Below are 121,896 nucleotides of genomic sequence, written 5' to 3'. Positions count from 1 at the left end.
TGGAGGCATTTTTCATGCTTGGAAGGAACTGAAGGTTGTTGTAGCTTGTACTGGAATTTTATGCTTACTTTCATCTACACCTTTATAAATACAGAGCTGTACTTACTGTGGGCAGTATGTCCTAAAAAGCTGTCACTGCTGTCACTACACATTGCCAACCAGAATTTAGACTGGAATTTTCAGTGTGGCCTAAGAGTTCTAGGTATCTTCCACCTCCTGAAAATTCAATTCAGGTGCTGTATTCTGTTTTAAAAATCCTAGCGCAAAAAGACTTTTCCAGATTGTGAGATGGAAGTGGTGCTCTTAGTTTCGGCTAGCAAAAGCTGTGTTCTGCATACATTTTTTTTTTTTATTACTCCGTTATCTTTTATCAAGTCATTAAAGATGTGTTCAACATAAGGGCTCTGATGTAAACACTCATTTTGAGCTTAAGTAATGGTGAAAAATGGCCAAAACTGCCTAATTTTTTTTTTAAAACCATTTCCATTTTGTGGTTGCCTCACTTCTCACTAAATTAGTTTCCTTAATTAGATCTTGAGAAGAACTTAGTCAATATACTTTTGGCAGTTCAAGTAGAGTCTAGAGTGACACAGGCCTGGTTTTCTACCACAGATGTGCCATTTTATTCCTTTCATGAAATGTTTAATGCTTTTGCAAGTAGTAATTTTAAGTACTTCAGCTGGTAGGAAAGTTTATTGGTCTACAATTACCCACAGACACGCGTCTTTTAAGAGGAGTGCGAAATACTAATTGCAAACGTCTGAGCACTTGTTTTTATCAGCAGCGAAGCCGATTCATTCTGGAGCTTTTCCGAGCTGCTGCTCCCTGCTGACTTGTCGATCTCCATCGCTGCCTTCCAGACCCCCCCGCTTGTCACCTCAGTCTGTAACTGTCACCTTGGGTGCCAGACGAAACCAGGCCTGGGCAGGAATCCTCTGTCTGATGAAGAGCAGTGAGCACAAATCTTTTCTCTGGGGTCTCATTACTTGTTCCCTTATTTACACAATGATGTGCTGGCTCAAGCCAAGGATCCGTGTCGCCCGTAGTATCTGCCTGGCGCCAGGGCAATCCCCTGTACTGGTGTTTCCCCCAGTAACAATGGGTGCTAACAGCTAGAGTAAAACCTTTCTGTTCCTAACTGGGCTGTGATTTGGAAAAATGAAAAGGGCAAAGTAAAAAGCTTTTTGCTTACTTCTCAAGAGAGCATCCTCGGATACATAATTTAGAGACAGTCTGGCAATTTTAGATAATTTTTTGACTTGGCTTTTCTTCTTTCTGTTATTCCCCCCCCCCCCCCCCCCCCCCAAGATACAAGAGGTTTCCAGTTGCAAAACTTGAAATGATGCTGGAGATACGAGCAGTATTCTGCCCAAATTGGAATTCCTACTTGTACCAACTCTATGTAGCTTAAACAGGCACAGTTTATTTTTAAATAATCATCTGTGTTGCTTTTTCATTTTAAGATATTGCTTCTTCCTTCCTGCGTTTCAGTGACTGCCACATTAGCAAATGAGTATACAGAATGGAACTTAGTTGCGTAAAAGCACTTAAGAAGGGATTGTGGTTTTCACGTCAAGCATCCAAAGAAAAACAGGCTTTTCTTTGTATGGCATTAGTACAAAGAGGCTTCCTGGTAACACTGACAAGTGGGAAACTCAACAAAAAGCTCTTGAAAATAGTCACAAACCTGGGTTTTGTCTGGCTGATGCTGGAAATTAAGGGTTTCGGAGACTAACTTGTCAGTCCTGGCTTTGTGAACTGGTCTGACGACCTACAGCAGTTTAGAAAAAAGAAAAAGAAACCAAAAGACTACATTAATTATTTCACTAAATAACAAAAAGCACTTGGATAGGATGGACGACCAAAGCCATGCAAGAGAGCTGTAAGAAAAGCAGTTCTACAATCCTGTTATGAAACTTACACAGCAGTGGATGTGGGAAGCAAATAAATGAGTTAGTCTTTCTAGTTCTGAAATTGCCAAGCAAGAGATTACAATAGATTTGGTTTAGTTGTGGAGTTAATACATGAAGATGGAGCTGTTATTTGAGGTGGGGCTGTTTGTTGAGGGGTAGGAAAAGTATTTCCACGCATTTTACCTCCACGCTGAATTGTGTGTTCGAGTTCACGTAATGCTTCGTGATCAGCGAGCTCTGGGGAACCGAGAGCAGCACTTACACTACAAGCCGTATGACAAGAGCTAGTTATGGGTTCATCGTGTTCGAAAGCAGGATTAAGGCTTACAGCGTTTTCTGAGTTGCAGCTGTTGAGAGCGGAACTTCTACAATGCAGAATATTTTTGTTTAGGTAAGATTTTAAATTGCAAAAGAAAAAAAGAATATTTTGAAATGTGAAGAAAAAGATCGTGAGCAGCTTACTGCAAATTATAGTTTCTTTTGCTTTTTCTTCTTAATTTAATGATTAAAATGATGAAAAGAAAAACAAGGCTTAGTAAGCCAAGAATGAGAGGTTTTAAAATGAAGGGTTGTATGGGGTCTGGAGCAGATTTTGCACAGCGCTGTCCTTGGTAAAACTCGTGTCTACGTACGGGGCATCTAAAATGAGGAGAGGAAGAGAAAAATACACAGAACTTGAAGGCAGAAAACACAGAGTACCTCAAATGAAAACAAAGGAAAATCTGCGATTAAATATAAACACGGTATTCCCAATAAAATTAATTGTTACGTGTCTGTATGAAATAACGCGATGGATAGTAGAGGAAAGAAAATGTTCTTAGATTCCTGAGAGTGAGTGTTAAAAAGACACTGATACATTCCTTGCCAACCTATAAATTTTAAGGAAATTATGCATTCGGAACACCTCTGACAAATTTCTGGCCCCACAGGTGAAGTTGAAATAAGATTTGTGGTTTAGAACCGTAGAAGTTCAGGTGTGTTCGGGACTAATGCCTAAACACAGCTTTGAAGCCTGCGTGCTGTTGGTTGTGATTTGAATCTGAGCAGCACGGTCTGCAAGAAGAGTGCTGCTACAAACAGCTCCTTCCAGAGCGAGGGAGAAGATCACCGTATTTTATATGAGAACAGAGGGGTTCCAGTTAGTGGAAAAACTAGCCTGGTTCTGAGTGAATTCACAAGCAAAACAAGTGCAAAACTACAACAGAGGTCCCTTCCAACCCCTAACATTCTGTGATTCTGTGAAGTAATAGGCCATAATTTTCTCTCTGGAGACTGTACAAGTTGGCACAGGCTGTCAGTCTGAGCATGGTGGTAAGTTTGGTTGTTTGTGGCTTGCTGTAATTCACAAGAAGTTTCATTTCTTATTAATACTTTCATCATTCCAAATGATGGTTTGGTTATTACTGTACATAGTCAGGGCTTTTCTGAAACGGAAAGGTGGTGTTTTCTTTAGTGCCTTAGTCTTGGAGGGGTAGGCTATAGCCCTTGCTACTTGAGTAGAGTTTTGAAGAGGACCTCTTCAGCTCACAGGCTGATCTCTAGTGCAAAATACTGCAGCTGCACCACTGTGACTCCGAGTCAGGAATTCAGCAGTAACTGTGGTGAATTCAATGTAATCTTCTGTTATCACTTCTGGGATGCCCACTGCTGAATGTGAATTATGGCAGTTATGTTGTTACGGTAAAATTACCATATGATTAATTTGTTCAGTAGTCTTATTTTTCGAAGTTAATCCTAAATACACTAAAAGATGTATCATGAACCTAGTAAAGTTGATATTAAGAGAGAATAAACAAGTGCAAGAATTGCAGCTTGTCTCTTGCAGGTACACGCAGCTGGTCCACCACCCTGTGCCAGTCTGATAGACAGCGTTTCACATGGTGCTCTGGACAGTCTAGTCTTACAAGGAGGTAAAACCGGATACTTTTTAAAACAGAATTAGTACGGTCAGGTATTGTGGTAGTTCTCAACATTGTCTTAGCACCATTTCATGTAAAAATCCTTGTGGAATGTGTTTGCAATTACACAGGGCCGCTAATCTTCAAGTGTTTCCCAGAAAGCCCTGAAAGCAGCCTCAGCCCTCGTGCTTTATTGGGTGGTCTGCAAGCAGAACAGGGGTCATAGGTGTGTTTCTAAGAATATAGATTTCCTTTTTAATACAACTTAGAAAAAAATCAGTTTCTTAAAACACTACAGTGTAATCAATAGCAAACATGGGAATGTGTGATTTCATTTTTCTAAGATGCATTTGGAAATCTGAAAAGAACACTTGGTTTCGTACTGGTCATCTCTGCCAATGATGCTGAATTTGTAATAAATTTCTACAGCATCTCTAAAAAAACAACTACATCATGATATTTAATGTGTACCAACAGGCAGAAATGGATTTATCCAAAGTGAGACTATTTATACCGAAGAAGGGTATTACAATGTAGAATAAAGTGTCTGAATATTGAGGTCTTGGCTTATGAGCACAGTTTATGCTGTTGAGAAGTATGTACTCAGCCCTGCTTGTTACTGCGAGAGACATGTCGGGGGTCCATTAATGGAACTGGTGTTAAACACAGTTTATTTACCTGCAGACAGCTCCTCTTCCTGGAACTAACTCACATTTCCCACCATTGACGCAAAGATGGGGCTCCAGCTCGCACAGGCTCCGGCAGGGTGATCCGTCTTGGCTGGCGTAACCCGGCTGACAGAGGCAGTCAGCCTCTCTTGTCCACTCGTTCATTACGCATTCGGAAAACTCGTCACATGCCAGGAATTTGCATGGGTCTGCCTGATCAGCTGTAAAGGATGGGTAAATTATTAATTGATGCATTACCCCGGAGTAACTTGGCAGGCTTTGTGGCAGCTAGAGAAAGCGATTCACATTTACTGGCCTGCTACTTGTGCGTGTTAATAGGAGGATGTAGTCTAGCATAAAAGGACAGGCATCCTTCTTTCTGTAGGTGGCACAGCAAGCACGCAAGCTTGCGTTTACTTGTACATTTGTTTACCCCCTCACTGCGATTTCATTTTCGTCTCACTGACAAGGATTTTCACATTTGGCTATTTTGATCCTTTTTTACTGTAAGTGCTTGTTTTGTAGTTGTGCGTGCTACATTACAGCCTTCATTTGCGTAAGAAATAGTTGCAGCTGCAATCACCTTAAACACGTAATTTAGGACAAGACCAGGGAGGGAATCAGATTATTGAATATTACAAAATACTCCGAGGACTGCAACCTAGAAATACTGGCACTGCCTAGAGAAAATATGTGCTTGCAGGGCTTTTTTGAAAGTGATGCGTTAGCATTGGGAAAGCTTGCTGATTTTGTTGTTGGTTTCGTTTTTAAATATTAGTAAGGAATTCTTCTGTGAGATTAAGGGAAAATGAGTCTGCTGATGTTCATAGGAAGGCCCAAATGAGAGACAGCCTAAAGTCCTAACATCACCTGTTGCGCAAGTCTACTCCTTTCCCGTTCTCTGCTTCTTACTAGAAATGAAAAAAAGACACAGAAGGAGTCGTTCTAACCCAGTGGTCAGCCCAGCTGTGTGCTGATAGGGTGAGGAGGAGGAGGGCTGCCTCCACCAGTCCCGTCCCATGGAGGCAGTTTCCTGTGCACTGCAGGGTGAAGCCCTTGGATAGAAGGCGAAAGATGAGAAGGACACCAGGGGATGCAAATTCTGTCCTTGCCAGCGAGCAGTTTCAATAAGATGTGCGAGTCCAGAAAGGCAAAAACTCCCCCCAAGCGTACCAAGACGAGAAAGGAGAGCGCAGGAAAGAAGAGCAGGAGAAGGACGTGAGGGCAGATACACAGGTACGAGCTGGGCTACCCAGGACAGCAGGTCCTGAGCGACCGGACCTGATCAAGGGAAGCTTGCACATGTCGTCTTAGCTGGAGAAAGGGACTTGGTCTCAGGTCTGGCCTGTAGATATCAAAATCACCTAATACATCAGTGCAGAAGAAAACAATCTCTTTTTAGTTGTGTGGGGCTAAAATGTCTTAAGGAGATAAATCTGTCATTGAAGAAAATCCATACTGGATGTTGCAGCTAGTTCCTGTAGGTGCTTTCTGGGCTGAGAATTTTCTTCCGGAGCCCCTTCATGGCCCTAGATGCTCCGTAACACTAATTTCAATGAAAAATGAGCATCATATTTTTTATGGTAGTACTGGAAATCTCAGACACACGTTGGGTATGCGTAACTCGTAGAAATTAATCCATCAGAGCTGTTCACTCTTAACCCCTCTATAATTCCATGGCTAGTTCCTTTTTTGGGAATTTAAGACTAGTGAGTTTTAACATGCTCGATTTCCCTTTGCTTTATGCAATATGCATGGTAATTTTGGATCTACTTTACTCCTGGACTGTAAATGTATGTACATGTAAACTCTAACAACTGGGCAGAAAAATAATACAATAAATTACAAGGTAACTTTATTGTCAGACAAACTCTTGCTTACATGTAAAAAAAATCAAAAACCCAAAACAAAAGAAAACCCCAGAACTTCCAAGTACTTTGCCCTGGTCGTTGATATTACTGATCAGGAATTACAAAGTTTAGCCTCTAATGAAACAAAAACATCAAATCCAAAGGGCTATTAGTTCTTGAAGATTCTTTTCTTATCCCACACAGAATTGCACTCCCAGCAAAACCAGAACACTTCCCAAGGAAAAATTGTTAATAAAAGAGTTGTATGATAGAGTAGTTGATTACAATGGCAACAGCTGCCTAACTGCCTGTCCCCAGGTTTGGTGGTCGCAGTTTACCTTTATAGTGCTGAGAGTAAAGGTCGGTACTGCTAGTAAGGGGAGACAGGCGCCGTCTGAGCATTACCCGGGGCTGGGTGCTACAGCCCTGCAGTTTTCAGAAGCTAAAAGGTCTCAGCACATTTCTGTTTGACAAGTGGAGTTCAGCATGAGCATTTTGCTGCGTTAGAGGGTCATTTTTTTGTGGTAATGTTTCATTTTCCTTGACCAAGTGCTGGGCTACGTACCTGCCATACTTTGTCATCTCTTCTGTTTTCACTTTTAGATTAAAAAAAAAAAAAAAAAAAAAAGGTATTTTTTATGACCAACGCAGTCAGCCCTTTGCAGCTGCCGAGCCTTGGTACGTCTTTCGGACTGTCGGTTCCCACCCGTGTTTCAGTGTGGTATAGCATTCTTGCCACTGGATGGCTCTTCCTTTCACAACAAATAGGAATTTGCTTAAAATATGGCAATTTACTGAACAGGTCGGGGATTTGTTTTGTTTTGTTTGTTTGTTTGTTTTCTGAAGTGAAAAGGCATTAGGGCTTTGAAACACCTGTACGGGAATATATAGTCTTTCTAAACGTAATTTCTTCTATTTTGGCACTTTACTACTGCTCATAAGCCTTGAAAGAACAGTGCTCTCAGCAAACTCCAGGAAACGATGTCACAATGAATTAATGTTGAAACACCACATCAGTAAAGCAGCTAATATGGATGAAGATGAAAAATTTTTATATTTTTGTATTTCCATTTTAGTGACTTTCTCATTTTAATTTTTATGTAATGAAAGTTTACTACCAAAGCAGAAAACATGTGGTAGCCCAAAGATCACTCTTTCTAGAGAATTCATTTTGTTCAGCAAAACATCGGTTTATCATGGCAGTATTTGAAAGTTTGAATACTGTGATTTCGTTAACTTCTGTACCACACACTGCTTATGCTCTCAGTGGCCACAAGGAGACAGGTGAAATGAAAACAGATTAGAAACTTCCTGCATGAATTGCAAATGGATTTTTGTTCTGCAATTGTCAGATCTGTACGTAAAAAAACAGTGCAACTGAAACTGCTAAAGGCATCTGCACAGGAAGGCATTGGTATCTCTCTTCTCCATGGACCTTCCAACATTACGGTGGTGTCCAGATATGCAGTTACTGACTTTCTACTGTTTAACAAAGACTACAGCTTTACAGAGGTATTTGAAATTTATTACATCAGGAGGGATGCTGGAATTACATTTCCTAAAAATTATCTCCTTCTGTTTTGAACTCTGTAGTCCTTTAAAAATAGATTTAATTATACCCAAAACTGTGGTTTGCTTACAATATTACAAAAGTCATCAGAAATTGTGTTTACATGCTTAGAGACAAAGTTAGTTTAAGTCATTCCTGCAACCTGAGTGAACTGCACTCGAGCATTTTTTATACCTGTCTTCGCCCAGCCCGTATTCTAGAGAGCCCTGGCTCTGGAAAGCTATTGATGTACATGCATGGACCAACAGCTCCACCCAGCATTTCATTGTAGTATGAAAATATGTCTACAGAGAGTTCAGTTTGCGATATCTTTGTTTTTCTTCTTGCTCCTGATCACTGGGAGGCTATTGCTAATATCATTATTTCCAAAACTGTAATCCTTCTGAAGCTGTAACAGTCTGGAAAAGATTATCTGCTTGGCTGTGGTTTCGCGCATAAGTTATTCACGCAGTCTTACCTGGCTCAATATCCAGGGAATAGCTGTCAATCTCCAAATTGAGGTGCTGGGCTGCAGCATCACAGAAATCTTCCAAAACACAGTGTACTGCTTCCGTGATATTGTATGGCACTGTCCTGGCAAATTTCATTTTGCTGTTCACAATCACACTTCCATTTCTGAAGTTAAGTATTTCTAGGTGCTTAAAACCTGTGAGGTTGGACTGAAGGTATGGAAGTAGCTGAAAAACAGAAAGTTGCCTTTATTTTAACTTACTGTCAATGTCTGCCTGCCATTAATTTCACTTCTAGTCACTTTTCACTATCAAATACACTAATTGCACACTTATTTCTCTGAATTTAATGCAATTGTTAAAGCTCCATCAACAAATTCAATTTTCTGTTTAGCACTAATTTCTACCAGACTTCTGCATCTTTCTCAGTAATGTATTGATGGATGGGCAGCAATTTCCCTTGTAATGAAATGCACAGCAGTTGGGGAGTTTATTCAGCTGGAGCCAGCTTTAATTATTTTCAAACATTCAATCCAGGCAGGTTAGGGGGTAGCATAACAGGTACGTTACTGAGCTGACCTGCTGCCCTATTGTACCCATAGAGCAAATCCAGACCTAATCATATTCCCTCTGCTAAGCTATGGTCTATTTTAAAAGGCCTATTTTTAAATCCACCATGTGGACACACACCTTAAGATGTAATCAGCACTGCTATACTGTTGACATGAATCTAAGCAAAAACCAAATAAATTACATGCCATAGATCTGGAGTCCCTTGAACAAGTGAAAACTTTCAGCGCTACCTTCATAAACTCTTTCTTCATACCCTGAGAGCATCCCAGGCTTACCTGTCCTTTAAAAATGCAGCTTATCAGACCGAGTTGTAGTAGGGTCTGATATTGTTAGAATTCTGTGCCCCTCAGTGCGTTACTTCACACTCTGCCTGACTGTTACACGTGTTGTTCAAGTCGATTTTCACCTACCAATTGCACGAACTGTTGTTCTAGTGCTTTGTATTCTGGCGAACTCCTGTTGAAGAGGTCATCGGAGAAGTGCATGTTGGTTACCCTCAGGCTGAAGAAAACCACCAGCTCTTTGCCTTTGGCTGTGGTTGTCATGGAGCTGGTGGTTACGTACTTCAGCGTAGGAGCTGGGGTGGCTTCTGCAGGCTCGGTTGTTCGCACGGGGATATAACCGCTACCACGCTCCACTTCATCCAGTGCCGCTGTGCTCGTCGCATCGGCATGATCTGACTCGGCAGCAATATCCTGCACCCCTGTCCCGGTGCCGTCGGGAGGAAGGCTCTCAGGTGTGGGCACCCCGGGGTCTGGTGCTTCCAGGGACTGTTCAGTGACCTCGGAGTGGCTGTAGGGTGGGCTGGCTGCTGCAGGCGGTGGTGCCGTTTGGTCTGATGGTAGCACGTCTGTAATCACCTCTCCAGGCTGCGTGGTAGAGAGATCACTCGAACCAATAAAGAAAGGCAACGTTTCGTAAGTGCTGAGTGTAGCTAAAACGTCATCGCCTGATGATTCTGGTTCATCCATGATCTTAACTGCTGCAGAAAAACAAAGGAAAAATAAATAGCTATTTTGAAAAGCAAGCATAGCAAACGTCAAGCATGTAAACAGCAAGCGTATTGTATTTCCACTGAAGCATTGTTAAAAACAAGCTTTAACACTATCTAGACATATTGTTTAGATCACCAGGGGAGGACTATTGGAACAAAACACCTCATCCTCATCTTTGAGTGATGAGATTTCTGTGGGTGCTGTATTTAAATAATGTTTACACTGGGTAAATATTTCCTGAGCCATTCCAAAGCACATTCTTGTTTTGAAGGTACATAATCACACAGTCAGTTTGTATTGACTGAAAGAGCAGATCGCAGCTTTGAGCTGTCTCCTCAGATCAGTTGCATGCTGGAGTCATTCTGATGCGCTCTGTGAGAGCTTAAAGCTAGTATTTGCCAGTAGTCACAAAATGTGGTTAAGAGAAACAGTACAGCCTCTTCAGATGTGAACTGTGTCGATTTACCTGAAAGACAGCAGCCCCAGTGAAAACAAATTCAAACCTTAAGAAATCATCTGCTGCGCCTGAAGCAGCCATTTGAGCCAGATGCTGAACTTTAAGAGGTTCCCATCGGGGCTTGTTGTGGATCTAGGATGTGTGCTGGCTGCAGCTGAAATGCAAATCTAAAGCATGGTGAATGAGACTCTGACTGTGGCCTGCGGCTACCTGGCCACAATGACTTTCACAGAAAACGATGGCCTCCAAGCGACAGACACCTACCCAAACTGACAACTTTGTCCTTTTCTAGAGATATACATATGTGGGCTCTTCACGAGAGGCTTTTAGCAGCCACCTGCAGGCAAACTCACTTATCAGCTGATAGAAGTTTTTTCTCCAGCTGATGAACTCTTCCATTCCCTGTGCATTAATTTCCTCCCAGTGCCCAGTGAAAGCACTAAGGGAGAGCAAACTTTTGCATCAGGAATAACCCTGAGTGAAGGAGGTGGCAACTACCCTGTCCGTGGCATAGGAGTTGCCCGTGGATGCTCTTTGTCGCACAATCATAGAATCATTAAGGTTGGAAAAGACCTTGAAGATCATCAAGCCCAGATGTCAACCCAACGCCACCATGCCTACTAAACCCTTTTCATTTCCTTGCTTCTAAATGAAGAAGGTCCAATTTTCTGCTTGCTGTATTGCTGGTTTTAGGAACAAATGAACATTTTCAGCAAAGAAAATCTTAATACGAGGTAGCTGTCTATTTGCTGGACACTCTTACTTTAACAGAGCGTGCTAGTTCTTTGCTTCCTCCCTGCAGGTATAATGCCTTGCTCTAATGTGGATTATTTTCTGTATACCTGTATTTAACCCCATTCTGCTAAGCTGACCACACTTCTCAAAACAGCAAAGAATTACTCTAAGACAAAGTATGTGATTTTACTAGAATTAGATGCTTGGAAAGAATTTTCTCCCATCTGGTTACCACTTTGCGTAAACTTGTGTGAAGAGCTGCGACATATATATTATTTTCCCCTTTGCTGTTTGTTTCATTATGTATGTTGCAGTATATGTATGGTGATTCAGTGACAGTAGTTTAAAAAGATAAATAAAACACTAATAAACTAGGTTGATATAAAATAATAAATAGTATTATATGTATATAAAATTAATATATGTGAACAATAAATAGTATCAGTAGATACTTTGCTATCCAGAGGGACCTGAACAAGCTCAAGAAGTGGGCCTGTGTGAACATCACGAGGTTTAATGAGACCAAGTGCAAGGTCCTGCACCCGGGTCAGGGCAGCCCCCTCTATCAATACAGGCTGGGGGATGAAGGCATGGAGAGCAGCCCTGCTGAGAGGGACTTGGGGGTACTGGTGGATGAAGGGCTGGAAATAAGCTGTCAGTGTGCACTTGCAGCCCAGAGGGCAAACTGTACCCTGGGCTGCATCAAAAGCAGCATGGCCAGCAGGTCGAGGGAGGGGATTCTGCCCCTCTACTCTGCTCTGGTGAGATCCCACCTGGAGTCCTGCATCCAGCTCTGGAGCCCCCAGCACAGGAAAGACATGGAGCTGTTGGAGCAGGTCCAGAGGAGGGCCATAAAAGTGATCAGAGGGCTGGAGCACCTCTCCAATGAGGAAAGGCTGAGAGAGATGGGGCTGTTGAGCCTGGAGAAGAGAAGGCTGTGGGGAGACCTTATAGCAGCCTTCCAGTACCTAAAGGGGGCTTATAAGAAAGATGGGGGCAAACTTTTTAGCAGGGCCTGTTGCAGTAGGACAAGGGGTAACAGCTTTAAACTAGAAGAGGGTAGATTTAGACTAGATATAAGGAAGCAATTTTTTTTACAGTGAGGGTGGTGAAACACTGGCACAGGTTGCCCAGAGAGGTGGCAGATGCCCCATCCCTGGAAACTTTCAAGGTCAGGTTGGACGGGGCTCTGAGCAACCTGGTCTAGTTGAAGATGTCCCTGCTCACTGCAAAGGGGTTGGAATGGATGACTTTTAAAGGTCGCTTCCAACCCAAACTATTCTATGATTTTATGAATAGTAATAAATTGTCAAACACGTAATAGACAGACCAGTGGTTAAACTCTTGGATTAGGCTGTGAGATAGCTAGATTTACTTTTTGGTTCCTCTTCTAACTCCTCGGGAGTCTTGAGTACAAGCCTTTGTGTGGTATTGATGTCACTTGAAGGCATTTAAAAATGAGATGCATCCTCTACATCGATCATCTTTGTTCCCTTTGTAGTCAAGACAGACATTTATCTCACATGAAGAAAACCATCCAAACATGCTGGACCTTTTGAAGTGCCTGTATCTGTCTGCTGACTTCAGAACACACACACTGAATTTGTGTAAGATGCCTGATTTTCCCCTTGCATGGCTGGTTATCTAAACCAATCTCTTCAGCTCCTTGTAGGATTGTTGAGGTTCACTGGTTTCTCTGAGGTGCTCAAGTACTACTGTTAAAGTTTTCTGAAAAGGGGAAACACTTTCCATTGTGTCGTGGTTGGACCCTGCCAGCAGGGCAGTGTGGTTCTGGCTCTGGTGAAGGGTCAGTGAGTTTTACTCTGGATTACCAGTAAAATGGTGTTACTGGAGGGTTCCTCCTCACACTGTCAGTTCTAAGCTTTTCCATTTGTTACCAGTGTTTTGCGTGCCTTGGCTAAGGGAAGAACCAGGGGTTTTCTGTCTGTTCTGTGGGGAAGTGCACTTCTAGAGACAATTTCCAAGCAGCCTGGATAGTCTGAAGCAGAACTCCTCAGATAAAGTAGCCTGGAAGGACCGTTTCTGCATCTGCTTCTATTTCTGCAGTCACTGCCTCAGTAACAAGTGCCAATGTTATTCCATTACAAATAAACCTGTCTGAAAGCACAATGTATTTTAAGGCCGTTTTTAACAGGTATTGAGTAACAGGTGCTAACATTGTATTTCACCAGGCTGCTGAGGCAGATTGAGCAATTTCTTGCCAGAGCAGGGTTTATTACTGCAGCAGCGTGTGTTCACACATGGAAAAGCATTCTAGAAACAAGGCGATGCGGACTACTCTGACAGGGGTAATCAGGGAAAGGACACCTTGCACATCTGCTGCTTTCTGGATGCACACGATATTGCAAGTTTGTAAGGCAACTGCCTTGCAAGACACTCCCGCTCTTTAGAAGACCATGTAACTACTTTTCCATGTTCTTGCAGGATTTCCACGTTTTCTTGCAGCTGAAAGCAGAGCAGTCACCAAAGCTGCTTCTTCCAAACAGTTCCCAAACTGCCCTGGGCAGCTGCTGCTGAGGGGCAAACGTTTTGCCATACTTTGGGACATTGGAGCAAATCAGTAGCAGCTGGGTGCTGCCGAGGTTTTTCAGAGACAGGGTTTTAGTGGAGGCAACTGCAGAGCAGTGGCATGCCTATTTTGCCCTTAACACTAGCTGGCTGATGCTAATTTATTGAAGATCACTGATCTCTGTCAATATTTAGTATCCCTTTCCCATATTGGACAAGGCAGATTTTTATAGTTAGTCTTGTTGCCTTCATCTGCGTGTGTGAACACTTCATGAGCTTAGAGTACTGGTGATTCTTGAAGAGACTGTGAAGCTCACTGCTAATAGGAGCCATCTGCGTTGGCTGGAATGCAGAAAAGGACCACGTGGTGGATCCTCCTTTACTGCAAGGCCAGATTGCAGTGATCTGGAAGCACAGCAGGACCACAAGTGGGTGTGGCAAATTCCAGTTTAAACCAGCACACTCGTGCAGTCCCCTGTCATTTGCTGTGATGTGTAATTTGCACTGCTGACAGTAGAAAGCCAGGGCTACCATCCTAGTCTCTACAGTCCTGGAGAGTAGCCAAAAGAGAAGAGCAAAGGGCGGTATGGAACTGGGGCTGCGCATGCTGCGTGTGACACCCGACGCCGCACCACAGCTTGATGCCCTAATGCTCATTGAGAACCTGAGATGCTTTTCCCTTGTCATGTCCTCATGTTTCTTGTGTAATCAAGGATACGGACAGATTAGAAAAACAAAGCCTAATGATGTTCTCTGTTTACAAAGCTCTTGCTGTTACTTGTTACGCTGATGAGGAGTGAGAGTCACTTATTAGTTAGGGGAAGTCAGAACAGATTTCTTAGCATTAGCGCTTGAGGCATTAATGCAGGATGATCTACTGATGGGATGAACCTGCAGCTCCACAGAGCAACCTTCGCTCAGCATGACAACAGACAACCAAGTATATAATCATGATGGTGTTTGTTAGGCAGATTATATTTCAGAAAGAGGTAACTACAGGAGAAAGAAATGCTGAAATGGCTTTGGAATTACAGCAAGTTTGAAGCAGAGTAACCATGCATATATTACACATTTGGCATATAGCTATGTGTATATATATATAGTCTGTACACAGACTATAAAGGTCTCCTGGCATCCTCTTATTGGAAGTAAAGTAACTTAAAAGGCCTTGAGGGCATACCAAGATGATCTCTGTGCGCGTATCACCTGTTTTCATAAGCTGCCGATTCTCATCAGTCGCTGTCTCTCCAGCTGAGACAGACAGCGACTGACCGCGGAGGTGGTGTTAGGCCCTCACGATGGAACGGAACGGGGCTCGCCGAACAGGCTGCTGAGCAAAGCCCAGCCCCGGTCTCGATCCCAGGGGCTACTGACCCCTTCTGCTGGGTGCACTTTGTCCAACACGTGTCGCGTTACTGCTACAAGACATGCCCGCACAAGTGGCGTGTGGAAATCAGCAGTAAAATGGTTTGCAACTGGTTTTGCCAAGCTTTTCCACTGTCTGCATGAGCAAGTGATAAAATGAATCCCAAGGAGTTCAAAACTGTGGATGAAACAAAGAAGACCTAGACTTTTGGAATCCAAAAATATCCTCGTTGCATTTAAAATAATGGTTTGATATATATGCACATATATATATTAGTTTGAAAAGGAATACCAAATACACTTAAACTTCTTCATTGTAAAGCAACTATTTGTAATACTTCATCCAGTTTGCCTTGTAGATGAGATTTTTAGAGCAAAAGGACAGAAAAAACACAGGCAATTATTTTATGAAACCTCTACAAGCACAAACACTGAAGATTTAGCCATTCTTCGTCTCAGCATACATCATTTCAGTGTACAGTTTGGTCTACAAAGCTATCATTCAGGTGTAGGGAACTCACAGAGAGCATGTAATAAGATGCTGAACTCTAATATACCTGCAGAGCAACCATACTGAGGGTTAAACAATGACATGGAGTTAAAATGGCGGCCAGCGATAAAAAACTCTCTCAGCCACCACTTATCCGTCCACAAAAAGATGTTCACCGAACTCTCCAGATTTTTTTTGTGTTACCTGGACAAGGTGCGACAATCTTGTGCTGAGCAGAGATTTGCATCCAAAATTAAACTGCTGTTGGCAAAGATGTGTAAACACTAATTTAAGAGGCGATCTCCTGGGTGCACTGCGATATTAAATCTTTGTAAAAAGAGTGCTGCATGCAGGCATTTAATCCCAAATGAGGGAGTAAAATACATAGGTTTGATTCATCAGAAATAATCAGCTGCCATTTGAACAGCTTTGTTTTAGGTATCTGTGTAATTAGTTTGTCCTCCTACATTTTTTTTAAGTGAGGAAAACCCTCCTAATTGACCATGAATAAGGAATTATTGTTTGGAAAATGTCAAATTGTCATGGGAAATTTTTCTAGTGAGTTTGCATTAATAAGCAGGCCCAGAAGGTTATACATTAAGAGGGCCTGGCATTTCATTTCATTCATGAGTTTAATAAGCACTGACATTTCCTACTGGCAATAGACAAATTTTCCAAGTCTGCTGACAGATACTGTTCTGTATAGCAAAGTTACAGTATTACAATGTATATGTATGTACTTGTGTATGTGCAGGCTGAAGAAAATACAAAGGAAAAACTATGCAATTAAGAGACTGGTCCATAACGCAGGATAAGAATCTCCTTGTGGGCAGCTCTGCTGATAGAAACACCAGATGGACTGGTACAGCAAGTAGCCGGATTCAAATTTACATATTTTGTTGGTGCCTGAAATGCCAAAAAATCCCTGAATGCAGGACTGTTGTGTACAGACAAATAGATAAAGTGCCAAATTTGTGTTTGAGGTCTTTCATTTTTAACTAGAGGACAAGTAAGATGAGGATTAAGAGAATGAAGGGAAGAGGATCATTAACCTAAAGTGTCACAACAAATGTCTTGCAGCGCATAATTACTAAGTTTGTCTTTTTAACTGTAAGGCCAAGCCAGAAGATCCAGAACAGCCTATGGCTGTCATTCTGTCTGTCTATGTGAACTCTCCAGAAGCCAGGTCCAGTGTTCAGTGTAAACAACCAAACTTCTCCACTGACTTGTGTTAACCTCAGTTCACTGGGAGCAAACTCCATCGCTTCACCATCTCCAGTCCCAGAAATTCTTCTGTCTCTTGACTTTTCCGCTGCAGTAGTGTGACAGAAACTTTATGAGTAGTCTAATTTTTCACAGCGCAGCCTGAAACCTGCAGCTCTGCCCCCAGTACCACGCAGTGCTCTGTGTAACTTGTGTAAGAAGCTGTCAGTGTATTCTGAAACTTTTTGTACCTTGCAGCTGTGCTTTGTCATGTTCTTACCATCGAAGACACAAAGAAGTGTCATTCTGACATACAAGTGGAGTATTATGCACCCCAATAAAATACTGATAAAATAATGATAGTCATCTCTCATTATTCTCAGAACAATTGCATTCTACCTTACATTCTGAAAATCTGCAAAATCAAGACCTGAAGAGCTAAACCACTGCAGAATTCAGGGTGTTGAGCAATGATAACTTATTAATATTTTGTATGTTTGTTATGAAAGAATCTTCCAAGGGTGATGCTTTAGCTGGACTCCCCACACTGACATCAAGGCCAACCTTCTATTCAGTAACAACTGGACAACCCTCATTGACCGACTTGCGTGCTTATCTGAGTAATTTGACCAGGGCAGCAGACTGTGTTTGACTTGGGATGTTTGCTCCCAAACAGAGTTATGATGTCACCCGCGTCTCACTATGGGATCTTTACTACCATTCCTTTTTTTGGAAGTCAGTAGTTGTATATAGTTCTGCAATGACTGAAGAAATAAAAAGCAAAGAATTCTTCACTTATTCCTCAAAGATGCATAAAGATTTAGAGTAAAGCATGAAGAACAAAGCCAAGCCCTGACTACTTTTACTCCCTGCAACTTTTCCCTTGGTGCAGCAAGTTCTGCCTGAGGGAAGCAGAATGATGCAGCTCAGAACAGTGTGACTGCCCATAAAGCTGTGATTCAACTGAGACTAGAACACTCTTGTGAAGTAGGAAAATTAGTAAGTACATTTACAATGAAAACAAGTTAAAAATGCTAGAGGCTGCTGTATTATTTATTGTAAGCTATTTTGTATTGAAGTTTTGCACTATTTACTACCATAGTAAAATCATATTAAAATACATCTTAAACAAGTAAGATACCATGCTAAACTGAGAAGTCTGGACTTGACAATGGAGTAAACAGAGAAGCAAAACTGAGAAGCAGTGACTTTGCAAATATGAATACGCTTCTATGAAGGAATAAAATCAAAGCTGAATAAGAAAGATCTCGCTTTAAACCATAGCTTCAGGAGAATTCTTACTCCCTTATGCTCTCTGTTTATGGGTCTACAATTAAATTTGAAAAACTTGTGTTTCATGAGTTTAAAATAACAAAGTCTGTGTGAAAATAACCTAAAGCTTTACAAACACCTGGAAACATAAAGAAGCATCCATCTAAATTTAAAAATGCTCCTGCATGACACTGTAACAATTTTGGAGCTCCCCAAATGGAGGATCTGGAACCTGGAATACTATTTTTTATTTATTTTACTTTAGAATTATTAGATACAAAATCTGACAGGTTACAATACCTATCCTTCAGAATTGATATTACCCTCCAAATCCCTACCCACTTTCTCTGTTTTTCTCAACTGTGTGATAGGAAAAAAACCAACATTTGTTTGGAGATGATGGGACCATCAGACAGGTTTGTTATATTGAAGTTTATTAGTTTGCACAATGGTAAATACAAAACAGAAGTCACACAATATGTGTTCAAGTAATGTGTTGGCCCAAGGACCTAAAAGCAGAAAAGACAAACATGAAATTAGAAAGTTAAAAACCATGACTCTATTAAAATCTTGTCATCAGATAAGCACTTTAAGACTGGCCAAGAAAAAAGAAAACACTGAGTGTTTTTTTTGTCATATTGCATAGTCACTTGCATGTGAAAATCATGGACCTAATGGAATGAAAGTCACAGAATGAGGAGTATTTTACTCTTCAAAACTGTTGTGCCCTGGATGTAGCTAATTTGATTTTTCTCATAGTTTTGAAATGGAACAAGCGACTCTGTGAGAGAGATGGAAGGCAATATTTAACTGGGAAGATCCTGCTGGTTTTACACTATGTTGCATTGTAAGAATACATTTCAGTTTTAGTGGTATTGATAATGACTTTGGACCAGATGCCTTAGCGCTGACTTGGCTTGTTAAATCCATCTATCATGGCTGGATTCTGAATCATAACAGCCAGAGCACAGTCGTTAGGGAGCAGGCAGCAGCTGTTAAAACCAGCAATAACTACACAGTATGGTAAAATGGATCCATGCAGCCTTTAGCTGTACGTTTGCTTTGAAATTCCCTAAGAGACCCTCGTATAACACCAGGGTGCAGAAGTCTTAAGACATATGCTAGTTTCTCAAAAAATTGCGTTTAAATTAATATCTTGTATTGTTCTCATGTAAAATGTTTGGATTAAGGTACATATTGATTGCATTTAACTTTTCTTAACTGTTGTTGGGTAGCGCTGATAATACAAAGATGAAACATTATTTGTTACTGTAACAAAGAGTCACTGATCATAGAACTTACAGATATAACGGGAAACTAAAACAAGGAAAAAAATATCTAGTTAGCTGTCTGTATACTACTCTGTATGAAATAAATACTAGCTATAACTAGTACTAATCTTACAATAATTTTAAGAGAAATTGTCAATAAAAGCGGAGAAAACTGGATTTAAATAGGTGTAATAGGTGTACCTGGACAAAGAGAAACTGATACTTTTTCATTAGCCCTTCCCAACAAAGGAGGAAGAATCTTTTATTGTAATTGCACCCAATGCTGAGTGTATTCTTTTCTGCCCTGCCGTGTATTGCCAGCAAAGTTGTCTGTCCTGATGCTTTCAGGCATGCATTCTCCTCAAGACACACTGCTTTTTTGTTTTGTTTTGGAGCTTTGCAGTATCATGTAGGCATATTCTGAAGTTCTTCAAGAACTGTTCAGCATAATTTTGATTTGTATTCTTTCACTTTGGAGTTGCAGTTAATGCCCAATTCTGAAATGAGGAATAAGACATTTAACAGGGACGAGAATGGAACTTCTCTTAATGATCTAAGACAAGTTTAGCGAGGTCTTCAGCCACTGCTCTAGGCCATGTATAAATTTAGGGAAAAGGACAAAAATGTATTACTGCTGTAGTATTTTTCCAACCTCATTCCTCCTGATCACTAGAAAAATAAATCAAAAACAATGGCAAGTTTTATTGAAAGATACTACTTACGCATTGAAATCCTCAGGTAGGAAGACGTCATTCGTGAACAATACTTCTTGTTTTCTCAGTCAACCCCTGACAAGTTTTGCTATGCCAACAATACCCTCCTCCCACTTTGCTCAAAAGCCAATCATTCCAAATTGCATGGCAATAAAGACAGTTATTAAAGGAATATTTGGCCATATATAAAATTTCAACTGTGGACTCAGTTATCTGTTATTGGCAACACTACTCTGCAAGTATTGTATTCTACAATACTTTAATTAAAAAAATCCACCAACTGGGGAACAATGAAAAAGAAACCAAAGCATGTAAATGCAATAAAATGAACAAGCAACTAATTAGTTTGCATCCAGGCTAGGTTTAATCATGTTCTTACTGACGCACATAGTGATTTGACCATTCTACAGAATGAGAGCCAAACTTCTGCCTCCTTCTAACTTACACCTGGCTATCATTGCCTGAAATTGTGTTTAGTCCTTTCCTCTATATACTTTTTTATAAAGTTGCATTGAGAAAGCAAAAAAAATGCTGTTATCTTCAACCAGAAGTCAGAACTTTTGTATTTTTCTTTCTTTTTCTTAAACTGCAATGTGCAAATATATGAGATCTACACTGGCAGGAGTTTTGCACATTCTAGGTTTTCACAAACACAAACTTCATTGAATTTAATATAAATATTATTGCAAATTTGCCTCTATTTAAGATTTTTAAGTCTTTTTGTCTGTTGATTTTATTACTATGGCATTTTTCAAATGGAAGAACATACAGCTTAAATTGATATTAGCATCAGTGCCATCTATGTAAGGCATCTCAGGTATGGCTGAGAGAATCAAAGTTGGAAGGCCAAGCGCCCTCGGTAGCTGGTAGATAGAGGTATAAAACTCCATCCAGAGATGTGATTCACGGCATGCAAGTTAAAATTTGCCTATAATTGTCTGGTGCATGTGGCATGAGTTATCCCCTAACAAGGAATTTACTGTCATAACTGCCAGGCTGAGCTCAAATGGACCTTCTTACGCTGGAAGGATTTGGAATCCTCTGAAGAGAGGACTGTAATAATTTTAGAAAATCTTAATTTTACTACCATTTGATCATAACAGGTTATTTCTCAAAGCCAGCATTTCTAGCAAGACCAAGGATTTTTAATGAGTGAAGGAAATGCATTATTTAGGGCATGTTAGTCTCAGCAGTGCCACTTGATATTTCTTCCAGCTGGACTATATGCCGTGTAAACTTGATTAGCTTCATTCGTTTATTACATGGCAAAGGGTAATCTTACACCCTCAGCCTAAAAATCTGTATTACTTCTTTCAAAATATTTTTCTTATTTTACCACCTCATTTGTCACAGGTTTTTAAAAAATTTTATCCAGGATACTAAGGTGTTATTTTTCAGCTTTAAAACTTGTCTCTGCACATAGGCAGAAAGCTGATCATGGATTGGTTTCAATACAAGATGGGATTGGAGGCTAGAATGTACAAAAGCCTCTATTACATTTGTTACTCCTCACTCGCACTGGAGGGTTACCTGCAACCAATGAAAAGATGAAGTTTTGACTAGTGGGCTGATTTTAAGTCAGGAGTATTACAGTGGATTTAGAGGGAGGGAGATTATGAGTTTGGAGTGAAATCGCATAGAACACGGAAGAAGACAATCATCAGGGGAAAGGTAATTATAGGAGAAATGACAGTGTTTGGAAAACAGAGGTACTGAAGGGTGGTCAGCTTTGAGAGCCTAAAAGGGAGCATGTGAGGTACATCAGAATCAGCTGCAGTTGCAGTGCAGTTTACTAGCAACAGTGACAACCGTGGAAGAGAGAAATCCCAAGTGCGTGTGCAGAAAATGAGCATCTGGTGTAGGTGTGCACCTGTGGAAACAGCAGGATAGCAATGTGTGCCTGTGTCTGGGGAAGAGACTGAAGAGTCAAAAGCAGGAGTGAACAAGTGGCAGAGCACTGAGGTGTGTCTTCCTGCTATCTATGCAGGTGGAGAATTAGGTGTTACGTTTTTTCATTATACAGCTACACTGAAGTGATTTGATAACTTAAGAATTTAAATAATTGATGTGTTGAACTGGGAAAATAGATAGTACTCTGCTTCTTTCCTAACTTTTTGCTTGGATTAGTTATTTCATTTCAGCATTTTTAGTTATGTTTTGAAGACATAGTGCAGGTTTTGTTCTACTCAGGTTGTCTCTGCTGTTCCAAAATTAAATTTTGCCCATATGCTAACTACGTACTTTAATACCCTTAGGACTCTTCAGGATACCTGTCATACTTTGGATATGCAATTCTAATTTTATCATAACAGTGAACACGCTATGAACTTTCTCTTAATCTGATGTATCCTAAGACGGGCCTGCTGAAATTTCTGCATTCAGCTTCATCTTCAATTCACAGATAACTTTTGGGCTGATCAATATCATATCTACTGTTTGAGAAAATGACGTAGCTAGACCTACCTGTTCACTTCTCCAAGCATCAGGCTGAAGGAGCATCTCCATGGAAAGCTTTCTTTGCACATCTGAAGCAGCAAGCAACAAGTGAAAGCACACAGAGAGGAGCTGATGGGGAAGAATATTGAGAAAAGCATATCAGTTTATGGTCAAAAAACCCACAAGAAATGCAGAAAAACATGCAAGGAAACAGAGGAGTTCTTACCTTGTATAACCATCGACGTGAAAAAACTGGTGAGCATTCCTGGCACAAAGAATGGGTGAATTCCATTCCTGGGAATATCCGGAGGGGTGCTTGCAAGGAGTAATGAGGTTTTCTTTTCCATGACAATGCTGGTTATGCCCAGCAGAAGGCTATGCTAAGCACAGATGGTGCTTAGGCAGCTGGGGATGAAGCAGAGGCAGAAAGAATCCCCGAACATCCAGAAAATGGAGTTTTTCTAGAGATTGCTTAGCAATAGTAGCAAGTGAAGAGAGCACAACGGAATTAACTGTTAGGCAGGAGGAAGATATCAAAGGGGACCACTCACAACAAGGCTGTGTGAGCATGAGAGCAATTATGGAAATTAATGAGGTTCTTATCAGTTACACATACAGAGATGTGACCACAATTTACACCTCATCAGTGACTTTTTCCCACAGAAATAAACTCTGTGATACACCTGCACAGTCTTCTACTCTTAGAGTCTTTCTTGAGGGCTTGAGGATGATCCAGGCTGGTGAGACTGAGATGTAGTACAGCAGGATAGCTGAAGGATTTTACTGCTAGCTTTATTTTGTCCTATGATTCCGGAATAACTTCTCCAGAAATATCGCTTCCTCCATGATGGTCAGGATTTTGGGATAACCATTTACCTGGACTGTATAATTTGTTAGTAGCTACAGTTAAAACAAACACAAATTAAAATTCTTCTTACTGTGAAGTAAAAGTGTATCATTATTGTTGTTGCAGACCTCCTGAACTCTTTATGTGTTTATACAACTGCTTGCATTTGTTTTGATGCTGAAATTTTCTTGGTCTTTTTGAAAAAACAGTCTGCCTAATACATTATGCAAGTGGCTTCCTTCTGAATGGCTCTTTTAGATAGAGTCACAGGAAGACTGCAAAGAGAAGGAGAAGAAATTTAACCATACAGAAAAGATATTGGTGAGTTACCTCCAGAGGGGAAATATATATGAAGAGGAAAGAGGAATGCTGAGAACACTGAGCAGGTATCATCTCAGACAGTAGAAAAAAGCAGAATTTTTGCACAGTTTGTAAATGCAAAATGAAAATAACTTAGATTTTGAAGGTGCTATAGCAAAGAAAAACCTTTTTGAGTAGCCAAATGTTTAAACCACAGTGTCTGACCCAGGCATTTCAGAACTTTTCAGTAAGAGGTCTGGAAATTTGTACCAGGGTTTTTCTCTTAATTCTATTGAGAAATCTCAAAACTGAATTCGGAATGCAAATGTTAGGGTTACTTTAAAGACAGCTTAGCATCTTCTTAGTAGTTCTGGGCCACTTCAAGGGGTGGAGTAACTGCCATCACCGTTGGACCAGCACAGCTGTCATCCTCACTGCCCTGCTCTTCACTGCCCATGGACAACATCACTGTCCAGAATGAGCATAGAACCATCTGAAAGAAGCTTCACATGTGCTCCTGGCTCACTCCTCCCACTGTCTGCCCAAGCCTGATAAATCCCATCCTCCATGGTTTGACTCCTTGTCCCTCATCTGTTTTTCACTCTTCCTACATCTTGTATGCAGTTTTGTGTGTGTGAGGCTGAGTCTGATTATCTTTCGGGGAGCTGTGAAAGAATTTTTTTTATTGCTTTGCTCAGTGATCTCAGCTAGCCACAATTAAAGTAGTTGGTGTGGGTTGTAGACATTCAGTATTCAGGAATCTGTAGTAATGTTCATCTTGTAGTTACACATATGTGATAACCTGTGCAATAAAGTCTATGTGGAACATACAGCTGATGAGGACACCTAAAAGAATCTCAAACTATGTTATTTCTGCTAGCCAGTTCTTCCTTTCATGGTAAAGAAGAGTGAATTTAAAGTTCTAACATGTGATGAAGAAAATTTGCTCAATCTTCTGGACTGCAGGGTGGGGAAATGGCTGGAAATTTATGTAGTAGAACAGCCAGAAACTGTTTAAACCCTAACCCTCTGTCCAACCTTATACAGCACTGTCTAAGTAGTTCCTGCTGTTTCATACCAGCAACAGTTAAAAGGTTTGTTTTTTCAAAATTTTTTACTAAGAATCGTGACTATGAAAAGCAGCCAGGCACAAAATGTGAAAAATTCAGTACCTGCTAGTGAGGAATTCTGCTTGCCATATAAAAATTAGTATCACGGACACTGTTGACTTTAATAAAACCTCAGCCATAAATGTTGTTCAGTCCTGAATTTCCAGATCAAAGTCTATCAGTTCCTACAAAATATACAACATCTAGGGAAATCAAAGAGTAGAGGGAATGCTGTACAGAGGACTTCCAGAATAGAAAAAGCTACACAAAGAGAAAAAGTTTTAAAGAGTATACACTATTTACTCTTTTAAGAGCTCATTAAATAAATTTTCAACATCTCTCTTCTGTTAAGCATGCAGTATGTTTTGTGTACTATAAGATTTTATGCAAATATAATAACTACAGTTGTTGCTAACACAGCATCCCTTCTTTTTAAATAGGGAACAGTAATTTTTCTCCTTCTACTCTGTTGCAGAGATGATGATGGAATTCTTACATTCTAGTGCTTGGTTTAGACATAGCTTGTGTTCAACAAGGAGGAACAAGATAGTGGACCTTATATTGGGGAAGCTTTTTTTTACAGCTCTAGACAGTTCATTCTGTTTTGCAGATTGACAGGTTGCAACCCAAATGTGCAATGGTGTTTAAAGGGTCAGTATCAGGTGCTTACAGGATCAAAGCTGCATTTACAGAAGACCCACACCTCTTTAAGTGAACAATTCCATATTGTTTGGGCACTAGCAATAATGGGTTTAGGAAAAAGAAAAACCTTTATGTAGTTTTTTACTGACTTTCAAATTACATGAGAAAAATTTATTGAAGAAATCTGGGTTAGTAAGCAGTGAAGTTTCCATTTGTGTTATCCTTCCTAAAATTTCCCTAGGTCCTGATATTTTGCCCGATGACATTGAAACTCATTAAACTATGCAATGTATTGTCTCTGAGGATCGTTTAGAAACACAGAATCTCATCCCCATTTTATCACAGCCTGTGCAAAAGCCAAACGAACTGTGGTCCCACACTAGCACTGAGCAACAATCAACCAAGGTTGAACCATGGGGCCAGAGAAACGTCCGTCTCCTGTATCCCTGCTCTCATTCAGTGAAAAACAGTCAGGCAGTAACTATAATAAATTGCAATAAACAAATTCTTTATAATTTTTGATCTGAATAAGAAGAATGGAACGAATATCTTCAGCGCAAGTTGCTCTGTATTTTTGGTGAGCCAAATACCCTCTGCTTCTTCTCTTCAGTCATTTGGAGCTGTTAGGCTGCCAGGTTTTTCAGCTATTTAGCAAACAGCAAAATAGATATCTGGTTTTATGTGGCTTTTATAACACCAAATCCCTAACTCATCGTATGAATAAAATGAAAAATACATATGACTTTTTTTCCCCCCCTGCAAATATATCACATTTCCACAGTTATAATGAATATTATTTAAAGGTGTGCTGTATGCTTATTTGAAAGTATCCTGTGCTTTTATCAATAGCACTAAAAGACTTCTCAGCGTGAGTTTGAAAACAGTTGTGTTTAACACTTTTTATCATAAACTTTATTTTCAGGAACTTTTCACAACTGACTCTTATAAGAAGTGGTTTTCTGATCTTTAAGTCACTCTGCTAATCAGAAAATACTTGCTTTTCTCTCACTTCAGAACTTGGTGTATAAAGGCAAGACTATAGAACAGGGAGTTTTGTTCAGTACATGAACCACCAGGTACAACAACATGACCATGGAATGTGCTATGCTCTTCCCTGTCTGGAGCTGGTTAGTGTATGATCCCAAGTGTCAGCCTTTACATTATTTATTCTATAAAATGCCAGTCTTGTGATTCACTGGATCCAGAAAGAACATTACTGCAGACAGTACACTACATGGGCATTCTGCCCTCTCACAGTTCTGCTGTGTGGGCTCGTCGCGCAGGATGTTGTCACCACTCGGTGGGGTATTTCGATCAGCTATGCAAACAAAGCCTGTTTGCCTGGTTGCAGGCAGGCAGCAGGGATGAATGTGCCTTCTTGCTGTTTCTGGGCATGCTGGGTCAAGAAGGAACATCTTGAAAGAGGGAGGAGGGTTCATTATGCTCACTCCAAGAGGCTTCTGATGTGCAGGATGGGACATGAAAGGCCAAGGGCTGAGCAAGGAGGGAGCTGGCAGAACAGGGACAGAGTAGAGCCTCTTATGAGAGCAGGTATCTTCCCTGAAGCAGGGAGCAAACATACAGGCTTTGAGGATGACATTCTTTGAGATTCAGAAGCACTGAGTGTGGTTGTGTTAGTGGGAAGTCTACCACTGAATTTGTTTTTTGTTCGTTCTTTGCAAATATTTTAGTATTGCTTATAGGCTACATGGGGACTTCAAAGCATTCTGCTGATTCCTGTGAAATTCTTACCTACCCTCTGCTTTTCTGTTGAGAGGGTCAGTAAGAAATCGGAGACAAAGCACATCTGAGTATTCATCAAAGTACTAATTCGTCCCGTGTGTTTGTAGCAACCTCTTACATCTCACAGCTAGCACAGGCTTCTTAGAAGTGTAAGCAAAATTAAAGTTTACTAACCTAACGCTGAGTTGGTGAGGCCAGGTTGGGTACCAGGAAAGGGAGCAGACAAGAGCTGGGACAGATCAAGGGCAATGGCAGGAGCCGTGCTTTGGCTGCTTTGCCAGTGGAGGCTGCTGCCCCATACAATCCAGTTACCCCCACACCACAGTTCTCCGCAGTGTCTGGCGTAGCTTTCCGAGCTGCTGGTGGTGATGATGAACGCAGCAGCCTTGTTGCATTTGCTGTTCTAGGGGAAAGTCTAATTTGCCTGTGCCCTAAAGACAACCTGAATATCTTTGTACTTTTTTCATCTGCAGGGTGAACACTTTCTGATAACTGGGAAACATGCTTATCATGTATTTTTCATTTTAAAAGCCAAATTATACAGACTTTTCTCCACCCTGACACATATATGTATATATATTTTTTGATTTATTATGTGTTTTTTCTCATGTATCTAGGTGCCTCTAAAAAGCCCTACTGTGTGGATAAAACTGAATCAACAGTCATCAAAACCAGAAATTTTAAGAAGTTTTTCTCATTCATCAGACCTGTAGATATGCAAACTTTTCCGACCTGTGGTACTCTTTGCTTGGAATAAATTATTTCATTATAGTCTTGCTGCTATCATCTAGATCTGTCTGTAGAACCCAAAGTAATTTACCTTCCATGCTTTAAATACCAGAATATTTTTTTACGTCTCTTTTCTCTGCCTTTTTGAACTTTTACCAACTGTAATGCCCTGTAGCAAGTGTGCCTTATCATTAGGCATTGGTTGTTGTTTTTGTTTTTGCTTTGACAACCTTGAAGTCAGGTACATTAGGATTTTTCCTGAAGTGAGTATCAGAAATGTAGATTTTCACCCTTGATAGTCCAGAAAAATTTCTGTCACAACTGAAAGGAATGCTTATTGTACATATACATGACTGTTTATGTAATAACAGTTGGATCTCTGCTACTGTCTCTTATGAAAAAATCTTTTGTGTCTTACCTTGTCCGGACAGACTACCTTGGTCAGGTTCCTTGAAAGGTGGTTCTGTGAGATCAGTCAGTTCTTTCTTCTCCTCAGCTTCACTATTCTCATCTCCGGCTTGCAGGAGATTAGGTAGGGTGAAGCTCCCCGTGGTATAAACTGCCAGTGTGGTAGCCCGCTCTGCTGGAGACTTGTACCCGTCAGTGATTAAGTCATTGCTAGTGGAATCATCTGCTGGAGGAGGCAAATAGGAATCCTCTGGTTTTGGAGAACTGCTAGTGCTACCCAGAGCATTGAAAGGCACTGTGAAACTTTGGTGGTCAGTAGCGATATCTTCTGTGTCTGGAGGAGATTTGTCCTGAAATGGCTCTCTGGAGGGTTTGGTAGTGAACACAGGTTCAGATGAAACAAAATTGTTAAAGTCTTCAGGGGCACTGATCTCTCCACTTAGCACAGTGATTCCAGTTGTAAATTCATTGACCAAGATGTCTCCTGTTTGGTCCACTGTTGCTGGGCTGGGGTAACCTAGTGGGAGTTCCACACTCATGGAGTCCTCCTGAAAAATTTTTTTAAAATCATCTTTCATTATTATGTTGAAGTTTCATTACTAAAAATGCCAATAATCTTTAGCCACAGAAGCTTGCAAACAGCTAACTTAACATGAAGTCACGGGATGTCTAAAATGTTTGGCACGTGCATGTGATCCTGATCACATTGACTATAATTTTAAAAATGATTAAAGAAAGATAACTTTCACTATCCCTGTCAATTGCTGTGCTTCTGTCATTGAGATGTACTACGGAACTGGTGAGACATTGTTTACTTTGTAATTAAAATCAGAAAATCAAGCAGTAATATTCACCTGTAAATGCTCTAAACAGTATCTCTGTTGCAGTATAACACCACAACTTTAGTCCTTTAGCATTTATAAAAGGCAAATATGTATTTTAGCATAAAAGCATTTTTCTGTATATTTATGTACATCTTAACACTGTTTAATTTTATTTCTTGTGGAGAAACAAATAAATATAACAATCAGTATTAACTTACCAAATCAGGGCCTGCCAGAGGAATAGTGACCATGGCCTGGATATCATTATCCAAATCACTAGGTGGTATAAGAGATTCTAAAAAAAAAAAGAAAAAATAGAAACAGCGTGCACAGTATTTCAGGAGTGGCACACTGAAGACTGATCAAAACACATCAACTCATTAAAAAAAAAACAACAGTATTCAAACTATTCTTCACCAAAAAATTACTTTTAAAAAATCCATGTTAAGAAGAAAGAGGCATACATTTTCATTTAAACTGACAATTATGAGGAAAACAGGAACTTTATATGGAGTATTCTTTGTACTCTTCATTTAGTATAAATGGGATAGATCTGCAGAGAGCTGAACTATGGATCAGTGCTTAAAATCAGCTGAAGTATGAACCGCTCAGTTAAATCTGCATGGGCTATGATGAGTCATTATGCTGTGTTGTTCATTAAGCCTAAATTCTTTCAGTTTTACCCAGAGTCCACACCATTGTTACTCTCAGTGTTTTGGTTTTAGTGCCCACTTGTTCCCTTCACCCCCTCAGAAGAGCTCTTTGAACATACTTGCATGCAAGCTGTTTTTCTAAAATTGGTTGTTAAAAATAACTAGAGGGGAAAAACTTGATTAAAATAGTTATTATGAAAGTGTTCCATATCCATGAAATTTTTTCATGGGACTTTTAATCTACATTAAAATATGACATTTTATTCTTAATAAATTCTTAATACATTTTATTCATTTTATTCAGTATTAGTTCATGTAAGTATTTTTTTTTGAAAATAAAATGCTGCTGTCTGTAAATGAAACACTACAGCTAAAATTTGGTGCATGTTTTAAAACAGTTTGGTAAATATATCTATGAAAAAATATTTTAAATTATGTTCCCCATTTTTAGCTGACCTCCCCAAAACTAGGGCTATGCTAGCTTTGAAAAGAACAATCGACGGGCTATGAAGGGATATTTGTTAGCTGGGTTACTGAACAGCGTGCAGCCCTTCAACCTTCTGCTGGGGGTCTTCACACTCTTCTTCTCGTCTACATTCTTTCTGTGTTTCAGAGTGCAAAATGCACCTTTACAGTGTGATTCACACCACAGATTTGAGCTTGGGAGCAAATGCTCTTCAAGGTGTCTGTCTCTGACTTCAGTGGGAGGTTAGATGTCTTGCTTACAATTGAGACTTAGCTTTCAGAAAGCTAAATTTATCTTAGAGGAAGCCCTCACTTTTGTCTTATTAAAGAAAGGAGACTGTCCATACTGGGAAATTTAAACAATATACTGAAAATTCATTTTTTTTTTTCCTCCCTTCTCCTCTTATTTGTCTTAGTGTGTAAAATATTCAGCTTTTCTAAAAAAAAAACCAACCAAGAAACAGATCCTCCAATGTGATTAGAAGTTAAGCTGTATAAAGGCACAATTTACTATAAAATTTAACTTAGATGTGTGGATCCCTCGGATGCCATGCAACACTTAGGAGAATGGGATACATCAAATGGAAACAATCTCTTAGATAAGCAAAGGAGACCTTACTGAAATTGCATCAGTTTGAAAGGACAAGGTTCAGACTTGTGCCTGGCACTGGCCTGCCTACTGACCATCAGTAAACTGAAGTGTTCCAAGATCCATTGGCAGGGACTGGTCTTCATGGAGTGCGATGGCAACCAGTTGCTGAAGGTCGGTTACGGTGAGTTTACTTGCTGATATCTCCATCTCTTCCTTTGGAGAAAGTGGATTTTTTTCATTTTCAACCATATTAGATCCAATAGTTGAGATGTCATCTGCCGTGCTTTTGATTTCTGAGCCATCTCTCTCAAAGTTTACCACATATCGTGCTATAGTGCTGCTTGATCTGCAAGGAGAAGGTGAAAAAAATGCCCAGTGCATCAAAATCAGTTACTGGCTGAGGACTGATTTTACAAACAAACAAAAGTATATGCAAGCATAACATACTGTCTTCTGTAAAAATAAGGCAGATAGACTTCTTTCTAATGAGACTGTCATGTTCCAGTTACTTTTGCTATATTTAAACCTTTTTTCTTCTACTCATAATTTTTAATCAAAATTCCAATATCAAAAATTATAAAAATGTTCTAACATAATCCAGTTTAATGTGACTACTCAGAGACCTGTAGAACTCGTAATACAGTTTGAAGTCAATGATTATTGGTTCAAATGGTTATAAATGCATGCTGGGGTTCTTAGAAGCCATAATCACCTATTAATTATACAGGAACCTATGAAAAGGGATTAAAAAATTCATAAAACTGCAAATAAGCAAAAATGCTATCACTTCTGGGCAACTTTTGGCTCATTTTGAAGAACAGCAAGTAAGTTAGCTAATGTGGAAAGAAAATCACATATCACAATGGGAGTTAGCTTTTCCAAGTCCAAATGAATGTGTACAGCTTCTCCCTAGATGTATTTGTTTAACAGAAGGCTAAAATTTTTACAATTGTTAATATATCATTTTTCATAAATGGTAAATTCACCTAATTAAAATGAAAAATAATGAGTACATTGTAAAATATTTGTACTCAACTATGTTGCTTTTTATAATATCAAATAACTGGAGAGAGAGGAAGTTCACTTTATCTAGTATTTGCTATGTATTTACATTTGTATGACACTGCAAGAATTCAGGAAAAGCATTAGACAATTTTTCCTTTTAAGCTACGAGTAAAAGAGAAATTGTGGGAACTGCTAGACAAATTGTTCCCTAGCAGCACTTCTAAGCAAGAGCATAAGACTCTATAGCTGTTTGTATTACGAGTCAAAAGCTCCCTGTGTTTTATCAAGCTAGTAACTGGTCTCTTTGCCATTCTATCTGGCCTGATAATGGAGGTAACAAATCAAATTCTACATAGCTATTGAAGATAATGTGTATACGGAAACACAGCTAGGAAACAGCAGATCAAAAATAAAAATTAAAAAATGAAGTTTCCCTTTTTTTTTTCACTTTCAGTTTATGACAGGTAGAGATCTTTACTCATCTAAACATGAATTTTCTTAGGTCAAATAATTTTCCTTCCTTCAGAGACATCCTGAAAAAATCTGATTACACAAACCTTTCAGATTAAGGTAAAAGCTGTCCCTGCTGCTTTATATAACAGATTTTGCACTTAGGCAGAACACAAATCAGTTCACGCTGTCGCTTCAAATTAAAGAACATTTATTGATATATCTATCTACATCTGATAGGCTATAAAATGATTAATCTTAATTACAAATTACAGAAACTTACCCATCTTTTTCCTTCTTCTGTCTTCATTTCATCACAGAAGACAGGATGTGACAAAGGATTGCAAAAGAAAGAAAGACAAAGATTCATGTGTACCAGTAAATGAAAAACACCTTTTGACAGTTTATCTTATCTTCTATGTGTCATCTCTAATTTTTATCTGGGTATGAAAATGACAGCCTACTCTCCATAATTTCATTTTTTCCCTTCTGAACAATGGGAATCTCCCCATTTTGAGTGGTGAAGCAAGAATTTTATTTTACTTTGAGAGTTTGAAATATCTGCTTTCCTATTTTCCACTACAAATGGTGCAATTTGAGCACTGTCATTGCTAATCTATGTCTTTATGGTGACAATGAACACCTGTGACAGTAGTAGCAACTATTACAGTTACCACACTTGGTGCCTACTCAGATGATAGTCACGGGGGTAACTTGACCTATTAATTACCTCTGGAAGACAAGCCTGTGTTGACCTTCTGTAATATAATGCCCTGTTATTTTCCCTGATGAATTCTCTAGCATAGCTCCAATGTTGTCCTTCCATATTGCCTTGTGTGAAATGCTGCTAATGCATGCAGCAATATGGCTAATGGAGAATGGACAGCAACACCTGTCTTTGCTGATCTGTAACTCTCAGGAGCTAACTAAATTACTAGGTGATGGGAAGCAATCCTGGTCTTCCACACTGATGAAAGTACTTTCATATCAGCTCCTAAGACCAAGGCACTAAACAGAAATGGATCCCAGATCTCCTGGAGTTGCAGCTGAAAGAGGTTAGTTATTGCATGTTGTAACTGTGAGATACTACTACAGTTTTTCTCTGCTTGTTCTGCAGTAGCTAGCTTTTAGTTTTCTCACATTCATTTTTCAAAAAGTAAGCAACTAATTTTCACTCTGCTTTCTCTTCCGTCTTCTTTTCCCCAGCAATTTTTGCAGAGAGAAAAGCTAGGAAGACGTATACTCTTGTCTAAAATTGCATGGTGACAGGAATGTTCTTCAAAGTGTATTAAATATTACTGGAAGGACTGAATGTTCCTGATGCTGTGCCGTAAGCCCACATCAATTTACATCTTATTTTCCTGCTCTTTATTCCCTTTCAATTTTATGTTATTTCCTACTATTAGTAATTTGTTTTTCCCTTGATTCTTTACATAATGTGCTCTTATCTATAAAAGCATAACCATATCAAATTCTCAGTTTTTGATCCCCCCCTCCTCTGTAGATTCTCAATTGAAAAAATACACAGTAGCTTGAATTAGCAGTATACATACAAGGAAGCTAACACTAAAATAATGGCAAGACAGAAAGCAAATTGAATGAAACAATTCTAATTGTTTGAAACACCTGGGAAACACCTAGTGGAAAGCATTCATATGTATGGACGTGTATCCTCCTGCAACCTTCTCTTGCCAAGGCACCTTCACTGTGATCCATGAAGGGCACAGGATCCACACACACAAAAAAGCCACCTAAGTATCCATACTCCTAACTCTCTTTTAAGAAAATTCTTAATACAACGTTGCTAGCAAACAATTTCAAAGGATTTATTGATTGCTTCACTCATCAGGGAATCAAAGCTGCTTCTGCTTAGTAATTCAAAACCTCATAGCCTCACTTGGGGTGTGTTCGCACTTCTCTCTGTATTGTCTCTCTGTTGTTCCCAGAAAACTACTTATAGCAATACACACCCCGCTGTTATATAGATCTCTTCACGTTGGAGGGAAAGAAGGAAGAGAAGAACCCTAGTAAACAATAGAAAAATGATTCCTGTTTTCTTACTTACTTAAATCCTAATACGTGGATTTCTTTGAATCCTGGAAGTTTCTCAAATATTTTTTGCATCTATAAAAAATCATAAAATCATTAATTCAGTGTAAGTTCTAACACTAAAAAGTAAGCACAGGTTGACTACCTGGACAATATTTTTCATATTTCAGAAAGAGTTTAGCAAATGCTCTCAACTGCCCTCTTTGTGATATCATTATTGCTCAACTTAAACACAATATTTGGTTTGTATATGCTGCCTATATTACCTGTTAATAAGCAAAATGAAATACAAAATACAGATGTTTTTAGTTATTTAATTACGTATATCAGTGATAATCTTGTTCATAATACAAACAATATGAATCAAATGTCTTTCTTATTTTCAGCAGTATTGGTTCATGAATAATTTTGTGATTCAAGTTACCGTAACTGTAAATTGTTAATTATTTAGAAATATTAACCAAATGCAGATAGATTTATATTATTTGACAAATCATTTATAAATTAAACAGTTTTAAGTGTCTTGTACAAATAGAATAACTTTATATATTTTTAATTCTAATGTAGAAAATTGTACAGTTACGTGGTTTTGAATAGAAGAGGCAATATGAAGAATAAACAATGAGCAGAAAAAGTGAATTCTATATAAATTTTTCAGACTTCAGGATAAGAAGTGTTTTTATCAGCACCTCAAGAATTAACATTTTGAGATCCAGCTTGTAGATCTTAGTCTTTTCCAACTGTAGCAACATTTATACAGTTAAGTCAAATGAAATATTTCATGTACATGTACTATGTCAGAGGAAAGGGATTTGTTTTAAACACACAGATCCACAATTCCTTTCTGATTCACTTCCTGGTCATGTTAAGTACTAGGCAACACACTGTCTAAGCCTTTCATTCTGCGAGCAAAACCTGTGGAGTTGAGGGAACTCAGCTCTTGAAAAGAAGAGAAAAAGCCTTTTGAGGAATCATGTCCTTTTGATTCATCATATCACTTAAAAAGTATATGGACTAATATGGAGATCTTTCCTCTTCCTTAGCTATATAATTCTGTTCAAACCCAGCATACATTTAAAACTCATCCATTCATGTGTGACAGTCTGTCAGAACAGGTAGGGAATGGGCAGTCAGACCCAGAGGTTTCTCTGCATCTCTAGTGTAAGTGAGGTGAAGAAGTAGCAGAAGATCAGTATATAGTCACAATACTAGGTATCAGCCCCACTGTATCAGCCTAGATGGCTTTTTCTTTGCACCAAGCAGAGGAGAAGCTGAAGTCTAGTGCAGAAAATGGCCTACCATCTACACTCACTTTGCCCATCTCCTACAAGAGGACAGTAGGAAAGGTGCTGAGCTAAATACTTCATTTCGTTCTTAGTCTGACTTAGTAGAGATGGTGCAGAAGCAGCAATTAGATCATGGGAAGACTTTAAAAGTTATTCATGTGACTAATGTTCACTCAAAGTAACAGAGATTAAGGACCTAAATCACTAGGATGCAATTAGTTTTCCTAAACTTAGTCAAGCACTATGATTTTAGATGCATTAAGGTCATCTTCTGCTCAGTTGCTGGTTTAAAAGAGTGCAGCTCTCATATTTGAGAGGTCCTTGCAGTTGTGCTGGATAACGTGGGGCACCTAAAATGGCACCAGATATCCATGTTTATGCAACTGAAACCCATTTTAGCCTGCACTTCCAGCTGACTCTTGGCATGGGCTCTGTTCAGTCCCTCATTGGTTCTCTTTATATCATAATGAAGTTGATGCTTTCGTTTAACTGTACGCACATATGTAGCTTCCTTTTCCCTAAATTCATTTTGCTAAATGAATCTTTATTCATTGAGTAGCATAAGCATCTGAATCTGTGTTCTGTTTTTTGTGTGATTTTAAATGTCTGTTATGGTATACAGATGTAATTCTAAATATTTGCAGTGTAATGTCTGCTGCAGCTTTTCCCTTTTGCCATGTCCTAGAATGAATTAGAAACTGAGCTTGGAACTCATGGCTCCAGCCTTTGTAAGGGCTTCTCTGGAATTTGTACAGGAGCTCATGTAGTAGGATGAGGTTTTAATTCTGAATAAAACTCCTCACTCTCACCCTTTCAGTGCCCTTTTAAAACTGCTTTGTATAAAGATCACCCTCTGCCTTCTTCATGGTCTATCTTTGGAGGAAAGCATATCAGGTGTATTTCATGGTACTGGACTACAAATCATTTTCTATTCAACACTGCATGTTCAGAACAGCTCTGGACTCTTTAAAGTAGACAGACAAAATTTCATGACAATGGAAAATAATTTAACAGTTGAGGGACTGCATTTCTCACCCTTCTATTAATTAAATTAATAACTTAAAAATCAGATTGCTGAATTACACCATTATATGTTTAGTAAACAAAGTCTGCAGACAGTTCTGTTCAAGGATAATACTGTAAATCTCTGGAGAAGTTACTTTTTATCAGCTCTGCCAGCACATTCTTCACAATTTTTCTATGCCTATCTGAAACTGAACAAGGATAGTGAAATAACTTGCACTAAGGAACGCTTGTGAAACTGATGAGAAGCTTTAGTTAATTTTACTAAGAAAACCTTTTGGGATCCTCAAGTCATTAACTGCTATCTATTAAGCTGAACATTCAGTTACTATTATGAATTATAATAAAATACCACAGATGTCCCAGTTCTTACAGAAACTGTGGCAATGCACAATAAAATGCCTGGAAGTCCTTTGAAGAATAGTTCAGACAACAGTAGCTAATTACTTTTAACATTTATATTACATTTCTCATTAGGTTTATTGTAGAAATTAAATTATGACAAAGTACTGTCCATGAATTCCTGATTAAGCCCAAATGGTATTCCTAAAATTATTCTGTTCATCAGTTATCTGAGGCTCTATTGCTGACAAAGATGTTGGCTTCTTAGTTTGGTAGCTGAACAGATGGCCTAAACCAGGTGAAAAGTTGCCTGTACATGAAGGAAAACTGAAGGTCTTGAGGCAACAGGAATTATCTGTTGCAAATGAGGGCAGCAGATTATAATTCTGTTTCATGGTGAAGGTAGTTTCATAATATGAATCTCAGCCAAGGTACAAAGCCAACGTTTTGGTGTTCACTCAGCCTCCTTACCTGTAGCTGAAATTTGGCAGCTAGTTGTCGGTACTGCGGGGAGTTGGGATCATTAAGTTCCGCTGTGTACTCCTGATCAGTGAGAGTGACACTGAATTCTACCATTTGCTCCACAGGCAGTTCTGGAACTGTATTTGTTCCCAGCTCCTGGAAAAAGAAGAGGAGAGGAAAAGAGGAGAAATAAAACTAAGTGATTTTTGCCCCACATTCCAGTATATAATAGGTAGAAGGATTCCCTTTTAAGCCCGTCCCCGAAAGAACTTTCTGAACCATGTACTACAAAAGGCAAAAGTTCCAAGCTACATCTGTTGGCTTAATTTTTCTGCCTTTGCAAACAAGTTGCTACTACTGTGACTTGAGAGTTGCCTTTGATATGCATAAATGAAGGTGATGAAGAGAATCAAGTCATTTGCTGTACAGAGAGTGTTACTGGGTCTTCTTGTTTCCATCATCATTAAAGTCACCTAGCTTTACTTGCCACTTTGGAGGAAAGTGTGTGACATCAAGGAGAGTGACAAGCAAATGCTAAAAGCTGGTTAGTATCCTACTGTCAGAAAACTCCTGATCATTCAGAGCAGACTGCCAGACTCTCTGTTACTGTTTCATGTTCAGACGTTTGCATTTGGTTTTACCTGATAAGTAGAAATATCCCTACCTGTGTTACAGCTTTCCTGTGCAGTTGACTTTACTGCTATTTTGTTTGCTGTTTCCCAACACTGTTTGCAGTTCTGGCCTACACTTACTAGTTTTTTGTTTTAATAATTTCAAACTCCAAAAGCCAATTCATTTGTAGGCTGCGATGTGCTGGCCACAAGGAGGAAAGCCACTAAGTATTCAGAAAGATTTCCTAAGTCATCTTAGATATAAAGTTACATATTTGGTAGTTTTAAGATCAGAAGGAATCTCTTGTTCCTTATTCACAAACAGAGGTGAGATTCAAATTTCAAATCTTGGAACGCAAGTGCCTGAAGAGGTGATGCAGAGAGGCCATCCAGGAGACTCCTGCCTTCTGCCAATCTCTCAGTCCTTCTTCAAAAATCCTCTTACTAATGTCAACACATACATTGGCAGTGAAATGCAGGGATAGTATTTTGTCATGCAAAAAATCTTTTTTTTTTTTTCTGAATAAAACCTTTCAGAGTACTATAAAGTTTGCCTGTCAAAAATATGAAGGTCTTGGAACACAAAACAAGTTTTTCTTTACTGCATGTACATTGCATGTGTATGCTTATTAACAGTACTTACATATTCTGTATTCTTTAAACACTTTTTTGTGTGTTTATTTGCTCAAGGACAACTCTACACTCAGCCAGGCTTTTTATACCTTAGATAAACAAACAAACACAAGAAGAGCAAGACAATGATCAAGAAGAAACTGGCCCAAAAGAGCAGCAAACTCATCAGCCTGAATCCCACAGGGAGATGGGGTTTCCATTTCTGCTGCCAGGTGGGTTGGCACAAGGCTGCTAGCGACATCTGTCCATACATAACACCTAGGCTTTGATAGCTTCCAAGAATGAGCAGAACAAGAAATATGTGCAATTACTGTGTGTCAGGGGATAAGGGAGAAAATAAGATGTTAACGTAATAAAGAATGAGTAAAACAGGAGTGAACACTTTCTGCACCCATTGATTTCATGTAGGTCAGCTCTGCTGAGTCATTCCTTAGGATGCCTCAGTTTTAGAGGAAAGTATGTTTCGTGTCATATATAAAAATGTGGCTCAGCATTCTGTAATGTTCTATCATAGAAACAGAAGATGAAGGAATATGCACTTTCTGTACAGCTGATCTGTGACTCTTGAGGAGCCAGCCTTTGGGTGTCTGGTCACAAAGGACTGGGCCAAGACACAATGACGACACCTATAACACAGAGGAACTGGTTAAAGCTGATCTCCTGGTACATCTCAAGCATCATAAATAAGTGATTTTAAAACCATTTTCCCCTCATATTCTAGCTGTTCTTTCACTCCAACAGCTATGATACAGGTAGGCAATACACAGCTGACAATATTAAGATTAATTTGCTTTCTTAGATCCTGAGGACATAATCATTTTGGACAGTAAAAAAAGTATTTATCTGGGATCACTCTGGCGCAATTCCTGTGCCTGGAGCTGAGAAGCTTGCAGAGGCAGGATGGAGAATGGTGGCGAAATTCTCAGTGGCAGCGTTGAGACCTTGAGTTCACCCAAGTGGGGAGGAGGTGGCAAGAGCCTCTTCCCACAGCCAGCACACACAAACAATGAAAAGAACCCCAGAGTGGCTTTTTGAGGAGTTGCTCCAGAAAGGCAAACTTTTTAGAAAGCGAAAAAAAAAACACCTCAGAACAAAATGGAGGGGAAACGCAAGAGCGCAGCTCCTGCCTGAGGCCTCTCGGTGGCAGGGCCCAACCGCAGCCCTCGGGCCCTGGTGAGGCCTCGGTCTCTCTCCAGAGGGATGTTCCAGAAGGTTCCGTGAAGCCATGTGGCTGCGCTGAGGCCAGGGCTACCTCCCTGCCATCCCAGGCGCAGCAGCCAGGACAGGGAAAAGAACAGCCCCTTCTCTCACCCCCACCCCATCTCAGACGCAACCTGCGGACCAGGGTAGCTGCTGTTCACCTGCAGCGAGGGGGTAGCGCCCGGCGCCATGCTGCACGGCTGCTCCAAGGGGACAGCAGCAGAGATTCCCTGTTTTCCTGGCTGTCTGGCAGGAGGAAGACAGAGAAGGTGCAGTCCTGTCCCCTGTGTTGTGGAAAGCTCAGAAGGTGTGCATTTTTACATTATTTGATGAAGAACAATGTTACAAAATGGTGCAAAACAGGCAGCAGGCCCCTTATTAAATGAATGAAAAGTCTGCCTAAAAGCTGGTTGCCATATTTTGATACTTTCTACCACGTATGCAAGAAACATCATGCACTATTCCAGTACAGAAAAGTTGCTAATAAAACCCTTCAGTCCTACTAGCAGTAACAGAGGGGAGCCCTCATGGTTTATAAGCATGAAGTGTTTATAAGGCTTCCCCTCTTTCTCTTTTCTGCTAGCTGAGCTCAAAAAGAGGAGGAGAGTGAAAAAGTGGGATAGGAAAATAGGCTGCCCTCACCTTTACTGGAGTCTTCGTGTCGTTAACAATTTCGTTCAGCAGCGTACCGTTAGGTACTGGTGCATATGGAGAGAGGGAAATGCCAGGGGAGCCTGGGGGAAGTTAAAATAAAATCAGGCAAGAACAGATTCGCACATCAAAAATCTTCCCCTTTCTGTGTTGGTCGGGTGTCTGCTCACTGGAGAAGCTTTGCTTACAGAGGGTGTGTTTGGGCACAAGCCCGCACCAGTGAAAGGTGGTCATCATTTATGGCATGGGTAAAGCTGCTACTTTTTGTACAATAGGCAACCTTTCTTTCGAAGTGAAAACATCAGTAGCATTTCATGTGTGTTACTAAAGGCAAAAATTGCACCGACTATTCATCAACGAAATTGTGTGAATTAAATAAGAATATTTGATCATTTCCTCTCACACTGCATTATATATCACAAAATGTCTAAATTTGATTTTGCCAATTGACATCTTTGTCTCTATGATAGCCGCCTTTCTTTAGGGCTCGATTTAAAGTAATCACAGGCTTTGACAGAGTTTTCTACCTAAAGGCAAAATTACCATGCTGGAAGTCGCAATTAATAAGATTCCATCATATTTAGCCCTCATAAAAACATTTGTGCAGTATGTTTCCTCCTTGAACCAAAATGCTCATGTTTACAGATTTTTATCACTTAATAAATTCCTAACATCATTTTAAAGAACTGTAGTACACAACAGTGTTGGTAGGTCTGATTGGAATAATCTGCTCCAATTAATGTTGTGACATCACTGTGACTTTCTGGCTAAAGTAATTCTTCATTTTCATCTGCTTGCTTATTTTGGCTAACAAAATGCAGCAGCTGATATGCTAAATGTTATTTCATAACATTCCTGAAGAAAATTAGCTTTACTCTCCTGAAACTAGGAAAACATATGCCTTTAAAGACAGTGAAACAAACCTGGAATGCTACATTTGAGTAGTAGACATGCTGTAAGGAAATCGAAAAATTCTTCTTATAGAAGATTTTGCTAAAGCATTTTCATCGTACTTCGTTGAACTTGTCATGCTTCTACTACATTCATTAAATTACAGCTTTCTAAGATCTATGAATCACTGCTTTTAGCAATTCTATTTAATGGGCAGACGCACAGCAAGCAGATTTGATTTTACCTGTAGAAATGGAAGGAATGTCTTCCAGCTTTTTGCCACCTGTTTTCTCTGTGGATATTTCATCTTTCCTATCAATCAAATAGAAATGAGTGATTTAATGATCAGCATGCTGTACTAGCAATGGCAAAGTTGTAAAAAAATAGTATACATGACCCCTATATAAAGTGTACTTTAAATGAGAGAAGTTATTTCTAATGGAATATTTGATAAACTGGTTAAACAGGCAATGGAACAGTAGATAATATTTTATATTCAACAGTTTATATACTTCCTCTCCTCTCCTTCAATATGGTATTTTCTCTTACAATGAACAAAAATATTGATTTGATATATTCCTCCACCACGAACTACCAATCCTGTCAGGAGTCTGCCATGAAGTTTCGTGACTGATTTTCTCCAGGCAATCAGAAGGATGGGGTCACAGAGATTAAATCAGCGCTCAGGGTCTGCTTCTTCTCTCTTTGAAGTCTATGAATGGTTGACCACTGACTAAAATGGAAGCAAGACTTCTTGTACCTTGTCTAAACCAACTATTGCCTCCTTTGCTATATCTCATCCTATCAAGATAGTTCAGTGAGGGCTTTGGCCTTCTTATAATTTTAGAGTCAATGGACACTTTATGGTTCTAAGGGTGTTTCATGGTTTGGTGTGAGGAGAGAATGAGTAGACTTATTTTTCATTTGTCAGCCTGCATTACAATATCGTAAGGATGCTTCCAACTAATGACAGTTTCAAGTCAGATTCCTGAATGAAGATTATTACAGGTTGTAGGAATGCTTATGTTTGGGTCTGGATGTAATATTGATGGGTTGATGCCTACCATGGTCCCCATGGCTGACAGATGAAAACTCAAGTAAGAAGATGGTGGGTGTGATGTACAGATCGTCTGCCTTACATCACAGGATTTGTTTTGGTGTTATTGATATTATTTTCTGTTTTAAGTTGACAGGCATGTGATGATTAAGAAATTTTGGAAATGAGACTGTTAGCTTCCCTGAAAAGCAGAAGTGGTATGTATATATAAATACATTTCACAATAGATACGTCAAAGATTCCTGCAGTTAAGACTATAGAATAATTTCTGCTCTAAACCCAAATTTTTAGTAATTTGTAGCTTTTGGAAACCTTTGGATTCTTCTAAGTGACATTTTGAGATTTTCTTTCCTGAAGTTGAGGACTGAAGAATTTCAGTAATTTCGGGTTGTAAGTAGAGCGTTAAAAAAATCACAGCATAAAATAAAAAGCCCATTCATGGAAACAAATGAAGAAAGCGTTCCTCTAAATTTGTATAGAAATAGCTGTTATTGTGCACACAAGTGGAGTGTTTGTGCAAAAATGATGTGAGTGAAAGAACCAAGGGCGCTGCAAATGCATAGTGTGGTATTAGCTGAGACAACATGCAGCATAGAGAGAAAGGATGGCTGGGCTGCATTTCTATACAGGACCTTGGTGTTTAATAACATAAATAAAGACTATGAACACCTCCTGATTTACCACATCCTCTGGTTATCTTGTGTGGTGAGAAGTAAAGTATTGTTTGTAATGTTTTCACAATGTTAACTGATTATGTGTTGTGGCTTTAACTGGAGACTGCTCTGTCCACATGGCTTCTACAGAAGATACAAAACATTTCCCAAACCAGCCAGTAGTAGAGGGGAAATCCAACAATGCATAATCATGGCTGCGTTTCCAGCTGAAATATGAGTAATTTCATAGAATTTACTTCACCTTCTGGATTGTGTCTGGGGGAAACCATACTGTTCTCAAAGAGCGTAAGAACTCTGAGATCAGTCGCTTCACTTATTGCCTTGCTGCTGCTGTTTGCACTACACTGAGTTGAAAAGACCTCCCTTTGGACTTCCAGGGGAGTTTAATTAGGCCCTACATTATTAAAAACACATTTCTGAGAAAGAAGAACACGCAAAGCTCCCATGTCACAGTGAATAAAGATACCTAAGACTTCTGTGATCATGAGACATAACTTATGAATGAAAAAGATGATTTGCTACACCTGAAAAACTAAGAAAAATTGAAGAAAAAATAATGCATTAGTCAGAGACACTGTGGACAATGGTTTGTCTGGCTGTACTGTAGTATTTATATGCAGAGAGACAGAGTTTGGTATTGTAACTTTAACCCTGCCATTCTCAGACTTCCAAGCATTGCCAGCAGCATACATTTTTTTCGAAGAGTTTATGGAATAAAGCATCACATTAGTTAACACGATTATGACGTGTAAAAATACAGTGGAAAGCTAAAGTGAAGGCATAGAGTTTTTATATTATTTCTTAATGTAACCTCTCAGATAAACTTTTGTTCAGCTTTCTGACTTTCCTTTTGAGAATTATAGTGGTTGTGGGTAATCTTTTGTCACATTCCCAGTCAGCACTAGTCTAACACAAAGCAGTGGCTCTGTCAGGGTTTCATGCTCACATTAGTCTAAGCAGACATTCTGTGGTGTCTCAAAGTGAACAGCCAGCTCAGACATTTGGCCACCTTAATTATTTGTGATTTGATTACAGTGTATTATGATACATACAGCATACACATCTCTCACAGCACACACCAAATACACCACATTGCTATCTGTATATCTGTTCACATCCACATGCATCTACATATATCTTTTTCAAAAAAAGGCAGTAACACCAAGTGGCAAGGTTCTACTTGTGCTACTTACCTTTCCTGGAAGGTTCTATGTTTTACTCGCTGCGAAAAAATTAAGAAAAACAGCATTTTACTAGTGGGTGTATCCAACCATTGAGCAGAAGCCTGTTAGTTCTTTTTTTACTGTACTTTTATGTTTTCCTTCTAACACGTGCCCCCTCCTCTTCCTGGGCAACACTTTACCCTTACATAAGCAGACAGAGAGGCACTTGGAATTTTCCCCCAGTTTCTAAACAAATGTTAGTAATCCTTACCCGTTGAATTATTTCCAGGTGCTCTTGGGAATTGCTGAAGTTTTTGCCAATGTCGAATATGCAGAAGGTTTCCCTCTGGCAGGCAGTAACCCAATTCTGATATTCAGAAGTATCCGGAATCCGATCCAGAAAAATACGAAAGGCTTCCCACACAGCTTCCTGGCAAACTGAGTAAGAAGAAAGGGGCTGGGGGTGGATGCTTTGTACCGAAAAGTAAAGCTGAAAGCCTTTTTGAAGCAATTTGGGATTTACACATTTTACTGTACTTAGTAAATAAATCCAACTTCTAGATATTTTTAGATATTTACATCTTTTAGGTATTTTTGAGCTGACAGACTTTTGCCTTTAAACTGAAGGATTAACCATTTTAGAGTTAAGGACTGCTAATTTCCCTCATTTTAAAAGAGACATTAATTTGGCCTGAGATCATCATCATGAATAAGGAACAAACACAAAGCACACTTCCTTCACCTCAAAGGCACATACTTACAAAGATACGTTCTAGATGTTCTAGTGGATCAAACAAGGAGGTGGAAAAAAAAAATCTACCATTCATTATAAATGTACAATCACAATGTTGACTGTGTACAAAGGTTTTGTACACTAGTATGTTTATGCATACAACAAGTTAAACAGAACATATTTAAGATTTTTATATTCCCCACATGTGTAACAAAATATTTTAATAGAAAAAAATATTTTTTAAATGCAGCAGGGTAAAATGATTCAATTATATTCAAAATTTTCAATGTAATTAGTCTTTTCAAAATCTTAGGGACATTCTGCAGCAGGTACATGGTTTTATGTTTATCTCAATGCTTCTGGAAAAATTGAAGGCCATCTGTATCCCGGGCTGCATCAAAAGCAGCGTGGCCAGCAGGTCGAGGGAGATGATTCTGCCCCTCTGCTCTGCTCTGGTGAGATCCCACCTGAAGTCCTGTGTCCAGGTCTGGAGCCCTCAGCACAGGAAAGCCGTGGAGCTGCTGGAGAAGGTCCAGAGGAGGGCCACAAAAATGACCAGAGGGCTGGAACACCTCTCCTGTGAGGAAAGGCTGAGGGAGTTGGGGCTGTTCAGCCTGGAGAAGAGAAGACTGCGGGAAGACCTTATAGCAACCCTTCAGTACTTAAAGAGAGCTTGTAAGAAAGGTGGGGACAAACTTTTTAACAGGGCCTGCTGCAGTAGGACAAGGGGTAATGATTTTAAACTGAGAGGGTAATTTGAGATATATTTGGATATAAGGAAGAAATTTTTTATGGTGAGGGTTTTGAACCCCAGATCAGGTAGCCCAGAGAGGTGGCAGATGCCCCATCCCAGGAAATATTCAAGGTCAGGTTGGATGGGGCTCTGAGCAACCTGAGCTACTTAAAGCTGTCCCCGCTCATTGCAGGGGGTTGGATTAGATGACCTTTAAAGGTGCCTTCCAACCCAAACTGTTCTATAATTCTAAGACAGCAAGAGAGAATTCGAAAAGGTGGTTTTCAGGAATGGCTCTAAGGGAGCTGCAATTACCAGATGCAAACAGATAAAATTATGTGAGATTGTGTAAAAAACATATGTAATACTGGAGACTAATACTTTTATATATTCTGTTGGCTCACTCTTTATGCAGGAAAGCTGTGAAGTTCAGCTGTAGTATTACAAAATATATTAGAATACATATGTCGGCTTGGCTAACAGTGTTTTGATCTGTTTTCTAGCAGTCAGAACTCTGTCAGGCATTTCGGGGAAAACTTGTAAAAGAGAAGTTCCTGCTTCAAAGACCTTGCTCTGTAACACTGTGAGTGAGGATCATGGCATGAGTACGTGAGGGAGGGAAGAAAGAAATGACTGCTCGGAAATACTTTATAGGGTTTACTTTCCCTTGATGATCCTGATAACACCGGTCTTAGATATACCTGCAGAAGCGAGTTTTTGAGAGTCAGAGATCACCAGGTGGGGCTATACTTCTGAGTGTGCTTTTACGAACATCTTGCTGAAGTCTCCTCTTTTTTTAAGTTGAAACCATTTCTAAAAGATTCTGGAGGATGAACTGTTTCCTCCTCCAGACAGTTATTGCCTACCTGACCAACTAGACTAATATGTCTTTGGGTTTCTGTTCAGATACCGGCCCCTCCCCACACCCAAAATATCTGGGTTTCATTTGACTCACTTTGCACAGCCTCAAACTAAACATACAATGAGTCCTGGCTGCACCTGAGTTGTGTTTAAAATCATTGGGTGGTCCAAAGACATCCCCAAGCTATCACAGAGCCAGCCAGGGAGTGCTGTTCTGTGTGGACTTTCCTGCTTAACTGCAGAAATATCCACTTATGGAGGTTGTCCTCTGCAGGGGCTGTGACCTCAGTTGTGCAGGATAACCAATAGGGCTAGGTGGCTGCTAGAACCAATGCATTTTAAACAGAAGCAGGTCAGTTTATCTCAGCTGTCACTGTACTTTCCCATTCGTGGGTGACTCTCACTACCTGTTGATTCCTCTGGTATAGAGAGAGTCAACCAAGCCAGCTGTATTTTTGGCTTTGTGAAAGTATAATGGACGCTCACTCAAGATGAGGGAACACACTTCAAAATGTTGTTTAAAGTTAAATGCTTTTAGAGAAGGAGATTTTCAAACATATTAGAAAAATCATTTTAACAAAAACTTGCTAGCAATTTAAAAGCTGTTGCCTTTAGCACTTTACTTCGCAAAGTTCAATGCTGTGAGATGGGATGTTTATTTTCAGTACTTGATACAGGCTTTGACTTAGAATGAGATAATTATCTGCCTTCTCTAAAATATCGGTGCCTCTGAAATTCGTGCAGTTAATTTCTCTAGGCATTCTCGGAACTTGCTGTAGGGATGCACTCACCTAGTTATGCTAGGGCACCTCAGTAATACTTTAGGAATGACCTGCGCTCCCAGTAGAGCAGCTGCACGTGGAGCAGATGTGGCCAGATTATAAAAAAGGAACAGGCTGCCTTTTGAAGAGATTTATTCATTATGAGCCAACTGTTAAGGTTGCTTTCTATTGTCTTTTTCTCACAACTCTATGGTATCTGTTTTTCTAAGCAGTAACTGCTGATTAAAGATATACTATCTGATGAAAGGTAATCCAGTTACCAGCGTTTAGATAAACATGACACATGGGCAGCTGAGGAGGTGTGGTAGCTAATTCCATGCATGCTCCCAGTTTGCCCCACATGAGGAACTGCCTTCGTGGTGACTTAAGCTATGGTGGGTCACAATAGGCTCAGGCTATCCAACAGCACCTCTCTGAGCTCCTGTAGCTGAGCTGCTTTGTGTTGTGTGCTCATTCCTGAAAGCACAGAATATATATATGTATATATATATGTGTAGAAAACAAAAATTGTTTAATTTTTCTTAGGAAGCAGTAAAATTCTTTGAAGGAAAGATATGATCCACAGTGCTGTTATAGTTCTAAATGTGTTGTGGGACTTGGAAGGGTGGAAGGGGTCTCCTAGACTTTAGGTTAAGGAAAAGAACAGACCTAAATGTATGTCTACAAAAGAAAATGAAGGTAAGATTGTTCCACAGATAGGCACAGTCTGTAAGACTCCAATGTGGCTACCAGATTGTCTTTTCATGAAGGCTTGTACTGTAGTTACAGCTCCAAGGACAATGGTTGCATCACCACATTTTCACTTCTACATTTTTTTTCATTTATGTCTTTTGTCAGGTAAGTTAGCATGCTCAGCTGGGAGAGCAGAAGTCTTTGGTTCTGATTTTTCCTAGAAGGAAAGATTTTTTTGAGGTTTTAACCAAAGACATTGTAATGGAAAATATGCAACTAATCAAGGGAACAGAAACACCTTTAGCAGTTGACCCAGTGTACAAATTATTTGTCTGTAGTCATCTGTTCTTTTTTTTTATTTTTTGGAAAGTACTCCAGCTTCAGTTGAAGAACTGGATGACACCGACTCAGTGAATTTTGTGAGTGTAGGACACTCTGCTGGGAAAGAGCAGCTGCAAGTTTAAACCTTCTTCACTATAAGACTTATATAGCCCAATATCTGACTCCAAACTGATGTGCTGCTCTCCAAAAAGGTGGTAGCATTGTCATCATCAGTTTTTTAACAAAAATGTTGTAGTTGCAGTTCACTGAGTTCAGGTCATTGATACCAGCCTGTCCCAGGAGTAGCTTGTTTTCAGCCCTATCAGGGATGTGACCAGTGAGCTTTAGGGACTTTCAGGATTAACTAGTATTTAAGAAAGGCTTTTTGGATCAGCCTCTTTAATATGTTTCAGAATTCTGTCTAATGCTTTTTGGGTTGGATTTCAGTCCCGCAGTGGATACCAAATATGTTTGTATCTATGGGAACGGCTACAGACACTGGTTGCCAAGCTGCCTATAGCAAGTGACTGCTGTTATAAAATTTTTGCAACTTTACAACCAGGTTTCATTTCAGAGGGAACTAGCTGGCTCCCTGAAAGAGAGCTGAGGAGCTGCAAAGTTACATACATGTATGTGAGAGGCTGGAGATCAATATAGATGACAAATAGATAAGCAAAGTTGGTTTAGGAAGTAGGTGTTGCCTTAGATACTTGCACCCCAGGAGTGCTGACTAGGTTTTAGAATTAGCTTTGGACCTTCTAGCTGCAGCACAAAAATATGCATTTGTTTAATATGAATTGGAGCATCCACAGAATGAAAAGCTGGGAAAGGGAAAGGGAGGAAGAGAGGAAATATAAAAAAGAGGTCTATTTGCACCATACATTGTAGGGATCTAAAACAGGAGTGGTAACTCTACAGGGTCTCTATGGTCAAGCGAAGAAAAGAAAGGGCTGGAGAGAGAGTGAATTAATTGAGAAACAGCAGAAAAACTGTTCTAAACTTTTAAAAAATAAGACTAAGGTCTTAGAAAGGGTTGCTGGCAATTATCTCCATGTTTGTAGCATAGCAGCACTAACACAGACTTAATATAACTACAGACACACTAATATATTTGTGCAATGACCGAAAAACAGTTTCATTACTTGTCTTGAGCTGGCGGGATTAATTCTGAGTAGCAATGATGGTACCTGCCTACCTACCTACATAACATTTGATTATCTATGTAAAAATAAAGCACAAAGCAAATATCACAGACACTGCCTAGAGCTAAAGAACAAGATTCTGGAAAATTATTGTGTTTCCTCAATTAAAATACATACTTTTGGGGAGGAAGTACATGTTGCAATCATCATTTTACCTCTTAATCTATAGTAAGCTTGATGACTGGCTAAAATCTGCTTCACTGATTCTTGTGGGCAAACTTTCACACCAGTTGAGAAAAAGGATGACCTTTTTGTTCGGTGTTTTGCCATGTCAAATATTCGCCTTATGGTTGACACTCTGGACCTCTTTGTTGTTCTTTCTGTTTTGTCTGACCCTGAGGCATCTGCAAGATGTTTGGCTTCACCGTGGTTTACTTTATTAGGAATTTCTGGAAAAGATAAAAAGTAAGCATTTACATAAACATACATTGCATAGGCAGTAGGTATCAAATGCAAGGTCATGACTGGAAAATGGGCATGAACCTTAGAGTTCTTTTTGTTACATTATATTGGTGTCAATGCCCTCAGTGAATTCATGTGCTTAGGAGAAATGTCCTGTGATCATGCAGGGGAACCTGGACTCCAGATACCTGGTAACTTATTTCCTGGTATCTCAACATGCGACCTCCAGGTCACACAGGGTAAAAGTTTCAGAAGCCCTACATCTTGTTTTCAAAACTGACTTTGGATTAGATCCACAAAGGACACTCAAGTGCTTGAACTTCGTGCTGCAGCATCTCATTTGTGAGCATATCACCCTGTAGCGAAATTTACAACATAGTGATAAGTAGCAGTCTGGAGCTTGGGAAAAGTGAAGCATATCTGTAGCAGTTTACAGTGTAAAACGGTGTCTAGCAGATAAGTAATATGAGAAACAGTTGTACCTCAAATCTGCATACTTTTAGGATGTTCTTATCTTTTCTTGGGGCTTCAGGGCACATCTCCCTTCACAGGAGGTTTGTAGTCTTGAACCCGTACCAAGAAGTGGACCCTGAAACATTTTCCTTCAAAAACTGCACAGGAGTTTGATTGTCTTTGGGGAAAGAAAGAGCTGTTTCCAGTCTCCCTCTTTTACTCCACAGTGCACTCCTCTATCCTTCCCTCACATAAACAGAAGTATGAATCAGAACAGACTGCAAGTACATTTCTTTGCCACTGGATGATAGGTGTTGTGAATGCTCCGGCATTGTTTCTCAATAGATCTTTAACTATTCTTGGCAAAGGGAACAGCTACAGTAGAAACAAGAGAAACCAGTGAGTAAGAATTGAAGACCTAGTCTTAAGTTTTATTTATGGAGCTGTTCAGTTATGAAAAATGGAAATACTTCTAGGGTATCAAAATAGCCTCAAGCATAGGAACCACAATCTTAAAAAGGCACACAAAACTTCAGGACTCATTTGGTCCCACTTCCTAAGTGTTTGTGATGCAGTATTACATGTCATAGCAGCGAAATTTAAAATGTAAATAATAACACATAAGGTACACATTTAAGTGAGCTGAAATATGCCATTTTGCAGGATAGTGTGGCAGGAGCAGTTAGTGTCTTTTAGATTATCTTCCAAAATTTTGCATACATATTAATAAATATGTTAAAGTTAATTTGGAAATACTTTTTTTTGGTTGCATTTTCGTACATTTGACACAGTTGTTACAGATGAACAATAAAGATAGATGTGAACAGAATAAAATATGTTCTGAAAGAAATGTTTTGAAAGAAAAGCGTAAAATTTGTAGATAATTGAAAAACTTCAAGGGAGAAAATATAAGAAAGATATGGTGTATGTGTGCCTGAAAGCTGATGAATTGACAGAAAAAATTGCTTTGAGGAATGATTTAAAAATGTGCAAAAGAAGAATGAGAGTATATAACAGGTTCAAAAGGAACAGGTTTAGTAAGAGTAATACGATCTTTTCAAAGTAAGAGTGAAAAATTATCAGTTTACTGGAGAAAGAAGAAATGTCATACTGCGTATAACAAACATTAATTATCATGTTCTTAGGTAAATCAAGAGAAAATAAGGAAGGTAAAAACACATCTTGACAATTTCAATCTGTGTTAATTAAATGTTTAAAGAAAAGCGGGCAGGTAAACGATAAGAAAAAAATAATTAAAAAACATACTGTTACAAAAAGAGTAGTACTTGAATTAAAGAATGGGATAAGTTCTGCCATATATGTCAGTATATATAGATATATAATTATGTGTGTGTACATATATATGTCTTGGTTCCTATTTAACTTCAGAATGAACATCCAATTCTTACTGTGTAGAAATCATAGTAATGACATATATATTATGTGGTAGGTGGTACTCTGATATGGAAAAACTTTGACTGCTTGAATATGATGAATATTGTATGAAAGACAGGGAGTTATACAATGAAGGCAATGGGTGATTGTAATTACTTCGTAAAGCATGCCAGTGGGCCTCAACCTGTAGGCCTATAAGTGTCTAATTGTTGCAAGGCAAGTTAAGATCATGATAGAGTCATATAGTGTTTGTCATTAAATGAAACTGAAGTAATTTTTCCACAGCGTTGTCAGGTTATGAACCATAAACTGCATAAATGGAATTTCCCCTGTGAAAACATGACTCTCGGTTCATCAGAAACCACAAGTGGCCAAACACCAGATCAGCTGAGACACTGAATAATTTGAATGATATATGGTATGAGAGCAAAAGATCCAATGCCAATGAAATCTCAAAGCACATCCCTGAAATGCTCTGTAAGAAAATATAAAAATTCTACATGGATATTAACGAGTTGTAAGTCTGTTACCTTTTACAAACTATATTAACCACGATGGCCCAGCTGCCCAGGCAGTCTGACCAATTGGGGCAGAGGATTTTGTCACTAAGCTCTTTGATAGCTTTTGTATAGACCAGAGGTGTTTGTTCAAGGTTTTGTTTCTTCCTCAGGATTTAACCCTAGGTTGTTAACTTGAATTAAGAATTATATTATTAATTAAAGTGACAAAGGAGCTTCTTCTCAAATGATTGCTGGAATGATTTCGAATTCTCTGTGTTAGGGATATTTTGGCTTCTCAGTCTAAGAAAGTGACCATATATTATCTGCTTCCACTTATCCCTGTTCTGCTAGCCTATTCAGGGTAGGTGTGAACGTTTTCTCTTTTCATTCTTTCCCTTCAATTTCCACTTTTTTGTGAGAGGGATCTGTTGCTTCCATAGGCTTATTGTAGTAGATTTAATTCCATTTATAACTCCTGGTTAGTAAATTTCCCTTACTAGAGTAACTTTTGTTATCATCTGTTCTTGAAATCACTTTTTTACTATATTTAAGCAAAATTTGAATTGAAGGAAACATCAACCCCTTTCTCCCATGATTATCCAATACTTATTTCCTAATATTTACTGAATATGAATGGAAGAAAACATGTCTTTTGGAGTAAGCTCTATTTGTTTATAATTTTCAGAGCTGTGCTTTCCTCTGTGTCTGTGAAAATTCTGAACCGAGAAATTTTATCCTGAGACTCCCAGATGGCTCAGCCGTGTGCTTTACTATAATATTCCTCTATTTACAACTTTTTAGATGCTTGGCTTTCAGCTTCCTGTGTTGAAAAAAACCCTAAAAAGATCTGTGCTATTATGGAATTAAACCCATATGTATTAGCTGATCCCTTTTCTTTTACCATACAACATAGTAATTGAGTAAATTGGAACGGTGCAAATTTTATAGTGTACATCATTTGATCATGTAAAAAATCCCAATAATACTAGGTTGTCTTAGTATTCTTAAAAGAAATAATTTCTAGCAAATTTTTTTTGTTTTCATTCTCTTTTCTTAAACAAACATGCAGTTAACATACTTAGTGTTTACCCTGACCAATTTGTCTTTTTTTATTAACTCTGTGGTTTCACAAAGATGACTATCTCAGTTTTACCTTTAAAACCTATGTAGGTATGTCTAAGATTTTTAGTGTTCTTTGGTGGTTCTAGGGCAGAAGGAAAGATAACTGTTGACATGTGGTAACTTTTTACTGTGCTTTGGCTTAATCTCCGAGGTGCCTTAAACAAAGATGTAACTCTCCTTTCTTATTCTCACATGAAAGGATCTGCATCATTGTCCACATTTTCCAGGTGGTATATCTGAGGAAAAAATTTGAGGCGGTTTTACCATGGTGATCTACAGAGTCACTGTCAGTCAGTATTAAAATTCAGAGCTCCTGACCTCTAGTCCTGAACTTAGACAAATATAAAAAAATATTTTCAAAGTATGATAAACCAATTTTCAAAATATGATATAGTAGTCTTATTCATATGGGACCTAATCAAAAGTGCTTTGATGTCCATACAGGTCTCTCAAGTGCATGGTACTGTTCTTCAGGTTTTGTTTTCAGGCAGATAAAAATTTCTCAAATTAAAAAACTGAAATCCTTGGAATAAGGCCAGGCCTCTCCCTGATGTCTCTTGAGACCTACATTGTCATATTTATAGCCTCACTAAAAAAACAAGGAGAAGTAGATTTCAAAGGTGAGAGTTTCTATGTGTTTTTAATAATCTGCATGATGAGAAAGGAAAATTACATTTTTATTTAACTGGATTCTAGGAAAAAAAAAGTTTAAAGCCATTCAGATAATTGATCAGCAGGATTTTCTTTTATTTGCTTTCATAAACACAGCACCAAGAAGCTTGTATTCGTAACTTTTTTGTATATACTGTAGTGGACACTTTTCTATACAGCTTGATTCATTTCTAGCTGTTAATAGTGTCAATTTTGGGAGGCCGCTAGTTTTGGTGTGGGTTTGGGGTTTTTTCAGCAAAGTAGGTAATGTCTACAGAGGAACATATACCTACAATGTTAATTTGGAAGTAAACTTTTAGTTTGAGTTGGCCTTAGAAAATTAAGATGTCATTGCATACAAAAAGAAGAATTTAAAATATGGTAACTAAAGTTTTTGGCAGCAATATTCAAGGTGACATCAGGACAAAATTTTTGAAGTCTGAATAATTCATCGTTAAAACCATGACAAGGTTTGACATGTATGAAAAAGCAGATTAGTCTGAAAAATAAGTGGGTGTTTCTAGGACAGAGAGGAAGGCTTGTCTGATGTGTGAGACATATTGCCTTTACAATAAAATACTTATTAATTAGAAGAAAATACTTATTTAAGGGGAACTGCTGAAACAGGACAAGAGAAAACTTATCATAGAGTTAATTCAGCAAAGATCCCATAAATGTGTTGTTATGATCCAAATAAACACATGGCAGGGCCAACAGCCCCTGTGTTGATAATTCAACCAGTATCAAAAGCATGGAAAGTACAAAGAGAGGTAATATCCTGGACTCTTTTCTTAGAGTCAGGCTCCTGTCATTGGACTAGTGAGGACCCCAAATTCTAATGTTACTTGCCAGTGACTGACAGGGTGCTTATGACATGTCCTCTCCTTATATTCCTTTTTCTATCTTTTTTATGCCACATTGCCTCAGTCCCAGTTGCATAGGAAGGATCTGACTGGATTGAAGGGGCTTAGATGAGCAGGGACAGATTAAAATATGGCATAGCTTTATCATCAAATGCAGCCTAAATCCTACATATGAGTACTATGAGCAGCATCTGTCTTCTCCCAGAGAAGCACACAACAATCTCTATCTTCCCATGCAGATGTGGAATTGGAGGCCCTTTCTTTGTACTCTTGCGGATGTTTGGGGCTACCTTGCCAGTGCTTTGTCAGACACACTAGCTCTGACTGTGTTGGCATTACCTTTCCAGGCTTATTTTTCAACTGTGAAGGCTCACAACTTTATAAACTTGAGTATGGAATCCCATGTTAGAAAAATTAATACTTATATTTAATCTGCTCAGGTCTTATCTCTGAGAGCTCAATGCCCTTAAACAAAAGATTGTATGTCTTGCTTGTACTTTTTTTTGGGTCCAATATATTCTTTAACTATCTTTGATGCACATAGTGAAAGAATTTTGAGAGGCGTTGCTGAGGGGACTCAGTCCTAACAGTTGTTGCATCCTGGTGGGTAGTGGATCTTGACTGGGAGCTAATTGGGGTAGCTAAGGCACAGGAGAGAACTGGGTTTGGATCTCACTTCTGCAGGTTTAGAGCACTTAGCCAGTGAACTGCTGGGTAGGAGAACAGTATCCACTACTGTAGGGATGTTTTGCTGAAAGGTAAGGAACTGATATTGATGTCTAGCTTCAGAAGAAGATGAACACTGGCCAGAGGAGAATGCCTGTGTTCCTAAAAGACAAGAAGAGTTGTAAGGCATTTATATTAAAAGTAATTTGTTTTAATTCCTCAAAATGAATATTGACAATGAGATTGGTAATTCCTGTTTGGTATGTTGGCTTGTGTGAATGCTGTTCTTAAATGTCACTAAATAGTAACATTATGTGGAATGACGCCTGTGTATTTAACTGTGGCAAAGATCTATGAGGACCAGGTCCAGGCCTCCAGCTTGAATGACCCTGTGTTCAGTTGACCAATGTTCACCAGCAAACTTCCTGCACAAGAACCACAAAGCTGGTCTCCTCACACCCAGCACTACAGAACCTTTCAGGTACCTACCAATATCTTATGTTGTGCAAGACTCAGCATCACCTTACGTGTCAGGGATGTACTAGGCCCTGCCTGTGCAGTGGGGACTTTGTACTGAAGACGAAATACATCTGATCTCTGTATCTCTTGCTTGGATTCAGCATGACAAAATGTCACCTGCACACATACACAAGCTGTGCTCAAGACCTCTGTGACACAGGAGAGGAACTCCAGGCTCCTGCTTAAAAGATAAGTTCTGTAATTTTCAACCTTTTAAAGACCATATTCTTGTTTTGAATAAGATCTGTACCAAGGGATTTTCCTTCCTGAGAATTCAGGAAAGTGGTAGGTTTTCATAAAATCCGCTTCTTGGCAGGAATGCGTGATGATGCTCCTTCAAACGTTCGAGGAACATGAAGAATTTAGTTACCGTTAACACAAGGCTCCCTTGAATCCTTATACGATATATTCCTGTTGTTATCTTTATGTTAAAAATACGAAAAGTTTGGTTATAATGAAACAATCTACACTTCAGAACATATATAGAATTCAATCTGGAGAAGAATGTGATAAATTATTTTGAAATATGCAGTGTAGCAATGACAGTAGTAAATGTCTGAATTTTAGTAAAACCCCAAATATTTTTGTTTTAATCGTGTTACATTCAAAGCTAGGAGATGGCATTAGAAAATAGTTCTTTTGCAGAACCCTTTAAATTAATCTACATTTAAATTTTGGTACCAAAGATCACTGCTTTCATCAAACAATGTTCTTTGGGATTTCAGTAAGTGTGAAGGATTTCATTTCTGCGAGTAGGTAACATTGCAAAACTAAACTAGATATAATCTCTCAGCTGTTCCCCTTCTCCCAGATACTCAGATAAATCTGTATGGTTTTCTATGCCAAGAAGATAATTTCAAATTATCATTATCAATTTTTATGAAATTTATGCTTAGGCCTTATAACAGACAAACATATTTTTTTCTCTTGCTCTAAACAAACAAGTTGGTAACATCTTTGAATTATTCTAACTATACAATTCATGGCAAAATAACTATGGTGAATTATCTAACTATTACAGATGAGAACAGAAAACACAATATGGCATTGGTAAGATTCTCCTGCTTTTGTGAATATATTTGTCATATACTGACTAACAACCGGAAATACTGAACGTGCTGAAAACTTTATGAGTCAACACACGTGCTTTTCAACACATTTCCTCCCTACCTGAAAGAGAAACTCATGTTTTCGTTGACATCAAATGTCTCATTTAAGGTAGAAATATATAGTTTCTCTTGCAGACACGTAAGTGCAGATTCTGGTGAAGAATCCGCCGTGTTATTCACCAACTTTACTAACCACTGCTGCTGGAATTTATGCAGTCTATGGCTCCATTGCCAACATCTGAATCCTGTAAGAGTCTCATTAAGCTCCAGGACCCAGACTAGAAACAGCACTGAAGAATCATTGCTTTTAATGTTGACATATGAAACATAAATCTATTTGCATATCCTTGGCCATCTTAGAAGTATTTGGCCTGAAATGCTGCTCTATTATCTGCAACGGTTTGCATCAAAGCATGCAAGAAAATGCTTTAGGTATTAGTTCTTGGAGGGATGCATCCAATCCGCAGTGATGAAACACTGCACTTGAGCACCTCTGCTCTTACTTTTTTAAGCAGTCTTACTCAAGACATACAGCCATCCTCTGGGAAAGTCAGTGAAACAGCTTAAGTTCAAGTTCCATCGATATTTTGGCATGTATGTCAATATTTCAACAATTGTCACAGTGTGGGTCAAAAAGTAGGAGTGCAGAATGATTTCATTGAGGTAACTGTATTCAGATATGATGATTAGAAAGGCTGGCATATGAGAAAGCTTTCAGGAGTCAGAAGCCGCAGTACCACCTCTTTGCTTGAACTTATGTAGTTGGAACCGGTCAGTTACTCACACTTTCGGGGCACTCATCCTGCAATGCAGTCTACAGCCTCTGGTTAATTGACTCCATCTGCTTTTGACAGAGAGTGAGTTGGGCTTAACCTTACTTAACTTCGTTATGTGTCAAGCTGCATAAACCAAATAAGGTTGGAAGCACATCTCGAGGTCACCTAGTCCAATTCCTTGCTCTAACTGTGGCCAACTTCAGAGATAGATGAAATTGATCTATTTTTTAAGGAAAAGAGGAAATTGAAAAGAACTTGATTAGAACTGTCTTAAATTTGTGCTGTAACCACAAGATCACAAAGTGAAAGGTGAGTGCATTATTGCCTGCTACCTGAGGCTGCTGGGTCTTGTATGATCTGTATTGACTTGTATGTAGGAAAGGTAGACCTGGAGCATAACAATTAAAACTGGTATTTCAAGTAACAGGGTTACAAAGATTGTTAATACACAGTTGGATAAAGTCTGAGAGAGGTACTGAAAGATTCAGAGTGGCCAATAAGAAGGTAATTTGGGCTCTGCACTGAAGCAGAAATTTAGAAGCCAGTAGAACCTCACCACTGGAAAGATAAGCATGGTGACCTAAGTACAATTAGCTGTGTAACTGTGAGTCTGGGTCCTAATGATTTGCAGACATCTAGGTGACTAGGCTGTTACTTTAAGAATCAGCCTGCTAAACTCCGGTGTTGTCCTCCTTTATGACTGCAATGCCTCCTGCAGGCCAGGGCTTCGGTTTCTATGTACACCTCAGGTCCTTGTGCTTTTGTGAAATAAGAATTAAAGTGTTGCTCTGTCAGACAGATATATTGTAAGGTTAAAACTGGTGGTATGGTGCATACAATGATAAAGTATGTTACAATTAAGTAAATATGTATTTATACACTGTGGCAGACATCAGGGTACTCCCAGATGAGTGTTAATTTTATATTTTCCAGACATACTACCATTCGGAAGTGTCTGTCCAGTAAATAGCAGCTTATAGTGACTAAATGCCAGTATGTATGTGTATACAAGCAGACAGATGGATACTTCTTTTTAGGATGGGTGTTGTTCAATATCACACATTCTTAAGGAGAAAAATTGTTTCAAACACAGCTGGGCTTGCAAAGTGCAAAGTGCATGGAATGTGTAGAATAGTGCACCTAATTCCTGACAAAAATGGAGGAATTGTGTGATGGAGAGTAAGTAGAAGACTCTCATTTTAATCCCAAAGAGACTGGGAACAAGATAGAGGTACAAAAGCAGAAGGAAAAATATTATTAATTACTATGGTTCGGGTATGATTATATCTGGAATTAATCTTCAGCAACAATATTCTAGTACTTTTATTCAAGTTTGGCTCTTAGCCAGGAAATAGATAAGGTTTAAAAGTGCATTTAATCCAGTGTTATGTTTATTTGGGGGAAAAACTAAAGTTTTACTTTTCATTTCTTTGTAAGCGCAACCGGGAAAGCTAGCTTTAACTTGACAATTCTTATTTTATGCATGAAAGTAGAAAATAATCTTAGTGCAAAAAGCAGGCGTCTGTTTTTTCATTCTTTCTTTGAAGCTTTATGTTCTTTGACTTCCCTTTCCCTTTGGCACAAATTTGCTTAACCCTTTTTTCAAGGGCAATTATAGTAATGAAGATGTGCAGCACTTATTGCTGAATTGAAACAGCCGAGCGGGAAGGGGTAAGTCAGAATGAATTAAAATGATTTCACAGAGCACACACAAAGCCTTTGTGTCCTAAAGAATGACTGAGTAAACAGAAGATATTTACTTACTGAATAAAAAATAACACTAAACAGCCTTGAACGCTCTCTAGCTCCCTTAAGTTCTCAGTATGAAGTTTTAGGCTGTACCCAGCATCATTGTATAGGTTTGGCAACTCAAAGCTCCTCTATATTTTGCTAGTTAGTCTGGGTTTTCAGTGTTTTACAATTCAACAGTTAAAAATTACTGTTGTAGACTTTTTTGCTATCTCAAAGATTTTATCCCCCTCACTTTTCCTTCCCATTGTTAGAGATGGTTTGTGTCAGAATGGTTGTGAAGACCAGAGTTCAATCCCAGAGGTCATTTCCTGGATTCTGGCATGAGTCATGACGAAAGATAAACACGCTATCTCTGAAGTCTTTATATTGCTCCCTACAGTTCCCTGTTCATTTACTGCGGAATTGAAAATGCTCCTGGACAGCCTCCTAAATGGCTGGGAGAAGGACTTTTTTGGTCCTAAAATAAAGAGGGGAAAGCAGGACCAAAAGACATTACTGAGCAAGCTCCATTTTTGTTAACCCTGAAATACAGGTGTGAGTAAAACAGGAATTTGAATTTAAGATAGTTTTGTTCATGAGGAAAAATAAAAATCAACTGATTAACCCTATAAATGTTTAGAGATGATTAGTTCTATGTTTTTTCTTTGAAGATGGCAGTATTGCATATCTTTGTCTCTTATTTCCTAGTCTGTCATAGTTGACATATACTGCAAACGTCAGTATCCTTAAAAGCATCAAATTATCTATGTTAGGATCACTAAAGAGTGATTAATGTAAGTATTCAGACTACTGGGAGAGCCTGTGTACTTTTGAAAATATTTTCTGTAAGTATCTGACCCTGATTCTGTCAGAAAACAACAGTTCTGGAAATATACCTGCTCTGGTAAAGAAGTTTCTAAATACAAGCATTAAGTCTTTTGAGATTTGTGTGCAAATATTTCAGATAACATATTTTTAAAATATTAGATATAGCGTGACTGCATGGCAAGAAAAGTAATTGTTATGCATCTGTGCATACCACATGTACTTTGTAAAACAGGTAGGAAGGAATTTTTCCAATTATCTAGAAAAAGTATCTTTTCCCTTTAAAGTCAACAAAATTTCCAAGACAGCTACAAGACCAAGATGCTATGTGAAATTTATTATTCATCATTTGTTCATGAGTGTTGATAAACAGTCTGTGCACCAAGTCTTTTGCTACATGTCCTGAGGAGATAATCTACAGTTCCGCATTCCCCTCTGTCAAGATATCTTCCCAGATTTTTGCTGAAGTCTTTTAGGGGAAATGCATTGCAACAAGTGATCACAATTTGCAAAGGGTGAAACTAAGTGACCCCACTTTTTATATTGCCACTTTCTCAGTTCATAATCATAAATGCGGACTGCAATCAAGCATGCAAGAATTACCTGGAATTCATTCTGTCTCTTTCCATTATAGATATGCAGCTTAAATGCAAAAGCAGTGCATTTTGATATACCTTTTTTTCTTGTCAGACATGAACTATCACTTATTCGCTCATTTTTTGCCACTTTTCCAAAATATCATTAGTGATTAAATGACACTATTTACATGGAATTAAAAAGCAGAATCAAAAAGCAACAGAATATAAATCTAGTGTTAACTAATGCATTCTTTTTTTCCAAGGATTTTTTCAGTGCTGTAATTGCCCATTAGAGAAGATTTACATCATTTCAGTGAGATACAAGAAACGTGTTCTTTATTTTTGAAAGAAAATCTGTGCAAAGAAAAGTGAGAGCAAAAAAAACCATGCAATGTGTAAATAAAACTTTCCAAGTAGTATGAACAGGAGACTATGTTTTACACCATCTCTTTAACATGTATTTAAATACCATTGAGGAGACTTCTATCATTTTGCAGTCTTTGCATTTAATTAACATGCCTGAGATTGACATAAAATAAGAGGTCATTTACCTGGGCAAGCATAAAGCAGTTGTAATATTGGCTTTTAATTCAATTATATAAATATCAAAGCACAGATGGAAAAGTTAGTAAGAAACCTCCACCCAAATTAAACCTGTTCCCCAAAGCTCTAATTCTATTGAATACAGAACTGAACACGGAAAAATCACATCACTGTCTTTTCTTCTTTGTTGTTGAAGAAACTTCAAAATTGCAGTGAACTTTTGAATGTTTGTAAAAGGAGCAACAGTTAACTGTTGTTTTCTTCCTAAAAATTTTGTAACTGTTATTACAACAATGCTTACTAGTATTGCTATTTTTTGTGTATGTGCCAGTATGGTTTATTCCTCCAGAATTTGTATATCTAGAAGTTTTTGAAGTTGTTTTTGACAATGCATAGGAAATACAGAAATATACTTTCCTGCTTTCTCTTCATTTCAAGGATGGCAGACCATCTTTAACAATGTCAGCACTTAGATGTTCTTTGAGTTATTTTGCCCCTTCCATATAATTGTTTTAAAAATTACATTTTTTTATAACAGAACATATGCAAGTAAATTCAAAACTTAATGGCATCTCTCATAGAGGTTGTAAAGCCTGGGAAACAAATGTAAGAAATCTTGCCAACTTTTCCTTTTCCAACTTTATAGCAGTGTCAGTAACTGTCTCTTGCTGAATTGTCAAAAAACCAAATTCCAAACAAAGAATTCTGTAATATGAAAATATCCTGATCTTTCAATGTTTTTTTCAACATATGCAATGTAAATGAGTATAACCTTTTATATATGAACTTACCTCTGCTTCCTTGAACTTGAAGCGCAAGGCAAACAATCAAAAATATTAATCCAGTTTTCAAATGCATGTTGTCTGTTGATCATTCACAGTTTTCAAGAACAATCATGCAGGAAATAAGACTATTTAGGTGAAGCTGAAGAATTTTTTTTTTTGTTCAAGAACTAAAATCTCCAAATATATTCCGTCTTTTTTTATTTTTCAGGTGTCCTCAGTCTTGGACTGCATTAAATTGCATCTAGACGAAGAGCGCAACAGGTGCCAGAATGCAAGAGCTAGAGAACCCCTCCAGTGCTCACAGTTCTGGCCTGGGGGACTGGAGTGGTAAGACAAGAGTGATGAGGTTTTAAAAAAAAGCAGTGTCCGTTTCTGGAATAATCTGTTTATCTGCTGCTCAGACATAATCCCTCTTACGGTCCAGCTGGAAGAGCTTTCTTCATCTTATTAACCTTCTGGAGCAGCATCTGTCAACCCCAGAAGACTTCAGTAGCATCATGATAAACAACGGAAGTCTCTTCTAGTGCCTGTTGCCTTCGAACATTGATCCTTTGGGCATTCCAGAGGTATGGCATGTGAGCAGAGGCGAAATCATGGGAAGAATTAATTGTGCCATTTCCAAACCAATGATCATAAAACCCAGCGGACTTCCTTTGGAGAGGAAGATGTCTTTTTCTGAAAGAACATACTATACTCAGCCTTTTACTGAGTAGATCTTGGAAGCCCCTCTCCCTTATCATACCAAAATGTTGCTGTTGCGATATTCCTATCAAAGCAGTGATGATGATGTTCCGTGACAGCAGTGAAATAATGTGACTCAGCAGTAAATCACGGCAGTGTTCAGGGCTGGCACAATCTGATGCCAGACTAGGAGTGGGGGAGGGAAGGTGCTGTGTGGAGGGAGAATAAGAAACAGTGGTGTGAAATGCTGTTTCAAGCACATAGCTACAACTAGCCCAAGAACTGACAGTGAGAGTTTATGCTTTTCAAACAGCTCTGTTCCAGTTTCCCAAATAACTGTTCTGGTTACATATTTGGCCTATGTAAGTGTTCCATGCTTACTTTTTACTTTCCAGAACGTTTTTCAATGTTGCACTACATCTAAAAAAGCTACCAGGTGGGTATCTGTAATTGTCTGTCCCCCTTACAAATTTTTGGGTGACTATGCTTTAGTGTAGTAACTATCTAGACTGGCAGCAAGACTCTGTTTTCTAGCACTGTAAGTACAAGTTACTTTAAGAACAACCTTCATTTGAACCCAATTAATATTCTATTTTTACTTAGGATTTAATTAATGGTAACCTCCCTCCCTTCCCAAGATTCCCAGATTTTAACTGCTCAAACTAGCTAGACAGAGACTGGGCTAGGACCAAACAAGTTCTGCTTTTTTAAATTTTCGCAATCTTTTTCTGATTTTCAGTACTTATTTTAATGTTTTATGTACATTGTTTTGTGCACATTGTTTTGTTGTTCTAACAAAACAGATTAAGAAGACCTTGCCAGCAGCACAATGCAAGGCAACAGTGGAGATAATCAGGATTTCTACTGAAGAAAATTTGAGTGTTACATAAGGATCATTTTTTAGCAGTACCAGTATTTGTCTTTATGTATTTTATATATCATAATCATATGGGATATAGTGTAGTCATATAAGCATTACCTCTATGAATGAGGTAAGCTTGAGTAAGCATCTTTAAACATGTTATAGTTGAAAGAAGAAGTTCCCTCAATATATTATCTTATTTTTAGTTGCTTCAGCTCTTAATCTGCAACAACTTGAAGTGTAGGGAATTGTTCTGGGAGTGGTGGAATCCTCTGTTTCTGGTGTCATCTGCAAGTGTGGGATTGGTGAAAGTCACAGATTATTTCATCAGAGCACCCTAGGTAGAAAGCTCCCTATGGAATTTGGTAGGAATGTGATTCTTTAATTACATTAGGAATCTAATTTAAGCACCAGACTACATTTTGAACATGTGCAATGAAGAGATTTACTTAATTACTATGCAGAGACTTGTTAGTAAAGCCTGAGCCAGGAATCAGAAATCTTTTATCAAAGCTTTTAATTTAAAAAAATTTTTGAGCTGCTTTATGTTGGAAAAGACAAACATTTAATAGAATGTACTTTTATATTTCAGAGACAAAGGAACAGGAACAATCCTAGAGCACACCACAGTGTTATTTAGTGTCAAGATATGACTTTAAGAAAATATTGAGCTCCTCAGATAAACTGACTAAAAATTTGTAGGGCAGGAGTCTTCATACTTTGAGATGTTACTTAAATCATGAATATTTCAAGCTGTTTTCTGTTAAGGCAGTGCCTTCTATGTATTTCCATTTAATTAAGAAATTTTGTAACCAACCTTGATAACTGCCATAGTGGAAGCAAACAAGAATGATAAACACTCATTAAAGCTAAAGCAATATTATCTAGGGGCCACTCCATCTCTAAGTACTGTAGTGTTTAATTATAGGTCACTGTTAATTAATCTAGAAGTGCTTCTTCTTGTTCTTTTGCTGTCAAAAATAATTACATGTTGTTAAAAATGTGATAAAAAAAATTCTACTGAACTTCAATAGTGCATTACAAATATACTACCAAGACATGCAAGGGCAAAACTGTGTGCTAAAACATCCATTCACCCAGGATAAGTGCTTGTAAATGGGTTAAATCAGACTTGTTAATGGTCAGCTCAGTGAATCACTTCACATATCTAGAACAATAGACTAGTGTGCTGTTTAAATACAACTAAAGCCATTTCCTTTGCTTGCAGAAAAATGACAATTTAGACCATCAAGAACTCGATTTAGAAGACTTTTGATGTAAATTGTTGGCAAGTCTGGGGCTCAAGGCATCATCACATAAAGATGATCTAAAAGTTGCTATGGATAGTGTGCATATTAGGTACCCTATGTAGATATGTAAATCAGGGTGCCAGCAAACTCATGTTCCCCACAAAGGCAAGTCAGATTCTATACCATCAGAGTCAATACCATCAAAGTTTGACTTCTGGTTTTAGCTGACCAGAGTAATTTCTCCTACTGGTCTAGCTAACTGTTTTCCTCATGATTTCCATGCTGCATTTACCTGAGAGACCCATCCCACCCTGACAAAGGGGAGATCTGTAATCATGAAGAACCTTTCAAATAAACTCAAGTCTTTCTCTAATATTCATTGTTTCTATAGGAGTCAGACTGGTAGCTGACAGCCAGCATACACCAGGCACAACTTTAGATTTCTGGTCAAAAGTGAGGAAACCCAAGTTCTTCTGCTCCCTTCTTTGCTGCAAAGTTTGGCCAAACCAATCCCTGTCTCTCAGCCTCCATATCTGCACATGGAGATGATGACGCTGGAGAGCTAGAAAAGCCTCTGTACGAGCAAACAAGATAACACAAGTAAGCATGAATGGTGTTTTCCCCACTTTCTCATTGTATATTCTTTCTTATTCTACATCAATCTTGCATTAAAATACAGATAAAATATTTAAAATATTATTGTTTTAAATTTTAAAATTAGTATGTTATTTTTAGGTGTTCTGTTTACCATGTCAAAGCTAGGCATCAGCAGTAGTCCTATAGTGGTTTTAATGAGTTTGTCATGAAGAACACAAATTGCCTGTTTGCTCTTTGAAATTTTCCAGTTGGGTAGCATTTGTATTTTGCCCTCTGTTGCTGCCCGGCCACTGTGTTTTCTTTTTTTACTGAACTAATACAAGATTTATAGCTAGTCAGTAAATTAAATCAAATAAAAATGAAAAATAAACACGTATCTCTCAGAACAGTTAAAAAATACCTGTGTTTTATCTACCTTTTTTATTTATATTTCGTAGACAATTCCTCTTTCTGGTGTCTTTCCTTAGTAACAGGGAACAAACATGATCACATCAGGGAAAGTCAGTTTGGAACCAAGCAAAATATTTTCTCCCTGAAATAACTGATCAGTGTTTAGACATTATGATTGCAAATGTCCTCTTATTTTTCAGACCAACTGTTCTTTAAAACCTATTTCTTCTGGAAATTCTTACTTTCTTCCTTCAAAACTGAAGTTGGACAGTATATCCTGGAAGAGTGCCATACAACTCACTTTGCTGATGGCCATAGACAATGATAGCATTGGGATAATATTTCTATTACATTACATTTCTATTGGGGTGTCATTAAAATAATAGTAATGCAGAAAATGCTGTGGAAATGAAGTTAATTTTAGTCTGAGTAGATGCCGGAAGTGGAGTAATATTTTGACGTAGAATAAATCTGTAAATTTAAATTGCGAGAAACAGCTAATAACAGATATCAGTGACCAGGTGTTCAAAAAAGACTCAGAGATTTAGGTTTGGAATTGCTGACTGTGCAACTGAGTGTTTAAATCAGCCTCTATATCAAAGGAAAGTTTTCAGAAAGGTTTTGGTACAAATCTGGAGAACTGTACTTCAGCAAGTCTAACTTCTGTAGTAGGCAAATTGATAGAAACCATAATAAAAGAAATAAGCACAATAACAAGAAACATCTGCCTGATACAAAAGAAACTAAGCTGTCATGGAGTAAAAAGAAAATTTTTCTATAAAGCTTGTTAAAAGATGAGAAATAAGGGAAAGAAACATTTCAAAGGCTAGGTGTTACCAGTAGGTTTTATGCTGGAAGAGGGGGAAAATGATAAGGTAACAAAATTTGCTGATGGTGCAGAATTACTCAGAGTCGTTAAGTTTTACACTAACAGTGAAAAGATGCAGACCCGCTTCTTGCTGCTGAACGTGGATAACAAAGCTGCAGATAAAAGACATCCATGGGAAAAAAATAATGATATCAACAAACAGATAATTATTTGTTCTAAATTAGGAATAGCTATCTGGCAAGTATAGTTTGAAAGGATAATTTTCTGATACTGACAGCTCAATCTTTAGCCGTGATCAAAAGAGGAAATAGAATATTAATGCTTTATTAGAAAGGAATATAAAGGAAAGCAAATTTTTTTAATAAAATGGTATATCATGCATATTTAATGATGCTCTGGTCCTGCAATAGCTATAATACCTAGTAAAATTAGAAATGTTAATGAGATGGTGGTGAGGATTGTCAGAGGAATGGCATGGTTTCCATATTAGGAAATATTGCACAGGCTAGAAGTCTTTGGAATGAAAGAGAGATGACAGAAAGGATGAGGAAATTATTAAGTTACTTAGTTTTTCTCATAATATGTGAACAGGAAAATATCATATTTCATTTTCATGCATCTATTATCTATGTTCTTCCTGAGTCCCTTATATTTTTGGTCTCTGGATCTTGCTGGGACAATAAATTTTCCAATTTAATTGTGCATCTTATGAAAATGTGCTTCCTTTATACAAGAATAAGAAGGAATTTGACAAAGTCATGAACACTAGGACCATCAAGGAATGGGATTCACATGCTTTTCCCGTTGCAGCCTCTTGCACAAAGTCCATTAATCACAGATTGTCCAGCACTGTGAGGGCACGCTTGGAACTGGATCACTTTTCCTTGCCTGTACCTTATATTATTTGACTATGCATCTATTTGCCATAAATGTAGATAAGGTACTAGATCAAGTACGTCTTTGATCTGATCCAACATGACTACTATTAGGCACTGAGCTGTAGTTCCTCACTCAGACTAATCTACTATCGAAGTCAAGCTTACCTAGTAGTTATAACAACTCATGCTCATACTGAATGGTGCAGCACACTCATCTGTTTTCTGTGATGCCTCTCTCTTCCAAAACAAGGAGCCTGATGCTCTGTTCTGCAGTTGCAGCAAATCTTGTGGAATTCTAGTCTGAACACAAAATTGAAGCAGGTGATGCGTTAATGCAGTTCTTTGTCTCCTTTCATGAACATAAGCCTAGACCTCTTCTGCAATCAAAAGATATCTCCAAGATTCTCTGGGGTCTTTAAAAATCTTTGCTGTTTTGCTGTTACTAACACAGTTATGAAGTCCTAGCACACATTATTATTTAAAATGGGAAAAAGTATTTTGTGCATACATTTACATGATGAGTTATGGAGATATCCCTGATGACTGCTTGACCCCATCATCTGTGCTTTCTTCTGAAACTTTTTATACTGTACACTCTTCAAGGGATTAATGTATTTAGATGCTGGTTAGTATGATAAGCATGGTATGAAATAAGTAATTCAGCATAAGGAAAAAATACTAAGTGATCCATTATGAGGAAAATACCCCAGCCTTACTGCTGCTTCAGGATGGTCACTCATAAACAAGTTAGGCTCATGCTGATAGTTATATGATCTTTCTTTGATATCATCAAACCACTAAATGGGATTAAAATGATTTTTTTCTAGTGGGCAGCAATACAGCAAGCTGACTGTTAGATTCCAGTCAGTGGAGATTAAGACTACAGTACATCTGCTCAAACAGATGATCATTCATTTGCTTGAAGACCAATATAAACTTCCCGTTATTTCTAGAGCTGCTTTAGCTTATATCATGGGGAGCTGTAATGAGCTGAAACGTGTTTCTTCCTATGCTTCACAATAGGAAGAAACAATTTTTTTTTCTCTTGGTGCTCGGAAAGGATCTTTCTAGATATAGCCGATAGAGTTAACTGATGGATTTACTATTCACAGAACAGTCCTCAGAAGGGTAGCAAATTAAGTTGAACATAGTAGTTATCAGCTATAAAAAATTAAAGCTATCAAATACATCTCTATACATGAAGCAAGCCTGTAGAGATGTGATCTTTTGCTATATGTGTTGTCTAATAAGAAGCAGGGATCATAGAGGTAGCTGGTAGCTCAGGGTTTTTTATGGTAATAGGAAAAGATGTTTAGTAGTGGGTGAGGAGGCAAGAAGGGAGATATCTAAAGTGTGAGGTGTACTTGTATCTTTATACTAGCTTAGTTGTTCCCTCTTTGAGAGATTTGGTGTGAGATAATAGTTCCTCTTTATTGCTTAGCCTAACGCTGCTAGGGGTTTTTTTTCACAGCTTTTCCTTTCAATTATTCCTTGTCATGCACAGTGGCTGCATTTGTTCATCAGTGTTTTACTTTCTGGATTTACCACATGAGAGTGAAGCACGAAATGACCTTATTTCCTGTGCACAGAACTGATCAGGTAGGCCAGAGTTTTTGGCTCAAGAAAAGGTCTTGCAAAAAAACCTAGTATATGCACCAGTGTTGCGTGGCACTGAAGCTGTTGAAAGGAGAGAAGTTAAAAACCTATCCAGAAAGATAAAAATATGCACAAATGTATGGAAATTTATTTTCTTTATTGTGGAAGCTATGTATTTTTGATACTTCTCTTAACAGTTTCTTACTCTCCTTTTTCAGGAGGAGTCGGTGTTGCTTTTGTTTTCAGCCAAGGTCAGGTGACAGTCAGCAGGACTCTAATGGAACTGACCATACCCTGGAATGTACTGATCTGTGTGTGTGATGGTAATTGTCATTAACAAAGTTAATGGCTGTGATAAGATGTAGTTCCAGCAAGAATAAATATTCAAAATTAATTACAATATTTTCTTAGCACACATAGGAAAACTGGAAGAAGTAGTGTAGAGGTTGCATATAACTAGGCCTGGCAAGGCTTGGGGAATTATTTAAGTAATTTAAACATTACCGTTATCTATATTATTGGTCTTTTTTCTTCAGTTACTTCCAGTAATAAACCTACTGTGTTTGAACTCAAATGTTGTGAAAAACCTTTTCTGTCAAAGATGCTCTGAGAAGCAGGTTATATGTCAACTTTGCAAGTATTGGCCTCACATCTAATAAGCTTGTTTTATGCTTTTGATAGATTCCTATCTCATTTCTATCCAGCCAACAGTATCGTACTTGTCATTGTTTACATAAAGGATTCTGTGTATGTGCAGAAATTGTTTTTCCCAGTACTGTTGCTGATGGATGCCTCCATGGAATCTCACACAGTTAACTTTGACGTGTTGTTATCACCAACAAACTCGTTTATGGTTTATTCAATATAACATTACCTGTATGACATTGCCATTATTCAGATCATGCTTTGTTCCTTGTATCACTAGTCACCTTATTTTAGATTGTTAAATAAAGTTTTATTATTGTTATTTTACATTCTTTCCAAAGGGTTCTGTGCCAGCTGGGCCTTACTCTGCATCTCATAGCTACATTTTTGGAAATGCAGCTGATGCAGTCTAAGGATATTGAAATATTTGCTCTAATTCTTTGAAACCATGTTATAGATGTTGTTTGTATTGCTCAGTTGCCCTTTCTCATTTTGATATTTTTGTATCAATAAATGTTAAGGGAAATATCAAGTAGATGAGTTCTTCGTCAGTGTCCATTCCAAAAAGAAAAATTTTGAATATGTCTTGACTGCTTTCTGTGAGGGCAGGTGTATTTTTATTGTTTCCAAAAGTAGTAATTGTAAAGTTGTTCTCATGTTTAAGGGTTGCTGTTTCACTTTCATTAAGCAGCTTGAGAAGCTGTCATATATAATTTAGTAAGGTTGTGACCTTGCTTTTCTATGAAGATGCCAACTGCGTCTCAGTTCCATTATTTTTCTTTCTTGCAGATTTGTATTTCTGGAAGTGTTCGCAGTTGCAGTGTACTATTCTATAAGGCCAAATGTATTATACATGTGTTACTCTGCATGCTGAATAGAGCTGGGATTGTTTATCTTTCAGAAGAGAAGACTCAGTGGAGAATCTTAACAACATTTTTAAATACCTGATGGGAGGAAGAAAAGAGGCAGAATCAGATTACTCAGTGTTGCCCAGTGAGAGGATAGGAGGCAATGAGCATGAACTGAAATACAAGAAATTCCATTTGAACAGACTCTCTTAATACAAAGGTGATTTAAAAGTGGGACAGTGATCTCCAGAGTGGTTGTAAAGTCTCCATTCTTGGAAATACTCAAAACGCAACTGGACACGGTCCTGAGAAACCTGCTTTAGCTGACCCTGGTCTTCTTGTGGGGTTGGACTAGGTGATCTCCAGAGGCCGCTTCCTACTCAGCCATTCTATGGTTCTATAATACTCTCATAGTGAGCAAAGAGAAACAACTCTCTGTAAAGAGGCAAGTAACTATTTTTTTAATTTATTTGAGCACCACTTCAGCCTACTGTAGGGCCTCTATAAGCCACATTCTGCTCCAAACAGTATTTTCAATGGGATTCTTTGATGCGGCAAATATATTCACACACAAAGATTTTAGAGTATAACCCACATAGAACAGGAAAAATTATTCCATGTACAGCCAGGAGTGTATCAAGTCTAGAAAGCTGAAATCACATTTTAAGGAAAGAAAGCTTTAGACTGAGTAAGAAGAAAAAAAATTCTAGAATTTGTTCATTTCTGAAACAGAATTCTGTGAAGTGGCAAATGTTCCATTGTGTGTATTGTTAGAAATGAATTAATAGCATTCTCAGGTTTCTATCTTTTTATCATAATTCTTACTGTGATTCCTAAATTAGGCTTCAACCATTCAAGGCACGCTGTACAAACAGTTAAAGATGACCCATTCCCAGAAAAGAATATACAGGATTGATCGAAGTGATAGGACGCGATTTCAAAAATGTTTTCACAGTACAAACAGGATAAAATGTGGTTAAGTTTCTTCCAGTTTGTAACTTATGTCCTTCAGTTAGGGTATGATTACCCTCTGCGTAGTATTAATGGCGCATATGGATGGCAAGAAAGAAGAAGCTGGGTCAAGAAATCTGTTGTACACAAATGCTATTGTTCCTTCCTCTTCAGTCCAGAATGAACCCTAAATATACAATCTTTCTCTGATATTTTACTCCATTTTTCAAATCACATTCTCCGCCAAGTTATTATTTACCCAAGCGCCATTTTTTTGGTCCTCCGCCCTGGTGACCATCTGCCCTGTTGTCTGATCTCTTTTCCCCAGGTTTCCATCCTCTCTGTTTCTGCCTTCTCTCCTTTCTGACCTTCCTATTTCATCCCACCTCCTAATTTCATTCTGCTTCTTTTCACATTTTTCTTATCTCCTCCATGTCTGTGGCCTGAAGTTACTTTCCAGCCTACTATGGTGTGTTATTTTGAAAGCTGAGTGGAGTGGAGGATTGTTGTGGTGTTTATTAGCTACCCCTGGTTGGTAACTCCAAGGTAAGAAGGGAGAAGCTACTTATTTTATCTTATACAATACCACCCTCCGCTGGTAATTCCTTCTTCCTTCCCTTTGCATTTCACTGGTGGCTACAGCAATATATAGGTAGCTCCTGCCTTCAAAATGCATGGGACAATTATAATTCAGAGAGGCTGAATAGTTGATCTTTTTATTAGGAAAAAATAAACAACAGCACTGTACCTTCCTTTTACCCCCTACATTCTATTATGTTAACAGAGGGGTTTATTTCTCTCCATTTCAGATGTCTTTTTCATTTCAGCTCCTCTTTCTTCATTGCTACTTTCAATTTCCCACAGTTGCCCCCAGCTTCCCCATGCCACAACACAATGAGGGCCTTTCCTGGAGCCAACGCAGGCTCCAGAAAACAGGCTCTGTTGTCAGCTGGATTTGGTGCTCTGCTTAACGTAAATGGAATAGGATGTGTTATGTGGATTCCTCCCACCTCAGACCTGAGATGAATGCACAGTGAACTGGGGGTCCCTGGGGCTCCTCAGCTCTCTGACCTGGAACAGCAAAGGAGAGGCACCCTCTGGGATGCATCAGATTTTTGCACCACATCAACTCTCAGCCAGACATGGTTTTGGAGGAGCCAGCTCAAAGCTGATTTTGGTATAGAAGAAGTTAAAATTCCAAACTTTCTGTATAGCAGCTGTGAGAGACACACTGTGGGCTGGCTGAGTATCCTTATTACCCAGACAGGGCTGCCTCTTTGCTGAGAACTTGTTAGAGGCAAGACGAGATAGTGCGTCTGTCCCTGTACATTTAACACCACAGATATCAGACTGCTTTTTACAGTTCCAGTTATGAATACCTCTCCCTCTGCCACGCAGCCACCCTCTGCAACCCCCTGAGCTTGCATTCTAACGGACTCTTTCAGCTCAGCTGCACTCCAGCCACTTTCTGTGCGCCTCTCCTCCCCCCCTCTGGCCATGGCCTTGTCTCTGTCGGGCCTATCTTTAACAGCTCCTGTCCTCTGTCTTTCTGTCATCTAATCACTTGCTAATTAAACTCTGCCCAAAGCATAAGTAAACAAAAGTAGATGAACTGACATGAAATTTACAGGCTGTTACTTCTCTTGCTCTGTTTGGATATTTAATCCTTGTCTCCAGCTTTTATCTGCTTGTCTATTTAGATAAGAAGCTGTTGAGGAGTAGGGATGCTGTGTGTGTAGTGTACAAACCCTGCTTTCACAAGCATTGATGTAACAAATATAATAAATACTACTGTCACACTACATTTGAAGGTCATCAGAGGCTGCTGTTGCCAAGCCCTGAGGGAGCTAGCGGCAGCTATTTTACTGCTGTCTAGTTGAGATCTGTTTGGGATCGTGCTTGTGCACACAAGTCCTGCTTGTGAAACTGACCACCTTCATTGGGACCATCTCGGCAGGCTGGAAGTTGTTGGGGATCAGATACTTTCCTGGGTGCCAGCTTCCATGAAAATGTTCCAGGAACGTTTTATAGACTAGCACTTTAAAATAAACAGGTCTCATTGACCTATCTTCACATGTGAGGATGTGGAGACGTGGCATTGGGTGGCAGCTCCAATTTACGTCCTCAAAGAGTTTAAATAGCTTGGGATGAAAGAAAGAGAACAGTGTCTTTGGAGGGATGCTACTGCCCTGTGTTTCTTCCATTTACCACAGATGCCTCTGGTTTCAGTTTGAATGAGCATTTTTGAGAACTTCCTTAACTTGTGTAGCAATACCCAAAGTCCATCCATGTTTACATGCGGCTAGCAGTGGAGCCACAGCAGCACACGCTTAGCATTGCTCTTGAAAGCGAGCCAGTGAAAACCTCCATATTGCTTTATCAGCAGTGACAGCATGGTTATCTTTATTTGAAGCACAGAACACGTGGAGTCCCAGGTTAGGGCAGCAACATCTCTCATGGGGAGTCCATGCAGGTTTTGGCAGCTGTCTTTTGCCCTACAGTCTCCTCATGGGTAAGAGTGCTCATCACATGTGAAAATGCTACTGCTTTCTTGGGACCTAAGTTTACTCTGAAAACAATTTGTGGGCTGTCCATGAGAGCCACTTGCTCAAATAGCTTTGAAGTTTTCATCAGTCAAATGGCCCTGCTTTGTAGGATTTCTGCCTACAGTGTGTTTGCTTTAGCCCAGGAAAGTAACAAACGTATGATTGTCTATGTGAGACTACAAAACCAAGGTGAAAGCAACATTCTGTCCTGCTTTCATGTTGAAGATAATGTCAAATTCCTATTTATCCACATTATTCTGATCTCATTTTCATCCAAGGCAAACAGGTCTGCATATCTTAATGTTGAAATTAGCTTTCTTTTTCTTAGCTGGAAAGAATTAACTGTTTGGGGACATCAACATGTTTTTGAGAATAATGCAAAGGAATGCCTCATAAGCTGAAATTTCTGAACTGGCAATGTTGTCTTATTAGCAGTAATGTAATCTGTACAGCAGATTTTAAAATGGAGAACAATACTAAGTAAGAAGCAACTTTTTTTTTTTTGTGCTAAGGGCTTTCATGCATAATCTTGTGGGATGTCGTGGTTGATCTGAGTTTCAGGTCAGGGTTTCAGGTCACGTTCATAGGGCACAGTGCAATATAAATTATTGATAGTCAGGCTTTCTAACTGTCAAGTGGGGCAGTTTCCCACACTGAGATCTCCAGGACTGTAGTTTTGGGAATAGTGCTGTCTGGATTTGGGGTCAGACATCTGTCAAATCTACTCTTGCAACACAGAAGTGGGACGCAGTTTACACCACAGAATGGATATAAGTATGAGATATTCCCTTTCACAGAAAGTCTAGCACTGTGTTACGATATGGAGCGATCGATGGCCACTGCTGAGAAACATTGCATCTGTTTTTAAACTCTATGCTATAAAATGTAACTTATCTAAGTCAGTAAAATCTCCAAACAAGTTAAGCAATATGACATACGAAGGTCAGAAAAGAGAAGTTAATTTGCATACATTATAAGGCTGAGTTCTTGGTGTTATGGAATTGATTAGGAAAAATCCCACTGTGATTAGCAAATATCCCTCATGGCAACCAGGACGCATTCAGAAGCACAATGTAAAAGGAAGTGTAAAAAACCCAACAAAGCTATGTAATAGAAAGGGAAAGGAACGCAGCTGTTACAATGAAATAAAATGGATCATAAGGAAGAAGCAGAGAGGGGAGAAAAAGGAGGTCCAGTAGCAGCAAACAATAACAATATGAGAAATAACAATGATGGAAAACAATGGAATATGGCTCTATGTATCTTCATTAAATGCTCTGGAAACAGAGGTCGTTTTTATCTAAAATCTCCTAGAACTTTGCTAAACCAGGCAAGAGGCTGGGAGACATGGACTGAGATTCAATCTTACAAATATTTTACAAATCCATAAATAGGACCACTGCCAATATTCCTACATCAGCTATGAAAGGAAGCTAGTGTACTCCATATTCTTTCATAATTTTTTTGAATCTGGAAACAGGCTTCTGTTTTGCTACAATATGACAGTCTGATCAAAATTTCATCATTTGTAATAGCCTCTTATCAGTGCTGATTTTTCTAATGCAGTAACAAAAAGTCTTATCACATCTGTGACAAAAAGATTTCTGATGACAAAGGTAACATAGATTAAGTAACAGAGTAAAGAAAGTTCAAATACCTTAGAATTCCCCAAGCAAGACCTTTGACATTGATTTCCTGTTGCACCTTGGAAACACTGCTTACCCAGCAAATTTTACAGCAAAATAAATAAATTAGCAAAACTGGTGAATAAAAACATCTCACTACTGAATTTGGAGAAGCTGTATTGAAGCCACGGACCCTACATGTCTCATGGGAACAGACTGGATAAAAATGGAATTCGCTGTGAGGAAGAATGCTGATCGCTTATACCTAGATCTAGAGGTATAAATGATTTACCAGGCAAAACTAACACTTGTCTGTAAAAGAAACTAAAGACTATCAGCACTAGGATGGCTGAGAAGTGTAGAACAGAGATACGTAGATCCCCATTCAATATTACAGAGTCTACCAAAAAGTACAGACGGGTTTCTGTAATACATCATCACTTCAAATCTGGGTCTTTAGTCACAATGAAGGAGAAATGTTTTCAAATTATGTTTTGCTTTACTGCAGAAAAACAGTTAATATCACATAAATTAAAATCATTATGTATTATGCTACATGCTTAATTTTATTGCAATGGTTAAATTGTACTACTTTCCACAAAGAATTGTGTGTTGTAGAACAGTTGTCAGCTTAAGAGTTTTGTAGAAGTAACTGAAAAGTCCCTAATGGGAGTTAATAACTTTTTTGTATAGAATGCAGACAGTTCTACTGAAAACTTGCAGAGACTGAAGGCAGGGCTTCTGCCGAGTGGGAAGACAGCTTCTCCTTCCCGAAAATTGCACAGAGACAGCAACATCAGATAAGTATCTTATATTTACATTATCAATTCTTCAGCTTGTAACACTCTTCGTAGACTGGATTTGTGCTTTTTTAGTGAAAGTGCGTTGTCTTCCAGCTCTTAAATTAGCTTTATTCTAATTCCCATTAAGACACAACAGATGGACAGCTATAATCTGAAGAGTCCTGAACCTAAGTGTTACAAGCGTACTCATAATAAAGGGCCTGGTTCCACCATCTTTTTGGCTTGAGTTCTACAAGATGGTATGTAATTCACTTGAAGTACATGGTTAGTTTCATCAGAACTACTGATTCCACTTGTGGAATTGCCCCCTTCAAGGGGCAACGGGCACAAACTGAAGCACAGGAAGTTCCGTCTGAACATGAGGAAGAGCTTCTTCCCCCTGAGGGTGACGGAGCACTGGAACAGGCTGCCCAGGGAGGTGGTGGAGTCTCCTTCTCTGCAGATATTCAAGACCCGCCTGGACGTGGTCCTGTGCAGCCTGCTGTAGGTGACCCTGCTTCGGCAGGGGGGTTGGACTAGATGACCCACAGAGGTCCCTTCCAACCCCTACCATTCTGTGGTTCTGTGATTCTGTGATTCTGTGTGAGCAAAGCATAGCACACATGCATGTGTTTGTATGACTGAAGCCCTGGATACATACTTTTCTTATGTTCATTGTTTTCTACTTCAACGTAATAAATGTATTAGTCGCCTTAGATTTTAGCTAAGATTTACAGAGACAGAAATCTTTGAATGATAAATAAGTGGCAAAGACATGGTATAAAACCACCAAGCCAAACTAGCTATTTGTTTTGGATTCTGGGTTTGGATTTGCTTTGGGTTGTGACTGGAATTTAAAAATAGGTTGTGGTTTCATAGACATCTTAAAAATTTTTTACACAAGAATTTCAATGCATCTGGCCTTTACAAAGGTTCGTACAAATTTAAGATGGGGATGTATCAAGACATACACTTTGTCAGAGCCTCTTTAAAAATATATAGCTCAGTTATGACATTTTATACAGAATATAAAAATGACGAAAAGAGCAGCAAGTAAAAGGTTCACTAAAAATCTTTTTGCTGAGACTTTCTTGCGGATGGTGAAACCTACACAATCCTACACATGTTCATAATACATAAGGCAATATAAGGGAAGTAATAGAAATAAACATCTTTGTTAAATGGCAGAGATTAAATTTCCATTAAAATACCATCATTTCTTTGAGTACTATAGGAAACCAATTAGAATTGTTGCTACAGTAGTTTCTTTTGTTACATTTACAGAGACTTCATTACAGAGAGAAACATTAATATCATGGAATTCTGATGCTTCTGAATATATTTTCCACTTCATAATATAAAAGGGCTTTGTGAAATTCATGACAGCTGCTGAAGCATTAGGGAATATGAAAATACAGTGCAGCACTTGCTCAGTTTGCCATGTGATATGGGGCAAAAAAGTACCTTTTCTCCCCTGTTTTTGAAAGGCTTATTTCATGTTCACAAATGAAGAATGGATATTTTGATCCTGACAGTAAGTGATGAAAATTCCACCCTTTGTTGAGTGCACTGCAAAAATGCATTCCTCCTGTTGATGTGGCAGATAATATTAATTGTTTTTATATAACACAGACTGGTCTGTTCTATTTAACTGTGCAGTCAGTGCTCCTGTAGAAGTTGTTTATGGTCTTAAGGGAATCAGTGTGTACTATTTCATGCCCATATTTGTATCATATGATTAATTGTTTACTTTCTTTATGCTTCTTAACTGATCTCTAGTGAATATGAAGGGCAATGGTTATAAAATTGCTGAGTCCAGAATTCCAGTCTAATGAAACTGAAAACTTACGAGAAAACCAGAAGATTTTTGTCCCCACAGAATCTACTCCATTATTGAGGAGACTGCATATAGCACAAGGAGAATGGGTAGAGAGCAAAAGCCAGAGGGCTGTACAAAGGCACAGGGTCAAGTGGAGAGGGAAAGTAGGACACAAAGGTGCTCATGGCACATAAGCAAGTCCTTCTGATCTTTAGTTCTCATTGGTAAAGTTATTAATCTAAACTGGACAATCTAAAGCGGCTGACTTAAAGGACAGTTTGACAGCATGTTGTCCTGCTGAATAAAAAGAACTACGCCATTAAACTAGGATTAGCAAGTTGAGTTTTCTGGATAGCCAATCGGCTGGATTCTGCAAAATGGTACACAACGTTCTCTTTAAGAAGGCCTGTTAACAGGATAGTAACAAGCACAAATAAAGCAAGCGGACTTCCCAGGACCCACCTAGTTCACCTCTGTGTTTTTTATCAGGGACTACACCTCACACAGAATCCTTCACAGTGCACAGGGACATCTAATGACCGAATCAGAGACTGCAACTAAACATATTCCCCAGGCTACCTGAGCACATATGAGATGAGACGTACACAGGAGAGGCTGGGGTAGGTGTAGACAAAGCATGTGTTCAGAAAATTGCCTCATATGTACGCAAATACTGCCTTACATACTCCAAATAAAGTTGAGTATTATTTGAATATGTACCATGAATGAGCCTGTCAAGTGAAAAACTAACTGAGACAACCATAGAATCACAGAATCACAGAATGGTAGGGGTTGGAAGGGACCTCTGTGGGTCATCTAGTCCAACCCCCCTGCCGAAGCAGGGTCACCTACAGCAGGCTGCACAGGACCGCGTCCAGGCGGGTCTTGAATATCTGCAGAGAAGGAGACTCCACCACCTCCCTGGGCAGCCTGTTCCAGTGCTCCGTCACCCTCAGAGGGAAGAAGTTCTTCCTCATGTTCAGACGGAACTTCCTATGCTTCAGTTTGTGCCCATTGCCCCTTGTTCTGTCGCTGGGCACCACTGAAAAGAGTTTAGCCCCATCCTCCTGACACCCACCGTTGAGATATTTGTAAGCTTTTTTAAGGTCCCCTCTCAGCCTTCTCTTCTTCAGGCTAAACAACCCCAGCTCCCTCAGCCTCCCCTCGTAGGAGAGATGTTCCAGTCCCCTCACCATCGTCGTAGCCCTATGGATGCAATATTAAAGCTACGAGAAACAACGTAAAATTGGCACCTCACACCCCCCATATTTTTGCCCCTGAACAGTCTGTAGCTTTACAATGACAGGAAGCATCTATATGTAAAGATTCAGAGTGCTACTGAGATAGGAATATTATATTAGCAATCTACTTAAGGCATAGAGCTTTTAGGAAGTATAATTAAAATTATATTCTGAAAATTTAGAAAGCTGGATTGAATTCAGTATCCATCTACAGGCATCCTGCATGACCTTCAGCAAAGTCCTTGGGTCAGATCCCCAAGTCTGCACTCAGGGGGAGGTAGGGACCTAACTGCCTTTGATGATCTGGTGCTTTGTTGATCAGTCTAACTCATTTCCATAAAACTTTCCTATCTGAAGGCAATACTGGGGGGAAGAACGTGTTAAAAAAGTGTGCTTTTATGACAGTAAGAGAAGTACCACAGACATTTAAAAACTGGAAGGCTGACACACATAGCTGCTGACCTTCCTTATACCTTCAAAAGGTGCATGCAGATGCCTGACCATTTGAATCATAGAGTAAAATCATAGAATAATTTGGGTTGGAAACAGCCTTTAAAGGTCATCTAGTCCACCCCCCCCCTGCAATTAGTAGTGACATAATAATATAGATTTCCTTTTCCGCATAGGAGAAGCAGTTTTCTTGAGGATTTTTAGATTGCAGACAAGACAATATTGAGTCAAGATTGATGATCTGAATAAAGGCACTAACAAAGAAACTTTGAGCTGGTCAATCCTGTTTTCATCAGGAGATGACTCTTCAGTCAGTAGGAATCGTTATAAAAAATTTCGTTGAACTCTCATATTATTAAGACAAAATGATAGACTGCCTGTCATTACCTGCTTAACTTAATATCTTTCTAGGATTTATATAACTCCCATTGGCTACCAAAAAAAAAAAGAATCCCTGACAGATTTTCTCTATGTTGGAAATGTCAGTGCACTCTGGGGACATCTTCTCGTACTTTACAGGCCTCCCTGTTGCTTTTAAATCATTGATGTAATGTTTCTCCACACAATTTCTCTTTCCTTGTAAAAATCTATTTGAAAATTTCTCTCCTGAGGAGAAAAAGCAAGATCCTGCCTTTGAACATCCTCTCTGTTTGTGTCTTTCTCTTATGAAATGGATTTTCAGGAATCATCTTTATCATCTTTTCAGCAGTTCCTGAAGCATGAGTGATAGCTTATTTCTAGAAAAGACAAGGACTATTCTGACTTTATTTACAGAAGACTAGAATAGCTACCTTACTTTTGGATTCAGACCTGCACTGATCTAATTGGCGCACTTTTTTCAGACTCACCCCTCTGAAATTATTAGAAGCCTTGCAAAAATTATTAGAAGCCTGGCAAGCACAGAGCTGTAGAAACAGACAGCAGAAATGGTAAGGAAGTGCATTTATGCTCAAACGCAGAACTATATCTTTGTCTACACAGTTGATTATTTAAAGACAAGAATGAATATAAAAAAAGAGGAAACTATCCAATATATTAACAATAGTTCTCTTCTGCTGAGAAGGGTTAAATCCATGGCAACAACTGTGTACTTCTTTCCTGATTAAAATTCTAAGATATTTAGTTCTACACAGTGGTAAACATGTTTGGCTTCTTTGACATTAAAGGAGCTATACCATCCTACACTAGAACAGTTTCTCCTGATGGATTTATATAAAAGTATGTGCTGATATACTGGCCACTGGAAAGCATTATTACTCAAATCTATTATGTTTACGTATGATTCTATAAACAAACTCCTAAGGGAATTTTAGGAAGATGAGCAGTAATGTGGTAAACATAATTCATGGCTGATGTATGCAATGTAGTCAGTGTTTGATTAAATAACTGGAACTTCTCATTTCTTTCACTGAGGTCTGAATACAGACCCACCCAGATACAAAGACCTAACCATCACCATTGACACCTCTGTGAAAAAACTATGACAAGATTAGAGAATACCCCAACAAGAAGAGAAATTATCCTGAACTTATGTAAAGTTTTCATGTAGCTTAAAGGGAGACACTTACCTGGAATATTGCATTTGGTTTTGTCATCATTCCTCTACAACATTTTTTCCATAACCTTTAGCAAGACATGGAACCATTCTTTTCCTGTTTCCTTTCCAGCAAAATAATCTGATGTAACAATAATATTTTGAGGCTTGATTTATGGATGCCTGACGACTATATTGAGACCCCTAGTTGGAAGGTGAGATAATAGGTGCAGAGCATTATTATTACATCACATTAACTTTTAAGACGACAAAGAGTTTTAATGCTTAAAGAGACACCATAAATATTGATTGATTCAAAATGTTAGTCCACAATCTTAAATTCCTGTGAAACAAGTTTTCTGCTCATCCTGCACCTATTGTACCTCCCAAATGAGATAAAAAATTCATAAAATCCTAGTATCTCTGATGAGGCACCTGCTGAAAATAAAATTCAAGAAAGTGCTTTTATCTGTGCCTACAAATTCATTTTCAAACCAATTTTTACGTGACTGATTAACCTCTACCATTGCTATGATCTAGTGGAGCATTAAACACCACAGCTGTGAAAAATTTGGAAGAAATCTGAAGCTGATATCTCTCCTGGACAATCTTGCTGAGAATTGCTTTGAGAGTTTGAACTCTCTTTTTTATTTCCCTTTTTTTTTTTTAATGCATCTAATTGTTGTAGTACCACTCATAGATAAAAACTATTACTGTGTGTTAAGTAGGGGAGACTGCATTGCTTAAGTGGGGCAATCTGTTTAGTCTTTGATGTTTCCTTAAACTTTTTGTTAAAGACAGACATCTCAGGATTTTAAACCAAATTTCTAATGAAAATTTCTATTCAAGATTCTGTTTTAAAAGAAGGCATTTGATTACATTACAAAACTATCACTTTCAAAAGAAAAACTACAGTACTTGGATATCTTCTTTTGAATTTTCAAAATTTTCTTCATAAAACCCCAAGAAAGATATATATAGTGGATCAGGCTAAATGTTTTTCCTAATTTGTCTGTCTCTAACCACTGTAAACAATGGGAAATATTTAAGGACAAAGTATAAAAATAGAGTAAGTAGTAGTAGTAGTAGCAACAGTAGTAGTAGTAGTTCTCCACAGAACTTTCTGAACCTTATAAATTATGCTTATGGGCTTCCACTTTTTTAAACAAATAGCCGAGACCACCTTCACATTTAAGCAAAGGATTTAGATTAAGAATAAAACATAGAAATTCAGGTTTCTGAATGTAAGGTTCTACACAGGAGATAAGTGTCTAAGACCTCATCAGTGGGTATCTAGTCAGCACAGTTAGAAAAATTCAGCTAATGATTAAGAAAATCCCTGCAGCTTCATTCAGTTACCCCATACATATGTTGTGTCACAGGAGGTGCCCAAAGGCATCCAAAACCTCTGTACAAGACTGACAGATCTGTCACAATGCCTCCTTTAGACCTGTGACTTCCTGGATCAGCAGCTGGAGGCCAGGCAAGCAAGTCTGGGTCATTTCAGTCCTGAGACCACAAACCATGAAGTGGCTGAAACATTCTGGAAACCCCATTGCTGAGGTTCTCAGGTCAGTTGTGGATGAAAATTCTAGCAATAACTTTTGTGTGCCTTCTCAGAGGCCACAAGGATGCTCAATGCAGCTTAGTCAGCGTTGGTCCTGGTCAACACTGACATGAGATTCAGTAGGCCAAAAGACCTGGTGTGAAATATGTTGAGTTCCAAGAAGATTTTAGAATTCAGAGTGCAACACAATCTACAGTAGTATTTTGCAGAAATCTCCTGATCATCAAGGGCACACCTTCATCATATGGAAGGAGGGCAATTTCTGGTATGACTTCGTGGATTTCTTACTACCGTGTGTTGCTGGGATACATGTCTAAGAACAGTTATGTAGGGTATATAGAAGTAAATGCTCCAGATCTTCTGTAATCTATTCGGACAGAGGCACTTGAGAATCTGGAGCCAGGCTGCTAGCACCCCATTCATACAATGGAAATGGGGACTGCTAACCAGGTTTTGGTTGACAGCAATGATGAAATGTGTGTTTCGGACTGAACACTGATGATTTTAATTTAGTTACAATAGGAATAGCCACTTCTACTTCAGTTATGAAGTTGAAACATGGACAGACAGCCTGCAGAGCAGCACAGAGCTATTGTAGAACTTGTACTTGCCATTACAGGGTCATTCCGTTCATGTTGTTGAAACATACAGAATGTCACCAAGTCTTATGTCTTAAATGCATGTCTTAGATGAACTGAGTTAATTGAAAAGCAGACTAGACATAATGTATCTGAATAGAAGTGTCCATACTGCTTGTATCACAGCTAGCACAAAGTCTGGAGAAGCTGGAGGGTCAAAGACCACTTCTTAGAGGGAAGAATATGAAGAGTATAAGTAACTGTTCCTGGAAGCAGGACTAAAGGTTTAGTGGATGAACTGGATCAGTTATAGCTTTAAAAATCTTTACATACATGCAGTGATTGCTGCTGTGTCGAAGTGTACCACCTTTAATACTGAGCTCTCTAGTGTGGTATTTGAAACTCTTTAGTACTGTAACTCTGATACATGTTAGAACAGAATAGTAGGATGATGTGGGTTTTAAGAGATTTCTGAAGATTATCTGATCCAGCTCTCGCTTCAGAACAGATCCAGTCTGAAGAGCTTGCTCTGGAGCTGGATCAATCAAGTTTTGGATATCGCCAATGATGGAGATTCCACAAACTCTCTAAGCAGCCTCTTCTAGGATTTAACCACCTCCATGGTGATTTTTTTTTCCCCAATATGTTGTTGGATTTTCCCTTGCTGCAAATTTTGCCTGTTGTGTCTTCTCCTAACTTCTGAGAAGAGTCTGGCTCTGTCCTTTCTATACCCATTCAGCAGGTAGTGGTAGACAGCAAGAAGATGCCCCTTGAGCCTTCTTTTCTGTGGTGAATTCATACGTACAAGCAATGGTGTGAAGTTCTGTTGAAGTAAACATGTTCAGTAGATTTTGTTGATACTGTTGCTTTTTGTGTCAATACTGCTGTTGCTTTTTTTGTTGGTACTGTTGATACTGTTGTGGCTGTCTTAAAATAAATCTCCTTGAGTCTGACTGGCCTAGAGAACTTCATAGTCTTTGCCAAGGTCTGACTTGTTGCCTTACCTCAAGGGAGTGCTGACACAGTGCCATGTCTCTTCTGCTATTCGTCTTGTAGATTGGTATAGTGGGTCAATAGCCTCTATTGAAAATATTTGGGAATTAATAGTGCAGCTCTGTCTGTTTTTGTGTGGAGTAGTGTTGATTTAATTAAATTTGCTTGCATTTCTAACATTTCATAGACCACATCCTAAGGGGAGCTGATGCTCTATTCATTCTGGCTTCACTTGGTTTTCTCACAGAGATGTAACACACTGGAGCTATATTTCATCTAAGTCATGTCTATCCCTTGAAGAAATGACTGAGTTTACAGTCCACTGTAGGATGGAGCTAACTATAGGAAACACTAAGGCTTTGAAGAAGGGCTTAAACACTGGTCTCAGCTGGGTGGCTGGTTGTCTGTTAAAGAAGGATTTAGTCTGAACTGCTGGAATATTCAAGCAATAATATGACTCGGAAGTAGTTCATCCAAGTACGTTGTGGTAAGCCGCTCACCTGTTAGATCTATAAAGTCCGCACTTTTTTCTTGCAATTAGAGTTTCTCAGTAGCATATATGCAGATGATATGCACATATTATCTACAATTTTCATGCCATTGGAGGAAAATGCATTATGCAAATGTTTCTATTCTAGTACAAGTAGATATGATTTTAATAATTTCTTGAGATTATTTCCAATCCCTTCTGATTCTTGGCTTCAGGCTGTTTATTTTCTTGTGTTATACATTTATTAGTCTTTAAAGGAAAGTGGAGACACCTCCACATCTGGGAAAACTGGGAGTTGGGTGAAGTACTTACATTTTGTGGATTCAGAACTGCATTTTTAAAGCAAGTTTTTGATCATTTTTCAGCAAATGTTCTATGAATAAAGTTTCTTTATAAAATTGTTTATGAAAAGTGGAGTTTGTTGTTAATGAAATCACTTTGTTCAACTGAGAAAGTAAATTCTAACTCCCTGTGATGGCTAGAAATTCATGACTGGAATCACCTTTTAATATCAGAGATAACATTATATTGAGCATTTTATGTGAGATCTCTATGTCATGGAAGAATAAATTTGTCAAGTCTGATTCATACTTGTGTTCTGTCCTTCTTTTTCTTGTTTTGTCCTTTGTTTTCTTGTTTTGTCCTTCTTTTTCTTGTTTTCTCTTCAGGGCAACACTTCTAATTTCTCAGCTATGTAACTGAACACTCAAATATCACTGTTGTTTAGCATTTCTGATGTTTGGATTTTTTTAAAGATTGAGTTGACAAGACTTTTCTCTGGGATGTTGCAAAGATTATTGCTATGAGATTCAAGATTGGAAATAATTCTTCTTTTCCTGAATCTGAGTTCATGAAACAGATGAAATGGATGCAGAGACTGGGATGTCTAAGTGTGAGAAATTTTAACAGTATGCAATTGTCTCAGAAGAATAAATCATTTACATTTCTTGCTACATATTTTGTACCATGTTCAAACTTGATTGCAGGCTTGCAGTTTTGGATGGCATACAAATTATTTTCAGACATTCAGAGACAGACTTTAGAACTTAATAGATAACTTGGGAAAATAAATGAAAGGCTGTAGAACTGAAATCTACTGTCCAGTATTTTTTCAGAGATAAGGGCTGTGTTTCCTGAATGTTGGGTCACATCTCTTAAAATTTACTAAAATTAACTTGCTACTCTTCAGTCTAAGTTTAAAAAATGTGAGGAATAACCTTTTCTCAGAAGAACTACAAGAAGAAATGGAATAGGCAGAGGTCAGATGAATCTAAAACACTGGCTTGCTGGAACTTTGTTCATGCCAGCATCAGGCCAGTTATGCTGCATTCTTATTCCTAGTAAGCTCTTAAGATTAATCTAAGTTTTTTAATTCACACATCAGGTGCTGATGTTTTATTTTTCACAACGTCCTTGTCACTCTGCAATGTTAAAAGGTATGAGAAATAGTGCAAACATTGGAAAGAAGTATTTAGGATGACCCAGCATTTAAAAATGTCAGTTATCTTTCCCACCCTTCTTTTTCACTGGCTTTAATTTACTGACTATTTGAGCTACTTCTTTAATAATTTTTTTCTACCATTGGTTATTGGTTTAATTATTGAGTCCTGACAATGTTCTTAATCTTGCATAGGAATGCAATTGTGACTCACAGGCAGTACAAAAGTCATAATACACTGCCAAAGAGTCAAATTATGAAGCCTTTCCCCCTAAGGAAAAAAAAAAATTCAGTGATTTTCTAATTTGAATTTTCTTGCACCAAAACAGTATTTAGTTTGAGCCTGACTTTCAGACACTTCTTATGTCACTGACTCATTCATCACAAGCCATTCTGTTACAGTGTTACATTAAACTCTGAAGAATGCCTGCAGAACCTTTACAGTAATTCTAATTTTCTAAGGATTTGTATCAGGCAACTTTTATTGTATCACTGCAGATCACATACACATAATGTGTGCCTCCTTGCATCAGACCTTGTGTTCTTAGCTATATTGGCTAAATAAATCCTGAAAGTTCAATAATCTGGTAGCTATTAGTGCTTATGCAAGGGAGAGACGAACCAGGATCATTATTTCCCTTAAAGATTGCTGTAGAGATGTATAAATTTGTTTCATGATTAATATGTATTAAAAGCTTCAGCAGGTGAACTGTGGAGTTAGAATATATTCTCAAGTGACAGAAGGGGAAAAGTTCTCTGTTAAGTCTATGGAGCTTGAACAGCATTTAAATAAACACTGAAGTCATTCTTATGCTTTTCATAGTAAATAGTTTTTTACCTTTCTGAACATGAAATACAAATTTAATGGTGATCTCCTACATACAAATTGCAAACGACTTTCAAGAATGCACAGTACACATTCTTGCAGTATTTTCAGAAGGGAGATGTGATAACTTGTCTCTAACATATAATTAATTCAATGTTTTAAAGATGTCAAATTGAAGTATGCAAAGAGCCCTTTTGCCTCCATTTGGATGTAAACATGAAGTCATATCTAAGCACACGTTTTTAAATCACAGAATCACAGAATCACAGAATCACAGAATAGTAGGGGTTGGAAGGGACCTCTGTGGGTCATCTAGTCCAACCCTCCTGCCAAAGCAGGGTCACCTACAGCAGGCTGCACAGGACCTTGTCCAGGCAGATCTTGAATATCTGCAGAGAAGGAGACTTCACCACCTCCCTGGGCAGCCTGTTCCAGTGCTCCGTCAGCCTCAGAGGGAAGAAGTTCTTCCTCATGTTCAGCTGGAACTTCCTGTGCTTCAGTTTGTGCCCATTGCCCCTTGTCCTGTCACTGGGCACCACTGAAAAGAGCTTGGCCCCATGTATTAAAGGAGCATATATAAATGCAAAAGATGATCTGTTCACATTTGTATACCTCTAAACATGATAGTCTGTCTACACCTTCTGACTGGAGAAGTCACAGAAGTCCCTCAATATGCTCTTTTTTAGGAAGCTGGGAAAGGATCAATCTCTTTTCAGGAATCCACTGAGGAAAAGATCAGTCTTTAGTCACCTTGTTTCTTGTATTCTTTCCCTATGCATGGTCACTGGCCTGTGGCAGAGAGTGTGTTGGGCTAAGCAGCCTTTTACTTAATTCTGTGTGCAACGTGTGGCTTTTACCAGCAACCCATGTGGCTTTGTTGGCTGGCAAGATCTCTTTAGCATACATCTGTCCATACAGCTGCTCCTTTCAAAGATTTTGCTGCTGTAAACACAAAGGAAGGCTGAAATAAAATATTGGTAGAAAGACATAATATCTACAGTTATAGTGCAGAAGATTAACATTGTTGTTTTATACTCCAGAGAATGGTAATTACAATTGCATTTATCTGAGAAGTTTCATGTGGAAATAGAAAATACCTGCAGAATATTTTTGACATATTCCTGGTTTGTTCTTTTTCTAATCTGCCTGACAGAAGTAGTCCAGTATTGTCCTTTAGTGAGAAGTTCAGCCGAGTTTTCCTTTGCCTGGGAGGAGGGGCTGAAAAGCTGCAATAGCAAAGACAAAAAGGAAATGAAAGAAATATATGAAACTGGATGGTTATAAAAAGGCATCAGTGAAAAATATTACAGGTTTTTTTCTACCAAGAGAAACTTAGAGAAAGCTGATTGTAACAGAAAGTATAATTGCCAGAAAGCTGTTGTTTAGCTTTCACTCTTAATTATTTTTCACAGCAATAGACAATGTATGAAGAGTCTTCTTTTCTGTAATGCTTCTGGAAGATGTTTCTGACTGTATGACTTTTCGTTTTTAGGTCCTGTTCTCCTGTTCTGGGCTAGGTTAAGAGGGATGACAAAGTGTTAAAAGGCATCTAGTTTATGTGTATTATCTGCATTTACATAATAATACACATACACAGTACATGTGTATTATTTATGTTTCTGTTTTGTTTCTCAAGGAAGCTTTTATTGTCTGCTAAAAAATCTAGGGATAAAACAACTGCAAACCTGCTTGGCTGAAATAACGTTCTTACTGGTAACACGCCATGATGGGCTGTTCCTGAGGCATCTGCTAATAGATTGCAGAAACAGTTCGGTAACGATTATAAAAAGAATTCCTTGTGTTTCACCATATTTCTCACCTAGATACTAAAGACACCAAATCTTTCCTTTTACTAGGACAGAAACTGAGCTGGGGCACATATCTACTTGCTTTATACTGGCATAATAAGAGATGCTGTTTTGAGGGTCAATTTCATGTTTAAAAAATGTCATCATCTGTCTTGACAGCAGGAACAGTGTCATTACAGATATTTGCAGGGACCTGGATACTTTCATAAAATCCCATTTGAATGACACAGGATTATAAAAAAGTAAAGATGAGACCAAGTGAATTAAAGATGGGTATGCACCTTCAGCTGTCATAAAAAATGTACATATTTCTTTGAAGTATTTTTTTTGCCTGTATCTTATTGCTCCTCAGCTAATGATCACCTCTGGAATTAAGTGCTGATATTTTGTTGATAAATTACTGAGGAAAAAAAGAGCTATGCATAAAAACCCTTCTGCCTGCTGAAGTTACCTAAGTAACCTAAGAGCTAGGTTTTGAACACAGCAGCTTCAACAGGTGGCTAGGTTTCCTATTTAAGCAATAAAGAAATTGGGGCTGATTTAGATTAATCTCAAAAAGCCACACATTTGAGCTAGATGTCTCTGTCTCTAGACAAAATCTGTTTGTAGCCCTCCTTTGGACCCGCTTCAACAGTTCCATCTAGCATGATGCCCTTGTCTCTAAATTGGAAGGACATGGATTTGACAGATGGACCACTCGTTGGATAAGGAACTGGCTCGATGGACGCACGCAAAGAGTTACAGTCAGTGGCTCGATGTCCGGGTGGAGACCAGTGATGATTGGTGTGCCTCAGGGGTCAGTACTGGGGCCGGTGCTGTTTAATATCTTTGTCGGTGTCATGGACAGTGGGACCGAGTGCACCCTCAGCAAGTTTGCCGACAACACCAAGCTGTGTGGTGTGGGACATCTAGCTCGAAATCTAGTAACCTCTACAGGCTACAAAAGTGATCCAAGGGCTGGAGCACCTCTCCTATGAGGACAGGCTGAGAGAGTTGGGCTTGTTCAGCCTGGAGAAGAGAAGGCTGTGGGGAGACCTGATTGCAGCCTTTCAGTACTTAAAGGGAGCCTATAGGAAAGATGGGGACAATCTTTTTAGTAGAGACAGCAGTGACAGGACGAGGGGTAATGGTTTTAAACTAAAACAGGGTAGGTTTAGGCTAGATATAAGGAAGAAATTCTTTACAAGGAGGGTGGTGAAACACTGGAACGGGTTGCCCAGAGAGGCAGTGGAGGCCCCATCCCTGGAAACATTCAAGACCAGGTTGGACAGGGCTCTGAGCAACCTCATCCAGTTAGCGGTGTCCCTGCTCGCTGAGGGGGAGTTGGACTAGATGACCTCTAGGGGTCCCTTCCAACCCAAAACTTTCTATGATTCTATGATTCTATGATTCTATGATTCTATGACAGTGTCAAATGCCTTGCACAAGTCCAGGTAGACGATGTCAGTTGCCCGCCCTTTGTCCACCAACGCTGTAACCCCATCATAGAAGTATACCAAGTTGATCAGGCATGATCTGCCCTTGGTGAAGCCATGCTGGCTGTCCCCAGTCACCTCCTTGTTATCCATGTGCTTTAGCATGGTTTCGAGGAGGATCTGCTCCATCATCTTGCCAGGCACAGAGGTCCAGATTGCCTAGCCCTTGACAACTCTTGAGGATATCATGATTTAACCTGGTTGACACAGTGGCAAAGAAGGCACAAAACATTGCTTGTACCCTCTCAACCTCCTTCTGCTTGCCCTGATCTTGACTCAAGTTTTTTCTTATGTGATCCATAGACACCTGTTGGAAATGTACTGCAGGTGTTCTATCTAGCAGGTCAGGAGCTCCCTGATCATTGCCATATGTTTCCAGCTCCTGCCTGTCCCTTAAAGTCCGTCAGATTCTGTGCACATGCTCAGCATTCATTCTGTCCTCTTTGTTGGTCCTCTGGTGTAAACCTCAGCCCATGCAAAGTCTTCTTCTCAGGGAGGACTGGACTGCCATTCCTTTTGTTTGTGGTATTCTCCATGAATATCCACTGGGAATGTCTCTTTCTGCTCCACATGTGTTGATGTATGCTAGAGGTTAGGCCAGCTGGTGTGCCCCTGGAGAAATATCCTATTGAAATATGATGTTAACAGTCAGCCTCACGTTGTCACCATTCCTGTGCCTTCCCACCTCATCATGTCATTCTGGGGAAGGGCAAATACTGTGGGTATCCTTGGAAGCACATGCTTTCATGTGAGAGTTAAAGTTACCCATGTCTTAATTTCTGTCATTAAAGAGTCCTGTGAAAGTGGCTGTTATGCTGCTGTTCAAGTAGGTAGCCAAGAGCATAATTTTGAAATTAGTATATCAGGGAATTCACCACCGGATCATGGGTTAAAAATGACAAAGCACCTATGTCTGTGACTGCTGGGCCCTTTAGATATCTTGTGTAGCTCTAGTCTTGTTCTGGCCCCAGATCCTATTTGCTCCGTCCTCTGAAAGAGGCAACAACACTGCTTTCCAGGGGAACCACTTCAGTCTTAGGTATCCTGGGACGCCTTGTATTCACTGTCACTTAGATGATGATGCCACAGTGGAGGAAGAAAGGCTCCTGTCCATCCTCACTGGCCAGCAAATTCTGGATGACTGTTTCCGATGACAGCAGAACTGGTAGGTCTTGAAAAATGTCAACAGAATTGGGGCCACAGTATTTCATTCAAAGATTTCAGAGCTGTATCTTATCATGGATTAGAATCATGTCTAGAAGTAATGTTCATTCACGAGGACAATGTAGGAAAAGGAAATTTGTACATGATAGTTACTTAGGTATCACTGGCAGAGCTTTTAAGTGCAATCTTTAAGGCTGTCAACATATAAAAGAATATAACATATCTTTTATAAGAAAAGCAGAAAATAAAACTATCACAACTTTTTATAATATTTTCCTATTTGTGAAAGTTCCTTTGAAATATTAAAACTATTTAAACTATAAGACTCTGAGGGCACACAGAGAACTCTTTTTATCACTATGGAGAATGAATCAAGGTGATATGGGATAAGCATTTGAGTTTTTTTACCCACAATTTTACCTTATCTGTGTAAAAAAAACATGGAAAAGATCTGACAGATTTTTGCACGAAGTGTTCTTTTCTCATTTCTGGGAATCATTGCCTATTTCTGCCAATGTCTGATTAAGAAGAGGGAAACAATGTCCAACAAACAAAAGAATTACGTTACTAATACAGCAATGTTTGAGGTTTAAACATATACTCTAGCTATTTGTCTAGGTGTTTTTACCATGTCACACTTGCAGAATTTTAGCAACTGCAATATGTATAGCTAAGGAGAAGCACCAAGGAATGAAGAAGAGTAAAATGCAGAGACAGAGAAGGATTAAAGGATCATAGGTCAGATAGTGGGAGTTGTTATATGTGAGATTTACTTCTGGAATTATCTGAGATGAAGAGGAACAAGGACCCAGCAGCTCTGATTATCCAGCAATCTCACTATTCAGATAGAACACCTCTTTGGAGCACAAGTTTCAACAGTGCTTCCACCCACTTTTTATGTCACTCATTAGTCACTACTCTACCACAAAGGGTAATCTCCTGGCTCTGGTGCACTAAATCTTCTCCTTCAGCAAGTTTCCAATAAGAAAATATGCTTTTAGTGAGCCCCAAGGCTAATATTTTGTGCCCTCTTTGCCAGTCGACTTCTTGAAATAATAGCGAAGAGATGTTAACTGCTTTAAGTTAAGTTTGTTCTGTGTGTACAGGTTCTTTGCCCATGATGCCACTGGCAATACTCAGGGGCTATTCTTAAAAGTCCGTCACTGCTTTCGCATGTCCTACAGAGAGTCATTGTGTTGTAACTGGACTTATAGACTGAGGTTTCAGAATAAAATTCTTGCAAATTTTTCTACAGATGAGGAATAAAATCAATGTACATGTTTTTGATTTAGAGATAAGCAATCATCTGGGAACTAATTCATTATTATTTGCTGAATGATGCCATTGTGTTTAGTACAGTACTAAAACAGGAGGTTCTTCAATGTTGTGCAGAGAATTTCAATGTCTGGTTCTATTAATATTCATCCTGTTAAACCTGGTCACCCACACCCACTTCAGAACCAGTACAAACTCCATCTTTAGATCTAAGTAGAACAAACAATGTGGTTTTGCAAAAAAACGAATCATATTCTTTGCCAACAATGCAGAATCAGTATGTGCCTAGACATACATAGGACTTGAGAAGCCAGCAAGTATGTTGCATAGAATTACTCTGAAAAAAAGTAGGGATGTCTTTGACACTGGTCCCAGCAAAGCAGTGGCATCAATCCGTGCTGTGGAGCCCAGGAAAAAAAAGCAGAGAAATTAAAGGTTCCTTGCACTGTTTTGCTGTCAGTGCCCACTGCAGTTTTTATGGCTGAAGTCTGTGAATGAAATTTTTGATATGCAGATTGTTCACACTAGAATTATACATCTTTTGTTCCATTTCTCTCTGAATACATAGAGGGTGATTTCCATAGGTAAGGTTGAATGGAATCTGGCAGTCTAAGAAGAAATTAAATTACTTTAATGCTTATTCACCCCAAAATTGTATCACCTGCCTTTTCTGGGTGCACAAACAATTTCCTAGGATAAGACACAAAACATGATTATGATTAAATCAATGGATCTTTCAGAAATGTATCCCTTTATGTCAGTTCATTTTCTGTTCTGACTAAATTCAGTAACAACAACCATACAAGGGGGTAGTCTGTAACTAAACATCACTTCTCTCCTGTATACCTGCTACACTGAAGTATTTTCTACACTGTAAGGCCTTTATTCACTATCATTTCATGTAACTGATATAAAATCATTACACAGAGACTGACAAATGCTGTTTTCCTACAGAAACTGTCACAAAGACCTGCCTTCCTTCCTACGTGGGCCTTTTGGCATGTTTTTCCTTGCAAGCTTTTTGCAGTGGATGTCCTGGGACCCGGTGTGGAGCATTGCCAGTTTCACAGTCATTTCACTCCTTTCCTGACTGTGCAACAGTCTTTCATTTTCTTATTTCCTCCTGTGCTTGGTTTTTCTCTTTTTTTCCCTTTTCTTTCATTTCATTGATCCACACTCTAGCAAAATCCCACACAGAGAAAATGTCCCACCAACACCTATCAAACCCATCCCCAAAAAAGCTCCAAAGTGATAGCATGATACTTTCCCTTGTAAGTTATACTCTTTTACTGCGCTTTTTGTGTCAACTGCTTAAGATCCACCTATTCTGTTTTGTGAAATGGCTCCACAAAGGGATCCTATATTCGTATGACTCTTACAATATGTGTGAAAAAGGGAACAAAATCTCATGTTACATTCATGAGATACTTGTTTAGAATTGTTCTTGGCTGCATGATTAATTATGTAAGGTAAATAACTAATTTATAAATTAAACATGTATGCAACTTTTTAAAGTATGTAGTTATTTAATTTGTTCATTTATCTTGTTATCATTTCCAGTGAAACTATTATAATTAATGCTATTTTAAGAGCAAATGAATGCAAAATTGCAGATGTCTTTGAAGGAACAGACTTCATTTAGGCAGGAGGTGGTAATTGAAATAATTGAACCTCACATTGTAGTTAAATTTGTCTCCTGCTTCTTTCTTTTAACAATTACAAAAGAATATGGAATTAAGTCCTTTAAACTTTGAGATGAGATTAATTTCATGTCAGTGTACCTGAGACAAAGATAAAAGAAGGAAGAGTGTTTGAAATGGGGCTTCCATGTTCTTCCTCACAAAACAATTTGTGCTCTAATAAATCTTTCCGACAGGACTTTCTCTGGATATGTAAAAAGGCAAAGCTGTGTAGTGTCAGAAACTGGCAGGCCTCAGGACAGGCTTTTCCAAACATTTCAAAATGCCTGTGTGAGGCCCTTTCCTTGGAACAGAAGAGACACAGCTGCCCCGAGAGTCAAACGACTTTACCGCGAACGGCCCCTCACAAAGCTGGGTGGACAGGCCTGGGTGCGGGGAGAACATGAAGTCTGGAGGCCCCTGCCCAGGCTGTGAACCCCTCCTGCACCCGCTCCATCCCTGATGTGCCTGTCCTGCTCTCCAGGACGACATCTGAGCAGACTCGATGGGTATTTTCATTTGTCTCTGGCAGCAAAACCAGTTGCAGAAGCTGTGGTGTTGCCTTTTGTACTGCTTCAACCCCATTCTTCTGCCATAACTCTCAGCCCCCATTGCTTTGCCAGTGCAGCTGCACTGTGATGGTCTGGACTAAGAAATCTTCTAAAAAAGAGTTGGGTTTTTTTTTCCCCTTCATGCCATACAGTGCAGGGCATTACCACTCACTGATATGGCTTGAAGCACTCCAGCAGCACTCTCTGCTGACTGGAAACAGTTGATTCAGTGGTTTAGGTCCTGCTGAGAGTTTGTAGCATGTGGGTGACCTCTCCTGCAGACAAAGCAGAAGACATAAGCAATTTAAGGACACTAATGATTGTGCAGTCATCGTAGGCCTCTGTCTGAAAGCAGATGGATGAGCCTGAACAAGTAGGGCTATGGAGTGGAGAGGGAGTGGAGGTCAGCTGTGGGTCAGCCAACAGGGTTAGGAGAAGATGGGTTTTGGAATGAGGTGGGGGATATGCAGGTTACAGCAAAATGGAATGAAAAGTGGAGCCACGGGATCCACCCTTGGGACAGGGCTGAGATCCTGCAGACTAATTTAACAAAAATTATTAACAATCTTGTGCTTTTGCATGAGTTCCCAGGTAGAAGTCTCCAGCTCGACAATACTGTTATCCATTCATATTCTTTGTTCTGTATTGGGTGAGGGCTCCCTGACTTTCTGATTGTCTTAGGGTAACCTGACAGAATGGCACTTAAACAAAGTTAATGTAATACAGATTTATACTGCATCATGTTGTATAACAGTTTTCTTGTCGAGTTCATACAGCACAGAGCTCATGTAGTAGATTTAAGATACTGACAAGTTCTCCTCCCCTGGGAAGGATGAGCTGGTTTAAAGTTATTAAGGTTTCAGTGTGAAACAAGGAATGGTGCCTTACAAAGGAAACAATCCCATTGATTTTGTGTAGCTTTTTGACTGAAAAGTTGTTCCAAAGACAAAAGAAAACACTTTTGAGTAAAATGAGGAGATGGAGAGAGAAAGAATATTTCTGCTGATTGCTACAATTTTGTCAGGTACATCTTGTTAAGAGGGGAAAAAACAGAAGAGAAATTGGAAAGTTTTGTGGATAATTATCAAAAAACCTCAACATAGTTGTTCCTGACTCTACTTGCCTGTCATTTTTATCTGGAAATTTTTCTTAACGCGTAACAGAATCACAGAATCACAGAATAGTAGGGGTTGGAAGGGACCTCTGTGGGCCATCTAGTCCAACCCTCCTGCTGAAGCAGGGTCACCTACAGCAGGCTGCACAGGACCGCGTCCAGGTGGGTCTTGAATATCTCCAGAGAAGGAGACTCCACAGCCTCCCTGGGCAGCCTGTTCCAGTGCTCCGTCAGCCTCAGAGGGAAGAAGTTCTTCCTCATGTTCAGACGGAACTTCCTGTGCTGCAGTTTGTGCCCGTTGCCCCTTGTCCTGTCGCTGGGCACCACTGAAAAGAGTTTGGCCCCATCCTCCTGACACCCACCCTTCAGATATTTATAAGCATTTATTAGGTCCCCTCGCAGCCTTCTCTTCTTCAGGCTGAACAAGCCCAGCTCCTTCAGCCTTTCCTGGTAGGAGAGATGCTCCAGTCCCCTCATCATCCTTGTAGCCCTCCGCTGGACTCTCTCCAGTAGCTCCTCGTCTTTCTTGAAGTGGGGAGCTCAGAACTGGACATAGTACTCCAGATGAGGCCTCACTAGGGCAGTGTAGAGGAGGAGGAGAACCTCCCTCGACCTACTGGCCACACTCCTCCTAATGCACCCCAGGATCCCATTAGCTTTCCTGGCAACCCGGGCACACTGCGGGCTCATGGTCAACCTGTCGTGCACCAACACTCCCAGGTCCCTCTCCACAGAGATGCTCTCCAGCAGGTCTGCCCCAAGCCTGTACTGGTGCAAGGTGTTGTTCCTCCCCAGGTGCAGGACCCTGCACTTGCCCTTGTTCAACCTCATCAGGTTCCTCTCTGCCCAACTTTCCAGCCTGTCCAGGTCACGCTGAATGGCAGCACAGCCTTCTGGTGTATCTACCACTCCTCCCAGTTTGGTGTCATCAGCAAACTTGCTGAGGGTACATTCTAACTCTTCATTCAGGTCGTTGATGAAGAAGTTAAACAAGACTGGGCCCAGTACTGACCCCTGGGGGACACCACTATGTACCAGCCTCCAACTAGACTCAGCGCCGCTGATGACAACCCTCTGAGTTCTGCCATTCAGCCAGTTCTCAATCCACCCCACTGACCACTCATCCAGCCCATACTTTCTCAGCTTCCCTAGAAGGATATCATGAGAGACCGTGTCGAAAGCCTTGCTGAAGTCTAGGTAGACCACATCCATGGCTCGCCCTTCATCTACCCAGCCAGTCATGCCATCGTAGAAAGCACCCAGATTGGTCAGGCATGATTTCCCCTTGGTGAATCCATGCTGACTACTCCTGATAACCTTCTTTTCCTCCACTTGCTTGATGATGGCCTCCAGGATGAGCTGCTCCATCACCTTTCCCGGGATGGAGGTGAGGCTGACCGGCCTGTAGTTTCCTGGGTCCTTCTTGCCCTTTTTGAAGATTGGAGTGACATTGGCCTTTCTCCAGTCCTCGGGCACCTCTCCTGTCCTCCAGGACCTCTCAAAGATGATGGAGAGTGGCTCAGCAATGACATCCGCCAGCTCCCTCAGCATTCGTGAATGCGTTCTATTGGGGCCCAAGGATTTGTAGGCATCCAGATTGCTTAAGCGATCACAAGATCACAATCTAATCACAAGATCACAAGATCAGAAGAATCACAATTCTAATTATAAAAAGTAAAAACCCCAACACTTTTTATGGTGATCCTAAAAAGCACAGGCCCTGTGTGAGATCCACGGGGGTTGTATTGGAGTCTTCCAATGAGGTTTTAGTGGAACTTTTCTCATCTCTTTTCTTGATGGTCCGTTCTGTGGAATATGCACAACTCTGTACTCCTCTGTTTGTTCATTGGGATATGAAGCCAATTTCCCCTCTCTCCTTTTGGGCTGGAGAGTCAAAAATCAACTAGTCTGCCAGTAAAGCAGTAAATGCACGTAAGGGGTAGGAGGTTTCTCTTTAAAAACTAACTTTTTTTAGAGTTTGTAGTCGATGAACATTATTATATGTTAATACATCTACGATGGATGTTAAAGTGCTTGAAGTATATGTCAACTTCAACAACAGCTGTGAAATACAAGTCTGGTTTAGATAAAATTATTTATTCCTTATGCTAGTGAGTACTTCTAGAAGAAAAACCCACCTGGCTGACTTGATTTAGGTAGTTTTGAGGATGATAATGAGTCTTTACTTCATAGCTGGAAGACTGCTATTATCGCACACTTCAAAGCTGAACAAATTAGTGTCGGTCACATGTTTTGTTGAGTATTATTTCTAGTTTTTCACTAAATGATCTCAAAAAATACTTCAAGGGAGATCTTTCAGGTCTGTTAAGCCAATATATTATCAAATGCAGCCAGAAGTATGCCAAAGAAAACAAAGGGTTAGAAAAGGCATAGAAAAAACTTAGACAGGAGATGTTAAGAGCAGGACCCCAACTCTACACACCATTCATAATTTAGTCAGAAGCCTTGGCTTTATTCTATGAAGTCTAAATTGATCTACAGTCAATGTCTCTGAAAGACCAGGTCTATAAAAGCACGAACTGGGCCAAGGAGTTTCAGGATTTGAGGGTATGAGTATGGTAGCTATGATGACAACGCTCACAGTAAACTTGAGTCATCTCCTGTGTTTCCACAGAGGAGTGCCTTATAACCAGTTTCAAGAGGGATAAGCAGCCTCAACCTATTAGCAATATACAGGAGAGGTATCTGTAAGTGACCTTAATGCTAAACTTCGCTCTCCATTTGCTTGTAGAATCCTTCAGACCAGAATCATACTGACCTAGAGCCATACCAGGTGCTTTTGAGGCCTCTTTGTCAGGAAGCTTTTAAACCATAGAGTTTGTACTACTCTGTTTTATTTGGGCTTTGACTAACTTTCATAAACAAGTTCACTTTAGGGGTGACAGATTTTCTTTTCTACCTTGGCAGCTTAGAAGATCGGCCTTTACATAACAACTTTTTGCCCATACTTCACATTTCTGAAACCTATACTTTAAACTTCTGGTTTAAAGTCTAGCTTTGGAGCTCACACTTAAAAATGAGTTGAGAACTTGTGGAATATTTAGGAAAGAACCAGAGGAGTGATTTGACATCTGGAAAACTGGATTACACTAATAAGATTTAAGGAAATTAATCTATTTCTATCTTAAGGAAAGTTTAAGAATTCATTTGACTACAGCCTACAGGAAAAAAAGGGAGCAGATATTGGGAAGCAGGGAACTTCTTAACCTAACAGGCAAAGAACATGGAGAAAGAGCCTGAATCTTCCTCGTACTTTTTTTTTCATGTTTGCTGAATACTGTTTTTTAAAGTTACACATTTTACCATAGCATTTTAAAAAAATTTATCCTATGGAAAAGTAGAAGGGAGGAATATCTCAAACCATCTAGCGTGCTTTTCTTTGTTAAGATCTCTAAGGCTATAGCTCCATGAGGCTCTGCATAGAAATAATGATCTGCTTGAAATTTCATGTATGCTTGAAAATTCAATACAGAAATTATACTTGTTAAATCAAACAAACAGTTCCCCAAATCCTTCCACACATGCACAGGTCCCTTCACCCACACTGGATAAATAAGCAGAGAATCTCCTTTGCTCATCAGAAGAATTAATTTGTACTACTCATTTGGATAAGGGTTACTTGAGCTGCAGGCATTATAACTAGAACAATACATATGTTTGCACCATAGCTACCTCTTAAATTTTCAGAATTCAGTTATAATAAGGACTTCTGGGAATCTAGAAATTGGTAGCTTCTGGGTACACTGCAAGAGTTGGTAAATTCCTCATGTCACACAGTTCATAGGGATTCTCTGCATCTACTAGCCCTGCATGACCCCAACAAAAAGTAAAGTAGCTCTTCCTCTGCAGCATTTCTGGAGAATTCAGCTAAGATAGCAATGAATTTACAGGCTACTTAGTTTATCCAGCTAAGGTAACACTTCCTGGCAATTCTTTAAATTGTTGATGAGTGTCATTGCTAATTTACCTACTCAGACCTCAAGCTGTCTGCTTTCCTTCCTTTTCCTTGTAAACAAGTATAAACCTTTATGTAAGCATTGGTAATTCAGTTTTAAACTCCAGTAACATTGTTACAGGGTCCTGATTCAGATCTTTCTTACTTCCCTTCATAACACTGACTTCAATATGATCACTCTTGGTTTGTACTATATCTTCAGAAAATTCATTCTGAAAGTGTGCCTACATTAGGGTCCTGGGTTGGTCTGGGAGTGCTCTTTTGAGGTGAGTCTCTCAGACGGAGAGACAGTACAGGAACTAGCTCCTTTCTGATGAGATTAAGTAAGAAGGTGTACTCCAGCAACTTGCTTACTCTACTCCAACAGCTAACTGGCTGTCCATGGGACCAGAGTAGGGCTAGTCCATAGTAAAACACTCAAAATGTGTATTAGTCTGTTGTTGCCAACAGTAGGTCATAGAATCATAGAATCATAGAATGGTTCAGTTTGGAAGGAACCTTAAGGATTATCTAGTTCCAAGCCCCCTGACATGGCAGGGACACCATCCACTAGAGCAAGCTGCTCAAAGCCCCATCCAACCTGGCCTTGAACACTGCCAGGGATGGGGCGTCCACAACTTCTCTGGGTAACTGGTTCCAGTGCCTCACCACCCTCATAGTGAAGAATTTCTTTCTTATATCTAATCTCAGTCTACCCCCTTTCATTTTAAAACCATTATGCCTTGTCCTATCCCTACAAGCCCTTGTAAAAAGTCCCTCTCCAGCTCTCTTGCAGTCCCCCTTCAGGTACTGGAAGGCTGCGGTAGGGTCTCCCCACAGCCTTCTCTTCCCTAGGCTGAACAGCCCCAACTCTCTCAGCCTTTCCTCATATGAGAGGTGCTCCAGCCCTCTGATCATTTTTGTGGCCCTCCTCTGGACCTGCTCCAACAGCTCCATGTCTTTCCTGTGCTGAGGGCTCCAGAGCTGGATGCAGTATTCCAGGTAAGGTCTCACCAGAGTGGAGTAGAGGGGCAGAATCACCTCTCTTGACCTGGTGGCCATGCTGCTTTTTATACAGCCCAGGATATAGCTGGGTTTGTGGCCTGCAAGCACACATTGCCAGGTCTTGCTGAGCTTTTTGGCAACCAGGACCTCTAAGTCCTTTTCCTCAGGGCTGCTCCCAATCCATTCTCAGCCCAGCTTGCATTTGTACTTGAGATTGTCCTGACCCAGGTACAGGACCTTGCACTTGGCCTTACTGAACTTCATGAGATGTGCACAGGCCCACCTCTCAAGCCTGTCAAGGTCTCTCTGGATGGCATCTCTTCCCTCCAGCATGTTGACCGCACCATGCAGCTTGGTGTCAGTGACAAACTTGCCAACGGTGCAGTCGATCCCACTGTTCATGTCACTGACAAAGATGTTAAACAGCATCGGTCCCAATGCTGACCGCTGAGGAACATCACTCATCACTGGTGCCCACTTGGACATCAAGCTGTTGACCGCAGCTCTTTGAGTGCGACCATCCAGCCAATTCCTTATCCATCAAGTGGTCCATGCATTGAATCCGTGTCTCCAATTTAGAGACATGGATGTCGTGTGGGACAGTGTCAAATGCTTCGCTAAAGTCCAGGTAGATGACATCAGTTGCTCTTCCCTTACCCACCAACACTGTAACCCTGTTGTAGAAGGCCACCAAATTTGTCAGGCATGATTTGCCCTTAGTGATTTTTTTGATTAGTTATTTTGTAGACTAGTTGTAGTCTGAGAAAATTTATTTGTTTAGTTTGCTTCAAGAAGATGGGAACCTACTTGTGATTAATCTGGTGTCTCTTGTCTTCTTCGTTTTTCTGAGGAGTATGATTTGCCCCAACACTTTGTGTCTCTCTCTGCATTCCTTCCAATACATTGTTATCTTTCCAGATACATGTAATATGAGAAGCAGCTCCACAGGAACTATTGCCCACCTCCCCCTGCCCTGTTTCTTCCAGATCAGGTTCTGACAATACAGATAGTCAAAGGAGCATATTCGCCTTTGCAAAAGTGGGTCAGAGGCTCCTAAGCAACATGGGTGGGAATATCTCAGAGTCCTTTGTTCTTCCCCTGGTAATTTGCCCTTTCTTTAAGGTGATGTCCCTTAGGAGTGGAGAGGGAAGAAATAAGGTGATTGGGTTGCATTTGACCTTGAAAAAAAGAAAATTTTCTTGAATTCAGAATTTCCTTTTTAGATTCTGCAGACATGGAGATATTGAAGAGCTGAAAATATAATTAAAAATATGATGAAGCAATAAGTTGAGAATTTGAACCATTCCAGAAGGCTGTCCTCGCCAAACAGATAAAGTTTGAGAACTTCAACTTCAGAGAAACAACTCTGGATATGAAAATTTCAGACTGAGCAACAGAAGAAATATTTTTAGGTGCAACAGAAAAAAATGGATCATGGGATTAGATGACTCTATGATTTAACTGGGGTTTGAATTAAGATCATTAAAATCACCTTGAATGCAGTTTAAGTGGGTTGTTGTCTCCATCTTCAAAAATAAGAGCTTGAAGGTCTAGTCCCTCTTTGTTTACATCACAAAACTGTTAACACAGTAGCTGGTGTCATTTACAGACGGTGTGTTGCGTTGGAGAGGGGCAGCCCAGTGTTACAGGGAAAGCTAAAGTTTGGGAGGGAAGGGTCTTAGTGGTCCATGACAGAGCTTGCTTAGGGCCTGATTAAACCAGTATTGTCAGGGACACCTGATGTTCAAGGAAATTCTAATAAACTTATTTTTTCAATTTAATGGAGTTTTTCTTTCATGTTTTTCGGCTCTTTGGATCACTATGCTAATGAGTCTTGTATCCCGTCCTATGCTGCATATTCAAGTGCTTTTGAGCACATCTACTGAGTTGTCTTTAAATAAACTTTGAATAGCACTTTTAATTTGTTGCCTTTGAACACAGTTTTTTAATAAAAGCTTTGCAAAAAAAGGTGTTCACATCTAGTGTTCCAACCAAGCTGTCACGTAATGATTCTTTGAAGACATCATGGTTTTAGCTAACTTTGTCACTTGGTATCTGATCATAGCCCGTAAAACAGAATAAGCATCAGAAGACTTGCGTGGCCATTTGAATTTCATAGCCTTAAGAGACAGGATTAGTGTTTTACAATAGTTCTGGGTTTTTTTCCTTAGTACACCTCCTAGAAGCTTAGAAATAAAAGCCCAGTGAGCCACTGAAGTGCTTAAATTACTGCAAACACCAATAGCTGCTATAAATAGGCTGTTTCACTACATATAATAAACAGAATGCAAATATGCAATTTTTAGCTTTTGTAAAAGTTCATGCAGCTCATTGGCAAGGAGACAGTGCAGAGTTCAGGGACCTGATTTTGGAACGACTTACGTAGACCATGAGTTGCCACCTTTCATTCATGCACTTGCCTTCGAACAGTGGTGGTGGCCTTGCAGAGGAAGCAATAGCTTGGACTTTGGCTGGGGAGGTAGGGTAGGAGCTGCTTTTATCACAGGAGTCCTGACTTTGTACCTTAAAGCACCCACTCTCAGTCAGTCTCGTAAGGATGTTTCAAGTCCAAGAGCTGATCCTGTCAATGTTTCCTTCTGAATTTATAATCTGAGCTGCACAGGTGAACTTTCATGACCAGCACCTGAAAACCCTTCTGCAAAACACTGTGTGGGTAGTGTGTGGGGCCTTTCTGTAGAATAAATGGGTTTTTACTGAAGGTTTAAGTTTATTCATATACTATATCCCTTGAAGTATTTGAGGCAGAGGAGGTAAACTATGGTTCAGATCCCTGTGCATTCTAGGAATATGGAGTGTAATTTTGCCATTTAAACATCCAATATTTAATATTACCTCTAAATTTCTTCTTCACATCAATTTTCCATTATATGCTCGAATTCTGTGAACAAAAAGTATGTTTTAAATAGTAGTGGAGCTAGATATACATACATGGAAAATAGTATCTCATCAGCTACAACATCTGATCAGCTGGCAGCTTCCATAGTCCGCTCTGGCTGTTGCTTTTGGAAACACTGTGGGCTTGCCAGCTGGCTGTCTTACTAGGGTTTCATGAGTTGCCTTGCTTTTTGAGCACTCTTGAATGATTCCCTAAAATAATTCCAATGAGTACTGTTTATGCTTTCCTTTTTCAATAATTGCTTCAGGTCTTTGGGAAGCATTCTTTATTCAAATGTGTGTATATCTTACACACTTTCCACCTAACATGGTGTTGTCAATGCCCTTGCTGGACTTGTCAATGACACACTCGGACTAAGGCGCCAAGAGCCGAGGAGTTAACAAGGGCAGCAATTGACTTGGGCTTATCTTCTCAGAGAGAAGAAAAGGGGGATAGTCCATCATTGTAAACCAAGTAATCTCTGGGACGTGATGGAGGCTGCGCAGCCAGCACTTGCTTAAATATTTGGCCCCCCTGAGCACATATCAAGATGCCCGCTCTGTAGGCATGTCAAATGACGAAGTCCCACATGTGACCAACACACCGTTCCACGCCAAGAGCCAATCGACACATAATAATTGACAGCCCCACCTCACCTAAAGAATTTCAAACATTTAAAAATTGGCACTTGAAAACTCTTTTTGAAGAAGGAGCCAAGTGAGAACCTTACCTTACAGATTGGTCGACGGGCCTGAACCTCTCTTACCCCCCAAGAAGGGGCACCTTTTTTGGTAAGAGTCACACCTCTGACTTTGTCTGTTAACTAAAGCACTAAACTATTACCTTGAGCTCAACTTTCGTAGACAGTGCATTTGTCAATGGCAATCCCGAATCTGTGATAGCTGTTGCTTGAATAGATTACCTCATGTTTCAACTTTGTGAAACTGCGTCAGTGAAAGTCCTTGGAGGGGCTCTGACAGGCAAGGTGAATCTGAGAAGTGGCTACACTTAACCTTTTAGACATAAACAGTTGATCAAGTCTGGGACTAGGAGTAGACCCAGCCACACCTAGACTCCTCTCTGAGAGAGAGTTTAGAACATAAGGGGGTCTGCTCTGAACCTCGTGACTCAACAGGAGGGCTTTCCGTTTGCCGCTTATCAGACTCCCTTACCCCTTTTAATGTAACACATGGCACCAACGCAAAAATATTTACTTTTAAGTCATACTGGCCTAGAACACAAGGATGGGCGATGGCAACTCTGCTGAAATTTGCTGGGAGCTTTGTGTGTCCCTCGGCTCTTTGGAGTATGCCCATGTCATGCAGTGGAGCCCTGTAGAGGCAACCCTGAAATGGTCCTCACCTGACTCCTTTCCACCAAACCGGAGTTGGAGGCAATGTAGCCATCTCGCAGGAGTGGATTACTTATGCTAAGAATGGTTTACTTGCTTATGAAGGCCAGCTTATTCATTTAACTTAGTGTCACGGGGATACACCTGTAACCAGCCCTCTGGGACCAGCAGCTAAAATAATTTCACCTTGTCTGCTGCTGCCATTTTGCCATACGGGGAGGCTTGGGGCTTTTCCAGGGATTGCACTGCCTTGTGTTATTCTGCATTCACAGGCCCCCTTTGGCAGTGACAAATATTTTATCATCTGAAGTTTATCATGTGATTGAACTAGAGTGCAGTTAGGTAGTTAAAATATTGTCTACTAATTCATACTGGTCAATATGTCGGCTCCTTCAACACTTCAGCAGAAAAATAGAAGTGATTATGCTTCTGTAGCCTCTGTGGGTTATACAATTGATCTGGACCTGCACTGCAATCTTTTGCTAGTGTGGTGTATTGACCAAGCTGTGGGAATGTTTCCTGTTCGTTTTTCACAGAATCACAGAATCACAGAATAGTAGGGGTTGGAAGGGACCTCTGTGGGTCATCTAGTCCAACCCCCCTGCCGAAGCAGGGTCACCTACAGCAGGCCGCAGAGGACCCCGTCCAGGCGGGTCTTGAATATCTCCAGAGAAGGAGACTCCACAACCTCCCTGGGCAGCCTGTTCCAGTGCTCCGTCAGCCTCAGAGGGAAGAAGTTCTTCCTCATGTTCAGACGGAACTTCCTGTGCCTCAGTTTGTGCCCATTGCCCCTTGTCCTGTCACTGGGCACCACTGAAAAGAGCTCGGCCCCATCCTCCTGACACCCACCCTTCAGATATTTGTAGGCATTTATAAGGTCCCCTCTCAGCCTTCTCTTCTTCAGGCTGAACAAGCCCAGTTCCCTCAACCTCTCCTCGTAGGGGAGATGCTCCAGTCCCCTCACCATCCTCGTAGCCCTCCGCTGGACTCTCTCCAGTAGCTCTTCATCTTTCTTGAACTGGGGAGCCCAGAACTGGACACAGTACTCCAGATGAGGCCTCACCAGGGCAGTGTAGAGGGGAAGGAGAACCTCCCTCCTCCTGCTAGCCACACTCTTCTTGATGCACCCCAGGATCCCATTAGCTTTCTTGGCAGCCAGGGCACACTGCTGGCTCATGGTTAACCTGTCATCCACCAGGTTTGATATTCGTCTGCTAGGAAAAACAAGCAAGAAGAGGAAAAACCATAGGTCATCATAAGACAGACATCTGCAAACCTCTGCAAGCTTTTTCAAGTGCAAGCTTCAACTAAAACTGGTAATGTTTTCAGATACCTGAGCCAGTAATGAACCAACTGGCTATTTGCAGACAGTAAAATAGTCTTGTGTTAAAATCCATCTTTGCAATTGTTTTACTCCAACTGTCAAAATAACAATGGTTTTTCAGAAGTATCTGGATGGCCTTTGGATCCATGACATAGATACTTTAAGGTGGTTTTATTTATGTATTTATTGAAGATATTAAAAATTAATGCAAAACTGTGTGGGATTTTTGTACTGGATTTTCCTGATTGTTTAAAATAAGAAATATTTCAGAAAAAATGAGAAGCAGGCGGTGATTTCCTGCACTTTTAAGCCAGAGATTCTTCTGTAGCCTTTTATGACAAAATTTTCCATAGGCAATTTGCAAGCATGCTGTCTCTCGTGGTCTCTCCTGCTAATCCCCTCACAGAAAATACATCTTAGTTGAGGCACTGACTAAAACCTGGGTTTTTCAAGTAAGCTATTTATCAGCTGTAAAATAGTTCTTACTCCCTTTCTAATGCAGTATATATCACAATTTTCTATAAAGCGTTGGTGTCAAGAAGAGGGACTGAGAACAATTTACTGGGAAATATACAGAAACCTGTTGGTAATATAAATATAAAATATTTATATAATAAATATAAAATTTTTATATATATCCCTTTTTATAAAAGGGATATAAAATTTCAAATCCCATCAAAAAGAACAGGTATGTGTTCGAACATGAGTCTCCCATCTGACTGAAAGGCTCTACTTTTGGGCTGCTTGGAAAAAAAGGAGATGCCACGTCTTCCCCATCAACTCTGTGAATATCTTCTCGGTCGATCTCATTAATTGTTAATATTTAGGTGTTCAAAAAATGGGAGAAGAGAGACTCTTAATTCATTCTGCAGTAATATAAAACTACTGATTCTTTGCTTTGTTGAAAAACCCAAATATTTGCATTTCTGATTCAAATATATAATATTTCCACCTGATTTTTAATTGTCATTAAAATGAAAAATAATTTTCTTGAAGAGACAGAGTCATAGATTTACCAGCTTGTATGGGAAGAGAATTTCTTAATAGGAAGAGTAGATACTACAGCAGGTAGTCTAGAATATTCTTGATTTCAGAATTTGCAGGAAGAGAAATATGGAGATGCAGCTTGAAAAGAACCATGCTGCTTCATTCATTCTAATTTGCACTGTCCTCGGGATGGACTGGGCAAATCAAGCACTTCCCAGCACATCCATCTATGGCATTAATTGGTAATTTAATAAAATACACTTGCAGCTCAGGAAAGTTCCTTTGTAACTGGAGTAACCAACGCACATATTTCCACCACAGTTACAAATAATGCAAGATTATTCCATTCTTGATAATTATTCTGAAGGATTCATAACACTGAAACCCATTAAATAAAAATGCTTTAACCTGTTTAACACTGAAGCTTTAATGAATTATATATGAAAGTAATTTTATCTAGACTGTGCTAAGTAACAGAACTGTGTTTTGCGTTTTGCTTGTTTACCTCTTGTTTTCTCTTTGCACAGAACAGCTGATGTAAAGTAGTTCTACAAGAAGTCTTAAAACCAGGTTTTGACGTGCCACTATCCACTGACGAATATAAGTGATGTGGGTACAAATAATAGGATTTTCACTTTAAATATACCGGGACACATTTAATGTCAGAGATCATCCTTCTGGACGTAAGAAGGTTCAGGTGGTGTTAGTTCTCAAAATCTGGCCCTAAATCTTTATTCAGAAATTAGTTAATAAGAGGAAGAACTTCTGAGATACAATGTTATTTATAAAATCAGTATTTATTTGAAATGCACACTAATACATGAATAATTTTGTCTTTGTTTATTTTAACTGAACTCAGAAAGATTGCTTTTTCCCTACTTTCCCTAGACAGCTATGAATAAATAAGTTACTCATTTATTAAGTGTGCTGTAGTTTTGTAGCACTAACAAGTTAGTCAAATCAGATTTGCAGTTATTTGCTGCAGAATGAAGAGTAAACTGTTGTTTTCCCTTGAAAGCCTGTTTTTCCTTTCAGTTCATTTTAAAAGAACCTTCCTTCCTTCCTTCATTGAATCAGCCCCATCTTGCTAAACACTCCACATGGCAAATAAACAGGGAGTTTAAAGAGCCCCCTATTTTTGCAAAACAAGAGAGATTTAAATTTTTTTTTTTTTTTACCATGCTTGATTAATACACCTCTTTTATGCAGCCTGTAGTCTTAAACATGTGCTTGTCAAGACCAGGTCTGGTTAAACCAAATGTTCAAACAAAGCACAGGTGTATTGATATCTGTTTTAGCATTTGTAACTAAGTTCCTAGTGTGAGAGGGAGAATGGCCAAGAGACAGAAGAAAATGAGGGAGATTGTGTGACCCCAGTTATTACCAACCAAAGCTACAGCACTGTGTGACCTGAAAAAGGGTTCTGAAAGCTTGTGACTACCAAGGGGGAATGGCACTTCGCAATTAACAAATTGAATGCAAGGGGTGAAAGGAAGATATCTAATCAGCAAGGCCCACTAGATGTGAACTTTCCACACTTGCTTCTCAAGTGTAACTATATGTGCAAAAGCACTTTTTGAAAAGGTGAGGAGTAAAATATGGGTACCAAAGTATGTCCCCTTGCACAGTGAATAGCTTAACATGTTAGGTCATACATTTTTAAATTAGTTTTGTAAGTGCCTTTTTGAACATACAGAACTAAATGGAATATCTCCTGTATTTCAACATATAGGGCCTACTGCAATTTTTTTTTCACAACTTAATATTGTTCATATTTTCACATTCTGGGTCAGATTCCATTTCAGCTTTGGTCTGGTTGTTGAGCATAATAGCTACCTTTTGCTGACAGCGCAGCTGCGTATCTTTGTGATAGCTCACTCATTGAAAATGAGGATGCACATGTGCATAAGAACCTTACCAAATAATATTTTATATCCTCAGTGGCTAATAAGCTTTTGATATTAACCACCTGTCTCTCTGTTACTACCTCGTAGTGTTCTCCCAATGCAGTGAACTATTCAAATATCTTTTCTCCTCTGGGATATATGCTTCCTTAAAATGCTCCTTATGTTAACAAAATTATTTTCATATTATTCATACAAAACTTCCTTTGCTTACATCATCTGTGCAGCAGCCAAAAGTGAGCAAGCATATCACAGAGTGAACAGAGATATCTACAAAGACTTACTGTGTAATTTTGACATCCTTTAACAAGTAAGCGTAACAAATAATATATGTAAGGTAAGAATAAAAGACAGTAATGGGAACTGTATCATATAGGTATTTACATACGGTACATATCTTGATGGATTAACTTTAGAAACATGGTCTTACAGATAGCAAAAATGATTACATCAAGATTTCTTGAGTTATGAGCCATGAATCAGGGAAGAACTAAGCAGCACTCTTCAATTTATGGGAAACCAGAAAACTATTTTTGAAGAAACTGTAAGAAAAATACCAGGTAATGAGAAGAGATTATAGAGGGTAGTGGAAGTTTTACGTGTATACATATTTCCAAAAGCATTTCTGCATACAGGGATCAGGGGACAAAATACAATAACACAGAGATTTTGAGGGAGGTCAACAAAAGGAACATGGATGGCCATCAGCACGGGAGAACATGAGAATTGGAAAGCAGGGTAGCAGGTGTCTGAAAAGCGTATATGTGCAGTAATACAGCTATACAGAGTGCTGAAAATTGATGAATATGAAGCAGGTGCAGATGGTGATGCAAGGATAGGAAAGGTATTTGTGAAAGGTGTGACTGTGAAGTAAGCAAATAGATGTTTGCACTCCATGAACTCGACAAAATTGTCAATAGTGGAAATCTAGAGACAAGGAGACGTACAAATAGCTAGGCAAGGGAAAAAAGTGAAGATTGATAGTAAGAATTAGATAAGCTTGTTTTGAATTGTTAAATGTGATATTTATTGGATAGCATTCCTTGTAGGAAAAGATTCTTTGAATTGTTGGTAACAGCAGTACTTAAAAACATTGCAAAATAATTTAATATTAGGAAAAAGTAATTTCTGAAGCAGTCTGATGTTGTTGCTGCCCTTAGCTGAATTTGCTTTCAAGAACAGAAGTGAGATTTTTCAATCCTGAAACACTCATGTCTGCACTACAAGTGAAAGGACACTTTCTAGCTGGGGACAGCAGCAGTGGTAAACATAAACTAGTGAATTATACTTTCTATCCACAGCTCAGTGTTTTCAAAGATTATCAAAATTTTGTAAACTGCGGGGCTTTTGTCAGTTAACTGTATTTAATTCTTACTTATTGCCAGCTGGACCTAGGTATGTCCTAGGACTCTAGTGTCCCAGGCCTGTATAAAGTTAAGGCAAAAAGGCAGTCCTTGTCCCCAAAAATATATGGTTTACCCATACGGGTAAAATGGGGGTGCCATAAATGGAGAGTGTAGTACATTATGACGAAAGTGCTCACCTAGAAAGGATTTTTTTTACAGAGTATTAGCAACCTAAAAATTCCGAAGTTTTTTTGTAAGCATCCTTGACATGCAGGTGCAATTCAGAAGAAGGCAGCAGGCTGGCTGTCCAGCTGTTGACAGCTGTTACCCTATACAGGGGAGACTTCACAAGAACAAGTGCAAAGCTTTGAAAATCGAACTATTCATAGTAGTGGAAGATTTTATTCTAGGATAGTCAATGCAGAGACATTGTTTAGAACACTGTAAGCAAGAATTTAATTAGAAACAGTCTGCTGGAACTCAGTCTGCCTCTGAGTGCCCTACACCATGTGCTTCAGGTTTTGCTGTTGTCTGGTGATTCCTGATGCTTGGTTTATGTGCCTCTTCAAAAGTCTAAACTAATCTCTGAGTACTGAATATGACAAATAGATTCTGAATAGACCGTGAAAGACTTTGGCATACAATCAGATACTGTTCTAGATGACATCCACTTGAGAAACATATAGGAAAATAAACAGATTTTTCCTGGGGACTCCCTTGCTTTTTAAAAAAATTGTTTGAACCGTGAAATTTGAGGAAAACTCAGAGCTTCAGGAATTTTTATAGCAAAAAGGACCACTGTGTTCATTTAGCGACAGTCCCTAGGCTGCACATAATTTCTGCATAAGATACGGCATATGCTGAAAAAAAAGGTGTGATTTAAAAAACAAAAAGTGCTTGAGAATCCACCTCTCTCATAGTATTTTCCCAGTGTTTCTTTAGCTTCACAGTTGAAATGTAAACCTGAGCCTGAACTTTATCTTTCTTTGTTTTCTGGTTACTAGATCTCATTATATACTTTTAAAATTGTCATGGTAAGGAGCTATAAGCCAGGAAGCTTTTACTTATATGTATTTGTAGATGCTGATCAAGTCATATCAGTCCTATCTTAATTGATAAACTAATCAGAGCTTGTTGATGCTTTCACCGAAGGATTTTCCATATTACAAGTTATTTTGAAGACCTTTTTCGAATCCCTTCTTTGTACCAGGTAATTCTTCAACTGTGCACTGCACAGCATGACATAATATTCCAGTAATGGTCTCACTAATACGCTTTACAGAGATAAACACTGGCTCTTCAATAATCTCAGTATTTGCTGGTTTAAGCATCCAGGAATCACAGTCATTTTCTTATCTATAGCACTGTGCTTAATGTTCATGCTTAGCTCATTTACTATGACCCCAGACTCTTTCTCAGTGTAAGTGTCAGAAAGTGGTCTCCCATTTTGCTCTTAGATTTTGTTTCTGTCTCTGCAAATTGCGTGGTCTTAAAACAAATATCTTCTGGAACAGTCAGATTACTGTGCATAGCAGCTCTATACACTGTTACTTGGCACTCTGCTGATTTCCATGTTACTTTCAGACTGCATATGTATAGAATACTGCATTTGTTCATCTGTTACACATTTTCGCTGTTGTTTACAGCAGTAAGGGAGAATTTATATCCATTAGTGAGATATTAATGATATGCAGAAGAAAACAGATGCATTAAAGTTGTGTGTCTGAGGCAGCTGGTGTTATTGTTTGCTCTGTGGCAGATCTTCCTGCTACAAAAGGCAGGACTAGCTGAAGCATACATGAACCAGTTCCTGAGCAGGAGTATTTACTGTCAAGCATAGCAAGGTAACTGGAAAAGAGTATCAGTGTACATGACTACACTGCGGTGGGTTTGGGCCTATCCCACCTTCCTGTCTAGCAACAGCAACCTGTTTGGGTACAAAAAGACTTTTTTGTGTTTCATTTGAGGCAAAGAGGGTCCATGTCTGAAAAATAATGTATTATCTGCCAAGTGCAAAAGATATGACTTTATTGTTTGCAAATGTTAAATCATTCAAGTGCTAATGGAGTGGAGCTTGATTTTTTGTTCATTAAAGAATGTTTAATTGCTAGGATGTGACCTGAAAGCACATAAGGAAATCATGACTTCAGAAGGACGGCCAGAAAAGCTGCGTGTTTGCATGTGTCTGCATACAAACGCTTCTTGAAGTCCATGTGACCTGTAGGCTGTACTTCTCAATCCTCTGTGCAGCAGCATTTGGAATACGAAACACTGAACTTCAAAAAAATAGAACTGAGGATTTCAACTCTTAAATAATATTTTGGAAATGTGCAGCTAGGTAAAGGCCAAATTAGAACCCCAGTGACCAACCGTGGTGATAACTCATTGCAAATATATATAGACATATTATATTTAGAAGAAATGTACCATATAAAATTGGATGTCTTTAATGAATTTACTGCACATTAAATTATTCATACAGACACTTACATTATGATTTCATGACATGATACAGATATGTCTTTAAAAAACAGTGTCTGAATAAGCCTAACATTATTATCAACTATTGGACATTATTTAATTTGCAAATCATTTAAAAAGTTCTGTTTAATGAACACCTATCTTATGTGACACTGATGCAGTAGTTTGTTTGCAGCTGTTTTTGTAAGGTCTAAGTTTACATTGAAAATACTTTTCTTTGCACCAATAAATAAATTATCACCATCTTGTCTGAGGATTCTTGGTGAACAGGCTGACATATTTCTTTTAGTTTTTGTATTTAATAAGGTATTTTTTTCAATCTCATTTGGTCTTCAGCAATAAAAGTGAAACAATTAGACAAGTTATTTATGAAAAAGAAATTGCAATAATAAGATGCTAAATAAAATAAGAAGCTAAAAGGATCTAGAGAAATGCCATCTTTTTCTTCTTCTTTCTTTCTTTATGAGACATTCTAGCAGTGTATGGACTTCTGTGGGTAATAGCTCTCACACAAGCATTGCATCAACTGTAATGAAAAATCTGTCTTCACCAAACAGTTGTTATGTGCTATGTAATCTACTTGCTTTACCCACTGATAGATTTCTTCTCCCTGAGTATTAAAAAGGATCAGGTAGAATGCTAACATAGGCACAGCCTTTCCAAAGGAAAAATGTTTCCTTTGGGGATGAGTTTTTAAAACTCATTCAATCTGTAAATGACCTATCTTGGACTAAACTGAAAACAATACTCTTCCTGTACTACACACTTGAGTTTTCAAGAATAAATTTATCTTGTGCTTTCTCATTCAGAGCTTTAGTCTCCAATCTACAGTCCCATCTGTCAGATATTTTCATGCTGATGATTGCATGCCCAGTAAAAGCCTTTCAGAGGCTCAGTAGTGGAAACAGCAGAGACAGGAGTTTGTCCTCTGGAGAACTTTATCTTGTGGTACTCTTTGTTTAGAAGCGCTGCAGTTTGGACATCTTAAAAGAGGATGACAGAGACAAATACAAATTTTCATACTGAAGGGGTATGAGGCTTTGATCTGCCATCCTCCTTACATGTGAAAGTTGACTATGCTTTGCAAAAGGAGAGAAGGAGGAAGCGAAGGTGTGATTTGCTATGCAATGTAAATCTGGTTTGTACTGGATTTGTGAATACTTCATATGGCCTGGGCTGTGAAGTAAAATTATCAAAGATGTTTATTACATGTTCTTTTATGAAATGTGGTAGTCTGTCCTAATGAGAGCATTTTGGAGAAGAAGAGAAACAACAATATGTGGGAGGACAAATAATAAACAGTGTCTTACTTCCAAACTCTAATCTGCAGTGAGTTTGGCATTTAGGAAATCTCAAGAGGTGAAAACTCTCTGTAGAGGAAGAAAATGGGAAGTTTTTCATGACCTTTATGGAGACAAGTCAGATGCAGTTGGTAATGATGGGAAGTGTTGCAGGAGCTGGTGAACCTTAAGGAATTAAAAAATGCATATGGGCTGCATATTCTTCTATAATTTTTTTTCTTACAAGTTGTGGTGCTTAATACAATACTTAGCTTTAAGAAGGCCTTTCTGGAAATTTGGTGATTGCTGCTCAACCAGATAAACGCCTTTTAAAATGGCATGACAGCCTTGTGTGTTTTGCTATCAGGATGCTAACAGCTAAAGTTTCAGGCTGAGGACTGAAGTGCTCTTGCATGGCATCAAACAGTGATACTTGCCTTGTGCAGAAACACATCACAGGCAGCAGTTGTTTGTCAATGAATAACGTCATTTTTTTCTAGCAGGAGCATATTTCAAGTGAACTGTGTTAGTGTGTTAGTGTCTGTGTTTCTGTCAAATAAGAAATGTTAACTCTGAATCTGCTTGCAGATATGCATGATAAATATCAATTGATATTCTGCGTCAGCAGGATCTGTGCATATGGACAGAGAGCAGAGTAAGAGAATTAAAATCATCTGAATTAAGCTTGATTTTGCCATACTACTCGAAAGACATTGACTTTTTTATAGAGTTCCTGAGGTCCCACACAGGGGGCAGAGAAGGAAAATGGAGTTTTTAGAGAGAACCTGGAACTGAGGCTCATTTCTTGCCAACAGAGTTCTTACTTTCCACAATTTTAGATGGCAGCTGCTCCGAGTCTGTAGCCTCCATATTTTCTGCTGTTATGGGCTGTGGCAGGCCTGTCTCTTCCCTGGCGGACTCCTGTCCGCATTTCTTAGAGTTGTAGCAGTTTTTAGCAGTGTCGTTTGTGGCATCTCTTTTGCTTCTCTTTTCCCAAGCTGCCTCTTTTCCCAAGGGTCCTTGTTTTTCATCCTTACTGATCTCTTATGAGGCAAAACCATGCATAGATGTTTGGGAAGAGGCTTTTGGAGTACTTCAAAGTAATAGGATTAAGCATATTTTATTTTAAATAAATACTATAAAAGAGGGAGGAGAAAGGTTTTAAGGCAGTTTTGGAGAGCCTGTCAACATAGTGTTGCTTTTCTTAATTTTTTTCTGTTTTAGTACTGGTTTTCTGTATTTTATCTTCTCTTTCAAATGCTGTGTTCATTCTCTCTTCTTTTTCTGTATCCTGATTCCCTCCTGACTTCATTACAGCTCCTGACCCTGTACCAAGAGAAGATTTCATTGTTTCAGGATCTTAAGATCTTAGTGGCTTTATTCTGTCAATGTGTTATTCACTGTGCTTTCTAGCTAGGCATATAGTTGCCGCCAACAGCAATGTTGCTTATTCCCATTTGTACCACATGGACTGCAATGAAGGCCCTCAATAAGATTTGCACCTTTAAGCACAGCTGTAATAAAAGTTTGTTATTGTTATGTATCACACAGATTCTAGCACAGGACTTGGTCTAGGACTGTGGATTCTAGGTACTAGTGTAAGACAAACTAATTATATTTAATAAGAAAGTGTAAAAGGGTGCAGCAACTTGTCCTTGCTTTCTCCCCTGGATAGACAGAATGGACTGCATACACTGATTTGTTGGGAGATGGTGACTAATGATTGTCTGCTACGTGACTTTACCAAATAACTTCTGAATTACTTGATTTGTAACATCCATGTGGTTCAAGCTTAAACTAAATCACTTACATAAACTCGGATGAACTCACTCCTTTTAGCTTTTCAATATCCCAGTACATTTGAAAAGTCAGAAACATTTGATCAGTGTTTATGATAATGAAAATGTCATTTACTTAAATTGCGGGGCTTTCCTGGTCTTTGGTTCAGCATGCGAAATGAGACTTGGTGCATCTCCTTGAAATCCATTTTTTTATATTTTAAGTATGAATAGAAAAATCAGCTGTTCAGACTGGCTTTTCTTGTGGTAACAAGGACAGCTGATCAGTTATCTTTGTCAGAAGAGTTTTTTTAACATTGGGGTTCATCCAATTTTTTTGTGTCCTTATCTTGAAACTGTTTGTTCATTAAAAATAATCCCTGAATGTGGATTAATGGCTTCTTGTGATTTTGGCCTGATCAACTAGTTATTTCTGTTACAGAGACAGTGACTTTTGGCAAAAGTAATAAATACATCATAAATTGCAGGGTCAGATCATTAACTGCAATTGTGATGCCTCTAATATTTTATCTACTTCATCACTCTTCTGTCTACAAACCTATCTTGGCAGAAAAACTTTAATGCTTCAAGTCTCTAAGCAGCTTTAAATTGATGCCCTGTCTCTTACAATATCAAACACAATTGTCCCTCAGCTAAGGAATGTTACCTCTAAAACAAGCTGGTCTGAGTACAGGAGGGTGTTGTTCAGTCCTGCACAAGTGATGACTTAAAATCTTATATCTATTAACACTTCAGAGTAAAAAATGTGGACTGCTTACCTCTTGACAATAAAATTTCCTGAATGTCCAGTAGGGCAGTGCAGTTCATCTTCTTGTTCTGTAAGAGTCTGAATGATGGAACAGTAAGCAGGGTTGCTTGTATTAGAAAAACATCACTAGTTTGGGTTTGTTTCTTTTTTTCTTTCAAAGAAATATCTTAAATGCATCTTCTTTCTCCAAACCTCTTTGCAGTTAGAAAAGCCAATGATTTTCATAAACAGTTTTCTCTCCAAAATGTTCCAACATTTTAGAATATTTTTTTCCCCCCTGAAACATGTAAAATGCTATACTAGAAGTATTTTTAATGCTTTCTGGAACAGTTTGCATAATTCCCAAGTAAGTAATGCTCCTCTCAAAGAATTGTGGTGATGAGATATTTGATCAAACAAAATTTTTTTTTTACCCGTAAGAGCACCTGTGTGTGTATTTTAACATACGTGTATTTTTATGTATTTTATATATATTAATTATCTATACACACACACACACATATAATACCAGGCTGAAATTAATTCTGGAAACACATTTCCATATGCTTGACTTCGCTTTTTGATAGTGCATGTATATAGATTACTTACCGCATGCTACTCAAACTCTCATGTGAAATAAAAAAATATACATTTTTTCAGTAGCTTTATGGTTCATCACACAAAATCTGAGTGCTCCCCAAAGACTTTTTATTTGCACCACTCCAGAAAGTGAACATATATATTTTATAGACAAGTGACTTGATCCAGACAGCTACATTCTGTTAAATTTGTCTCCTGGTTTGTGCTTCCCAGGACTTGAATTTTGATGTTTTAAGTTAAATTACATTTCTTTATGCTGAATTCAAGTGCCACTGTGAATCATAAGACTTTTGAAAAATCTGGGCTGAGGATCAATTGAAGTTGGAAACATTTCCAAAATGCAGTAGATTATCTTGTTCCTTTCTCCAGATGTTGTTCATTAGGTACAGGGAATGAAGCAGGAATGCTACGGTAAAGAAGTTCTACCTCCCTAACCTGCTTGGCGCTCATAGACACACAGGGGATAGGAAAGTAACAGACAATGAATGATGGAAGAGCTATTGTAAGGGGAAGTTTTTCAAGGTGGTGGCGATGGAGCTCAGAGCACTGCATCATCTTTCACTAAGGAAGTTAAAAAAACAAAGCAAAATTCAGGTGCAGTTGGAGGTGCCTGTTTCGGAAGGTGGACATGAGAGTAGGTAAATGGGAAAACTGGAGTATGAGTGAGCTTTTCTACCGCAGTCGAAAACCTTGCAATTCTCCGAAGTATCTTTCCCCTTATGATAAGGAGAAGTGAGTAAACTTTTGTCAGATTGAGAAGTCACAATATTTTGAAGGTGTTGGACTGCAGAAAAGAATACAAAAGCTCTGAGCATTTCACTACCAGCTTATATATCCTATACTAAATTCCCTTTACAAACTTAGTATTCAGAAAGTGAGAGTTCGGTTTAAATGTGAAATAACCTTTTTTTAAACTGAAAAAGGAGTCTTTTGTCTGAGCTGTCACTGGAGCATAACTTATCCTGCATTTATTACGATGCATATTCAGTTACTTTTCATTTTTTATTTCCTAGGGTTAATTAGAGTTTTAAAGCCTGTTGTATACTTAGTCTCCCACTGCTACATAATTACAGCTTATAATGAATTATATCTGAGTTTTGGTTGGTTATTGTGGCTTCTCATAGTTTAAAAGATTAACCTGGAAATAGGAAGCACATGTTCCACATTGTTTAGGAAAAAATTAATTTCACCTGGCTTAGCCATCGGAAAGCTAATTGTCTTGTCTGTTCTTCTTGACAGGGAACCCCCTACCATCAATGAGGAAAGATAGGTAATGGAGAGGATAGTTTCCCCTGAATCAGTGGGTCACGGGAATCTCTCTGCATTGACTGGTAAAGGCATTCTAGAGAAATAGCTCTAAAATGTTTTCAAAGCTTCAACTTGTTGGTCCACCGAGACACGACAGTCTCCGCATTTCACTGCTCTCTATGAATCTCCCTCAAAGAACCAGTATGTCACAGAATCACAGAATCACAGAATGGTAGGGGTTGGAAGGGACCTCTGTGGGTCATCTAGTCCAACCCTCAGGCTGAAGCAGGGTCACCTACAGCAGGCTGCACAGGACCTTGTCCAGGCGGGTCTCGAATATCTCCAGGGAAGGAGACTCCACCACCTCCCTGGGCAGAGTGTTCCAGTGCTATTCGTTATGTCGTTACTAAAAATGTCAAAATCATTGAAAATGTGTATTTCTGATAGAAATACACATTTTCAATGATTTTCACAATTGTAATTTCACGTTAGTTCTGACCCTGTAAAAAAGTTAACAAGCATGCAATTTTAAGGCTTTGCAGAAGATGTTATCCTAAATCATAACCCATTTTTACTCTCCTTGGCACGTAATAGTCACTTTGTCCTTTGAGATTCAAATTCAGTTCTGAACCCAGAAACTTCTGTGCAGTTTTGTAGATTATCCTTGGATTAGTATATTATGAACTTGGGTTTTCCAGCAGAGAAAATGACCAAGTTTTTCCTGTGGTCAAAGAGCTGTTTCAATCTTCATATAATGCTGTGTCCTGGGTTTGGCCAGGACAGGGTTAATTTTCACCGGACTCCAGGAAGGGGCACAGCCGGGGGGTGGGGGCTGACCCCACCTGGCCAAACAGAGCCCGGTATTCCATACCATGTGACGTCACGCGGGGTTCCGGTGGGGGGGGCGGCGCGGCGGGAACGCACTCGCGTCTTGGGGGGGCGCAGCGTTGGTCCTGTTTCGGGAGAGCGGCTGTTGTACGGTTCGTGGTTGTGTTTTCTCCTTATTTGTATCGTTGTTGTTCCTGTTTTCCCTCTGTTTGCTGTTCTGTTAAACTGCCCTTATCCCGACCTACCAGTTTCTGCCTCTTTCTTTCCATTCTCCTCCGCACGCCGGCGGGGGGAGGGGCGGCCGCGTGGCGCTTTTGTTGCCGGTGGCAGCCGAAACCAAAACATGCTGAAAGGAAAATTTAGTAAAACACTCTTTTTTTTCTCTGATGGAAACATAGTTCACCTCTACAGACTCTTTCTATAGGAGGTATGTCCTGCAGTGGAATTGGCATTTTAGACAAAATTTTATCTGCATACCTAAACAAGATTTTCTTCTTAAACTTAGAGAACTAGAGTGCTTAAACTCACAGCGTGCCAAGCCAATAAAATCATTCTCTATGTGGAAAATTTGGAAAATTGTGAATAAGAAGTCTGAATCCTTTCATTAGTATCAAGAATAGAAGCTACCTTTAAGAAGAAACCAAGTGATTGATTTAACTGTAAGAAGGATTTTTATTTTAATATCTTTTTAATCAGTGGATCTTTAATGACTAGCTGAAGATTCCCCGATTGGGGTATACACCTTATTATCCTGTTCTTGGAAGCTACAAGAACAAGAATATAGTTTAAATATATCTCTGAGAACAGTGTGCATAACAAAGCCTCACTACAAATTAATTGCAAGTATGTCTTTGAATCAGGACAAGTTAGAAGAGGAATAAAGAGTGATTTTGAAAGTAGGGGATGGTGCAAAAATATCATTATTAGTGTCTTTGTTTAAATCTTTATATGACTCCTTCTTCTCATCATCTGATTTATACGAAAGAAACTCCAACACTAGCCCAGAAGAATGTTTCTGTTATGGAGAGATGAATGACCGTCAAGGTGGGGGACTTTAAGCAAAGTTAGTGCTCGTTATTAATTGTTTCACAGAAGGAATTTTTCCTTTCTGGTCAGTGACAAAGTGAAAATCTGGCAGCTGGCTTTTGATAGTACCACATACATAAAGGCTAACAAGATAGATACCATAGACACCATTTCCCAACACTTGCTTTTCAAGTTCCTTCATGTATACTGGAGAACACTTGCACTACATTGCCAAAGAA

At 39.1% G+C, this 121,896-nt stretch overlaps 1 protein-coding gene across 1 annotated transcript; it reads right to left on the bottom strand.

Annotated features, from left to right (window-relative positions):
* Positions 1–1,739: 1,739 nt before the first annotated feature.
* IMPG1 (interphotoreceptor matrix proteoglycan 1) lies at positions 1,740–62,491 on the bottom strand. Its single transcript, XM_075410575.1, has 19 exons — positions 62,425–62,491; positions 49,656–49,889; positions 44,468–44,634; positions 44,227–44,255; positions 41,547–41,614; positions 40,403–40,494; positions 37,326–37,472; positions 34,220–34,278; positions 32,438–32,458; positions 30,792–31,045; positions 29,208–29,284; positions 28,493–28,713; positions 28,176–28,393; positions 9,332–9,903; positions 8,357–8,576; positions 4,490–4,700; positions 2,376–2,552; positions 2,097–2,278; positions 1,740–1,771 (listed from the first exon to the last, which is right to left on the bottom strand). Exons 1-19 carry the CDS (start codon positions 62,489–62,491, stop codon positions 1,740–1,742), a joined length of 3,048 nt encoding a protein of 1,015 aa, XP_075266690.1.
* Between the last annotated feature and the right edge of the window lie 59,405 nt (positions 62,492–121,896).

The sequence above is a fragment of the Opisthocomus hoazin genome, chromosome 2, assembly GCF_030867145.1.
Source record: "Opisthocomus hoazin isolate bOpiHoa1 chromosome 2, bOpiHoa1.hap1, whole genome shotgun sequence".
NCBI classification, from domain to species: domain Eukaryota; kingdom Metazoa; phylum Chordata; class Aves; order Opisthocomiformes; family Opisthocomidae; genus Opisthocomus; species Opisthocomus hoazin.
The sequence above is the reverse complement of the archived record's forward strand: the minus strand, read 5'-3'. Positions and strand labels throughout refer to the sequence as shown.

Excerpts from the sequence above, each read along its gene's own strand:
- IMPG1 (XM_075410575.1), bottom strand. The coding sequence starts at position 62,491 with ATGCATTTGAAAACTGGATTAATATTTTTGATTGTTTGCCTTGCGCTT. Across the intron at positions 44,635-49,655 it reads AGCTTACTATAGATTAAGAG|TTTGCCAGGAAGCTGTGTGG; the intron begins GTAAAATGATGA and ends CTTCTTACTCAG. Across the intron at positions 2,279-2,375 it reads AAAAGAAACTATAATTTGCA|AAGTTCCGCTCTCAACAGCT; the intron begins GTAAGCTGCTCA and ends TCTGCATTGTAG.